Genomic DNA, 144179 nt, shown 5'->3' on the forward strand with positions numbered 1-144179 from the left:
AGTACTTTCACTAGAGTTTAGTCTCATACTCCCATACTGATGTTTCAATTTTTTAAAAATTATTTATGAATGATCCAACCTTAAGGATTTCAAGATATATATATATTTTAGTGATATGGTAAAAGCTTTATAAAAAAATAAATGTTTTTTGGTTTCCTATTTTAACAGTCAACTATTAGTTTGCCCGTACTCTTTACTAGTGTTTAGTCTCATACTGATGTTTCGATTTTTTAAAAATTATTTATGAATGATCCAACCTTAAGGATGTCAAGATATATATATATATATTAGTGATATGATAAAAATTTTAGAAAAAAATAAATTTTTTTGGTTTCCTATTTTAACATTTCAACTATTTTAGCAATCAATGAGTAGTTTGACGAGTATTTCTTACTACTCTTTAGTCCCAAATTTTTTATTAAAATAGGAGCTCTTAAATCAATTATAAAAATTTTAATTTTTATTAAAAGAATGATTAAATAATTATAATAATTTTTAAAAAATTATTTTGAACTTTTTTATAAAATAAAATAGATAGTATATCTCGGTTGATTTTATAAAATGACACTCCTAAATTCAAACCGATAACAGTTGAGTATAGTGACACGTCAGCGATCCACGTGATTTTATCCAACGCACGAGATTCAACCACTAAAAAATACTCTGACGGTTGATTTTACATTATATAAAAACAAAATTAATAAAATAAAATACTTTTATTTTTACTTTATAACCCCCCACCCCAGTTCCCACCCACCACTACACCATAAATGGCCTACAGCAACACCAAGAAAATGTTACAACAGGCCCAAAAAAGTGTTACCACAGCCAGAAAAAGGCCTAAGGTAACATAAAATTTAAGTTGCTCTTTTTCGAGTTACCTTTGGCCCCTAAGGTAACATTTCCTTTGCCCTGGTGCAACATGTACTTTTGTGTTATAATAGACATCAAAGGTAACGTCAATGTATGTCTATACTATCACACTATATATGTTACCTTTGCACTTTGAATTTGTAAAAAAAAAAATGGGGTCCACTTGTGGGGCCCATATTGGGGCCCACAGGTGAGCCCCATTTTTTATAATGATTTGTATTATATTAATTTTGACATGATTTGTTTGTGAAATTGAACACATATACCATTAATATGTTTTCATATGTAAAAAGCAATACTACATGAAATTATGCTATTGAAATCGAACAATCCCATCATTACATACCACAAAATGTATTACATCCAAACCAACTCAAACATTCAAACCATCACATGTCTAAAACTACGACAACGACAATTATTTTAACAAAACAAAATAGTTCAGTTCTTTACTAAACATTAGGAAAAAAAAGATAAACTTAATAAAATAGTAACACTGGAAATTCTTCACATTCTCCTCGACTTCAGACGCAAGTGTTTGGTCCACTTTTTGTTAAGTGTCCTCTTTTACCAGCATGTCCCTAACTGCATGATACCCCAAAGATAACAATGCACAAATTAGTTAAGCACTTCTGATAGATGCTTTAGGTAGACAAACATTAAACCGCATTCATGAGAGTGCAAAAGCATGGTAGAATTTAAAAAACAAATATAATGTACGTACAAAACAAAGTTAAAATACTTGAGGGGCAGGAATGATATAACCGAAATAGATTAAAAGCCTTATACGATGTAATTCTAAAGAAATTACATTACAGTAGCATGTAATTCCAGAAATACAGGTTCAACAGAAATGCATCTGGTGACATGCATTAAGCAGAACGCAGACAAAGCATTACAGTATCATGTAATTCCAGAAATACAGGTTCAACAGAAATGCAGGTGAGTATTTAAATTGTGGACAAAGAGGTATATGTCAAAAAGGCCGACAACCTCTAAAAATGAATTTCGCATCCATGACAGAACAATGATATTAACTGACTGTTCTGGTGCTAAGAAACCCCTCAGATAAGTAAATTCAACAAAATCACATATCTTGCTTTAACATCTGTTTTATACAGATTCAATTGCAAATTTAAATGAACAAACTGCAGATGTGAAGATATAAATTACCTGATCCCTGCAACAATCCCAAGCTGACATTATTTTTATGTTTCAGCATAATGTTGCCCCTTGATCCATGTAAGTGCCGTAGCACAAACTGCGTATGAATATCACTAGGCGTTAAATTCAGCGCTGCCAATTTCATAATCAATTCAAATTTACAAGATTATCACCAGTCAAAACTTTGCATTACTTCTGTAATAATATTCTACAATCTAAGCTAAGTAAAGAAAGGTGTACAAACTTAGGTTCTATATTCTTCACATGCTAAACAGATGTTTATTTTCCCTGGTCTTCCTAAACAGCATCTAAATATGTGCTAACTAATAGATCCACAAGAATCTATATCAAAAAGCAATGGTAGAGCTAGAAAACCTTAACTCAGGGGACAGGGGCACTAAAATAAATTAAAAACATACAAGTCAGACATCTCTTTATAAAAAAAAATTCTCTACTGGGGGCAAAAATTATTTCCAATCATATATCATAATATGATTAGTATTTTTTTTTATTTTTGGGTTTAGTGGGGACTATAATTCCCTCCAGCTTGTATGTACACTTAAACATCGATAACTAACATTCAAGGAGAATTTTATTCAATTATTGAGATTATTCAATTCCGAAGTTTAAATACATTGTCTCTTCTACACTGGTATGTTTAGACCGAAAGAAGTTTTTAGCAAACCTATTATTCTTATTCAGTACCAACATTTGGTATCCATTATTGATTTCATTCTTAATCCATTACAAAAATAAAATAGCATGTTCATAAATACATAGAAATAATAGAAAGTATCATTTTAAATGTGACAACATAAATATGTATAAAGAAGAAAACAATAAAAATGTAGATTACCAGTCTCAAGAATGAAAGCGAAAAAGGAATTAGCTAGCTTATGAAAAGCATTGAGACTCAAATATCCAGCTAAAATGAGCAATAGACCTATGCCAAGACCTCCGCCAAGAGACGCAGTGCTTCCGTTCTTGATAAATCCAGTGATCCCTCCGCAAGCAACCAGCATTCCATATGGGATCGTAAAGAAAAAATCAGTACTTACCTCTTCTTAGCTGCAACAACAGAAATTAACAAATTACTAGGTTATACCAACACTCTCAACAGAGAGAAACAAAAAGCTGGCGTGTTAGTTGCATGTACATTTATAACTCATCTGATTCATGAAATGTTCTAGTATAGTAATGCTTAATATTACAATAACTGCACATTTTTTACCTTCTCTCAGTTTGATTCTTATCTTGTTTGTCTTTGGATGGCTTCTGTACAGTAAACTTATGCAGCAGTGGTTTATCCATTGTGAGCTTTAGGAGATTCTCGGTTAGGAGATTCTCGGTGTATATAAATGAATTACACTCGACAGGAATCCCACGCATCCTAACCTTCTTGACTTTATTCTTGTCAAGGTCATACCACAAAAGCTTTTCTGTATCGACCTCTAGAAGTACATCACTACAACTATATTAATCAAAAAATAGATAAATGATTGATAGATAAATAGCTACACCTAATACTCATACCAATCAGTACTATTAGAAAAGGTACAAAAATCACTAAATTAAAAAACTAGAAGTAGTCTATATCTCAAAAATTATCACAAGATTCAATTAAAACTTCAAAAAAAAATCCCAAAAATCAACAAAAACATATAAATAAACAAATCGTTCCTTAACTGAAAGTGCAGACCTAGACGAGACAATCTCCGCAAGCATCTATATACAAATAAACAGAGAAAAACTCATATAAACATATAAAAGCCAATAACACAAAAAAACCCTAATTGTAAAAATCCAATTTGGAAAAATACCTTTAGATAAAACCCTAATTGAGAAACCCGATTGCAGAAGAATAACCGATTGTAGAACAAGAAGACTCGATATCAGTGAAGCCCCAAACCAATTGTGTTGAGAAACATGAATGTAAAACAAGACGACCCGGTTGAATCCTTTTGCAGTGAAGCCCTAAATTGATAGGGCGCGAATCAATTGAACAAAGACCTAGCTAATCTATAATTCAGTTCAATTGAAAATTGATAGTGACTGAGAGAGAGAATTTTAGAATGTGATAGAGCAACTGTGAGAGATGTTTAGATGTTTAGATATTTTTAGACTGAGAGAGATGCTTCTCCAAAATTTTGAGCCCGCTCTCTCAAAATTTTGAAGTCACCTGATCTGAGTCCAATGAGAGCCCAAGAAGAGTTCAAACAACTGTCCCTAATTTCACTTTTATTTTTTATTTTTTTAATAAACTTTTAAATTTAAAGAGTGTTCAATTTTTTTATTAATAAAAATTATCAGTTACTAATTAGTACAGTTAACAAAATTTAACAAAAAAAACTATTTTATCATTCTTAGCTAATATTAATATTATTGTTTAATTAAATTATCAAAATTGATTAATTTTCAAGTCAAATAATTATATATATTTATTTTTTTGTAAAAAGTTACTTTTTTATCTATTACCACCCTATTGTAACATAAATTTCCACATGTTACCGTATGTAACACTTTGAAGTTATAGTAACATGGTACAAAGGCTATGGTAACATAAAAAATACTACGTTGCGGTAGGCTAAGATGAGCATAGCTAAGGTAACATATTTTTTTAACACGCATGATTAAACGATTGCGATAGGGCATCTATGGCATAGTGCACCCCCGTTCCCTTTCCCCCTGTTCATTCTTGCCCTCCCCGGCTCCCCTCCCCCCTCCTTTTTCTTTTTCCGGCCAACTTTTTATTTTTTTCCGGCCAATCCCTCTTTATTCCTTTACCAATTCCCTTTTCTTCTATTTTTCTACAACTCAATTACCCGCATCTCAAAAACCATTTTTTATCTTTATTTTTCGAACAAAAACTTAGGTGGGTTTTTAAAATTTGGTGTTTTAATTTCGTTTTTTATTATGGGTTTGTGTTTAAGAAAGTTGGAGGAGTATATGTATGAAATTTTTGAAGTGAAAACTTGAAATTTGTATAAATTAAATTTGGTATGATTTTTGATTCATATATTAGTTCTTGATGAATTGTTTTATATTAATATAATTATTGATAATCGATTGTACGTTATTAGCTATGCTTGGGATACTAGTTTGTTGAATTTTGTTGAGATTTACATGATTTCGAGTTTGGCCGGAAAGTTATGATTTTAATCGGAAAATGCATTATATAATTGATATGTCTTTGTTGAGGTTATATTTGAATTGTGGAAACGATGTAAACTAATTTGTTGTGTGAAATTGGACCGAAAAAACCCTTTTTTTGCAACATCGGAGTTATTGGAATGATTATCGTATTTTTTGAAACTCGCCGGAATCTGAGAATTTTTCCGGCGAGATTTTTTTTTTAAAATCTGGTGCTCGTTAATTCGACCGCATTCGGTCGAATTTAGAACAATGTTTATAATCGTATACGGTCGAATTTATGTTTTAGGCGGAAGTTTCAAAAAAATTCAAAATTTCAAATTTTTGGGCGGGATTTTCAAATTTTAGGTGAAAAATAAATTCTACCAATTTTGGTCGAATTTAAACGGTTGTATTTAGCCGGTCGTATACTAAATACGACCGGTTTACTAAATATTACTCGAGCATTTTCGACCGGCCGAAAAAACCGGTTGTATTTAGCTAAATACAACCGAAAACGGTCGAATTTAACTAAATACAACCGGTTTTTTTTCCGGTTGTATTTACCCATTTTTTTTGTAGTGATTTTAATCTGACCTCCTCTAAAAACGTAGTAAATAATTCAAACTCCGAACAGTCTTCAAACATCGATAAATAAAATAAGTAAACAAAAATTAGTGACTTCTTGGATTCTTAACCCTAAAATTCATATCTACCCCCATTCGCTATACCAAAATAAACTATATGCTCAAAGTCTTACAAAGTTAATCTTGAAAAAAATACTAAATTAAATGAATTAAACCTCGGTTCAGGCTGGCCTTGGAAAATTTGTGACAAGTAAACTTTTTTAGCCCCAAATCTCTCACAATCCTATTGATTCTTCCCACATTTTAGCCCCCGAATTCATATCTACCCCAATTCCCCAAAATTCAAAGAGGGAAATTCTACTTTTTCCTCAAAATTTTGGCGGTAAATTTGACTTTTCTCAAATTTTTTGCGGAGAATAATTTATGATGAATTCTGTCATAAATTAGCACATAATTTTTGATATTTTCAATTTTTAAAAATCTAATTTCATGATCCAACCATAATAATATCAACCTTTATCTGTTTGGGTGACATTTCAGAAATTTCATAAAAAAATTAAATATTTTGATAAAATTATTTAATATGAAATATTGATTATATCACTAATATATATATATATATATATTCATACGGGTGGATAAGTGAAAAATATTTTTAAAATAATCGAAACACAATTTCAGAACTAAACACTGGTTAGCTGTACTAGTCAAACTGATACTCGATTGTTAAAATGGCTAATCAAATAACATTGTTTTAATATTAAATTTTGGTTATATCACTATTATATATATCTATTGAAATCCAAATGGTTGGATTATTGAAAAATATTTTTAAAATAATCGAAACACCAATTCAGGGTTAAACACTAGTTAGTTGGACAAGTCAAACTCATGTTGGACTGTTAAAATGACAAACCAAGTAAAATTATTTTGATATAAAATTTTGGTTATATCACTAATATATATATATATTTATTTATTTACATCCATACGGTTTGATCGTTGAAAAATATTTATAAAATAATCGAAACATCAATTCAGGATTAAACAATAGTTTATTGTACTAGTCACACTCATGCTTGACTGTTAAAATGACAAACCTAATAAAATTATTTTGATATTAAATTTTGGTTATATCACTAATATATGTATCTATTGACATCCATATGGTTTGATAGGTGAAAAATATTTTTAAAATAATCGAAACACATATTCAGAACTAAACACTGGTTAGCTATACTAGTCAAACTGATACTTGATTGTTAAAATGGCAAATCAAATGACATTGTTTTAATATTAAATTTTCGTTATATCACTATTATATATATATCTATTGAAATCCAAATGGTTGGATTATTAAAAAAAATATTTTTAAAATAATCGAAACACCAATTCATGATTAAAAACTACTTAGTTGTACAAGTCAAACTCATGTTTTACTGTGAAAATGAAAAACCAAATAAAATTATTTTGATATGAAATTTTGGTTATATCACTAATATATATCTATTTACATCCATATTGTTTGATCGTTGAAAAATATTTATAAAATAATCGAAACACCAATTCATGATTAAATACTAGTTAGATGTACTAGTCAAACTTGACTGTTAAAATAACAAACAAAATAAAATTATTTTGATATAAAATTTTGGTTATATCACTAATATATATACATCTATTGACATCCATATGGTTGGATAAGTGAAAAATATTTTTAAAATAATCAAAACATAAATTCAGAACTAAACACTAGTTAGCTGTACTAGTCAAATTAATACTTGACTGTTAAAATTGAAAATCAAATAACATTATTTTAATATTAAATTTTGGTTATATCACTATTATATATATCTATTTGTATCCAAACATTTGGATTATTGAGAAATATTTTTAAAATAATTGAAACACCAATTCAGGATTAAACACTAGTTAGTTGTAAAAGTCAAACTCATGTTTGACTGTTAAAATGACAAACCAAATAAAATTGTTTTGATATGAAATTTTGGTCATATCACTAGTATATATCTATTGACATCCATACAGTTGGATCGTCGAAAAATATTTTTAAAATAATCTAAACACAAATTCAGGACTAAACACTAGTTAGTTGTACAAGTTAAACTCATGCTTGACTGTTATAATGGCAAACCAAATAAAATTATTTTGAGATGAAATTTTGGTTACATCACTAATATATATATCTATTAACATCCATACGGTTGGATCGTTGAAAACTATTTTTATAAAATTGAAACACCAATTGAGGATTAAACATTAGTTTGTTGTAATAGTCAAACTGAAGGTTGACCGTTAAAATGGCAAACCAAATAAAATTATTTTGATATTAAATTTTGGTTACATCACTAATATATATCTATTAACATCCATATGGTTGGATCGTTGAAAAATATTTTTAAAATAATTGAAACACAAATTTAGAATTAAACACTTTAGTTGTACTAGTTAGACTGATACTTGACTGTTAAAATGGAAAATCAAATAAAAATTTTTTAATATTAAAATTTGGTTATATATCTATTGAAATCCATACGGTTGGATCGTCAAAAAATATTTTTAAAATAATCGAAACACAAATTCAGGACTAAACACTGGTTAGTTGTACAAGTCAAACTCATGCTTGACTGTTAAAATGGCAAACCAAATAAAATTATTTTGATATAAAATTTTGGTTACATCACTAATATATATCTATTAACATCCATATGGTTGGATCGTTGAAAACTAGTTTTAAAATAATCGAAACACCAATTGAGGATTAAACACTAGTTTGTTGTACTAGTCAAACTGAAGCTTGACCGTTAAAATGGCAAACCAAATAAAATTATTTTGATATGAAATTTTGGTTACATCACTAATATATAAATCTATTAACATCTAAATGGTTGGATCGTTGAAAAATATTTTTAAAATAATCGAAATACAAATTCAGGACTAAACACTGGTTAGCTGTACAAGTCAAACTCATGCTTGACTGTTAAAATGGCAAACCAAATAAAATTATTTTGATATGAAATTTTTGTAACATCACTAATATATATCTATTAACATCCATATGGTTGGATCGTCGAAAAATATTTTTTAAATAATCGAAACACAAATTCAGAACTAAACACTAGTTAGCTGTACTACTTAAACTGATACTTGACTGTTAAAATGGCAAATCAAATAAAATTGTTTTAATATTAAATTTTGGTTATATCACTATTATATATATCTATTGAAATGCATACGGTTGGATCGTCGAAAAATATTTTTAAAATAATCGAAACACAAATTCAGGACTAAACACTGGTTAGTTGTACAATCAAACTCATGCTTGACTGTTAAAATGGCAAACCAAATAAAATTATTTTGATATGAAATTTTGGTTACATCACTAATATATATATATATATATTAAAATCCATACGGTTGGATCGTTGAAAACTATTTTTAAAATAATCGAAACACCAATTGAGGATTAAACACTAGTTTGTTGTACTAGTCAAACTAAAGCTTGACCGTTAAAATGGTAAACGAAATAAAATTATTTTGATATAAAAATTTGGTTACATCACTAATATATATCTATTAACATCTATAAGGTTGGATCGTTGAAAAATATTTTTAAAATAATCGAACACTTGTTAGCTGTATAAGTCAAACTCATGCTTGACTGTTAAAATGACAAACCAAATAAAATTATTTTGATATGAAATTTCGGTTACATCACTAATATATATCTAGTAACATCCATATGGTTGGATCGTTGGAAACTATTTTTAAAATAATCGAAACACCAATTCAGGATTAAACACTAGTTAGTTGTACTAGTCAAACTGATGCTTCACTCTTAAAATGGCAAACCAAATAAAATTATTTTGATATAATATTTTGGTTACATCCCTAATATATATATATATTTATTGACATCCATACGGTTGGATCATTTAAAAGTATTTTTAAATAACTGAATTAACCGAAGTAATTATATCTATATTTTAAAATTATATATATATATATATTATATTTCAGTAAAACATTAAATAAACAAAACATGTGAAGCTGTGAAGTCGACTAGCACCAGATAGAAAGGAGTTAATAATGTGCTTATATGATATATCTAAAGAAAATTTTCCTTTCACTCATGTGAGATTTGGGTTGAGAGCTCAATAGTCAGACCGAGGGGAGGCTATTCTAATCTGACCTCCTCTAAAAATGTAGTAAATAATTCAAAATCCGAATAGTCTTCAAACATCGGTAAATAAAATAATTAAACAAAAATTAGTGACTTCTTGGATTCTTAACCCTAAAATTCATATCTACCCCCATTCCCTATACCATAATAAACTATATGCTCAAAGTCTTACAAAGTTAATCTTTAAAAAATTACTAAATTTAATGAATTAAACCCCGGTTCACACTGGCCTTGGAAAATTTATGACAAGTAAACTTTTTTAGCCCCAAATCTCTCAGAATCCTATTGATTCTTTCCAGATTTTAGCCCCCAAATTCATATCTACCCCAATTCCCAAAAAACACAAAAAAATATGTGCTCAAAGTCTAACAAACAAATTCACCTAATCAATTAGGCACAAAAATCCAGATAAAAATTCAGCATTCAGAACCTTTTAATCCCTTAAACCAACTGATCGAGTAATTAAAATCTAGTTAACATCACATAAACGCACAAATTAAGTACACATAGTTTGAGATCAAACAAGATAAACAAACAATTCAAGATATACAACATCTACCACCTACTATTAATAAACAGCCAAAATACAATTGTTTTATTTCCCTTTGTGAGAAGAACCTGATTGTAACTAATTCAAAAACAAAAAATTCAAAAGATTAGATCACTGCAATTAATAATTTCCAATATTCTTGATACAAATGGTGACCAGTGGCAAAGAATTTTCAAGAAAAAAAGTGTAAGAGAAATTTGAGCTCGCTTGAATTATTTGACAGCATGAAATCCTAGAACTTCTGTTATAATGTAAGTGTATGTGTGCGCGAAGGAGATGATTCTAGCTTGTCGTTATCTTTACCCGCCCTAAAGAATTTTGAAACGATGCATGTACTTTAACATAACGCTCTCATTAGACACTTCCGGTTTGGAAAATCTCAAAGTGACTTATAAATTAAATTGATAATGATAAGTTGATAAATGCTTATAAGTTATACTAGCTTAAATTCCGTTTCCGTTAATATTTTAATAAATTTTGAATTTTTTATCCAATCATATATTAATTTTAATATATTTATATGAATATATAATAAGTATAGATTTATAATAAAAATAATAAAAGAATGAGTTGTGATCGTAGTTTAGTAGGATAAGTTTTCGTCATAATTTAGCGGGATAAGTAGACTATATTTAGTAATTTAACAATTTAGTAGTTTAGCATGTATATAACACTATTTATTTTATTTCTAATAATCAAAATAAGATGATAATCGTTGAAACAAAATATAGCTCATTCCGATTATTATATTATAGTATAGATTTTTAAATTGCGTCAATAGAATTTATTATTTTATTTTATCCCGATTTAGCAAATCCAATTAAATATGTACTCGATTTTTCTATAGCCCGTATCAATAGTATAGTTTTATTTAAACCTAGATGGATAGTGTATATAATTTTAATATTTTTTTGTTCCGAGGCTATTATACCTACTAACGAATTGTCTTTTGATTTTATTTTTGTTTTTGACTTGTTCAATAATATAACTTTTTTATACAGGTGAACAATATATATTATTGTTATTCCCAAGGAACTAACAATGAGATTTACAGAAGGGGGGTTGATTGTAAATCTCAAAACTTTTTCAAGTTTTGAGCAGTTTCAAAGGCTAAGTGTTTTGATGAACAGTTGTGTATGAATTGCTTTGAGCAGGTGCAGATAGATATATATTCAAGACACAATTGTAAATAACTCAAAGGATTTAAAAACTTTTCTGGTGGATTTGTTGTTCCACCAGAGATGTGTATTTCAGAAAATCTGTGATTCAAAGAATTGATCACAGTTGTGTCCTAGTACAAACTAGATGATTTTCTCTCTATATTTTTCTAAACAGCTCTGGAAAATTCATCATCTAATTACTAGCTGCAACTTGGTTTATATATCACCAAGTTTACAAGTGAAGACAAAGATAAAATACAATTTTTAAAATAGTTCTTCACATGTTTCTTCTTCATTTCTCTATCCAATGCAATCTAGGATAATCTGTGAATCTTTGAATACTTCCTTGTTTGCACCAGAATGGAAATGCTGCATTTTTTTGATTCCTCCAAGAGGCTACCACATTCCAATTGTCTCTATCAACCCATGTGCCTCTGTCAGCTTATGAATTGTCACTGTCAACTGCTATTGAACTGAGCATCCGTTGAAGCTTTCATCCATTGATGCTTTATCAGTTGAAGCTTTATCCGTTGATGCATTAACAGTTGAAGCTTTATCCGATGATGTACTCATCCGTTGATGGATGTTATCCGTTGAAGCTTTAGAGACATCCGTTGAAGCTTTGTTTCTCATTCGTTGGCCTTTAATCTATCAGTTGATACTACTTCATTTATACAAAATTACAAGGCATGAAATATTTACAATTAGCCCTCCTATTTGCATATCCACTAGTAGTCAACATGACTTATAATTTCCCACAACTTCTAAGAATTATAACTTAAATACAGAAGTTGAAATATGCTACAATACTAAACTTATTTTTAAGTAAAGCTACTCCATTAATGGATAGCCAAAGTGGTCTTATCCATTGAGGCTACAACCACTAGATTTCTACTTAAGTGTTTTGCTTAACTTATCATCAAACTAATACACATATTCCTAACAATCTCCCCCTATTTATGTCTACTAGAATTGTAGGCATAAATTTAGGTTTAACTTGATGATAACAAAACACTTAACAAATATATGAGCTGAAATCAAGTAGAAATTCAAAAGTGATGCACAAGTGTATGTATTGAGATAGAATTGAAGAATTACATTATTTCCAAGGATGCTCCTTTAGACTGAGCAAATTATTTTCTTTTCCTTTGTTCCCTTATTTTCTTCCCTAGCCTCCTGTCATTTTCCTCTACTTGGAGTTGGAGTTGTCTGTAGAATTCAGATTCATCTTCTTCACTGATATCCAACTTAGATTGCATGTCCTTGAGAGTTCCATTACTGGCAATTTTAAGCTGGTCTTCAAATCTGAAAAATCTCATGACTCCTTTATTGTCTCTGAACTCCATCAACCGATGAGGTGATTTATGAATTGTAATTCCATGCTCAGGGATGCGTAATGTTCTAGGCAAGGAATTAGACTCCCGCCAAGTTTTCCTTATATTGGCAATCTTGTTGAGAATCTCAGTTTTGGCAGTCCTGGTAAAGCCAGAATCCCTTTTGATAGCTGAGTAGACTCTAACCAAGGTAGAATAGCACTCATTTAGAATTCTTTGAAGAGGCCAAGTCCTTTCCTCACTTCCTTTATACTTGAACACTAGCCTTTCTGGGAGCTGTTTGTAGGAACTTATTCCCCTTACTTCCTCCAGCTCATCCAGATAGAGTTCAATATCTGTATACTCTTTTATGTCACAAATGTGAACATAATCATCCTTTGAGGCTTGTGGCTTAGGCTTAAGTTTATGTTTCTGAGTGAATTTACTTGAGGTTAGGGGAGGTGTTGATTTGGATTTTCTTTTCAGTTTCTTTGGTGGTGGAGAGGTAGTTAGGAAGGTAGGCAAGTTGATGGTGTCCCAATCAATAGGTTCCTCTTTAGGGATGATTGGTTCACCATGGACATTTATACTGGGATCAGCAACAAAAGGTTCAGGAATGGAAGGTAGTGGTTTAGATTTTGATTAGGTTTCCACAGTGTCATCTCCACTCTTCCTTTTTGCATTGGCCTTCTTTCTGTTCCCTTTCTGCACACTCTCACCAACCACATTCCCCATATCCACATTTCTGCTTTCAATCTTGTCTTCTTCACTTTTGTCTTCAATCTTATTCTTTTCTTCAGTCTGACTTGGCTTTAGCATTTTTTCAAGCTTTGTTTGTGCTCTTTTGTCAGCCTTCAGCTTTTTAGCTTCTTCCTTTAACCTCATGGTTTCTTCCCTCTTGGCTATTGAGAATTTGGGATGTCCTTGCATCACACAGATACTCTTTCCCTCTCTATAGATGATAGCCATATTCATTCTTTCCACTACATCCTTGGTCTCTTTATGCTTTATGATGTTATTACCCAAAACTTTGTCTTCATCAGGCTTTGGAAGAGGAAAATCCACTTTTTTTAGTTGAACAAAGTTTAGAGGGTTCTTTGTAGAGTCCTTGTTGAATCTAGTGGATGTCTTGAGTACCATGGGCTTCAGGTCCCTGAAAGAAGTTTCTCCAACCTTATTCCTCCTTACTGGATTGAGCTCCATTGTGATTTGCTCAACTTTTGTGCTATGTTTCACAGATAAGGATTTTATAGTTGTAGAGCCAAACACCTGTTGCATCCTTTTATCAATTTTCTCCTTTGCTCTTTCACCTTCATCTCAGCTGCTGCTAGCTAGATTAGATTAATTCCATCAAGCTTTCCTTTAATTTGAAGTGTTGGATAAGTAGTGATGGCAGGAACTAGCACTTTGGATATTTGAATGTTTGTAGATGGCTCCCCTGTAGATGGTTCTCCTCCCCCTTCCACTTTATTCTCCCCCGTTTTGTTATCATCAATGAGAGGAGTCAAGCCTTGTGCTTTAGCCAGTTGCATTAGAAGACTAGTCTGAGACTGTTGATTTTGAAGAATGGTGACCACAAAGTTTTCAATAACTTGAACTATGTCCTCCAATTTGGCCAGCTTCTTTTCAGCATCTGATTCTCTTCTCAGTCTTAGTAACAGGTCCTGCATGGTACCAAAGGGCATGATTGAATCCAGCTTCTCAGAATTGTAGGACTTCAATTCAGTTATATCCTTCTTGAGTTCATCCACACTCAGATTTTGTCTTAATTGTTGTAGCTTCATGAGATCTAGAGAATATAAGTGGGCTTGAAGAATATTCTTGGTACCAGCATTTGAGGTGTTCTGAATGGCCTTTTGGATAGACATGACTTGTTTGACTAAGGATACATTGAATTGTCCTGGTGTAGACTCCTTTGTCAATGCCCATTCAGGTAAATTTGGAATAGAACTCGGGCCTTCATCTCCCCCTAAGTTCATGCTTCCATCAAATGAAACAGAGTCATCATCATTAGAATTTACTCCAAATTCTTCAGATGGCTCACCAGCTGTAGAAGGCATCAAATTGACAGTAGCTTTATCCCTTTGTAGAGATTCTGAAGTATGTACTAGATTTAAAATCTTCTCTGCCTCCTCATTGCCCTGAGTAGCCAACAGTTGATAGGCTGACACAGGATGAGTAAAAGTGTCAGCATCCAAGGAAATGTTATCAATTATAGCTTTATAATGTTGCTGAAATTGTCTTTCCTTTTCAGCATCATCCACAATCATTGACTCATGAGCAATGGTTGGATCCTCCCGTATACCTTCTGTACCTGCCTTTCTCTCAATTTCTCTCTTTTCTTGCATCAGGGGCTCCCCCTGGCTCACACTCCTCACACCCTCACCTTCACCTACTAAGGTGGCACTCCTCTCACTTTCTTTTGCCATGCTGGAAGAAATTGCATGCATATTTAGACTCTCAAGCTCTCTTTTTGCCTGGGAGCAACCCAGCCTCTCACTCAAATTTTCACTCCCTTCCCTCAATCCTAGAAGTGATTGTACAGTAACCATGTCTTCTACACTTGGAATTAATTTAGTTGTTTGTGTAGAGGCTATCAACGGATAAGGAGTATCCGTTGAAGTGGAAATTGATGGTATCAACGGATAACTGATTTTAAGCTTATGCGTTGAAGAACAACCACTTGTCAACGGATGAGAGATATCCGTTGAAGAAGTAAAAGAAGTAAAAATTGAAAGTGACATAATTGTTGAATCTGTGTGGATTGATTTTAATTTAGGTGACATAGATTCTTCAACTAAGTCTGAAAGAATTGGCTGATGATCCAACAAATCATCTAAAAGATGATGATCACCAGTATTTGAGTGGGGCTCATCCCTGAGTTGTAAAGAGGGCGAATCAGGAATTGATGTGAATATCATGTCCACATCCAGAGATGGTGATGGAGAATTTGGTGATTGATGTGTGTCAATTTTGAGAGAATGGGGTTGTGACTCCACATTTGTTGGAGTCACATTAAGCTGAATTTGAGAAGGCATAGATACAGGTGGGTGTATCTGTGCAGTGTGTGCACCCTGTGTGGAAACTAGGGTTTTGACCTTTTTTCTTCTTGTAAAGGCTTTTACAGGTGAGTGTGTGGCTTCAGTGTCCCTCCCTCTTTTGTTATGTGTCCCTGGTTGGGGACTATTTTCAATAGTTGCACCCTTTTGGGAGGATGCACCTAGGGATGAGTTTGAATCATTTTCAACCACCACAGTCTTTTGAAAAACTGTGGCTTGGCTAGCTGGGGTACCACTCACCTCTCCTACCTTATCCTGGGGGTTTTGTTGATGTTCACCCCTCCCCTCACCACTCACACCCTGTTCACTCCCCTCAAGGTTTATGGTAGTTGTTACAACTGTTGTCTTTTGAGAAACAACAGAGGTGGCTTTCTTTGACTTTGGTTTTGAAACTTTAGGTTTGGTGGCCTTGGTAGGAATCTGTTGGGACAAAGACACAAATTCAATATTTACACTTGAAGGCAAAGAAATGATGGGGTTGGAAGTAGTAGGAGTTAAAGAAGTATTTACCTCACTTACCTGAGGTGCATTCATGATTGGTAAGTATACCAATGGCACCTGATTATTGGGGTTAATTCTCAAAAGGTCTGCAAGGACCCTCTTCTCTTGTGCCCAGCATTTGAGTTTATTACTCTCATTGGTTATGACCAAACCTTCAGCAGCATGGTTAGCCAATAACATAAAGAATCTAGCATAGTAGATGTTATGAGGTCTATTAGCCTTGTTACCTAACCTAGTACCCAATTCTAGCATAACATAATTGCTAAAATTAAAGTACCTATTAGAAACTAGCATATAGAGCATATTAATAAGAGATGAAGTTATTGCATCAAAATTACTAATTTTCCCAGAGAAAACCTTGATAAAGGCATCACCAAGAAAACTCCATTCTTTCCTAAGGCTTTTTCTCCTAATACTTCCTAAACTAGCAGAATCAAAGGAATAGCCTATGGAATCTAACATGCTAGATACATCATTATTAGTGTGTTATGTCATGGGATTATTTTCAGGTAGTTTAAAACAGGACTGTATATCATCACAGTTAATACAGTAATCTTTACCTTTGAGAGATAAAGTCATGGTTATATCAGTAGGGTTGAACTCTGCAGTTGTCCAAATCTCCTCAATTACCTCACAGTAAATTGTTGGGGCTTCCAGCATTGCATAGCTTAGTTTGCAGTTTTTGATGAAGTCCATCATCTTGTGATAATCTGAGTGGGCTTCGTTCTTTTCCACCAAAGCTACGAAATTGTTTTTCTCATAGACAAATCCAGATTGGGACATTATCTTTACTACTGGTGCCATTGTAGTGGGTAGAGGTTGCAGAGAAAGGTTGAGAGTTTTGGGAGAGAAAGAGAGTAAAAGCTTTTGAAAAATTGCAAGAAAGCGTAAAGTGAAAATAAGAATTCAAAGGGGCTTTTATACTTTCTTAAATTAAAACATAAAGAGAATGATTAAACAATATTTTAAGTGAATTACAGCCGTTTGAGAACATGACGAAATATGGATCTTGGCTCACTAGAAAGATTTATGGGATATACTTTCCGAATTAATAGTTAGGGCTATTAATTTGATAAAAAAATAGTGGGAGATATATTATGAATATATCATAATCATATGAACATAAAATTTTAACTCAGACAATCTAATGTTTATTTTGCACATTTATTATTGTAGATACTGAGTAATGGCAAACAACACAAACACACTATCCGTACGTTCAGTCCTTGAGAAGGACAAGCTGACAGGAGGAAACAACTTCCTAGACTGGCAGAGGAATTTGAGGATTGTCCTCAGGCAGGAGCGCAAGCTTCATGTCATTGATATTCATCCTCCAGGCCCCCTTCTTGAGGGTGCTACTGCTGATGAATGAGCAGCACGCACAAGGGATGAGAATGATGCAAATGATGTTGCATGTCTTATGTTGGCAACTATGAGTGCTGAGCTTCAAAGACAGCATGTGCATATGGATGCATATACTATCAATGAGCACTTGCAAAGCATGTTTGCAAGCCAAACTCGTCAAGAAAGGTTCAACACGAGTAAGTCACTTTTTAATTGCAAACAAGGGGCGAGTGAACCAGTTGGCCCACATGTTCTGAAGATGATTGGTTACATTGAGTACCTTGAAACTTTGGGTTTCCCGATTGGTCCGGAAACTGGTATTGACCTAATCATGAATTCTTTGAACAACAAATTCACTCAGTTTGTTGTGAACTACAATATGAATGAATTTGACAAAACACCTACTGAATTGTTGCATATGTTGAGAACATATGAGACCAACATGAAGACAGCTGAACCTGCTCCCATACTGATGGTGGAAAATAAAGGTACGGCCAAAGGAAAGGGCAAATGGAAGGGTAAGAAGAAGATTGGATCTGATTCTACACCCAAACCAAAGTCAGGTCCTAAACAGGCTTTAAAGCCTAAAGGTGGTGTGGCCAAGGGTGAATGTCACTACTGTAAGAAAGATGGTCACTGGAAGAGAAACTGTCCAATTTACTTGGAGGATCTGAAGAAAAAGAAAGCAGTTCAGATTTCTGGATCAGGTATTTATGTTATAGAAGTCAATTTTTCTATTTCTACATCTTGGGTATTTGATACTGGATGTGCTTCTCATATTTGTATAAATGTGCAGGGCCTGCAGAGAAGTAGAACTTTGGCTAAGGGAGAAGTGGACCTAAGAGTAGGCAATGGAGCAAAAGTTGATGCTTTAGCTGTAGGGACTTATTATTTATCTATGCCCTCTGGGCTTGTTTTAGAACAAGAAGACTGTTTTTACGTGCCTGCGATTCGCAGAAACATTATTTCTGTTTCTTGTTTGGACAAGAAAGGTTTTTTGTTTACAATAAAGAACAACAGTTGCTCTTTTGCTTTGAATGATTTAACCTATGGTGTTGCGCCTTTATTTAATGGTTTATATGTTCTTGATTTAGATAACCCTGTCTGTAATATAGAAAACAAATGACTTAAAATGAATGACTCAAATCAAACATACATCTGGCATTGTCGTCTAGGCCACATAAATGAGGCACGCATATCCAAATTACATAAGGATGGATACTTGGATAAGTTTGATTTTGAATCATACCAAGAATGCGAATCTTGTTTGCTTGGTAAGATGACTAAAGCCCCTTTCACTGGTAAGGGTCAAAGGGCCACTAAACGTCTGGAGCTAATATATAGTGATGTATGTGGCCCACTGCGTGTAATGGCTAGAGGAGGCTACTACTACTTCATAACATTTACTGATGATTTCAGTAGATATGGATATGTATATCTTATGAAGAACAAATCCGATTCTTTTGAAAAATTTAAAGAATACAAGGTTGAAGTAGAGAAGCAAATTGGCGGAGATGCAAGTATTAAGATCTTACGATCCGATCGTGGGGGTGAATACTTAAGCACCGAATTTAGAGAGTATTTGAAAGAGAGTGGTATTGTATCACAACTCACTCCGCCAGGAACACCTCAATGGAATGGAGTTTCAAAGAGGAGAAATCGCACCTTGTTGGACATGGTGCGATCGATGATGAGTCATGCAGATCTTCCAATTAGTTTCTGGGGTTACGCTCTAGAAACAGCGGTTTTCACACTTAACCGTGTTCCTACTAAGAAGGTTCAAAAGACTCCATATGAGATATGGAAAGAGAAACGGTCAGGCATGAACTTTATGAAAGTTTGGGGATGTAAGGCGTTTGTAAAACTGGACCATTTTTAAGTACTAAATGAGATTTTACCAGGTCTAGCGAAAACAACATAGATTGTATTGAGAAATGATTAATCAGTACATACTAGATAAGTTTCCTAAAACGCAAGAAACTAAATCTTTATATTTCGCTATTTTTGGAGGCCTGTGATTTACAACTTAAAGTAGAAATTTCACAGTCAAATCAACAAGAAACAAATGAGCACTTGACCTAAGACGTTAATATGCTTGTCGATATCAGCAAATAAGCAATGCAAGCTTATAATTACAGGAATAACATCTCAAAGTAGAAACTTCACTATGAATTAAATAAGAAACAAAAAGAAAATATTTGACCTATGAACTCAATATACTTGTTGATTTTAGCAATACTCTAAGAGGGCGTTTGGAAACTTACATTTCATTTTAAATTAGGGATTTCAAATGACAGTATTTGAGTTGTCATTTCAAATTCTCATGTTTATACTAATATTTGAATGTCCTGGATTTCAAATGAAATCCAAATTCTCAAACAGCTTATTTGATCAAATCCAAAATTTCAAATGAAATCTAGTTTCCCAAACGGGCCATAAGGTATATCTAATTTATTTATTAACCCTCTATGTGAATCAAACAGTCTTACAAAATAAAGGCATAGCAACCAGGTTGCAGCAAAGACAATAAATTAAAAAATTCTGCTTTATTTTCTCCTCTGAAGAGGAAAATGTTAATTACCTTGATGAGTTTTCCATCAACTGCAACAGTTCTCATGTTTCCCAAAGAAAATGTTTCCAAATTCAGCGGTGGCAATGGCTTTTGCAAATAAAATCTTATAGCGTCGTTACAATATTAACACTTCATTCTACATATATCGTTAGAATGATTTGACATGATTCTTTGCAATATTTATCAACACTTCATTAGATATTAACATGAAAAAGATTGATCTCGGAAATATATGAATATATCCGCTGAACTTAAGAGACCCTAGCTCATAAAGTTTCATTATTATCAATATTATTCTGAAACATCAGCAAGTTGTGAAGTATAACCTAAATACAGTTTGAAAACAACCTGTATTTTGGTAGAAATAGATTGCTGCTTGACATTCCTTAGATCTTCTAGTTTGCAGTCATCAAACCTGCATTTCTAATATTGATATTCAGTATACATAGAGAGTAAAAAATTACGCTAAAATTAGATGTGTTGGCTTGCAATTAAGGTGCTATTAATAATTATTTGTTCCACATCTTCTCCAAAAAGAGATATACATATATATGTGGATTTTGGCTGGATCATACATAGTTATCAGCTATCACCACTAATTCAGCAGTGGTGCAACCAGATATTGGCACTTGAACAATCGGTAATTAAATAAATATGTTTCCTAACTTAACACACATACTAGATTTTACTAATTATTATCAAGTTCTAATTTAGTTGCACCCGAAAAAGATACAAGTCCTGTTGGAAACGTAAATGGGCTTTATACCAAAATATTACAATAATATTAATATAACAACACAGTAATAGGAGATTACTCTTATTTCTTAATAATAGTAATACAACTTATAAATATAAGTGTTTACACACACTGCTATTTTTTCTCTCACAAGGGCTTCAGCTCTTTTATTTCTCTCTATGAATTTCACTATTGGTGTAGTATACAAGAATGCAGGAATGCCTTATTTATAGGCTCTGAGATGATGACCTAATTGCTTAAGTAATATTGTTGCTGACCTAATTGCTTACATAGACATACATTTAATTCAAGCATATCAAATTTCAATATCTAGGTTCCGTGTTTTGTGCAATCTTCAACTCAGCCTACCTTATTTGCAGGGCTTCATTTAAGAACTTACAGATGACAAGCAGCTTCCATCCTTCTAGACAATATGAATAGTTTGACATCTTGCTGGACTCTTCCTCATTCAACTCTTATCCTGAAAATATATAGTTGTGCTGCTGCAATTACATTTCACGTACTCTTCCTTATTATCTGGTACACACAGCTGGATACTTATTTAATACCTGACTTTTTATTTTGCAAATTCTAGATGCCAGCTTTTACTTATACATATGAGGGTTTGAATTCTAACACTCCCCCTCAAACCCGATTCTGCATTCTGAGTTTCTTTTTCATTTTCAAAAATATCTCTGGCTTCAATGGCTTTGTGAAAATATCGGCTAAATTTTCTTCTGTTCTGCAGTGCACCAATTCCACAATTTTATCATTTATCTTTTCTCGAAGAAAATGATATTTAATATTAATGTGCTTGCTTCGACTGTGGGATACTGGATTTTTCGCGAGTGAAATAGCAGATTTATTATCCACATAAATAGTAATCGGATCAACCTTTGCAAGATTTAACTCGCCCAATATGTAGCCTAGCCACATAGCTTGACATGCGCATGCTGCTGCTGCCATATACTCCGCCTCACATGTTGAGAGAGCAACTGTTTGTTGCTTCTTTGATGACCACGAAAATATTGCTGAACCAATATGAAAAGCATAACCTGAAGTGCTTTTCCCGTCATCCAAATCTCCACCATAATCACTGTCTGAGTAGCCAACTAATTTTGAATCTTGAGAATGAGTGTAAAATAAACCATGATCAAGTGTACCTTTAATGTATCTCAAAATTCTTTTAGCTGCCATGAAGTGATCTTGCTTCGGCTTCTCCATGTACCTACTAACCAGTCCAACCGCATACATGATATCCGGACGAGTAAAAGTTAGGTACCTCAGACTTCCAACCAAACTTTTGAACAATGTCGGATTTACCGACTCCCTCGTTGAATCAATTCTGAGCTTTATGCTTGCTTCTGCTGGTGTGCTCACCGGCTTGCATTCCTCCATTTTGAACTTCTTTAAAATTTGCTCCGCATATTTTTTATGAGACATAAAAATCCCATCTTTCTTTTGCTTCACCTCGACTCCAAGAAAGTATGACATTTGACCAATATCTGTCATCTCAAATTCGTTAGTCATAACTTTCTTAAAATCATCAAACATACCAGGGTTGTTTCCTGTAAAGATCATGTCATCCACGTACAAGCACACGATCATAATATCTCCCCCTGAATTTGTCTTTGTATAGAGGGCATGCTCGTATGGACTCTTCACGAAACCATTTTTCTGAAAATATTCATCAACCCTTGTATTCCATGCTCGCGGAGCTTGCTTCAAACCATATAATGCTTTTCTTAGCCGATAAACTTTATCTTCCTTGCCTTTATGAACATATTCGGGAGGCTGCTCAATATAGACTTCTTCTTCAAGATAACCATTCAGAAATGCCGACTTCACGTCCATCTGAAAAATCTTCCATTGATTTTGAGCTGCAATTGCTGTAAGCAGTCTTATGGTATCAACTCTTGCAACTGGAGCAAATACCTCATCATAGTCAATGCCATATCGCTGCTTGTAGCCTTTAGCCACTAGCCTCGCCTTGTGCTTTTCCACTTCACCATCCTGATTTGTCTTTGTCTTGTAGACCCACTTGACACCAATTGCTTTGTGTCCTTCTGGAAGATCTGTGAGCTCCCATGTATCATTTTTCTTGATTGCGCCAATTTTTTCATCCATGGCTTTATTCCATTTGCTTTCTTCAGAAGCTTCCTCAAATGTAACTGGATCACACTCAGCCATTAAGCAAAACAATGAATAATCAAAGGTAGTTTGTACCGGACTTGTTGCTTCATATATATTATCCAAACTCCGCATTTTCCTTGGCGCTCCCCCTGAACTGCTGCTTCCTCCCGTGGATGGTGTTGATCCAAAAGTTTGTTGATTTGGACTTGGTGGAGGAGTTTGATCATCGTCTCCGTCATCTTCAATGTTCCGGTTATCACCGTCATCGTCTTTGACAATAATTTTAAACCAGAAAAACCAAGATGACCATATCTTAAATTCCATAACCACGAGTCATTTTTAATGACCATCTTCAAACACCTCTGCATCTTCGTCTGTATATCAAGTGTAAACAAACGATTCTTTGACATCTCCACATCTGCAATTAATTCTTGATCCCGATTCCTGATGACGAGAGAATTATCCTGCATCTGTATATAATGTCCTTTCTCCCCAAGTTGGCCAAGACTGATGATGTTACTTTTCAAAGCAGGTATATGGTAAACATCATTAATAAACTTTTTCTCACCATTCTTCAATACAATCGTAATTGTACCTTTACCTTTGACTGGAATCTTCGATAAATCACCAAACGTAACTTCTCCGCTGATGGTCTCGTCTATCTCCGTAAATAAATCCTTGTGGCCCGTCATGTGGTTGCTCGCACCAGAGTCAAGATACCAAACATTTTTCTTGCTCTCCTCGTCGCCTTTATAAGTGAGGAACATAGCAGTGCCAATATCTTTGTCTTCTTTTGCTGCTGCAAAATGACTTCTTTCTTCCACTTTCGGTGATCTACATTCATAACTGAAATGGCCAAATTTATTGCAATTATAGCACTGAAATTGAGACTTGTCACCTCGTTGAAATCCTCCTCGTCCTCGTCCTCTAAAATTCTGACCATGGCCAGATGGACGATAACCTTCAGTGTTCTGGCTTCTGTTGAAGGACTGTCTTCCACGTCCTCTTCCACCACGGTAGCCACCTCTAAAGCCACCTCTTCCACGACCAGAACTGCTACTGCTTGAACTTTCACCAATGGACACCTTACTTTGCAACGCCTTTTCTAAATGGCTTGTATCATCATACTGGTTCATCCGCTGCTCATGCGCTTGAAGTGAACCAACTAGCTCATCAATGGAAATTTTGGACAAATCTTTTGACTCCTCGATAGAAGTAACCACGTAATCAAATTTTCTCATCAACGAACGGAGTAATTTTTCCATGACCCGAACATCATCGAGACTTTCTCCATTTCTCTTCATCTCATTTGTCACTGTTTTTAAACGAGTAACATATTCACCAATATTTTCTGAGGCCTTCATTTTAATATTTTCGAACTTGCCACGAAGAACTTGGATCCGCACCTTTTTTACTTTCTCCACGCCTTGGAATGATTTCTGCAAAATCTCCCACGCATCTTTTGCTGTTTTTGCTTCTGAAATTTTTTCAAAGGTAGATTCATCAACACCTTGAAAAATTGTGTACAACGCCTTTTTGTCCTTTTTACGGGACTCCTTTAACGCCGTCTTCTCGGCATTTGGAAGTGCTGCTTCAGCGGTTGCATCTGCGGGCTCATTAAACCCACTTTCGACAATATCCCAATTATCGTAGGAACCGAGTAACACCTTCATTTGGATACTCCAATTCCCGTAATTTGTCGCCGTCAACTTCGGAATGTTGGGCTACACCATATTCGCCATTTTCTTGAACGGAACGCTGGCTCGGATACCACTTGTTGGAAACGTAGATGGGCTTTATACCAAAATATTACAATAATATTAATATAACAACACAGTAATAGGAGATTACTCTTATTTCTTAATAATAGTAATACAACTTATAAATATAAGTGTTTACACACACTGCTATTTTTTCTCTCACAAGGGCTTCAGCTCTTTTATTTCTCTCTATGAATTTCACTATTGGTGTAGTATACAAGAATGCAGGAATGCCTTATTTATAGGCTCTGAGATGATGACCTAATTGCTTAAGTAATATTGTTGCTGACCTAATTGCTTACATAGACATACATTTAATACAAGCATATCAAATTTCAATATCTAGGTTCCGTGTTTTGTGCAATCTTCAACTCAGCCTACCTTATTTGCAGGGCTTCATTTAAGAACTTACAGATGACAAGCAGCTTCCATCCTTCTAGACAATATGAATAGTTTGACATCTTGCTGGACTCTTCCTCATTTAACTCTTATCCTGAAAATATATAGTTGTGCTGCTGCAATTACATTTCACGTACTCTTCCTTATTATCTGGTACACACAGCTGGATACTTATTTAATACCTGACTTTTTATTTTGCAAATTCTAGATGCCAGCTTTTACTTATACATATGAGGGTTTGAATTCTAACAAGTCCACAGCCATATACAGACCTAGTTCATGTTAACTGTTAAAGTGTGAGAATTGAGGATATATATGATACGACAACCTTGTTAGTTTTTCAGTTTCCCACTTGTAATGCTTAAATAGATGAGGACAGTGGCTCAAATTCATCAGTTTTACCTTCATCACAGCTCTCACAGATAAGAGCCGCAGACTTATCACCCTGTCTGCTGGTCATCTTGATATTCTTTTGAACAGTCTTGCAGCTGTCTCGAGACTTGCCATTCATTGCTAATAGCATATTTCTCCATTTGTCCTGACAACTATATTCAAAAGTATTGTGGAGAAAAAGATACATAATAATGGAACCAAGGAAGGCTCGCATATATTCTTGCTGACAGTAATTATACTAGTATGTGCATAATTAGCTGATTCTTATTACTATTCAATCTGAGAGTAAGGTATTTATCAGCAATGAAAGAAGGTGTGTGCAAAGTTCATCATACCTTGAGGTCCACATTAGAACGTGCACGCAAGATACTTCCGAACTGGTGGTCTTTGAGAATATCGGCCTATTTTCCCAGCACCGTGCTTAGTATTCCGTCTTTTAAAGCATCCTCCTCTTTGGTAGTCCACTTGAGATTACAAAGACCTGTTTCCTAGTATTATCTGTATGAAAGAGAAACAGTTAAAATCATGCTCGTCAGCACATTTGCATATGGAAAGAAGATAGTTAAAATTTTACTGAAACAAATTTAGCACAAACTACACTATATTCCACTTTTAATGTTTAAAGCAATCCCTCTAACCCCAACTTCCAGAGAAAACACAAGATATTGCACAGTTGTGGAAATGATTAATTATCATGATTCCACACCCGAAAATTGAAAAATTAAGTTGATTTTATATTCTACATGTGAGGAAAGTTATTAAAGACTAAAAGTAATATATAACTAACAAACAGGAAACTTAAGCTAAATCAAAAATACCAAGGACAAATTTGTACCCAAAGATCATCAAAGGTTACATAAGTCAAAATAACACATTAGATGTAGAAATGTCTAATAACTTTATGTATAGAAGGTAGAGCGTTGTGTGTTAGCATTTATATGCATTAAAACCCTTGTTTCATTTTAGTTTATTTTCCTTTATATTAAAGGGTATTCTTCCTTCATTCCTCCATGCTGATATTGGGTTAAAATATACCCCCACAATTCTCCCCTCAAACCAAGAGCTACAATTCTGGGGGCTTTACCTCCTAAGATGAATTTGACTGATCATCTTGTACTGCCGCTATTCATCTATTGAAACTGTCAGATGACCTCTAGCATGAAGACTTTCGACATAATGCATCAACCTCAAATCTTCAATTGCGAGTAGACTTAAGGTTCTCCACCATATATAGGACTTGCAGCCCGTCAACCCTCAAGTTCTAGCTTCTAAATCTTTACCTTCTGATAACACATGTTGGGCCCCTAGCACCCATATATAACTTCATAGTAGTATGATAATGTTCATTTTGGGTCAAGCCCGCAAATAATTGTTTTTGGACTCTCATACTAATAGGAAAGGAGTTAATAATGTGCTTATATGATATATCTAAAGAAAATTTTCCTTTCACTCATGTGAGATTTGGGTTGAGATCTCAATAGTCAGACCGAGGGGAGGCTATTCACTACAAGAAAATAAGGCTAAATTCAACTACATAAATACAACCAGGGTCAAATACAACCATATCTGGTTAAATTTAGGAGGCGCCGCTAAATTCAACCGCCAACAGTCATATTTAAAAACGGTTGTATTTAGGCGGTCGAATTAAGAAGCAATTACAATACGACCGAACTCAATTACAGCTGGAAACGGTTGAATTTAGCCGCTCCACTAAATTCAACCGTATTCCGTCTACTTTAGCCTCGCATAAATTCAACCCAATAATTACAACTGAAGCCTTTTACAACTGAAAACGGTTGAATTTATTCTTGCCAGAAAAATTTGAGGGCATTTTCCCGCCAATGGAATTTTCCCGCCAAAAAATGAGAGGGAAAAATTGGAGCCAAATATCAGCTTAAAATTTTAAAAAGTAATTTTTTAAAAAAAATCAGAAAAATAAAATTAATATTTTTAAATATTGCTAAAATATGTAAATAGAAATTAATTATACATTCATTCTAGATCTTGTAATTAATTTTTAATATTTTTACATAAGTTTAACTATTTTCAATTATTTTTACAATAGTTGAATGTTCTGTAATTAATTTTGCTAAATTCAACTACAAGTGGTTAGTTTATAATAATAATATATTCATCTTAATTCTTGTAATTAACTTTTTATTATTTTTACATATATTTAACTATTTTCGTTTATTTTCGACAAGTACTTCTTACAAATGTTTAGTCCCATATTGATGTTTCCATTTTTTTTAAACTTTTAGGAATGATTCAACCTTACAGAGTATTATGGTAATAATTTTAGAAAAAAATAAATGTATCTGATTTGCTATTTTAATAGTCAACTACTATTTTGACTAGTAGTCCCATATTGATGTTACAATTTTTTTAAAATATTTATGAATGTTCCAACCTTAAAGATGTCAAGATCTATATATTTTAGCGATATGATAAAAGTTTTAGAAAAAATTAAATGTTTTTGGTTTCCTATTTTAACAGTCAACTATTAGTTTGACCAGTACTTCTTACTAGAGTTTACTGATGTTTCGATTTTTTATAAATTGTTTATGAATGATCCAACCTTAAGGATGTCAGGATATATATATTATAGTGATATGATAAAAGTTTTAGAAAAAAATAAATGTTTTTGGTTTTCTATTTTAACAGTCAACTATGAGTTTGAACAGTACTTCTTGCTAGAGTTTAGTCTCATACTACTGTTTCGATTTTTTAAAAATAATTTATGAATGATTCAACCTTAAGGATATCAAGATATATATATTTTAGTGATATGATAAAAGTTTTAGAAAAAAATAAATGTTTTTGGTTTCCTATTTTAATAGTCAACTATTTGTTTGAGTCGTACTCCTTACTAGTGTTTAGTCCCATACTGATGTTTCAATTTTTTAAAAATTATTTATGAATGATCCAATCTTAAGGATGTCAAGATATATATATTTTAGTGATATGATAAAAGTTTTAGAAAAAAATAAATGTTTTTGGTTTTAACAGTCAACTATTAGTTTGACTCATACTCCTTACTAGTGTTTAGTCACATACTAATATTTTTCGATTTTTTAAAAATTATTTATGAATGATCCAACCTTAAGAATGTCAAGATATATATATTTTAGTGATATGATAAAAAATTTAGAAAAAATAAATATTTTTGGTTTCCTATTTTAACAGTCAACTATTAGTTTGACATGTACTTCTCACTAGAGTTTAGTCTCATACTGATGTTTTGATTTTTTCAAAATTATTTATGAATGATCCAACCTTAAGAATGTCAAGATATATATTTATATATACATATATTTTTTAGTGATATGATAAAAATTTTAGAAATAAATAAATATTTTTGGTTTCCTATTTTAATAGTCAACTATTAGTTTGACAAGTACTTCTTACTAGAGTTTAGTCCCATACTGATGTTTTGATTTTTTAAAAATTATTTATGAATGATACAACCTTAAGGACATCAAGATATATATATTTTAGTGATATGATAAAAGTTTTTATAAAAAAATAAATGTTTTTGGTTTCCTATTTTAACAGTCAACTATTAGTTTGACCCGTACTCCTTACTAGTGTTTAGTCCCATACTGATGTTTCGATTTTTTATAAATTATTTATGAATGATCCAACCTTAAGGATGTCAAGATATATATATTTTAGTGATATGATAAAAGTTTTAGAAAAAAATAAATGTTTTTGGTTTCCTATTTTAACAGTCAACTATTAGTTTGACCTGTACTCCTTAGTAGTGTTTTTTTTAAAATTATTTATGAATGATCCAACCTTAAGGATGTCAAGATATATATATTTTAGTGATATGATAAATTTTTTAGAAATAAATAAATATTTTTGGTTTCCTATTTTAACAGTCAACTATTAGTTTGACAAGTACTTTTCACTAGAGTTTAGTCTCATACTCCCATACTGATGTTTCAATTTTTTAAAAATTATTTATGAATGATCCAACCTTAAGGATTTCAAGATATATATATATATTTTAGTGATATGGTAAAAGCTTTATAAAAAAATAAATGTTTTTGGTTTCCTATTTTAACAGTCAACTATTAGTTTGACCCGTACTCTTTACTAGTGTTTAGTCTCATACTGATGTTTCGATTTTTTAAAAATTATTTATGAATGATCCAACCTTAAGGATGTCAAGATATATATATATATATTAGTGATATGATAAAAATTTTAGAAAAAAATAAATTTTTTTGGTTTCCTATTTTAACATTCAACTATTTTAGCAATCAATGAGTAGTTTGACGAGTATTTCTTACTACTCTTTAGTCCCAAATTTTTTATTAAAATAAGGAGCTCTTAAATCAAATTATAAAAATTTTAATTTTTATTAAAAGAATGATTAAATAATTATAATAATTTTTAAAAAATTATTTGAACTTTTTTATAAAATAAAATAGATAGTATATCTCGGTTGATTTTATAAAATGACACTCCTAAATTCAACCGATAACAGTTGAGTATAGTGACACGTCAGCGATCCACGTGATTTTTATCCAACGCACGAGATTCAACCACTAAAAAAATAATCTGACGGTTGATTTTACATTATATAAAAACAAAATTAATAAAATAAAATACTTTTATTTTTACTTTATAACCCCCCACCCCAGTTCCCACCCACCACTACACCATAAATGGCCTACAGCAACACCAAGAAAATGTTACAACAGGCCCAAAAAAGTGTTACCACAGCCAGAAAAAGGCCTAAGGTAACATAAAATTTAAGTTGCTCTTTTTCGAGTTACCTTTGGCCCCTAAGGTAACATTTCCTTTGCCCTGGTGCAACATGTACTTTTGTGTTATAATAGACATCAAAGGTAACGTCAATGTATGTCTATACTATCACACTATATATGTTACCTTTGCACTTTGAATTTGTAAAAAAAAAATGGGGTCCACTTGTGGGGCCCATATTGGGGCCCACAGGTGAGCCCCATTTTTTATAATGATTTGTATTATATTAATTTGACATGATTTGTTTGTGAATTGAACACATATACCATTAATATGTTTTTCATATGTAAAAGCAATACTACATGAAATTATGCTATTTGAAATCGAACAATCCCATCATTACATACCACAAAATGTATTACATCCAAACCAACTCAAACATTCAAACCATCACATGTCTAAAACTACGACAACGACAATTATTTTAACAAAACAAAATAGTTCAGTTCTTTACTAAACATTAGGAAAAAAAAGATAAACTTAATAAAATAGTAACACTGGAAATTCTTCACATTCTCCTCGACTTCAGACGCAAGTGTTTGGTCCACTTTTTGTTAAGTGTCCTCTTTTACCAGCATGTCCCTAACTGCATGATACCCCAAAGATAACAATGCACAAATTAGTTAAGCACTTCTGATAGATGCTTTAGGTAGACAAACATTAAACCGCATTCATGAGAGTGCAAAAGCATGGTAGAATTTAAAAAACAAATATAATGTACGTACAAAACAAAGTTAAAATACTTGAGGGGCAGGAATGATATAACCGAAATAGATAAAGCCTTATACGATGTAATTCTAAAGAAATTACATTACAGTAGCATGTAATTCCAGAAATACAGGTTCAACAGAAATGCATCTGGTGACATGCATTAAGCAGAACGCAGACAAAGCATTACAGTATCATGTAATTCCAGAAATACAGGTTCAACAGAAATGCAGGTGAGTATTTAAATTGTGGACAAAGAGGTATATGTCAAAAAGGCCGACAACCTCTAAAAATGAATTTCGCATCCATGACAGAACAATGTATATTAACTGACTGTTCTGGTGCTAAGAAACCCCTCAGATAAGTAAATTCAACAAAATCACATATCTTGCTTTAACATCTGTTTTATACAGATTCAATTGCAAATTTAAATGAACAAACTGCAGATGTGAAGATATAAATTACCTGATCCCTGCAACAATCCCAGCTGACATTATTTTTTATGTTTCAGCATAATGTTGCCCCTTGATCCATGTAAGTGCCGTAGCACAAACTGCGTATGAATATCACTAGGCGTTAAATTCAGCGCTGCCAATTTCATAATCAATTCAAATTTACAAGATTATCACCAGTCAAAACTTTGCATTACTTCTGTAATAATATTCTACAATCTAAGCATAAGTAAAGAAAGGTGTACAAACTTAGGTTCTATATTCTTCACATGCTAAACAGATGTTTATTTTCCCTGGTCTTCCTAAACAGCATCTAAATATGTGCTAACTAATAGATCCACAAGAATCTATATCAAAAAGCAATGGTAGAGCTAGAAAACCTTAACTCAGGGGACAGGGCACTAAAATAAATTAAAAACATACAAGTCAGACATCTCTTTATAAAAAAAAATTCTCTACTGGGGGCAAAAATTATTTCCAATCATATATCATAATATGATTAGTATTTTTTTTTATTTTTGGGTTTAGTGGGGACTATAATTCCCTCCAGCTTGTATGTACACTTAAACATCGATAACTAACATTCAAGGAGAATTTTATTCAATTATTGAGATTATTCAATTCCGAAGTTTAAATACATTGTCTCTTCTACACTGGTATGTTTAGACCGAAAGAAGTTTTTAGCAAACCTATTATTCTTATTCAGTACCAACATTTGGTATCCATTATTGATTTCATTCTTAATCCATTACAAAAATAAAATAGCATGTTCATAAATACATAGAAATAATAGAAAGTATCATTTTAAATGTGACAACATAAATATGTATAAAGAAGAAAACAATAAAAATGTAGATTACCAGTCTCAAGAATGAAAGCGAAAAAGGAATTAGCTAGCTTATGAAAAGCATTGAGACTCAAATATCCAGCTAAAATGAGCAATAGACCTATGCCAAGACCTCCGCCAAGAGACGCAGTGCTTCCGTTCTTGATAAATCCAGTGATCCCTCCGCAAGCAACCAGCATTCCATATGGGATCGTAAAGAAAAAATCAGTACTTACCTCTTCTTAGCTGCAACAACAGAAATTAACAAATTACTAGGTTATACCAACACTCTCAACAGAGAGAAACAAAAAGCTGGCGTGTTAGTTGCATGTACATTTATAACTCATCTGATTCATGAAATGTTCTAGTATAGTAATGCTTAATATTACAATAACTGCACATTTTTTACCTTCTCTCAGTTTGATTCTTATCTTGTTTGTCTTTGGATGGCTTCTGTACAGTAAACTTATGCAGCAGTGGTTTATCCATTGTGAGCTTTAGGAGATTCTCGGTTAGGAGATTCTCGGTGTATATAAATGAATTACACTCGACAGGAATCCCACGCATCCTAACCTTCTTGACTTTATTCTTGTCAAGGTCATACCACAAAAGCTTTTCTGTATCGACCTCTAGAAGTACATCACTACAACTATATTAATCAAAAAATAGATAAATGATTGATAGATAAATAGCTACACCTAATACTCATACCAATCAGTACTATTAGAAAAGGTACAAAAATCACTAAATTAAAAAACTAGAAGTAGTCTATATCTCAAAAATTATCACAAGATTCAATTAAAACTTCAAAAAAAAATCCCAAAAATCAACAAAAACATATAAATAAACAAATCGTTCCTTAACTGAAAGTGCAGACCTAGACGAGACAATCTCCGCAAGCATCTATATACAAATAAACAGAGAAAAACTCATATAAACATATAAAAGCCAATAACACAAAAAAACCCTAATTGTAAAAATCCAATTTGGAAAAATACCTTTAGATAAAACCCTAATTGAGAAACCCGATTGCAGAAGAATAACCGATTGTAGAACAAGAAGACTCGATATCAGTGAAGCCCCAAACCAATTGTGTTGAGAAACATGAATGTAAAACAAGACGACCCGGTTGAATCCTTTTGCAGTGAAGCCCTAAATTGATAGGGCGCGAATCAATTGAACAAAGACCTAGCTAATCTATAATTCAGTTCAATTGAAAATTGATAGTGACTGAGAGAGAGAATTTTAGAATGTGATAGAGCAACTGTGAGAGATGTTTAGATGTTTAGATATTTTTAGACTGAGAGAGATGCTTCTCCAAAATTTTGAGCCCGCTCTCTCAAAATTTTGAAGTCACCTGATCTGAGTCCAATGAGAGCCCAAGAAGAGTTCAAACAACTGTCCCTAATTTCACTTTTATTTTTTATTTTTTTAATAAACTTTTAAATTTAAAGAGTGTTCAATTTTTTTATTAATAAAAATTATCAGTTACTAATTAGTACAGTTAACAAAATTTAACAAAAAAACTATTTTATCATTCTTAGCTAATATTAATATTATTGTTTAATTAAATTATCAAAATTGATTAATTTTCAAGTCAAATAATTATATATATTTATTTTTTTGTAAAAAGTTACTTTTTTATCTATTACCACCCTATTGTAACATAAATTTCCACATGTTACCGTATGTAACACTTTGAAGTTATAGTAACATGGTACAAAGGCTATGGTAACATAAAAAATACTACGTTGCGGTAGGCTAAGATGAGCATAGCTAAGGTAACATATTTTTTTAACACGCATGATTAAACGATTGCGATAGGGCATCTATGGCATAGTGCACCCCCGTTCCCTTTCCCCCTGTTCATTCTTGCCCTCCCCGGCTCCCCTCCCCCCTCCTTTTTCTTTTTCCGGCCAACTTTTTATTTTTTTCCGGCCAATCCCTCTTTATTCCTTTACCAATTCCCTTTTCTTCTATTTTTCTACAACTCAATTACCCGCATCTCAAAAACCATTTTTTATCTTTATTTTTCGAACAAAAACTTAGGTGGGTTTTTAAAATTTGGTGTTTTAATTTCGTTTTTTATTATGGGTTTGTGTTTAAGAAAGTTGGAGGAGTATATGTATGAAATTTTTGAAGTGAAAACTTGAAATTTGTATAAATTAAATTTGGTATGATTTTTGATTCATATATTAGTTCTTGATGAATTGTTTTATATTAATATAATTATTGATAATCGATTGTACGTTATTAGCTATGCTTGGGATACTAGTTTGTTGAATTTTGTTGAGATTTACATGATTTCGAGTTTGGCCGGAAAGTTATGATTTTAATCGGAAAATGCATTATATAATTGATATGTCTTTGTTGAGGTTATATTTGAATTGTGGAAACGATGTAAACTAATTTGTTGTGTGAAATTGGACCGAAAAAACCCTTTTTTTGCAACATCGGAGTTATTGGAATGATTATCGTATTTTTTGAAACTCGCCGGAATCTGAGAATTTTTCCGGCGAGATTTTTTTTTTAAAATCTGGTGCTCGTTAATTCGACCGCATTCGGTCGAATTTAGAACAATGTTTATAATCGTATACGGTCGAATTTATGTTTTAGGCGGAAGTTTCAAAAAAATTCAAAATTTCAAATTTTTGGGCGGGATTTTCAAATTTTAGGTGAAAAACAAATTCTACCAATTTTGGTCGAATTTAAACGGTTGTATTTAGCCGGTCGTATACTAAATACGACCGGTTTACTAAATATTACTCGAGCATTTTCGACCGGCCGAAAAACCGGTTGTATTTAGCTAAATACAACCGAAAACGGTCGAATTTAACTAAATACAACCGGTTTTTTTCCGGTTGTATTTACCCATTTTTTTTGTAGTGATTTTAATCTGACCTCCTCTAAAAACGTAGTAAATAATTCAAACTCCGAACAGTCTTCAAACATCGATAAATAAAATAAGTAAACAAAAATTAGTGACTTCTTGGATTCTTAACCCTAAAATTCATATCTACCCCCATTCGCTATACCAAAATAAACTATATGCTCAAAGTCTTACAAAGTTAATCTTGAAAAAAATACTAAATTAAATGAATTAAACCTCGGTTCAGGCTGGCCTTGGAAAATTTGTGACAAGTAAACTTTTTTAGCCCCAAATCTCTCACAATCCTATTGATTCTTCCCACATTTTAGCCCCCGAATTCATATCTACCCCAATTCCCCAAAATTCAAAGAGGGAAATTCTACTTTTTCCTCAAAATTTTGGCGGTAAATTTGACTTTTCTCAAATTTTTTGCGGAGAATAATTTATGATGAATTCTGTCATAAATTAGCATATAATTTTTGATATTTTCAATTTTTAAAAATCTAATTTCATGATCCAACCATAATAATATCAACCTTTATCTGTTTGGGTGACATTTCAGAAATTTCATAAAAAAATTAAATATTTTGATAAAATTATTTAATATGAAATATTGATTATATCACTAATATATATATATATATATATATTCATATGGGTGGATAAGTGAAAAATATTTTTAAAATAATCGAAACACAATTTCAGAACTAAACACTGGTTAGCTGTACTAGTCAAACTGATACTCGATTGTTAAAATGGCTAATCAAATAACATTGTTTTAATATTAAATTTTGGTTATATCACTATTATATATATCTATTGAAATCCAAATGGTTGGATTATTGAAAAATATTTTTAAAATAATCGAAACACCAATTCAGGGTTAAACACTAGTTAGTTGGACAAGTCAAACTCATGTTGGACTGTTAAAATGACAAACCAAATAAAATTATTTTGATATAAAATTTTGGTTATATCACTAATATATATATATATTTATTTATTTACATCCATACGGTTTGATCGTTGAAAAATATTTATAAAATAATCGAAACATCAATTCAGGATTAAACAATAGTTTATTGTACTAGTCACACTCATGCTTGACTGTTAAAATGACAAACCTAATAAAATTATTTTGATATTAAATTTTGGTTATATCACTAATATATGTATCTATTGACATCCATATGGTTTGATAGGTGAAAAATATTTTTAAAATAATCGAAACACATATTCAGAACTAAACACTGGTTAGCTATACTAGTCAAACTGATACTTGATTGTTAAAATGGCAAATCAAATGACATTGTTTTAATATTAAATTTTCATTATATCACTATTATATATATATCTATTGAAATCCAAATGGTTGGATTATTAAAAAAAATATTTTTAAAATAATCGAAACACCAATTCATGATTAAAAACTACTTAGTTGTACAAGTCAAACTCATGTTTTACTGTGAAAATGAAAAACCAAATAAAATTATTTTGATATGAAATTTTGGTTATATCACTAATATATATCTATTTACATCCATATTGTTTGATCGTTGAAAAATATTTATAAAATAATCGAAACACCAATTCATGATTAAATACTAGTTAGATGTACTAGTCAAACTTGACTGTTAAAATAACAAACAAAATAAAATTATTTTGATATAAAATTTTGGTTATATCACTAATATATATACATCTATTGACATCCATATGGTTGGATAAGTGAAAAATATTTTTAAAATAATCAAAACATAAATTCAGAACTAAACACTAGTTAGCTGTACTAGTCAAATTAATACTTGACTGTTAAAATGGAAAATCAAATAACATTATTTTAATATTAAATTTTGGTTATATCACTATTATATATCTATTTGTATCCAAACATTTGGATTATTGAGAAATATTTTTAAAATAATTGAAACACCAATTCAGGATTAAACACTAGTTAGTTGTAAAAGTCAAACTCATGTTTGACTGTTAAAATGACAAACCAAATAAAATTGTTTTGATATGAAATTTTGGTCATATCACTAGTATATATCTATTGACATCCATACAGTTGGATCGTCGAAAAATATTTTTAAAATAATCTAAACACAAATTCAGGACTAAACACTAGTTAGTTGTACAAGTTAAACTCATGCTTGACTGTTATAATGGCAAACCAAATAAAATTATTTTGAGATGAAATTTTGGTTACATCACTAATATATATCTATTAACATCCATACGGTTGGATCGTTGAAAACTATTTTTATAAAATTGAAACACCAATTGAGGATTAAACATTAGTTTGTTGTAATAGTCAAACTGAAGGTTGACCGTTAAAATGGCAAACCAAATAAAATTATTTTGATATTAAATTTTGGTTACATCACTAATATATATCTATTAACATCCATATGGTTGGATCGTTGAAAAATATTTTTAAAATAATTGAAACACAAATTTAGAATTAAACACTTTAGTTGTACTAGTTAGACTGATACTTGACTGTTAAAATGGAAAATCAAATAAAATTTTTTTAATATTAAAATTTGGTTATATATCTATTGAAATCCATACGGTTGGATCGTCAAAAAATATTTTTAAAATAATCGAAACACAAATTCAGGACTAAACACTGGTTAGTTGTACAAGTCAAACTCATGCTTGACTGTTAAAATGGCAAACCAAATAAAATTATTTTGATATAAAATTTTGGTTACATCACTAATATATATCTATTAACATCCATATGGTTGGATCGTTGAAAACTAGTTTTAAAATAATCGAAACACCAATTGAGGATTAAACACTAGTTTGTTGTACTAGTCAAACTGAAGCTTGACCGTTAAAATGGCAAACCAAATAAAATTATTTTGATATGAAATTTTGGTTACATCACTAATATATAAATCTATTAACATCTAAATGGTTGGATCGTTGAAAAATATTTTTAAAATAATCGAAATACAAATTCAGGACTAAACACTGGTTAGCTGTACAAGTCAAACTCATGCTTGACTGTTAAAATGGCAAACCAAATAAAATTATTTTGATATGAAATTTTTGTAACATCACTAATATATATCTATTAACATCCATATGGTTGGATCGTCGAAAAATATTTTTTAAATAATCGAAACACAAATTCAGAACTAAACACTAGTTAGATGTACTACTTAAACTGATACTTGACTGTTAAAATGGCAAATCAAATAAAATTGTTTTAATATTAAATTTTGGTTATATCACTATTATATATATCTATTGAAATGCATACGGTTGGATCGTCGAAAAATATTTTTAAAATAATCGAAACACAAATTCAGGACTAAACACTGGTTAGTTGTACAATCAAACTCATGCTTGACTGTTAAAATGGCAAACCAAATAAAATTATTTTGATATGAAATTTTGGTTACATCACTAATATATATATATATATATTAAAATCCATACGGTTGGATCGTTGAAAACTATTTTTAAAATAATCGAAACACCAATTGAGGATTAAACACTAGTTTGTTGTACTAGTCAAACTAAAGCTTGGCCGTTAAAATGGCAAACGAAATAAAATTATTTTGATATAAAAATTTGGTTACATCACTAATATATATCTATTAACATCTATAAGGTTGGATCGTTGAAAAATATTTTTAAAATAATCGAACACTTGTTAGCTGTATAAGTCAAACTCATGCTTGACTGTTAAAATGACAAACCAAATAAAATTATTTTGATATGAAATTTCGGTTACATCACTAATATATATCTAGTAACATCCATATGGTTGGATCGTTGGAAACTATTTTTAAAATAATCGAAACACCAATTCAGGATTAAACACTAGTTAGTTGTACTAGTCAAACTGATGCTTCACTCTTAAAATGGCAAACCAAATAAAATTATTTTGATATAATATTTTGGTTACATCCCTAATATATATATATATATTTATTGACATCCATACGGTTGGATCATTTAAAAGTATTTTTAAATAACTGAATTAACCGAAGTAATTATATCTATATTTTAAAATTATATATATATATATTACATTTCAGTAAAACATTAAATAAACAAAACATGTGAAGCTGTGAAGTCGACTAGCACCAGATAGAAAGGAGTTAATAATGTGCTTATATGATATATCTAAAGAAAATTTTCCTTTCACTCATGTGAGATTTGGGTTGAGAGCTCAATAGTCAGACCGAGGGGAGGCTATTCTAATCTGACCTCCTCTAAAAATGTAGTAAATAATTCAAAATCCGAATAGTCTTCAAACATCGGTAAATAAAATAATTAAACAAAAATTAGTGACTTCTTGGATTCTTAACCCTAAAATTCATATCTACCCCCATTCCCTATACCATAATAAACTATATGCTCAAAGTCTTACAAAGTTAATCTTTAAAAAATTACTAAATTCAATGAATTAAACCCCGGTTCACACTGGCCTTGGAAAATTTATGACAAGTAAACTTTTTTAGCCCCAAATCTCTCAGAATCCTATTGATTCTTTCCAGATTTTAGCCCCCAAATTCATATCTACCCCAATTCCCAAAAAATACAAAAAAATATGTGCTCAAAGTCTAACAAACAAATTCACCTAATCAATTAGGCACAAAAATCCAGATAAAAATTCAGCATTCAGAACCTTTTAATCCCTTAAACCAACTGATCGAGTAATTAAAATCTAGTTAACATCACATAAACGCACAAATTAAGTACACATAGTTTGAGATCAAACAAGATAAACAAACAATTCAAGATATACAACATCTACCACCTACTATTAATAAACAGCCAAAATACAATTGTTTTATTTCCCTTTGTGAGAAGAACCTGATTGTAACTAATTCAAAAACAAAAAATTCAAAAGATTAGATCACTGCAATTAATAATTTCCAATATTCTTGATACAAATGGTGACCAGTGGCAAAGAATTTTCAAGAAAAAAAGTGTAAGAGAAATTTGAGCTCGCTTGAATTATTTGACAGCATGAAATCCTAGAACTTCTGTTATAATGTAAGTGTATGTGTGCGCGAAGGAGATGATTCTAGCTTGTCGTTATCTTTACCCGCCCTAAAGAATTTTGAAACGATGCATGTACTTTAACATAACGCTCTCATTAGACACTTCCGGTTTGGAAAATCTCAAAGTGACTTATAAATTAAATTGATAATGATAAGTTGATAAATGCTTATAAGTTATACTAGCTTAAATTCCGTTTCCGTTAATATTTTAATAAATTTTGAATTTTTTATCCAATCATATATTAATTTTAATATATTTATATGAATATATAATAAGTATAGATTTATAATAAAAATAATAAAAGAATGAGTTGTGATCGTAGTTTAGTAGGATAAGTTTTCGTCATAATTTAGCGGGATAAGTAGACTATATTTAGTAATTTAACAATTTAGTAGTTTAGCATGTATATAACACTATTTATTTTATTTCTAATAATCAAAATAAGATGATAATCGTTGAAACAAAATATAGCTCATTCCGATTATTATATTATAGTATAGATTTTTAAATTGCGTCAATAGAATTTATTATTTTATTTTATCCCGATTTAGCAAATCCAATTAAATATGTACTCGATTTTTCTATAGCCCGTATCAATAGTATAGTTTTATTTAAACCTAGATGGATAGTGTATATAATTTTAATATTTTTTTGTTCCGAGGCTATTATACCTACTAACGAATTGTCTTTTGATTTTATTTTTGTTTTTGACTTGTTCAATAATATAACTTTTTTATACAGGTGAACAATATATATTATTGTTATTCCCAAGGAACTAACAATGAGATTTACAGAAGGGGGGTTGATTGTAAATCTCAAAACTTTTTCAAGTTTTGAGCAGTTTCAAAGGCTAAGTGTTTTGATGAACAGTTGTGTATGAATTGCTTTGAGCAGGTGCAGATAGATATATATTCAAGACACAATTGTAAAGAACTCAAAGGATTTAAAAACTTTTCTGGTGGATTTGTTGTTCCACCAGAGATGTGTATTTCAGAAAATCTGTGATTCAAAGAATTGATCACAGTTGTGTCCTAGTACAAACTAGATGATTTTCTCTCTATATTTTTCTAAACAGCTCTGGAAAATTCATCATCTAATTACTAGCTGCAACTTGGTTTATATATCACCAAGTTTACAAGTGAAGACAAAGATAAAATACAATTTTTAAAATAGTTCTTCACATGTTTCTTCTTCATTTCTCTATCCAATGCAATCTAGGATAATCTGTGAATCTTTGAATACTTCCTTGTTTGCACCAGAATGGAAATGCTGCATTTTTTTGATTCCTCCAAGAGGCTACCACATTCCAATTGTCTCTATCAACCCATGTGCCTCTGTCAGCTTATGAATTGTCACTGTCAACTGCTATTGAACTGAGCATCCGTTGAAGCTTTCATCCGTTGATGCTTTATCAGTTGAAGCTTTATCCGTTGATGCATTAACAGTTGAAGCTTTATCCGATGATGTACTCATCCGTTGATGGATGTTATCCGTTGAAGCTTTAGAGACATCCGTTGAAGCTTTGTTTCTCATTCGTTGGCCTTTAATCTATCAGTTGATACTACTTCATTTATACAAAATTACAAGGCATGAAATATTTACAATTAGCCCTCCTATTTGCATATCCACTAGTAGTCAACATGACTTATAATTTCCCACAACTTCTAAGAATTATAACTTAAATACAGAAGTTGAAATATGCTACAATACTAAACTTATTTTTAAGTAAAGCTACTCCATTAATGGATAGCCAAAGTGGTCTTATCCATTGAGGCTACAACCACTAGATTTCTACTTAAGTGTTTTGCTTAACTTATCATCAAACTAATACACATATTCCTAACAATCTCCCCCTATTTATGTCTACTAGAATTGTAGGCATAAATTTAGGTTTAACTTGATGATAACAAAACACTTAACAAATATATGAGCTGAAATCAAGTAGAAATTCAAAAGTGATGCACAAGTGTATGTATTGAGATAGAATTGAAGAATTACATTATTTCCAAGGATGCTCCTTTAGACTGAGCAAATTATTTTCTTTTCCTTTGTTCCCTTATTTTCTTCCCTAGCCTCCTGTCATTTTCCTCTACTTGGAGTTGGAGTTGTCTGTAGAATTCAGATTCATCTTCTTCACTGATATCCAACTTAGATTGCATGTCCTTGAGAGTTCCATTACTGGCAATTTTAAGCTGGTCTTCAAATCTGAAAAATCTCATGACTCCTTTATTGTCTCTGAACTCCATCAACCGATGAGGTGATTTATGAATTGTAATTCCATGCTCAGGGATGCGTAATGTTCTAGGCAAGGAATTAGACTCCCGCCAAGTTTTCCTTATATTGGCAATCTTGTTGAGAATCTCAGTTTTGGCAGTCCTGGTAAAGCCAGAATCCCTTTTGATAGCTGAGTAGACTCTAACCAAGGTAGAATAGCACTCATTTAGAATTCTTTGAAGAGGCCAAGTCCTTTCCTCACTTCCTTTATACTTGAACACTAGCCTTTCTGGGAGCTGTTTGTAGGAACTTATTCCCCTTACTTCCTCCAGCTCATCCAGATAGAGTTCAATATCTGTATACTCTTTTATGTCACAAATGTGAACATAATCATCCTTTGAGGCTTGTGGCTTAGGCTTAAGTTTATGTTTCTGAGTGAATTTACTTGAGGTTAGGGGAGGTGTTGATTTGGATTTTCTTTTCAGTTTCTTTGGTGGTGGAGAGGTAGTTAGGAAGGTAGGCAAGTTGATGGTGTCCCAATCAATAGGTTCCTCTTTAGGGATGATTGGTTCACCATGGACATTTATACTGGGATCAGCAACAAAAGGTTCAGGAATGGAAGGTAGTGGTTTAGATTTTGATTAGGTTTCCACAGTGTCATCTCCACTCTTCCTTTTTGCATTGGCCTTCTTTCTGTTCCCTTTCTGCCATTCCTTTCTTTTCTCCCTTCTTTCCTCCACACTCTCACCAACCACATTCCCCATATCCACATTTCTGCTTTCAATCTTGTCTTCTTCACTTTTGTCTTCAATCTTATTCTTTTCTTCAGTCTGACTTGGCTTTAGCATTTTTTCAAGCTTTGTTTGTGCTCTTTTGTCAGCCTTCAGCTTTTTAGCTTCTTCCTTTAACCTCATGGTTTCTTCCCTCTTGGCTATTGAGAATTTGGGATGTCCTTGCATCACACAGATACTCTTTCCCTCTCTATAGATGATAGCCATATTCATTCTTTCCACTACATCCTTGGTCTCTTTATGCTTTATGATGTTATTACCCAAAACTTTGTCTTCATCAGGCTTTGGAAGAGGAAAATCCACTTTTTTTAGTTGAACAAAGTTTAGAGGGTTCTTTGTAGAGTCCTTGTTGAATCTAGTGGATGTCTTGAGTACCATGGGCTTCAGGTCCCTGAAAGAAGTTTCTCCAACCTTATTCCTCCTTACTGGATTGAGCTCCATTGTGATTTGCTCAACTTTTGTGCTATGTTTCACAGATAAGGATTTTATAGTTGTAGAGCCAAACACCTGTTGCATCCTTTCATCAATTTTCTCCTTTGCTCTTTCACCTTCATCTCAGCTGCTGCTAGCTAGATTAGATTAATTCCATCAAGCTTTCCTTTAATTTGAAGTGTTGGATAAGTAGTGATGGCAGGAACTAGCACTTTGGATATTTGAATGTTTGTAGATGGCTCCCCTGTAGATGGTTCTCCTCCCCCTTCCACTTTATTCTCCCCCGTTTTGTTATCATCAATGAGAGGAGTCAAGCCTTGTGCTTTAGCCAGTTGCATTAGAAGACTAGTCTGAGACTGTTGATTTTGAAGAATGGTGACCACAGAGTTTTCAATAACTTGAACTATGTCCTCCAATTTGGCCAGCTTCTTTTCAGCATCTGATTCTCTTCTCAGTCTTAGTAACAGGTCCTGCATGGTACCAAAGGGCATGATTGAATCCAGCTTCTCAGAATTGTAGGACTTCAATTCAGTTATATCCTTCTTGAGTTCATCCACACTCAGATTTTGTCTTAATTGTTGTAGCTTCATGAGATCTAGAGAATATAAGTGGGCTTGAAGAATATTCTTGGTACCAGCATTTGAGGTGTTCTGAATGGCCTTTTGGATAGACATGACTTGTTTGACTAAGGATACATTGAATTGTCCTGGTGTAGACTCCTTTGTCAATGCCCATTCAGGTAAATTTGGAATAGAACTCGGGCCTTCATCTCCCCCTAAGTTCATGCTTCCATCAAATGAAACAGAGTCATCATCATTAGAATTTACTCCAAATTCTTCAGATGGCTCACCAGCTGTAGAAGGCATCAAATTGACAGTAGCTTTATCCCTTTGTAGAGATTCTGAAGTATGTACTAGATTTAAAATCTTCTCTGCCTCCTTATTGCCCTGAGTAGCCAACAGTTGATAGGCTGACACAGGATGAGTAAAAGTGTCAGCATCCAAGGAAATGTTATCAATTATAGCTTTATAATGTTGCTGAAATTGTCTTTCCTTTTCAGCATCATCCACAATCATTGACTCATGAGCAATGGTTGGATCCTCCCGTATACCTTCTGTACCTGCCTTTCTCTCAATTTCTCTCTTTTCTTGCATCAGGGGCTCCCCCTGGCTCACACTCCTCACACCCTCACCTTCACCTACTAAGGTGGCACTCCTCTCACTTTCTTTTGCCATGCTGGAAGAAATTGCATGCATATTTAGACTCTCAAGCTCTCTTTTTGCCTGGGAGCAACCCAGCCTCTCACTCAAATTTTCACTCCCTTTCCTCAATCCTAGAAGTGATTGTACAGTAACCATGTCTTCTACACTTGGAATTAATTTAGTTGTTTGTGTAGAGGCTATCAACGGATAAGGAGTATCCGTTGAAGTGGAAATTGATGGTATCAACGGATAACTGATTTTAAGCTTATGCGTTGAAGAACAACCACTTGTCAACGGATGAGAGATATCCGTTGAAGAAGTAAAAGAAGTAAAAATTGAAAGTGACATAATTGTTGAATCTGTGTGGATTGATTTTAATTTAGGTGACATAGATTCTTCAACTAAGTCTGAAAGAATTGGCTGATGATCCAACAAATCATCTAAAAGATGATGATCACCAGTATTTGAGTGGGGCTCATCCCTGAGTTGTAAAGAGGGCGAATCAGGAATTGATGTGAATATCATGTCCACATCCAGAGATGGTGATGGAGAATTTGGTGATTGATGTGTGTCAATTTTGAGAGAATGGGGTTGTGACTCCACATTTGTTGGAGTCACATTAAGCTGAATTTGAGAAGGCATAGATACAGGTGGGTGTATCTGTGCAGTGTGTGTACCCTGTGTGGAAACTAGGGTTTTGACCTTTTTTCTTCTTGTAAAGGCTTTTACAGGTGAGTGTGTGGCTTCAGTGTCCCTCCCTCTTTTGTTATGTGTCCCTGGTTGGGGACTATTTTCAATAGTTGCACCCTTTTGGGAGGATGCACCTAGGGATGAGTTTGAATCATTTTCAACCACCACAGTCTTTTGAAAAACTGTGGCTTGGCTAGCTGGGGTACCACTCACCTCTCCTACCTTATCCTGGGGGTTTTGTTGATGTTCACCCCTCCCCTCACCACTCACACCCTGTTCACTCCCCTCAAGGTTTATGGTAGTTGTTACAACTGTTGTCTTTTGAGAAACAACAGAGGTGGCTTTCTTTGACTTTGGTTTTGAAACTTTAGGTTTGGTGGCCTTGGTAGGAATCTGTTGGGACAAAGACACAAATTCAATATTTACACTTGAAGGCAAAGAAATGATGGGGTTGGAAGTAGTAGGAGTTAAAGAAGTATTTACCTCACTTACCTGAGGTGCATTCATGATTGGTAAGTATACCAATGGCACCTGATTATTGGGGTTAATTCTCAAAAGGTCTGCAAGGACCCTCTTCTCTTGTGCCCAGCATTTGAGTTTATTACTCTCATTGGTTATGACCAAACCTTCAGCAGCATGGTTAGCCAATAACATAAAGAATCTAGCATAGTAGATGTTATGAGGTCTATTAGCCTTGTTACCTAACCTAGTACCCAATTCTAGCATAACATAATTGCTAAAATTAAAGTACCTATTAGAAACTAGCATATAGAGCATATTAATAAGAGATGAAGTTATTGCATCAAAATTACTAATTTTCCCAGAGAAAACCTTGATAAAGGCATCACCAAGAAAACTCCATTCTTTCCTAAGGCTTTTTCTCCTAATACTTCCTAAACTAGCAGAATCAAAGGAATAGCCTATGGAATCTAACATGCTAGATACATCATTATTAGTGTGTTATGTCATGGGATTATTTTCAGGTAGTTTAAAACAGGACTGTATATCATCACAGTTAATACAGTAATCTTTACCTTTGAGAGATAAAGTCATGGTCATATCAGTAGGGTTGAACTCTGCAGTTGTCCAAATCTCCTCAATTACCTCACAGTAAATTGTTGGGGCTTCCAGCATTGCATAGCTTAGTTTGCAGTTTTTGATGAAGTCCATCATCTTGTGATAATCTGAGTGGGCTTCGTTCTTTTCCACCAAAGCTACGAAATTGTTTTTCTCATAGACAAATCCAGATTCGGACATTATCTTTACTACTGGTGCCATTGTAGTGGGTAGAGGTTGCAGAGAAAGGTTGAGAGTTTTGGGAGAGAAAGAGAGTAAAAGCTTTTGAAAAATTGCAAGAAAGCGTAAAGTGAAAATAAGAATTCAAAGGGGCTTTTATACTTTCTCAAATTAAAACATAAAGAGAATGATTAAACAATATTTTAAGTGAATTACAGCCGTTTGAGAATAAAGGAAAACTGTATGTATTCTAAAATTTGCCTTTAATACAAATACATACAACTGTGTATATATATATATGTATCAACGGTTAAGTAAAAAGAATCAACGACTGTGACTTACTTAAAATGACTGATGTGACACTTCAACGGATGAGGTAAACAGTTATCCGTTGAAGATTAACACAGTTTTATCCGTTGAAGGATAAAATTACCAGAAATGTATTTATCTTTCAACGGATAATGAATATCCGTTGATAGAACAGTTTTGGCTTACGGTACTGTTGACAAAACTCTTTTCTTTAGAAATGTTAATGGCTCTACAATACTTGTTCAAATTTATGTAGATGATATTATATTTGGTTCTACAGATGATAAACTTTGTAAAAAGTTTGCTAAGTTAATGCAAAGTAAATATGAAATGAGCATGATGGGAGAGCTAACTTATTTTCTTAGTTTACAAGTTAAACAAGTTAGTGGTAGAATTTTCATTAGTCAAACTAAATATATTTATGATCTTTTAAAGAAGTTTGACTTAATGGAATGTTCATCTGCAAAAACTCCCATGGCCACTGCCACCAAGCTTGAATTAAACAAGGCTGAAAAGTCTGTGGACATTATAAGTTATAGAGGCATGGTTGGTTCACTTCTATATTTAACTGCTAGTAGACCTGATATAATTTTTTCTACATATCTCTGTGCTAGATTTCAAGATGACCCTAAAGAATCTCACTTAGTTGCTATTAAAAGAATTTTCAGATATCTCAAAGGGACTCCAAATCTAGGAATTTGGTACCCTAGAGAGTCTGGTTTTGATCTAATTGGCTACTCAGATGCAGATTATGCAGGTTGCAAAATAGACAGGAAAAGTACAACTGGCACCTGTCAATTTCTAGGGAATAAGCTTGTGGCATGGTTCAGTAAGAAGCAAAATTATATTTCTACATCAACAGCTGAAGCTGAGTACATTGTTGCTAGTAGTTGCTGTGCACAGATACTATGGATGAGGAATCAACTATTTAACTATGGGCTAAATGTTGACAAAATTCCAATATTCTATGACAACACAAGTCCCATTGCCATTACTGAAAATCCAGTGCAGCACTCAAGAACCAAGCACATTGACATCAAGTACCACTTCATAAGGGAACGTGTGATGAATGGTACAGTGGAACTTCATTTTGTTCCAAGTGAAAAATAGATTGCAAACATATTTACCAAGCCACTTGATGAATCAACATTCAAAAGATTAGTAAGTGAGCTAGGTATGCTTAATTATTCATAAATTTATGTCCTTATTGTAATTTGTTTTGTAGCCTGAAATGAATTTGTTGCAAGAACAAAGTTGGCTTTAAGTAAGTAAGTATCTAGGAGAAATTTTGACAAAGTCTCATACCAGGCTCTAGGTGCTTGCTTTAGTCCATAGAGTGCTTTCAACATATAATACACATGGTTTGGAAAATTAGAATCTTCAAATCCTGGAGGTTGGCTCACATAAACTTCTTCCTCCAATTCTCCATTCAGAAATGCACTCTTGACATCCATTTGATAGACTCTGAAATTGGCATGGGCTACATAGGCTAGAAAAATTCTGATGGCTTCAAGTCTTGCAACTGGAGCAAATGTCTCATCAAAATATATTCCCTCTTGTTGAGAATAGTCCTTAGCAACCAATCTAGCTTTATTCCTTATGACAATGCCATTTTCATCCATCTTGTTTCTGAATACCCATTTTATGTCAATAGAGCTCTTGTTCTTTGGCTTGGGTACCAGCTTCCATACCTTGTTCCTCTCAAATTGGTTTAGCTCATCTTGCATATTGGCATGGGCTACATAGGCTAGAAAAATTCTGATGGCTTCAAGTCTTGCAACTGGAGCAAATGTCTCATCAAAATATATTCCCTCTTGTTGAGAATAGTCCTTAGCAACCAATCTAGCTTTATTCCTTATGACAATGCCATTTTCATCCATCTTGTTTCTGAATACCCATTTTATGTCAATAGAGCTCTTGTTCTTTGGCGTGGGTACCAGCTTCCATACCTTGTTCCTCTCAAATTGGTTTAGCTCATCTTGCATTGCTAAAATCCAATCTGGATCCAGTAGAGCTTCTTCCACTCTCTTAGGTTCCTCCTGTGATAAAAAACTACTGTATAGACATTCATCTTGAGTAGCCCTTCTTGTTTGTATTAGTGTAGGTGCCCCAGAGGCAATACATTATTCTTTTATCTTTATGTCAGTTGATCATTCAATAAATGTATTTATTATGACCTTAATTACTGCGATATTTTGTTAGCATAATAAATGTCCTTAGAATCATGATACAAATTGTATAGTTTAAGTACATGACTTGAACTTGAGATTATATAATATATCATATTCTTAAAGGTCCCTAGTCGAGTATTATTATATAGGACAATAATAATACATAGATAGACTAGTATGTTGTTTGACAAGATAACCACATCTCATTGGTTATAAGTATGGGGATACTAAAGTCAATATATAGGTACATGTGAGAGTACATGGTACTGGACAGACCCACAGTGAGATTCTTCATGTTTAATAAAGTCATAAGAAAGACTCACAGTGATAATGGTGTAACGATCCTTTGACTTGAAATCATTATATTTCTATACGAGGATTAATATACTTTGACTACATTAAAAGTTACTTTTGATCGGGTGATGATAAAAGTGGACATCGGGTATATCATGAGTCGTATGAGAAATATGAATGATAGATAAAGGATTTAACCCTCCTATAATTAGGAGAGATATTATTGGCCTCTTGATTGAGTGAGATTATAAAAGCATGGTCATGCTCAAATAATGATTTGTCTCGATAATCTACTCATGTATCAAGTAAACCCGGATTAAATATTGAAGAGGATGACTAAATACATGCCTCGAGTTTAATCTATAATATGTATGGTTAAAGGGATTATATAACACGAAAAACATTAATCATGAAAGGTTTTATCTAATCATGATTTAATTATTGTTTAATTGGGTAACAATGATGTATTACTAGATACCGCTCATTGTTTATAATTTTATTAGAGAATAAAATTATACCCAATTAAATAATAGCCTATAGGTTCGCACAAATAGAGCACTTAATGAAATAGTTAATTTAAATTATGGATTTAAATTAATTGATGATTATTTGAATTTTATTATAATTAAGTAAGACTTAATTGAGATAATATAAATTCGAATTAAAAGGAATGTTTTTGCCCATAATAATTAAGTATGACTTAGTTATTAATTAAATAATAGAAATTCGTTTTATTATTTAATCCAATACCTACTAGGGTTGGGCTTTGGTATTATGGGCCTTTTTAATCAGTCATTATAAATAGATAATGAGAGGTTAAAGAGGCTTGTACGTTTTTAAGAAAACCCTAGCAGCAAAGAGAGGCAGAGGCAATTCAGATCATCAAGAAGGAGGCTAGTACATCCATTCCGTAGTCAAGTTCGTGAGACATTCTTGAAGGTGCTCGTGTGGATACCATAGAGGTGTTTCTCCGAGAGGTAGACACAAAGCGTGATAGCTAGGATCTCCGTTGAGTTCGTGAAAGTTAATCTCTTGAAAGGTATGATTCGTTATCTCCATAATCTGCCCATAATTATACATGGATCCTGTTTTTGAGTTTCGAAATTTTTGTTTTATTTACATTTATCCGCTGCGTTTTGTGCCTTCGGAACCCAACAATGGCATAAGAGCTACGTGTATATAGGGCTGATTTGGTTACGTGTTTACTGTATTTTTACAAGTATGCATGTGTGATGAGTCTGCCATGATAACAGTTATGTTATATGAGTCTGCCATGATAACAGTTATGTTATATGAATGATATAATGAATCTGTTAATGATCTATATGATGATACTAGTATGTTTAAGATCTGTCATAACTCATATGTATGCGATCTCTTAAAATATGTATACTGATACACATTTTTGGTAACTGGGATATGGATCGTGTGTATACTGATACATGCTTCTGGAATAGTATTCTGATACATGTTTTTCTAGTATTCTGATACTTGATTTTGCAAAAATTTCCGCCATCGGGGTGCTCGCTGCCCCCCGATCCGCGTGCTTAGGGTTTCGTTTTTAATTTGTGCTTATGACATATGCTTTACTTATTTATTATTCTTGATTGGATCATGATAAGTGATAAATAGTATGTCATCTTTATATGATCTATCATGTTCTTTAATGGTTACTTGAGCATGGTGCATAGTTATGGCCTTAAGACCTTAGTTGTAATGGTTTATTCTTTTGGTTTGTAATAAATACGACTTGCATGTCATTTTCTATTTGTAGTTGTTTTATCTCGAATGTAACTTGAGTTCTTTTGTAAGTTCATTAGTATAATTCTTAATGTAACATCCAAGAAGGACAAGGGAAAGAGGAGGCATCCTATGGAGGCCAAGGAGACAATGGAAGCAATAGAGAAGACATAAGTAATAGTTATTTTTACACCATAGATTGACCTTGATCTTTTCATTAGCCTGAAAAGATCACATAGGATTGGGTCATAACTATTGCACGTTTACTTTACGTACTTTTCATATGATGTATAAATAGTATGTGTAGAGTAGAAAATGCATGTTTTAATTAGATTAATGATGCATGTATGTATTAGATACATCACCCATGCCATGCCTTTAAACAAGATAAAATCTGTAACGACTCAAGATTTAAAATTAACAAACGATCATGAGATTCTCGTGTTTATGAAACACGGAATAAAATACGAATTTTCTTTATTTCTGACATGGGGCGATTTTGTCAACAACGGGTTCATAGAACTTGTAAGGCTGTGGGTTTTAAGCGAGACCGATGTGACTCCTCCACTACTTGGAAATCAAACCATTGACGAGTATTGATTTGAAGTATTTTATTCAAGGAAAAATTGGGAATCTCTTTATGATGGGATCATGATCGTTCTAAATTAAAAATCCCTAAGTAAAAATATTAAGTTTTAATCAGATGCTTTCCAATGAATGAACACTCATTAAATCCTAGATCGATAAGGGGAAGGGCTGTCAGTGGCAGGGGACTCCTATCTATCATGCTGAAATGCGACGAATATAAACGGTTATATTCGGACGTTGTATCATTGGGTCTAACTTAACTGAGTCATCATAATAAGGTGAATATAAACGGTTATATTCAACTATTATGAACTTAGAAGCATAGAGTTTGGTTAAAAATCTATTAGATAGATAAGATCAATTGTTGTTCACCAAATTATCCAAGAATTATATATGATATAATTGACAACTGTTGTCTACCTAAATAATCATGTTTAAGGATACCAGTGGTCGACTTAGAACATGACGAAATATGGATCTTGGCTCACTAGAAAGATTTATGGGATATACTTTCCGAATTAATAGTTAGGGCTATTAATTTGATAAAAAAATAGTGGGAGATATATTATGAATATATCATAATCATATGAACATAAAATTTTAACTCAGACAATCTAATGTTTATTTTGCACATTTATTATTGTAGATACTGAGTAATGGCAAACAACACAAACACACTATCCGTACGTTCAGTCCTTGAGAAGGACAAGCTGACAGGAGGAAACAACTTCCTAGACTGGCAGAGGAATTTGAGGATTGTCCTCAGGCAGGAGCGCAAGCTTCATGTCATTGATATTCATCCTCCAGGCCCCCTTCTTGAGGGTGCTACTACTGATGAATGAGCAGCACGCACAAGGGATGAGAATGATGCAAATGATGTTGCATGTCTTATGTTGACAACTATGAGTGCTGAGCTTCAAAGACAGCATGTGCATATGGATGCATATACTATCAATGAGCACTTGCAAAGCATGTTTGCAAGCCAAACTCGTCAAGAAAGGTTCAACACGAGTAAGTCACTTTTTAATTGCAAACAAGGGGCGAGTGAACCAGTTGGCCCACATGTTCTGAAGATGATTGGTTACATTGAGTACCTTGAAACTTTGGGTTTCCCGATTGGTCCGGAAACTGGTATTGACCTAATCATGAATTCTTTGAACAACAAATTCACTCAGTTTGTTGTGAACTACAATATGAATGAATTTGACAAAACACCTACTGAATTGTTGCATATGTTGAGAACATATGAGACCAACATGAAGACAGCTGAACCTGCTCCCATACTGATGGTGGAAAATAAAGGTACGGCCAAAGGAAAGGGCAAATGGAAGGGTAAGAAGAAGATTGGATCTGATTCTACACCCAAACCAAAGTCAGGTCCTAAACAGGCTTTAAAGCCTAAAGGTGGTGTGGCCAAGGGTGAATGTCACTACTGTAAGAAAGATGGTCACTGGAAGAGAAACTGTCCAATTTACTTGGAGGATCTGAAGAAAAAGAAAGCAGTTCAGATTTCTGGATCAGGTATTTATGTTATAGAAGTCAATTTTTCTATTTCTACATCTTGGGTATTTGATACTGGATGTGCTTCTCATATTTGTATAAATGTGCAGGGCCTGCAGAGAAGTAGAACTTTGGCTAAGGGAGAAGTGGACCTAAGAGTAGGCAATGGAGCAAAAGTTGATGCTTTAGCTGTAGGGACTTATTATTTATCTATGCCCTCTGGGCTTGTTTTAGAACAAGAAGACTGTTTTTACGTGCCTGCGATTCGCAGAAACATTATTTCTGTTTCTTGTTTGGACAAGAAAGGTTTTTTGTTTACAATAAAGAACAACAGTTGCTCTTTTGCTTTGAATGATTTAACCTATGGTGTTGCGCCTTTATTTAATGGTTTATATGTTCTTGATTTAGATAACCCTGTCTGTAATATAGAAAACAAATGACTTAAAATGAATGACTCAAATCAAACATACATCTGGCATTGTCGTCTAGGCCACATAAATGAGGCACGCATATCCAAATTACATAAGGATGGATACTTGGATAAGTTTGATTTTGAATCATACCAAGAATGCGAATCTTGTTTGCTTGGTAAGATGACTAAAGCCCCTTTCACTGGTAAGGGTCAAAGGGCCACTAAACGTCTGGAGCTAATATATAGTGATGTATGTGGCCCTACTGCGTGTAATGGCTAGAGGAGGCTACTACTACTTCATAACATTTACTGATGATTTCAGTAGATATGGATATGTATATCTTATGAAGAACAAATCCGATTCTTTTGAAAAATTTAAAGAATACAAGGTTGAAGTAGAGAAGCAAATTGGCGGAGATGCAAGTATTAAGATCTTACGATCCGATCGTGGGGGTGAATACTTAAGCACCGAATTTAGAGAGTATTTGAAAGAGAGTGGTATTGTATCACAACTCACTCCGCCAGGAACACCTCAATGGAATGGAGTTTCAAAGAGGAGAAATCGCACCTTGTTGGACATGGTGCGATCGATGATGAGTCATGCAGATCTTCCAATTAGTTTCTGGGGTTACGCTCTAGAAACAGCGGTTTTCACACTTAACCGTGTTCCTACTAAGAAGGTTCAAAAGACTCCATATGAGATATGGAAAGAGAAACGGTCAGGCATGAACTTTATGAAAGTTTGGGGATGTAAGGCGTTTGTAAAACTGGACCATTTTTAAGTACTAAATGAGATTTTACCAGGTCTAGCGAAAACAACATAGATTGTATTGAGAAATGATTAATCAGTACATACTAGATAAGTTTCCTAAAACGCAAGAAACTAAATCTTTATATTTCGCTATTTTTGGAGGCCTGTGATTTACAACTTAAAGTAGAAATTTCACAGTCAAATCAACAAGAAACAAATGAGCACTTGACCTAAGACGTTAATATGCTTGTCGATATCAGCAAATAAGCAATGCAAGCTTATAATTACAGGAATAACATCTCAAAGTAGAAACTTCACTATGAATTAAATAAGAAACAAAAAGAAAATATTTGACCTATGAACTCAATATACTTGTTGATTTTAGCAATACTCTAAGAGGGCGTTTGGAAACTTACATTTCATTTCAAATTAGGGATTTCAAATGACAGTATTTGAGTTGTCATTTCAAATTCTCATGTTTATACTAATATTTGAATGTCCTGGATTTCAAATGAAATCCAAATTCTCAAACAGCTTATTTGATCAAATCCAAAATTTCAAATGAAATCTAGTTTCCCAAACGGGCCATAAGGTATATCTAATTTATTTATTAACCCTCTATGTGAATCAAACAGTCTTACAAAATAAAGGCATAGCAACCAGGTTGCAGCAAAGACAATAAATTAAAAAATTCTGCTTTATTTTCTCCTCTGAAGAGGAAAATGTTAATTACCTTGATGAGTTTTCCATCAACTGCAACAGTTCTCATGTTTCCCAAAGAAAATGTTTCCAAATTCAGCGGTGGCAATGGCTTTTGCAAATAAAATCTTATAGCGTCGTTACAATATTAACACTTCATTCTACATATATCGTTAGAATGATTTGACATGATTCTTTGCAATATTTATCAACACTTCATTAGATATTAACATGAAAAAGATTGATCTCGGAAATATATGAATATATCCGCTGAACTTAAGAGACCCTAGCTCATAAAGTTTCATTATTATCAATATTATTCTGAAACATCAGCAAGTTGTGAAGTATAACCTAAATACAGTTTGAAAACAACCTGTATTTTGGTAGAAATAGATTGCTGCTTGACATTCCTTAGATCTTCTAGTTTGCAGTCATCAAACCTGCATTTCTAATATTGATATTCAGTATACATAGAGAGTAAAAAATTACGCTAAAATTAGATGTGTTGGCTTGCAATTAAGGTGCTATTAATAATTATTTGTTCCACTTCTTCTCCAAAAAGAGATATACATATATATGTGGATTTTGGCTGGATCATACATAGTTATCAGCTAGCACCACTAATTCAGCAGTGGTGCAACCAGATATTGGCACTTGAACAATCGGTAATTAAATAAATATGTTTCCTAACTTAACACACATACTAGATTTTACTAATTATTATCAAGTTCTAATTTAGTTGCACCCGAAAAAGATACAAGTCCTGTTGGAAACGTAGATGGGCTTTATACCAAAATATTACAATAATATTAATATAACAACACAGTAATAGGAGATTACTCTTATTTCTTAATAATAGTAATACAACTTATAAATATAAGTGTTTACACACACTACTATTTTTTCTCTCACAAGGGCTTCAGCTCTTTTATTTCTCTCTATGAATTTCACTATTGGTGTAGTATACAAGAATGCAGGAATGCCTTATTTATAGGCTCTGAGATGATGACCTAATTGCTTAAGTAATATTGTTGCTGACCTAATTGCTTACATAGACATACATTTAATTCAAGCATATCAAATTTCAATATCTAGGTTCCGTGTTTTGTGCAATCTTCAACTCAGCCTACCTTATTTGCAGGGCTTCATTTAAGAACTTACAGATGACAAGCAGCTTCCATCCTTCTAGACAATATGAATAGTTTGACATCTTGCTGGACTCTTCCTCATTCAACTCTTATCCTGAAAATATATAGTTGTGCTGCTGCAATTACATTTCACGTACTCTTCCTTATTATCTGGTACACACAGCTGGATACTTATTTAATACCTGACTTTTTATTTTGCAAATTCTAGATGCCAGCTTTTACTTATACATATGAGGGTTTGAATTCTAACACTCCCCCTCAAACCCGATTCTGCATTCTGAGTTTCTTTTTCATTTTCAAAAATATCTCTGGCTTCAATGGCTTTGTGAAAATATCGGCTAAATTTTCTTCTGTTCTGCAGTGCACCAATTCCACAATTTTATCATTTATCTTTTCTCGAAGAAAATGATATTTAATATTAATGTGCTTGCTTCGACTGTGGGATACTGGATTTTTCGCGAGTGAAATAGCAGATTTATTATCCACATAAATAGTAATCGGATCAACCTTTGCAAGATTTAACTCGCCCAATATGTAGCCTAGCCACATAGCTTGACATGCGCATGCTGCTGCTGCCATATACTCCGCCTCACATGTTGAGAGAGCAACTGTTTGTTGCTTCTTTGATGACCACGAAAATATTGCTGAACCAATATGAAAAGCATAACCTGAAGTGCTTTTCCCGTCATCCAAATCTCCACCATAATCACTGTCTGAGTAGCCAACTAATTTTGAATCTTGAGAATGAGTGTAAAATAAACCATGATCAAGTGTACCTTTAATGTATCTCAAAATTCTTTTAGCTGCCATGAAGTGATCTTGCTTCGGCTTCTCCATGTACCTACTAACCAGTCCAACCGCATACATGATATCCGGACGAGTAAAAGTTAGGTACCTCAGACTTCCAACCAAACTTTTGAACAATGTCGGATTTACCGACTCCCTCGTTGAATCAATTCTGAGCTTTATGCTTGCTTCTGCTGGTGTGCTCACCGGCTTGCATTCCTCCATTTTGAACTTCTTTAAAATTTGCTCCGCATATTTTTTATGAGACATAAAAATCCCATCTTTCTTTTGCTTCACCTCGACTCCAAGAAAGTATGACATTTGACCAATATCTGTCATCTCAAATTCGTTAGTCATAACTTTCTTAAAATCATCAAACATACCAGGGTTGTTTCCTGTAAAGATCATGTCATCCACGTACAAGCACACGATCATAATATCTCCCCCTGAATTTGTCTTTGTATAGAGGGCATGCTCGTATGGACTCTTCACGAAACCATTTTTCTGAAAATATTCATCAACCCTTGTATTCCATGCTCGCGGAGCTTGCTTCAAACCATATAATGCTTTTCTTAGCCGATAGACTTTATCTTCCTTGCCTTTATGAACATATTCGGGAGGCTACTCAATATAGACTTCTTCTTCAAGATAACCATTCAGAAATGCCGACTTCACGTCCATCTGAAAAATCTTCCATTGATTTTGAGCTGCAATTGCTGTAAGCAGTCTTATGGTATCAACTCTTGCAACTGGAGCAAATACCTCATCATAGTCAATGCCATATCGCTGCTTGTAGCCTTTAGCCACTAGCCTCGCCTTGTGCTTTTCCACTTCACCATCCTGATTTGTCTTTGTCTTGTAGACCCACTTGACACCAATTGCTTTGTGTCCTTCTGGAAGATCTGTGAGCTCCCATGTATCATTTTTCTTGATTGCGCCAATTTTTTCATCCATGGCTTTATTCCATTTGCTTTCTTCAGAAGCTTCCTCAAATGTAACTGGATCACACTCAGCCATTAAGCAAAACAATGAATAATCAAAGGTAGTTTGTACCGGACTTGTTGCTTCATATATATTATCCAAACTCCGCATTTTCCTTGGCGCTCCCCCTGAACTGCTGCTTCCTCCCGTGGATGGTGTTGATCCAAAAGTTTGTTGATTTGGACTTGGTGGAGGAGTTTGATCATCGTCTCCGTCATCTTCAATGTTCCGGTTATCACCGTCATCGTCTTTGACAATAATTTTAAACCAGAAAAACCAAGATGACCATATCTTAAATGCCATAACCACGAGTCATTTTTAATGACCATCTTCAAACACCTCTGCATCTTCGTCTGTATATCAAGTGTAAACAAACGATTCTTTGACATCTCCACATCTGCAATTAATTCTTGATCCCGATTCCTGATGACGAGAGAATTATCCTGCATCTGTATATAATGTCCTTTCTCCCCAAGTTGGCCAAGACTGATGATGTTACTTTTCAAAGCAGGTATATGGTAAACATCATTAATAAACTTTTTCTCACCATTCTTCAATACAATCGTAATTGTACCTTTACCTTTGACTGGAATCTTCGATAAATCACCAAACGTAACTTCTCCGCTGATGGTCTCGTCTATCTCCGTAAATAAATCCTTGTGGCCCGTCATGTGGTTGCTCGCACCAGAGTCAAGATACCAAACATTTTTCTTGCTCTCCTCGTCGCCTTTATAAGTGAGGAACATAGCAGTGCCAATATCTTTGTCTTCTTTTGCTGCTGCAAAATGACTTCTTTCTTCCACTTTCGGTGATCTACATTCATAACTGAAATGGCCAAATTTATTGCAATTATAGCACTGAAATTGAGACTTGTCACCTCGTTGAAATCCTCCTCGTCCTCGTCCTCTAAAATTCTGACCATGGCCAGATGGACGATAACCTTCAGTGTTCTGGCTTCTGTTGAAGGACTGTCTTCCACGTCCTCTTCCACCACGGTAGCCACCTCTAAAGCCACCTCTTCCACGACCAGAACTGCTACTGCTTGAACTTTCACCAATGGACACCTTACTTTGCAACGCCTTTTCTAAATGGCTTGTATCATCATACTGGTTCATCCGCTGCTCATGCGCTTGAAGTGAACCAACTAGCTCATCAATGGAAATTTTGGACAAATCTTTTGACTCCTCGATAGAAGTAACCACGTAATCAAATTTTCTCATCAACGAACGGAGTAATTTTTCCATGACCCGAACATCATCGAGACTTTCTCCATTTCTCTTCATCTCATTTGTCACTGTTTTTAAACGAGTAACATATTCACCAATATTTTCTGAGGCCTTCATTTTAATATTTTCGAACTTGCCACGAAGAACTTGGAGCCGCACCTTTTTTACTTTCTCCACGCCTTGGAATGATTTCTGCAAAATCTCCCACGCATCTTTTGCTGTTTTTGCTTCTGAAATTTTTTCAAAGGTAGATTCATCAACACCTTGAAAAATTGTGTACAACGCCTTTTTGTCCTTTTTACGGGACTCCTTTAACGCCGTCTTCTCGGCATTTGGAAGTGCTGCTTCAGCGGTTGCATCTGCGGGCTCATTAAACCCACTTTCGACAATATCCCAATTATCGTAGGAACCGAGTAACACCTTCATTTGGATACTCCAATTCCCGTAATTTGTCGCCGTCAACTTCGGAATGTTGGGCTACACCATATTCGCCATTTTCTTGAACGGAACGCTGGCTCGGATACCACTTGTTGGAAACGTAGATGGGCTTTATACCAAAATATTACAATAATATTAATATAACAACACAGTAATAGGAGATTACTCTTATTTCTTAATAATAGTAATACAACTTATAAATATAAGTGTTTACACACACTGCTATTTTTTCTCTCACAAGGGCTTCAGCTCTTTTATTTCTCTCTATGAATTTCACTATTGGTGTAGTATACAAGAATGCAGGAATGCCTTATTTATAGGCTCTGAGATGATGACCTAATTGCTTAAGTAATATTGTTGCTGACCTAATTGCTTACATAGACATACATTTAATACAAGCATATCAAATTTCAATATCTAGGTTCCGTGTTTTGTGCAATCTTCAACTCAGCCTACCTTATTTGCAGGGCTTCATTTAAGAACTTACAGATGACAAGCAGCTTCCATCCTTCTAGACAATATGAATAGTTTGACATCTTGCTGGACTCTTCCTCATTCAACTCTTATCCTGAAAATATATAGTTGTGCTGCTGTAATTACATTTCACGTACTCTTCCTTATTATCTAGTACACACAGCTGGATACTTATTTAATACCTGACTTTTTATTTTGCAAATTCTAGATGCCAGCTTTTACTTATACATATGAGGGTTTGAATTCTAACAAGTCCACAGCCATATACAGACCTAGTTCATGTTAACTGTTAAAGTGTGAGAATTGAGGATATATATGATACGACAACCTTGTTAGTTTTTCAGTTTCCCACTTGTAATGCTTAAATAGATGAGGACAGTGGCTCAAATTCATCAGTTTTACCTTCATCACAGCTCTCACAGATAAGAGCCGCAGACTTATCACCCTGTCTGCTGGCCATCTTGATATTCTTTTGAACAGTCTTGCAGCTGTCTCGAGACTTGCCATTCATTGCTAATAGCATATTTCTCCATTTGTCCTGACAACTATATTCAAAAGTATTGTGGAGAAAAAGATACATAATAATGGAACCAAGGAAGGCTCGCATATATTCTTGCTGACAGTAATTATACTAGTATGTGCATAATTAGCTGATTCTTATTACTATTCAATCTGAGAGTAAGGTATTTATCAGCAATGAAAGAAGGTGTGTGCAAAGTTCATCATACCTTGAGGTCCACATTAGAACGTGCACGCAAGATACTTCCGAACTGGTGGTCTTTGAGAATATCGGCCTATTTTCCCAGCACCGTGCTTAGTATTCCGTCTTTTAAAGCATCCTCCTCTTTGGTAGTCCACTTGAGATTACAAAGACCTGTTTCCTAGTATTATCTGTATGAAAGAGAAACAGTTAAAATCATGCTCGTCAGCACATTTGCATATAGAAAGAAGATAGTTAAAATTTTACTGAAACAAATTTAGCACAAACTACACTATATTCCACTTTTAATGTTTAAAGCAATCCCTCTAACCCTAACTTCCAGAGAAAACACAAGATATTGCACAGTTGTGGAAATGATTAATTATCATGATTCCACACCCGAAAATTGAAAAATTAAGTTGATTTTATATTCTACATGTGAGGAAAGTTATTAAAGACTAAAAGTAATATATAACTAACAAACAGGAAACTTAAGCTAAATCAAAAATACCAAGGACAAATTTGTACCCAAAGATCATCAAAGGTTACATAAGTCAAAATAACACATTAGATGTAGAAATGTCTAATAACTTTATGTATAGAAGGTAGAGCGTTGTGTGTTAGCATTTATATGCATTAAAACCCTTGTTTCATTTTAGTTTATTTTCCTTTATATTAAAGGGTATTCTTCCTTCATTCCTCCATGCTGATATTGGGTTAAAATATACCCCCACAATTCTCCCCTCAAACCAAGAGCTACAATTCTGGGGGCTTTACCTCCTAAGATGAATTTGACTGATCATCTTGTACTGCCGCTATTCATCTATTGAAACTGTCAGATGACCTCTAGCATGAAGACTTTCGACATAATGCATCAACCTCAAATCTTCAATTGCGAGTAGACTTAAGGTTCTCCACCATATATAGGACTTGCAGCCCGTCAACCCTCAAGTTCTAGCTTCTAAATCTTTACCTTCTGATAACACATGTTGGGCCCCTAGCACCCATATATAACTTCATAGTAGTATGATAATGTTCATTTTGGGTCAAGCCCGCAAATAATTGTTTTTGGACTCTCATACTAATAGGAAAGGAGTTAATAATGTGCTTATATGATATATCTAAAGAAAATTTTCCTTTCACTCATGTGAGATTTGGGTTGAGATCTCAATAGTCAGACCGAGGGGAGGCTATTCACTACAAGAAAATAAGGCTAAATTCAACTACATAAATACAACCAGGGTCAAATACAACCATATCTGGTTAAATTTAGGAGGCGCCGCTAAATTCAACCGCCAACAGTCATATTTAAAAACGGTTGTATTTAGGCGGTCGAATTAAGAAGCAATTACAATACGACCGAACTCAATTACAGCTGGAAACGGTTGAATTTAGCCGCTCCACTAAATTCAACCGTATTCCGTCTACTTTAGCCTCGCATAAATTCAACCCAATAATTACAACTGAAGCCTTTTACAACTGAAAACGGTTGAATTTATTCTTGCCAGAAAAATTTGAGGGCATTTTCCCGCCAATGGAATTTTCCCGCCAAAAAATGAGAGGGAAAAATTGGAGCCAAATATCAGCTTAAAATTTTAAAAAGTAATTTTTTAAAAAAAATCAGAAAAATAAAATTAATATTTTTAAATATTGCTAAAATATGTAAATAGAAATTAATTATACATTCATTCTAGATCTTGTAATTAATTTTTAATATTTTTACATAAGTTTAACTATTTTCAATTATTTTTACAATAGTTGAATGTTCTGTAATTAATTTTGCTAAATTCAACTACAAGTGGTTAGTTTATAATAATAATATATTCATCCTAATTCTTGTAATTAACTTTTTATTATTTTTACATATATTTAACTATTTTCGTTTATTTTCGACAAGTACTTCTTACAAATGTTTAGTCCCATATTGATGTTTCCATTTTTTTTAAACTTTTAGGAATGATTCAACCTTACAGAGTATTATGGTAATAATTTTAGAAAAAAATAAATGTATCTGATTTGCTATTTTAATAGTCAACTACTATTTTGACTAGTAGTCCCATATTGATGTTACAATTTTTTTAAAATATTTATGAATGTTCCAACGTTAAAGATGTCAAGATCTATATATTTTAGCGATATGATAAAAGTTTTAGAAAAAATTAAATGTTTTTGGTTTCCTATTTTAACAGTCAACTATTAGTTTGACCAGTACTTCTTACTAGAGTTTACTGATGTTTCGATTTTTTATAAATTGTTTATGAATGATCCAACCTTAAGGATGTCAGGATATATATATTATAGTGATATGATAAAAGTTTTAGAAAAAAATAAATGTTTTTGGTTTTCTATTTTAACAGTCAACTATGAGTTTGAACAGTACTTCTTGCTAGAGTTTAGTCTCATACTACTGTTTCGATTTTTTAAAAATAATTTATGAATGATTCAACCTTAAGGATATCAAGATATATATATTTTAGTGATATGATAAAAGTTTTAGAAAAAAATAAATGTTTTTGGTTTCCTATTTTAATAGTCAACTATTTGTTTGAGTCGTACTCCTTACTAGTGTTTAGTCCCATACTGATGTTTCGATTTTTTAAAAATTATTTATGAATGATCCAATCTTAAGGATGTCAAGATATATATATTTTAGTGATATGATAAAAGTTTTAGAAAAAAATAAATGTTTTTGGTTTTAACAGTCAACTATTAGTTTGACTCATACTCCTTACTAGTGTTTAGTCACATACTGATATTTTTCGATTTTTTAAAAATTATTTATGAATGATCCAACCTTAAGAATGTCAAGATATATATATTTTAGTGATATGATAAAAAATTTAGAAAAAATAAATATTTTTGGTTTCCTATTTTAACAGTCAACTATTAGTTTGACATGTACTTCTCACTAGAGTTTAGTCTCATACTGATGTTTTGATTTTTTCAAAATTATTTATGAATGATCCAACCTTAAGAATGTCAAGATATATATTTATATATACATATATTTTTTAGTGATATGATAAAAATTTTAGAAATAAATAACTATTTTTGGTTTCCTATTTTAATAGTCAACTATTAGTTTGACAAGTACTTCTTACTAGAGTTTAGTCCCATACTGATGTTTTGATTTTTTAAAAATTATTTATGAATGATACAACCTTAAGGACATCAAGATATATATATTTTAGTGATATAATAAAAGTTTTTATAAAAAAATAAATGTTTTTGGTTTCCTATTTTAACAGTCAACTATTAGTTTGACCCGTACTCCTTACTAGTGTTTAGTCCCATACTGATGTTTCGATTTTTTATAAATTATTTATGAATGATCCAACCTTAAGGATGTCAAGATATATATATTTTAGTGATATGATAAAAGTTTTAGAAAAAAATAAATGTTTTTGGTTTCCTATTTTAACAGTCAACTATTAGTTTGACCTGTACTCCTTAGTAGTGTTTTTTTTAAAATTATTTATGAATGATCCAACCTTAAGGATGTCAAGATATATATATTTTAGTGATATGATAAATTTTTTAGAAATAAATAAATATTTTTGGTTTCCTATTTTAACAGTCAACTATTAGTTTGACAAGTACTTTTCACTAGAGTTTAGTCTCATACTCCCATACTGATGTTTCAATTTTTTAAAAATTATTTATGAATGATCCAACCTTAAGGATTTCAAGATATATATATATATTTAGTGATATGGTAAAAGCTTTATAAAAAAATAAATGTTTTTGGTTTCCTATTTTAACAGTCAACTATTAGTTTGACCCGTACTCTTTACTAGTGTTTAGTCTCATACTGATGTTTCGATTTTTTAAAAATTATTTATGAATGATCCAACCTTAAGGATGTCAAGATATATATATATATTAGTGATATGATAAAAATTTTAGAAAAAAATAATTTTTTTGGTTTCCTATTTTAACATTCAACTATTTTAGCAATCAATGAGTAGTTTGACGAGTATTTCTTACTACTCTTTAGTCCCAAATTTTTTATTAAAATAAGGAGCTCTTAAATCAAATTATAAAAATTTTAATTTTTATTAAAAGAATGATTAAATAATTATAATAATTTTTAAAAAATTATTTGAACTTTTTTATAAAATAAAATAGATAGTATATCTCGGTTGATTTTATAAAATGACACTCCTAAATTCAACCGATAACAGTTGAGTATAGTGACACGTCAGCGATCCACGTGATTTTTATCCAACGCACGAGATTCAACCACTAAAAAAATAATCTAACGGTTGATTTTACATTATATAAAAACAAAATTAATAAAATAAAATACTTTTATTTTTACTTTATAACCCCCCACCCCAGTTCCCACCCACCACTACACCATAAATGGCCTACAGCAACACCAAGAAAATGTTACAACAGGCCCAAAAAAGTGTTACCACAGCCAGAAAAAGGCCTAAGGTAACATAAAATTTAAGTTGCTCTTTTTCGAGTTACCTTTGGCCCCTAAGGTAACATTTCCTTTGCCCTGGTGCAACATGTACTTTTGTGTTATAATAGACATCAAAGGTAACGTCAATGTATGTCTATACTATCACACTATATATGTTACCTTTGCACTTTGAATTTGTAAAAAAAAAATGGGGTCCACTTGTGGGGCCCATATTGGGGCCCACAGGTGAGCCCCATTTTTTATAATGATTTGTATTATATTAATTTGACATGATTTGTTTGTGAATTGAACACATATACCATTAACATGTTTTTCATATGTAAAAAGCAATACTACATGAAATTATGCTATTTGAAATCGAACAATCCCATCATTACATACCACAAAATGTATTACATCCAAACCAACTCAAACATTCAAACCATCACATGTCTAAAACTACGACAACGACAATTATTTTAACAAAACAAAATAGTTCAGTTCTTTACTAAACATTAGGAAAAAAAAGATAAACTTAATAAAATAGTAACACTGGAAATTCTTCACATTCTCCTCGACTTCAGACGCAAGTGTTTGGTCCACTTTTTGTTAAGTGTCCTCTTTTACCAGCATGTCCCTAACTGCATGATACCCCAAAGATAACAATGCACAAATTAGTTAAGCACTTCTGATAGATGCTTTAGGTAGACAAACATTAAACCGCATTCATGAGAGTGCAAAAGCATGGTAGAATTTAAAAAACAAATATAATGTACGTACAAAACAAAGTTAAAATACTTGAGGGGCAGGAATGATATAACCGAAATAGATAAAGCCTTATACGATGTAATTCTAAAGAAATTACATTACAGTAGCATGTAATTCCAGAAATACAGGTTCAACAGAAATGCATCTGGTGACATGCATTAAGCAGAACGCAGACAAAGCATTACAGTATCATGTAATTCCAGAAATACAGGTTCAACAGAAATGCAGGTGAGTATTTAAATTGTGGACAAAGAGGTATATGTCAAAAAGGCCGACAACCTCTAAAAATGAATTTCGCATCCATGACAGAACAATGTATATTAACTGACTGTTCTGGTGCTAAGAAACCCCTCAGATAAGTAAATTCAACAAAATCACATATCTTGCTTTAACATCTGTTTTATACAGATTCAATTGCAAATTTAAATGAACAAACTGCAGATGTGAAGATATAAATTACCTGATCCCTGCAACAATCCCAGCTGACATTATTTTTTATGTTTCAGCATAATGTTGCCCCTTGATCCATGTAAGTGCCGTAGCACAAACTGCGTATAAATATCACTAGGCGTTAAATTCAGCGCTGCCAATTTCATAATCAATTCAAATTTACAAGATTATCACCAGTCAAAACTTTGCATTACTTCTGTAATAATATTCTACAATCTAAGCATAAGTAAAGAAAGGTGTACAAACTTAGGTTCTATATTCTTCACATGCTAAACAGATGTTTATTTTCCCTGGTCTTCCTAAATAGCATCTAAATATGTGCTAACTAATAGATCCACAAGAATCTATATCAAAAAGCAATGGTAGAGCTAGAAAACCTTAACTCAGGGGACAGGGCACTAAAATAAATTAAAAACATACAAGTCAGACATCTCTTTATAAAAAAAAATTCTCTACTGGGGGCAAAAATTATTTCCAATCATATATCATAATATGATTAGTATTTTTTTTTATTTTTGGGTTTAGTGGGGACTATAATTCCCTCCAGCTTGTATGTACACTTAAACATCGATAACTAACATTCAAGGAGAATTTTATTCAATTATTGAGATTATTCAATTCCGAAGTTTAAATACATTGTCTCTTCTACACTGGTATGTTTAGACCGAAAGAAGTTTTTAGCAAACCTATTATTCTTATTCAGTACCAACATTTGGTATCCATTATTGATTTCATTCTTAATCCATTACAAAAATAAAATAGCATGTTCATAAATACATAGAAATAATAGAAAGTATCATTTTAAATGTGACAACATAAATATGTATAAAGAAGAAAACAATAAAAATGTAGATTACCAGTCTCAAGAATGAAAGCGAAAAAGGAATTAGCTAGCTTATGAAAAGCATTGAGACTCAAATATCCAGCTAAAATGAGCAATAGACCTATGCCAAGACCTCCGCCAAGAGACACAGTGCTTCCGTTCTTGATAAATCCAGTGATCCCTCCGCAAGCAACCAGCATTCCATATGGGATCGTAAAGAAAAAATCAGTACTTACCTCTTCTTAGCTGCAACAACAGAAATTAACAAATTACTAGGTTATACCAACACTCTCAACAGAGAGAAACAAAAAGCTGGCGTGTTAGTTGCATGTACATTTATAACTCATCTGATTCATGAAATGTTCTAGTATAGTAATGCTTAATATTACAATAACTGCACATTTTTTACCTTCTCTCAGTTTGATTCTTATCTTGTTTGTCTTTGGATGGCTTCTGTACAGTAAACTTATGCAGCAGTGGTTTATCCATTGTGAGCTTTAGGAGATTCTCGGTTAGGAGATTCTCGGTGTATATAAATGAATTACACTCGACAGGAATCCCACGCATCCTAACCTTCTTGACTTTATTCTTGTCAAGGTCATACCACAAAAGCTTTTCTGTATCGACCTCTAGAAGTACATCACTACAACTATATTAATCAAAAAATAGATAAATGATTGATAGATAAATAGCTACACCTAATACTCATACCAATCAGTACTATTAGAAAAGGTACAAAAATCACTAAATTAAAAAACTAGAAGTAGTCTATATCTCAAAAATTATCACAAGATTCAATTAAAACTTCAAAAAAAAATCCCAAAAATCAACAAAAACATATAAATAAACAAATCGTTCCTTAACTGAAAGTGCAGACCTAGACGAGACAATCTCCGCAAGCATCTATATACAAATAAACAGAGAAAAACTCATATAAACATATAAAAGCCAATAACACAAAAAAACCCTAATTGTAAAAATCCAATTTGGAAAAATACCTTTAGATAAAACCCTAATTGAGAAACCCGATTGCAGAAGAATAACCGATTGTAGAACAAGAAGACTCGATATCAGTGAAGCCCCAAACCAATTGTGTTGAGAAACATGAATGTAAAACAAGACGACCCGGTTGAATCCTTTTGCAGTGAAGCCCTAAATTGATAGGGCGTGAATCAATTGAACAAAGACCTAGCTAATCTATAATTCAGTTCAATTGAAAATTGATAGTGACTGAGAGAGAGAATTTTAGAATGTGATAGAGCAACTGTGAGAGATGTTTAGATGTTTAGATATTTTTAGACTGAGAGAGATGCTTCTCCAAAATTTTGAGCCCGCTCTCTCAAAATTTTGAAGTCACCTGATCTGAGTCCAATGAGAGCCCAAGAAGAGTTCAAACAACTGTCCCTAATTTCACTTTTATTTTTTATTTTTTTAATAAACTTTTAAATTTAAAGAGTGTTCAATTTTTTTATTAATAAAAATTATCAGTTACTAATTAGTACAGTTAACAAAATTTAACAAAAAAACTATTTTATCATTCTTAGCTAATATTAATATTATTGTTTAATTAAATTATCAAAATTGATTAATTTTCAAGTCAAATAATTATATATATTTATTTTTTTGTAAAAAGTTACTTTTTTATCTATTACCACCCTATTGTAACATAAATTTCCACATGTTACCGTATGTAACACTTTGAAGTTATAGTAACATGGTACAAAGGCTATGGTAACATAAAAAATACTACGTTGCGGTAGGCTAAGATGAGCATAGCTAAGGTAACATATTTTTTTAACACGCATGATTAAACGATTGCGATAGGGCATCTATGGCATAGTGCACCCCCGTTCCCTTTCCCCCTGTTCATTCTTGCCCTCCCCGGCTCCCCTCCCCCCTCCTTTTTCTTTTTCCGGCCAACTTTTTATTTTTTTCCGGCCAATCCCTCTTTATTCCTTTACCAATTCCCTTTTCTTCTATTTTTCTACAACTCAATTACCCGCATCTCAAAAACCATTTTTTATCTTTATTTTTCGAACAAAAACTTAGGTGGGTTTTTAAAATTTGGTGTTTTAATTTCGTTTTTTATTATGGGTTTGTGTTTAAGAAAGTTGGAGGAGTATATGTATGAAATTTTTGAAGTGAAAACTTGAAATTTGTATAAATTAAATTTGGTATGATTTTTGATTCATATATTAGTTCTTGATGAATTGTTTTATATTAATATAATTATTGATAATCGATTGTACGTTATTAGCTATGCTTGGGATACTAGTTTGTTGAATTTTGTTGAGATTTACATGATTTCGAGTTTGGCCGGAAAGTTATGATTTTAATCGGAAAATGCATTATATAATTGATATGTCTTTGTTGAGGTTATATTTGAATTGTGGAAACGATGTAAACTAATTTGTTGTGTGAAATTGGACCGAAAAAACCCTTTTTTTGCAACATCGGAGTTATTGGAATGATTATCGTATTTTTTGAAACTCGCCGGAATCTGAGAATTTTTCCGGCGAGATTTTTTTTTAAAATCTGGTGCTCGTTAATTCGACCGCATTCGGTCGAATTTAGAACAATGTTTATAATCGTATACGGTCGAATTTATGTTTTAGGCGGAAGTTTCAAAAAAATTCAAAATTTCAAATTTTTGGGCGGGATTTTCAAATTTTAGGTGAAAAACAAATTCTACCAATTTTGGTCGAATTTAAACGGTTGTATTTAGCCGGTCGTATACTAAATACGACCGGTTTACTAAATATTACTCGAGCATTTTCGACCGGCCGAAAAACCGGTTGTATTTAGCTAAATACAACCGAAAACGGTCGAATTTAACTAAATACAACCGGTTTTTTTCCGGTTGTATTTACCCATTTTTTTTGTAGTGATTTTAATCTGACCTCCTCTAAAAACGTAGTAAATAATTCAAACTCCGAACAGTCTTCAAACATCGATAAATAAAATAAGTAAACAAAAATTAGTGACTTCTTGGATTCTTAACCCTAAAATTCATATCTACCCCCATTCGCTATACCAAAATAAACTATATGCTCAAAGTCTTACAAAGTTAATCTTGAAAAAAATACTAAATTAAATGAATTAAACCTCGGTTCAGGCTGGCCTTGGAAAATTTGTGACAAGTAAACTTTTTTAGCCCCAAATCTCTCACAATCCTATTGATTCTTCCCACATTTTAGCCCCCGAATTCATATCTACCCCAATTCCCCAAAATTCAAAGAGGGAAATTCTACTTTTTCCTCAAAATTTTGGCGGTAAATTTGACTTTTCTCAAATTTTTTGCGGAGAATAATTTATGATGAATTCCGTCATAAATTAGCACATAATTTTTGATATTTTCAATTTTTAAAAATCTAATTTCATGATCCAACCATAATAATATCAACCTTTATCTGTTTGGGTGACATTTCAGAAATTTCATAAAAAAATTAAATATTTTGATAAAATTATTTAATATGAAATATTGATTATATCACTAATATATATATATATATATATATTCATACGGGTGGATAAGTGAAAAATATTTTTAAAATAATCGAAACACAATTTCAGAACTAAACACTGGTTAGCTGTACTAGTCAAACTGATACTCGATTGTTAAAATGGCTAATCAAATAACATTGTTTTAATATTAAATTTTGGTTATATCACTATTATATATATCTATTGAAATCCAAATGGTTGGATTATTGAAAAATATTTTTAAAATAATCGAAACACCAATTCAGGGTTAAACACTAGTTAGTTGGACAAGTCAAACTCATGTTGGACTGTTAAAATGACAAACCAAATAAAATTATTTTGATATAAAATTTTGGTTATATCACTAATATATATATATATTTATTTATTTACATCCATACGGTTTGATCGTTGAAAAATATTTATAAAATAATCGAAACATCAATTCAGGATTAAACAATAGTTTATTGTACTAGTCACACTCATGCTTGACTGTTAAAATGACAAACCTAATAAAATTATTTTGATATTAAATTTTGGTTATATCACTAATATATGTATCTATTGACATCCATATGGTTTGATAGGTGAAAAATATTTTTAAAATAATCGAAACACATATTCAGAACTAAACACTGGTTAGCTATACTAGTCAAACTGATACTTGATTGTTAAAATGGCAAATCAAATGACATTGTTTTAATATTAAATTTTCGTTATATCACTATTATATATATATCTATTGAAATCCAAATGGTTGGATTATTAAAAAAAATATTTTTAAAATAATCGAAACACCAATTCATGATTAAAAACTACTTAGTTGTACAAGTCAAACTCATGTTTTACTGTGAAAATGAAAAACCAAATAAAATTATTTTGATATGAAATTTTGGTTATATCACTAATATATATCTATTTACATCCATATTGTTTGATCGTTGAAAAATATTTATAAAATAATCGAAACACCAATTCATGATTAAATACTAGTTAGATGTACTAGTCAAACTTGACTGTTAAAATAACAAACAAAATAAAATTATTTTGATATAAAATTTTGGTTATATCACTAATATATATACATCTATTGACATCCATATGGTTGGATAAGTGAAAAATATTTTTAAAATAATCAAAACATAAATTCAGAACTAAACACTAGTTAGCTGTACTAGTCAAATTAATACTTGACTGTTAAAATGGAAAATCAAATAACATTATTTTAATATTAAATTTTGGTTATATCACTATTATATATATCTATTTGTATCCAAACATTTGGATTATTGAGAAATATTTTTAAAATAATTGAAACACCAATTCAGGATTAAACACTAGTTAGTTGTAAAAGTCAAACTCATGTTTGACTGTTAAAATGACAAACCAAATAAAATTGTTTTGATATGAAATTTTGGTCATATCACTAGTATATATCTATTGACATCCATACAGTTGGATCGTCGAAAAATATTTTTAAAATAATCTAAACACAAATTCAGGACTAAACACTAGTTAGTTGTACAAGTTAAACTCATGCTTGACTGTTATAATGGCAAACCAAATAAAATTATTTTGAGATGAAATTTTGGTTACATCACTAATATATATCTATTAACATCCATACGGTTGGATCGTTGAAAACTATTTTTATAAAATTGAAACACCAATTGAGGATTAAACATTAGTTTGTTGTAATAGTCAAACTGAAGGTTGACCGTTAAAATGGCAAACCAAATAAAATTATTTTGATATTAAATTTTGGTTACATCACTAATATATATCTATTAACATCCATATGGTTGGATCGTTGAAAAATATTTTTAAAATAATTGAAACACAAATTTAGAATTAAACACTTTAGTTGTACTAGTTAGACTGATACTTGACTGTTAAAATGGAAAATCAAATAAAATTTTTTTAATATTAAAATTTGGTTATATATCTATTGAAATCCATACGGTTGGATCATCAAAAAATATTTTTAAAATAATCGAAACACAAATTCAGGACTAAACACTGGTTAGTTGTACAAGTCAAACTCATGCTTGACTGTTAAAATGGCAAACCAAATAAAATTATTTTGATATAAAATTTTGGTTACATCACTAATATATATCTATTAACATCCATATGGTTGGATCGTTGAAAACTAGTTTTAAAATAATCGAAACACCAATTGAGGATTAAACACTAGTTTGTTGTACTAGTCAAACTGAAGCTTGACCGTTAAAATGGCAAACCAAATAAAATTATTTTGATATGAAATTTTGGTTACATCACTAATATATAAATCTATTAACATCTAAATGGTTGGATCGTTGAAAAATATTTTTAAAATAATCGAAATACAAATTCAGGACTAAACACTGGTTAGCTGTACAAGTCAAACTCATGCTTGACTGTTAAAATGGCAAACCAAATAAAATTATTTTGATATGAAATTTTTGTAACATCACTAATATATATCTATTAACATCCATATGGTTGGATCGTCGAAAAATATTTTTTAAATAATCGAAACACAAATTCAGAACTAAACACTAGTTAGCTGTACTACTTAAACTGATACTTGACTGTTAAAATGGCAAATCAAATAAAATTGTTTTAATATTAAATTTTGGTTATATCACTATTATATATATCTATTGAAATGCATACGGTTGGATCGTCGAAAAATATTTTTAAAATAATCGAAACACAAATTCAGGACTAAACACTGGTTAGTTGTACAATCAAACTCATGCTTGACTGTTAAAATGGCAAACCAAATAAAATTATTTTGATATGAAATTTTGGTTACATCACTAATATATATATATATATATTAAAATCCATACGGTTGGATCGTTGAAAACTATTTTTAAAATAATCGAAACACCAATTGAGGATTAAACACTAGTTTGTTGTACTAGTCAAACTAAAGCTTGACCGTTAAAATGGCAAACGAAATAAAATTATTTTGATATAAAAATTTGGTTACATCACTAATATATATCTATTAACATCTATAAGGTTGGATCGTTGAAAAATATTTTTAAAATAATCGAACACTTGTTAGCTGTATAAGTCAAACTCATGCTTGACTGTTAAAATGACAAACCAAATAAAATTATTTTGATATGAAATTTCGGTTACATCACTAATATATATCTAGTAACATCCATATGGTTGGATCGTTGGAAACTATTTTTAAAATAATCGAAACACCAATTCAGGATTAAACACTAGTTAGTTGTACTAGTCAAACTGATGCTTCACTCTTAAAATGGCAAACCAAATAAAATTATTTTGATATAATATTTTGGTTACATCCCTAATATATATATATATTTATTGACATCCATACGGTTGGATCATTTAAAAGTATTTTTAAATAACTGAATTAACCGAAGTAATTATATCTATATTTTAAAATATATATATATATATATTATATTTCAGTAAAACATTAAATAAACAAAACATGTGAAGCTGTGAAGTCGACTAGCACCAGATAGAAAGGAGTTAATAATGTGCTTATATGATATATCTAAAGAAAATTTTCCTTTCACTCATGTGAGATTTGGGTTGAGAGCTCAATAGTCAGACCGAGGGGAGGCTATTCTAATCTGACCTCCTCTAAAAACGTAGTAAATAATTCAAAATCCGAATAGTCTTCAAACATCGGTAAATAAAATAATTAAACAAAAATTAGTGACTTCTTGGATTCTTAACCCTAAAATTCATATCTACCCCCATTCCCTATACCATAATAAACTATATGCTCAAAGTCTTACAAAGTTAATCTTTAAAAAATTACTAAATTCAATGAATTAAACCCCGGTTCACACTGGCCTTGGAAAATTTATGACAAGTAAACTTTTTTAGCCCCAAATCTCTCAGAATCCTATTGATTCTTTCCAGATTTTAGCCCCCAAATTCATATCTACCCCAATTCCCAAAAAACACAAAAAAATATGTGCTCAAAGTCTAACAAACAAATTCACCTAATCAATTAGGCACAAAAATCCAGATAAAAATTCAGCATTCAGAACCTTTTAATCCCTTAAACCAACTGATCGAGTAATTAAAATCTAGTTAACATCACATAAACGCACAAATTAAGTACACATAGTTTGAGATCAAACAAGATAAACAAACAATTCAAGATATACAACATCTACCACCTACTATTAATAAACAGCCAAAATACAATTGTTTTATTTCCCTTTGTGAGAAGAACCTGATTGTAACTAATTCAAAAACAAAAAATTCAAAAGATTAGATCACTGCAATTAATAATTTCCAATATTCTTGATACAAATGGTGACCAGTGGCAAAGAATTTTCAAGAAAAAAAGTGTAAGAGAAATTTGAGCTCGCTTGAATTATTTGACAGCATGAAATCCTAGAACTTCTGTTATAATGTAAGTGTATGTGTGCGCGAAGGAGATGATTCTAGCTTGTCGTTATCTTTACCCGCCCTAAAGAATTTTGAAACGATGCATGTACTTTAACATAACGCTCTCATTAGACACTTCCGGTTTGGAAAATCTCAAAGTGACTTATAAATTAAATTGATAATGATAAGTTGATAAATGCTTATAAGTTATACTAGCTTAAATTCCGTTTCCGTTAATATTTTAATAAATTTTGAATTTTTATCCAATCATATATTAATTTTAATATATTTATATGAATATATAATAAGTATAGATTTATAATAAAAATAATAAAAGAATGAGTTGTGATCGTAGTTTAGTAGGATAAGTTTTTGTCATAATTTAGCGGGATAAGTAGACTATATTTAGTAATTTAACAATTTAGTAGTTTAGCATGTATATAACACTATTTATTTTATTTCTAATAATCAAAATAAGACGATAATCGTTGAAACAAAATATAGCTCATTCCGATTATTATATTATAGTATAGATTTTTAAATTGCGTCAATAGAATTTATTATTTTATTTTATCCCGATTTAGCAAATCCAATTAAATATGTACTCGATTTTTCTATAGCCCGTATCAATAGTATAGTTTTATTTAAACCTAGATGGATAGTGTATATAATTTTAATATTTTTTTGTTCCGAGGCTATTATACCTACTAACGAATTGTCTTTTGATTTTATTTTTGTTTTTGACTTGTTCAATAATATAACTTTTTTATACAGGTGAACAATATATATTATTGTTATTCCCAAGGAACTAACAATGAGATTTACAGAAGGGGGGTTGATTGTAAATCTCAAAACTTTTTCAAGTTTTGAGCAGTTTCAAAGGCTAAGTGTTTTGATGAACAGTTGTGTATGAATTGCTTTGAGCAGGTGCAGATAGATATATATTCAAGACACAATTGTAAAGAACTCAAAGGATTTAAAAACTTTTCTGGTGGATTTGTTGTTCCACCAGAGATGTGTATTTTAGAAAATCTGTGATTCAAAGAATTGATCACAGTTGTGTCCTAGTACAAACTAGATGATTTTCTCTCTATATTTTTCTAAACAGCTCTGGAAAATTCATCATCTAATTACTAGCTGCAACTTGGTTTATATATCACCAAGTTTACAAGTGAAGACAAAGATAAAATACAATTTTTAAAATAGTTCTTCACATGTTTCTTCTTCATTTCTCTATCCAATGCAATCTAGGATAATCTGTGAATCTTTGAATACTTCCTTGTTTGCACCAGAATGGAAATGCTGCATTTTTTTGATTCCTCCAAGAGGCTACCACATTCCAATTGTCTCTATCAACCCATGTGCCTCTGTCAGCTTATGAATTGTCACTGTCAACTGCTATTGAACTGAGCATCCGTTGAAGCTTTCATCCGTTGATGCTTTATCAGTTGAAGCTTTATCCGTTGATGCATTAACAGTTGAAGCTTTATCCGATGATGTACTCATCCGTTGATGGATGTTATCCGTTGAAGCTTTAGAGACATCCGTTGAAGCTTTGTTTCTCATTCGTTGGCCTTTAATCTATCAGTTGATACTACTTCATTTATACAAAATTACAAGGCATGAAATATTTACAATTAGCCCTCCTATTTGCATATCCACTAGTAGTCAACATGACTTATAATTTCCCACAACTTCTAAGAATTATAACTTAAATACAGAAGTTGAAATATGCTACAATACTAAACTTATTTTTAAGTAAAGCTACTCCATTAATGGATAGCCAAAGTGGTCTTATCCATTGAGGCTACAACCACTAGATTTCTACTTAAGTGTTTTGCTTAACTTATCATCAAACTAATACACATATTCCTAACAATCTCCCCCTATTTATGTCTACTAGAATTGTAGGCATAAATTTAGGTTTAACTTGATGATAACAAAACACTTAACAAATATATGAGCTGAAATCAAGTAGAAATTCAAAAGTGATGCACAAGTGTATGTATTGAGATAGAATTGAAGAATTACATTATTTCCAAGGATGCTCCTTTAGACTGAGCAAAATTATTTTCTTTTCCTTTGTTCCCTTATTTTCTTCCCTAGCCTCCTGTCATTTTCCTCTACTTGGAGTTGGAGTTGTCTGTAGAATTCAGATTCATCTTCTTCACTGATATCCAACTTAGATTGCATGTCCTTGAGAGTTCCATTACTGGCAATTTTAAGCTGGTCTTCAAATCTGAAAAATCTCATGACTCCTTTATTGTCTCTGAACTCCATCAACCGATGAGGTGATTTATGAATTGTAATTCCATGCTCAGGGATGCGTAATGTTCTAGGCAAGGAATTAGACTCCCGCCAAGTTTTCCTTATATTGGCAATCTTGTTGAGAATCTCAGTTTTGGCAGTCCTGGTAAAGCCAGAATCCCTTTTGATAGCTGAGTAGACTCTAACCAAGGTAGAATAGCACTCATTTAGAATTCTTTGAAGAGGCCAAGTCCTTTCCTCACTTCCTTTATACTTGAACACTAGCCTTTCTGGGAGCTGTTTGTAGGAACTTATTCCCCTTACTTCCTCCAGCTCATCCAGATAGAGTTCAATATCTGTATACTCTTTTATGTCACAAATGTGAACATAATCATCCTTTGAGGCTTGTGGCTTAGGCTTAAGTTTATGTTTCTGAGTGAATTTACTTGAGGTTAGGGGAGGTGTTGATTTGGATTTTCTTTTCAGTTTCTTTGGTGGTGGAGAGGTAGTTAGGAAGGTAGGCAAGTTGATGGTGTCCCAATCAATAGGTTCCTCTTTAGGGATGATTGGTTCACCATGGACATTTATACTGGGATCAGCAACAAAAGGTTCAGGAATGGAAGGTAGTGGTTTAGATTTTGATTAGGTTTCCACAGTGTCATCTCCACTCTTCCTTTTTGCATTGGCCTTCTTTCTGTTCCCTTTCTGCCATTCCTTTCTTTTCTCCCTTCTTTCCTCCACACTCTCACCAACCACATTCCCCATATCCACATTTCTGCTTTCAATCTTGTCTTCTTCACTTTTGTCTTCAATCTTATTCTTTTCTTCAGTCTGACTTGGCTTTAGCTGTTTTTCAAGCTTTGTTTGTGCTCTTTTGTCAGCCTTCAGCTTTTTAGCTTCTTCCTTTAACCTCATGGTTTCTTCCCTCTTGGCTATTGAGAATTTGGGATGTCCTTGCATCACACAGATACTCTTTCCCTCTCTATAGATGATAGCCATATTCATTCTTTCCACTACATCCTTGGTCTCTTTATGCTTTATGATGTTATTACCCAAAACTTTGTCTTCATCAGGCTTTGGAAGAGGAAAATCCACTTTTTTTAGTTGAACAAAGTTTAGAGGGTTCTTTGTAGAGTCCTTGTTGAATCTAGTGGATGTCTTGAGTACCATGGGCTTCAGGTCCCTGAAAGAAGTTTCTCCAACCTTATTCCTCCTTACTGGATTGAGCTCCATTATGATTTGCTCAACTTTTGTGCTATGTTTCACAGATAAGGATTTTATAGTTGTAGAGCCAAACACCTGTTGCATCCTTTCATCAATTTTCTCCTTTGCTCTTTCACCTTCATCTCAGCTGCTGCTAGCTAGATTAGATTAATTCCATCAAGCTTTCCTTTAATTTGAAGTGTTGGATAAGTAGTGATGGCAGGAACTAGCACTTTGGATATTTGAATGTTTGTAGATGGCTCCCCTGTAGATGGTTCTCCTCCCCCTTCCACTTTATTCTCCCCCGTTTTGTTATCATCAATGAGAGGAGTCAAGCCTTGTGCTTTAGCCAGTTGCATTAGAAGACTAGTCTGAGACTGTTGATTTTGAAGAATGGTGACCACAGAGTTTTCAATAACTTGAACTATGTCCTCCAATTTGGCCAGCTTCTTTTCAGCATCTGATTCTCTTCTCAGTCTTAGTAACAGGTCCTGCATGGTACCAAAGGGCATGATTGAATCCAGCTTCTCAGAATTGTAGGACTTCAATTCAGTTATATCCTTCTTGAGTTCATCCACACTCAGATTTTGTCTTAATTGTTGTAGCTTCATGAGATCTAGAGAATATAAGTGGGCTTGAAGAATATTCTTGGTACCAGCATTTGAGGTGTTCTGAATGGCCTTTTGGATAGACATGACTTGTTTGACTAAGGATACATTGAATTGTCCTGGTGTAGACTCCTTTGTCAATGCCCATTCAGGTAAATTTGGAATAGAACTCGGGCCTTCATCTCCCCCTAAGTTCATGCTTCCATCAAATGAAACAGAGTCATCATCATTAGAATTTACTCCAAATTCTTTAGATGGCTCACCAGCTGTAGAAGGCATCAAATTGACAGTAGCTTTATCCCTTTGTAGAGATTCTGAAGTATGTACTAGATTTAAAATCTTCTCTGCCTCCTCATTGCCCTGAGTAGCCAACAGTTGATAGGCTGACACAGGATGAGTAAAAGTGTCAGCATCCAAGGAAATGTTATCAATTATAGCTTTATAATGTTGCTGAAATTGTCTTTCCTTTTCAGCATCATCCACAATCATTGACTCATGAGCAATGGTTGGATCCTCCCGTATACCTTCTGTACCTGCCTTTCTCTCAATTTCTCTCTTTTCTTGCATCAGGGGCTCCCCCTGGCTCACACTCCTCACACCCTCACCTTCACCTACTAAGGTGGCACTCCTCTCACTTTCTTTTGCCATGCTGGAAGAAATTGCATGCATATTTAGACTCTCAAGCTCTCTTTTTGCCTGGGAGCAACCCAGCCTCTCACTCAAATTTTCACTCCCTTCCCTCAATCCTAGAAGTGATTGTACAGTAACCATGTCTTCTACACTTGGAATTAATTTAGTTGTTTGTGTAGAGGCTATCAACGGATAAGGAGTATCCGTTGAAGTGGAAATTGATGGTATCAACGGATAACTGATTTTAAGCTTATGCGTTGAAGAACAACCACTTGTCAACGGATGAGAGATATCCGTTGAAGAAGTAAAAGAAGTAAAAATTGAAAGTGACATAATTGTTGAATCTGTGTGGATTGATTTTAATTTAGGTGACATAGATTCTTCAACTAAGTCTGAAAGAATTGGCTGATGATCCAACAAATCATCTAAAAGATGATGATCACCAGTATTTGAGTGGGGCTCATCCCTGAGTTGTAAAGAGGGCGAATCAGGAATTGATGTGAATATCATGTCCACATCCAGAGATGGTGATGGAGAATTTGGTGATTGATGTGTGTCAATTTTGAGAGAATGGGGTTGTGACTCCACATTTGTTGGAGTCACATTAAGCTGAATTTGAGAAGGCATAGATACAGGTGGGTGTATCTGTGCAGTGTGTGCACCCTGTGTGGAAACTAGGGTTTTGACCTTTTTTCTTCTTGTAAAGGCTTTTACAGATGAGTGTGTGGCTTCAGTGTCCCTCCCTCTTTTGTTATATGTCCCTGGTTGGGGACTATTTTCAATAGTTGCACCCTTTTGGGAGGATGCACCTAGGGATGAGTTTGAATCATTTTCAACCACCACAGTCTTTTGAAAAACTGTGGCTTGGCTAGCTGGGGTACCACTCACCTCTCCTACCTTATCCTGGGGGTTTTGTTGATGTTCACCCCTCCCCTCACCACTCACACCCTGTTCACTCCCCTCAAGGTTTATGGTAGTTGTTACAACTGTTGTCTTTTGAGAAACAACAGAGGTGGCTTTCTTTGACTTTGGTTTTGAAACTTTAGGTTTGGTGGCCTTGGTAGGAATCTGTTGGGACAAAGACACAAATTCAATATTTACACTTGAAGGCAAAGAAATGATGGGGTTGGAAGTAGTAGGAGTTAAAGAAGTATTTACCTCACTTACCTGAGGTGCATTCATGATTGGTAAGTATACCAATGGCACCTGATTATTGGGGTTAATTCTCAAAAGGTCTGCAAGGACCCTCTTCTCTTGTGCCCAGCATTTGAGTTTATTACTCTCATTGGTTATGACCAAACCTTCAGCAGCATGGTTAGCCAATAACATAAAGAATCTAGCATAGTAGATGTTATGAGGTCTATTAGCCTTGTTACCTAACCTAGTACCCAATTCTAGCATAACATAATTGCTAAAATTAAAGTACCTATTAGAAACTAGCATATAGAGCATATTAATAAGAGATGAAGTTATTGCATCAAAATTACTAATTTTCCCAGAGAAAACCTTGATAAAGGCATCACCAAGAAAACTCCATTCTTTCCTAAGGCTTTTTCTCCTAATACTTCCTAAACTAGCAGAATCAAAGGAATAGCCTATGGAATCTAACATGCTAGATACATCATTATTAGTGTGTTATGTCATGGGATTATTTTCAGGTAGTTTGAAACAGGACTGTATATCATCACAGTTAATACAGTAATCTTTACCTTTGAGAGATAAAGTCATGGTCATATCAGTAGGGTTGAACTCTGCAGTTGTCCAAATCTCCTCAATTACCTCACAGTAAATTGTTGGGGCTTCCAGCATTGCATAGCTTAGTTTGCAGTTTTTGATGAAGTCCATCATCTTGTGATAATCTGAGTGGGCTTCGTTCTTTTCCACCAAAGCTACGAAATTGTTTTTCTCATAGACAAATCCAGATTGGGACATTATCTTTACTACTGGTGCCATTGTAGTGGGTAGAGGTTGCAGAGAAAGGTTGAGAGTTTTGGGAGAGAAAGAGAGTAAAAGCTTTTGAAAAATTGCAAGAAAGCGTAAAGTGAAAATAAAAATTCAAAGGGGCTTTTATACTTTCTCAAATTAAAACATAAAGAGAATGATTAAACAATATTTTAAGTGAATTACAGCCGTTTGAGAATAAAGGAAAACTGTATGTATTCTAAAATTTGCCTTTAATACAAATACATACAACTGTGTATATATATATATGTATCAACGGTTAAGTAAAAAGAATCAACGACTGTGACTTACTTAAAATGACTGATGTGACACTTCAACGGATGAGGTAAACAGTTATCCGTTGAAGATTAACACAGTTTTATCCGTTGAAGGATAAAATTACCAGAAATGTATTTATCTTTCAACGGATAATGAATATCCGTTGATAGAACAGTTTTGGCTTACGGTACTGTTGACAAAACTCTTTTCTTTAGAAATGTTAATGGCTCTACAATACTTGTTCAAATTTATGTAGATGATATTATATTTGGTTCTACAGATGATAAGCTTTGTAAAAAGTTTGCTAAGTTAATGCAAAGTAAATATGAAATGAGCATGATGGGAGAGCTAACTTATTTTCTTAGTTTACAAGTTAAACAAGTTAGTGGTAGAATTTTCATTAGTCAAACTAAATATATTTATGATCTTTTAAAGAAGTTTGACTTAATGGAATGTTCATCTGCAAAAACTCCCATGGCCACTGCCACCAAGCTTGAATTAAACAAGGCTGAAAAGTCTGTGGACATTATAAGTTATAGAGGCATGGTTGGTTCACTTCTATATTTAACTGCTAGTAGACATGATATAATTTTTTCTACATATCTCTGTGCTAGATTTCAAGATGACCCTAAAGAATCTCACTTAGTTGCTATTAAAAGAATTTTCAGATATCTCAAAGGGACTCCAAATCTAGGAATTTGGTACCCTAGAGAGTCTGGTTTTGATCTAATTGGCTACTCAGATGCAGATTATGCAGGTTGCAAAATAGACAGGAAAAGTATAACTGGCACCTGTCAATTTCTAGGGAATAAGCTTGTGTCATGGTTCAGTAAGAAGCAAAATTATATTTCTACATCAACAGCTGAAGCTGAGTACATTGTTGCTAGTAGTTGCTGTGCACAGATACTATGGATGAGGAATCAACTATTTAACTATGGGCTAAATGTTGACAAAATTCCAATATTCTATGACAACACAAGTCCCATTGCCATTACTGAAAATCCAGTGCAGCACTCAAGAACCAAGCACATTGACATCAAGTACCACTTCATAAGGGAACGTGTGATGAATGGTACAGTGGAACTTCATTTTGTTCCAAGTGAAAAATAGATTGCAAACATATTTACCAAGCCACTTGATGAATCAACATTCACAAGATTAGTAAGTGAGCTAGGTATGCTTAATTATTCATAAATTCATGTCCTTATTGTAATTTGTTTTGTAGCCTGAAATGAATTTGTTGCAAGAACAAAGTTGGCTTTAAGTAAGTAAGTATCTAGGAGAAATTTTGACAAAGTCTCATACCAGGCTCTAGGTGCTTGCTTTAGTCCATAGAGTGCTTTCAACATATAATACACATGGTTTGGAAAATTAGAATCTTCAAATCCTGGAGGTTGGCTCACATAAACTTCTTCCTCCAATTCTCCATTCAGAAATGCACTCTTGACATCCATTTGATAGACTCTGAAATTGGCATGGGCTACATAGGCTAGAAAAATTCTGATGGCTTCAAGTCTTGCAACTGGAGCAAATGTCTCATCAAAATATATTCCCTCTTGTTGAGAATAGTCCTTAGTAACCAATCTAGCTTTATTCCTTATGACAATGCCATTTTCATCCATCTTGTTTCTGAATACCCATTTTATGTCAATAGAGCTCTTGTTCTTTGGCTTGGGTACCAGCTTCCATACCTTGTTCCTCTCAAATTGGTTTAGCTCATCTTGCATATTGGCATGGGCTACATAGGCTAGAAAAATTCTGATGGCTTCAAGTCTTGCAACTGGAGCAAATGTCTCATCAAAATATATTCCCTCTTGTTGAGAATAGTCCTTAGCAACCAATCTAGCTTTATTCCTTATGACAATGCCATTTTCATCCATCTTGTTTCTGAATACCCATTTTATGTCAATAGAGCTCTTGTTCTTTGGCGTGGGTACCAGCTTCCATACCTTGTTCCTCTCAAATTGGTTTAGCTCATCTTGCATTGCTAAAATCCAATCTGGATCCAGTAGAGCTTCTTCCACTCTCTTAGGTTCCTCCTGTGATAAAAAATTACTGTATAGACATTCATCTTGAGTAGCCCTTCTTGTTTGTATTAGTGTAGGTGCCCCAGAGGCAATACATTATTCTTTTATCTTTATGTCAGTTGATCATTCAATAAATGTATTTATTATGACCTTAATTACTGCGATATTTTGTTAGCATAATAAATGTCCTTAGAATCATGATACAAATTGTATAGTTTAAGTACATGACTTGAACTTGAGATTATATAATATATCATATTCTTAAAGGTCCCTAGTCGAGTATTATTATATAGGACAATAATAATACATAGATAGACTAGTATGTTGTTTGACAAGATAACCACATCTCATTGGTTATAAGTATGGGGATACTAAAGTCAATATATAGGTACATGTGAGAGTACATGGTACTGGACAGACCCACAGTGAGATTCTTCATGTTTAATAAAGTCATAAGAAAGACTCACAGTGATAATGGTGTAACGATCCTTTGACTTGAAATCATTATATTTCTATACGAGGATTAATATACTTTGACTACATTAAAAGTTACTTTTGATCGGGTGATGATAAAAGTGGACATCGGGTATATCATGAGTCGTATGAGAAATATGAATGATAGATAAAGGATTTAACCCTCCTATAATTAGGAGAGATATTATTGGCCTCTTGATTGAGTGAGATTATAAAAGCATGGCCATGCTCAAATAATGATTTGTCTCGATAATCTACTCATGTATCAAGTAAACCCGGATTAAATATTGAAGAGGATGACTAAATACATGCCTCGAGTTTAATCTATAATATGTATGGTTAAAGGGATTATATTACACGAAAAACATTAATCATGAAAGGTTTTATCTAATCATGATTTAATTATTGTTTAATTGGGTAACAATGATGTATTACTAGATACCGCTCATTGTTTATAATTTTATTAGAGAATAAAATTATACCCAATTAAATAATAGCCTATAGGTTCGCACAAATAGAGCACTTAATGAAATAGTTAATTTAAATTATGGATTTAAATTAATTGATGATTATTTGAATTTTATTATAATTAAGTAAGACTTAATTGAGATAATATAAATTCGAATTAAAAGGAATGTTTTTGCCCATAATAATTAAGTATGACTTAGTTATTAATTAAATAATAGAAATTCGTTTTTATTATTTAATCCAATACCTACTAGGGTTGGGCTTTGGTATTATGGGCCTTTTTAATCAGTCATTATAAATAGATAATGAGAGGTTAAAGAGGCTTGTACGTTTTTAAGAAAACCCTAGCAGCAAAGAGAGGCAGAGGCAATTCAGATCGTCAAGAAGGAGGCTAGTACATCCATTCCGTAGTCAAGTTCGTGAGACATTCTTGAAGGTGCTCGTGTGGATACCATAGAGGTGTTTCTCCGAGAGGTAGACACAAAGCGTGATAGCTAGGATCTCCGTTGAGTTCGTGAAAGTTAATCTCTTGAAAGGTATGATTCGTTATCTCCATAATCTGCCCATAATTATACATGGATCCTGTTTTTGAGTTTCGAAATTTTTGTTTTATTTACATTTATCCGCTGCGTTTTGTGCCTTCGGAACCCAACAATGGCATAAGAGCTATGTGTATATGGGGCTGATTTGGTTACGTGTTTACTGTATTTTTACAAGTATGCATGTGTGATGAGTCTGCCATGATAACAGTTATGTTATATGAGTCTGCCATGATAACAGTTATGTTATATGAATGATATGATGAATCTGTTAATGATCTATATGATGATACTAGTATGTTTAAGATCTGTCATAACTCATATGTATGCGATCTCTTAAAATATGTATACTGATACACATTTTTGGTAACTGGGATATGGATCGTGTGTATACTGATACATGCTTCTGGAATAGTATTCTGATACATGTTTTTCTAGTATTCTGATACTTGATTTTGCAAAAATTTCCGCCATCGGGGTGCTCGCTGCCCCCCGATCCGCGTGCTTAGGGTTTCGTTTTTAATTTGTGCTTATGACATATGCTTTACTTATTTATTATTCTTGATTGGATCATGATAAGTGATAAATAGTATGTCATCTTTATATGATCTATCATGTTCTTTAATGGTTACTTGAGCATGGTGCATAGTTATGGCCTTAAGACCTTAGTTGTAATGGTTTATTCTTTTGGTTTGTAATAAATACGACTTGCATGTCATTTTCTATTTGTAGTTGTTTTATCTCGAATGTAACTCGAGTTCTTTTGTAAGTTCATTAGTATAATTCTTAATGTAACATCCAAGAAGGACAAGGGAAAGAGGAGGCATCCTATGGAGGCCAAGGAGACAATGGAAGCAATAGAGAAGACATATGTAATAGTTATTTTTACACCATAGATTGACCTTGATCTTTTCATTAGCCTGAAAAGATCACATAGGATTGGGTCATAACTATTGCATATTTACTTTACGTACTTTTCATATGATGTATAAATAGTATGTGTAGAGTAGAAAATGCATGTTTTAATTAGATTAATGATGCATGTATGTATTAGATACATCACCCATGCCATGCCTTTAAACAAGATAAAATCTATAACGACTCAAGATTTAAAATTAACAAACGATCATGAGATTCTCGTGTTTATGAAACACGGAATAAAATACGAATTTTCTTTATTTCTGACATGGGGCGATTTTGTCAACAACGGGTTCATAGAACTTGTAAGGCTGTGGGTTTTAAGCGAGACCGATGTGACTCCTCCACTACCTGGAAATCAAACCATTGACGAGTATTGATTTAAAGTATTTTATTCAAGGAAAAATTGGGAATCTCTTTATGATGGGATCATGATCGTTCTAAATTAAAAATCCTTAAGTAAAAATATTAAGTTTTAATCAGATGCTTTCCAATGAATGAACACTTATTAAATCCTAGATCGATAAGGGAAAGGGCTGTCAGTGGCAGGGGACTCCTATCTATCATGCTGAAATGCGATGAATATAAACGGTTATATTCGGACGTTGTATCATTGGGTCTAACTTAACTGAGTCATCATAATAAGGTGAATATAAACGGTTATATTCAACTATTATGAACTTAGAAGCATAGAGTTTGGTTAAAAATCTATTAGATAGATAAGATCAATTGTTGTTCACCAAATTATCCAAGAATTATATATGATATAATTGACAACTGTTGTCTACCTAAATAATCATGTTTTAAGGATACCAGTGGTTGACTTAGAACATGACGAAATATGGATCTTGGCTCACTAGAAAGATTTATGGGATATACTTTCCGAATTAATAGTTAGGGCTATTAATTTGATAAAAAAATAGTGGGAGATATATTATGAATATATCATAATCATATGAACATAAAATTTTAACTCAGACAATCTAATGTTTATTTTGCGCATTTATTATTGTAGATACTGAGTAATGGCAAACAACACAAACACATTATCCGTACGTTCAGTCCTTGAGAAGGACAAGCTGACAGGAGGAAACAACTTTGGGTACATTGGTTACATTGAGTACCTTGAAACTTTAGGTTTCCCGATTGGTCCGGAAACTGGTATTGACCTAATCATGAATTCTTTGAACAACAAATTCACTCAGTTTGTTGTGAACTACAATATGAATGAATTTGACAAAACACCTACTGAATTGTTGCATATGTTGAGAACATATGAGACCAACATGAAGACAGCTGAACCTGCTCCCATACTGATGGTGGAAAATAAAGGTACGGCCAAAGGGAAGGGCAAATGGAAGGGTAAGAAGAAGATTGGATCTGATTCTACACCCAAACCAAAGTCAGGTCCTAAACAGGCTTTAAAGCCTAAAGGTGGTGTGGCCAAGGGTGAATGTCACTACTGTAAGAAAGATGGTCACTGGAAGAGAAACTGTCCAATTTACTTGGAGGATCTGAAGAAAAAGAAAGCAGTTCAGATTTCTGGATCAGGTATTTATGTTATAGAAGTCAATTTTTCTATTTCTACATCTTGGGTATTTGATACTGGATGTGCTTCTCACATTTGTATAAATGTGCAGGGCCTGCAGAGAAGTAGAACTTTGGCTAAGGGAGAAGTGGACCTAAGAGTAGGCAATGGAGCAAAAGTTGATGTTTTAGCTGTAGGGACTTATTATTTATCTATGCCCTCTGGGCTTGTTTTAGAACTAGAAGACTGTTTTTACGTGCCTGCGATTCGCAGAAACATTATTTCTGTTTCTTGTTTGGACAAGAAAGGTTTTTTGTTTACAATAAAGAACAACAGTTGCTCTTTTGCTTTGAATGATTTAACCTATGGTGTTGCGCGTTTATTTAATGGTTTATATGTTCTTGATTTAGATAACCCTGTCTATAATATAGAAAACAAACGACTTAAAATGAATGACTCAAATCAAACATACCTCTGGCATTATCGTCTAGGCCACATAAATGAGGCACGCATATCCAAATTACATAAGGATGGATACTTGGATAAGTTTGATTTTGAATCATACCAAGAATGCGAATCTTGTTTGCTTGGTAAGATGACTAAAGCCCCTTTCACTGGTAAGGGTCAAAGGGCCACTAAACGTCTGGAGCTAATACATAGTGATGTATGTGGCCCAATGCGTGTAATGGCTAGAGGAGGCTACTACTACTTCATAACATTTACTGATGATTTCAGTAGATATGGATATGTATATCTTATGAAGAACAAATCCGATTCTTTTGAAAAATTTAAAGAATACAAGGTTGAAGTAGAGAAGCAAATTGGCGGAGATGCAAGTATTAAGATCTTACGATCCGATCGTGGGGGTGAATACTTAAGCACCGAATTTAGAGAGTATTTGAAAGAGTGTGGTATTGTATCACAACTCACTCCGCCAGGAACACCTCAATGGAATAGAGTTTCAAAGAGGAGAAATCGCACCTTGTTGGACATGGTGCGATCGATGATGAGTCATGCAGATCTTCCAATTAGTTTCTGGGGTTACGCTCTAGAAACAGCAGTTTTCACACTTAACCGTGTTCCTACTAAGAAGGTTCAAAAGACTCCATATGAGATATGGAAAGAGAAACGGTCAGGCATGAACTTTATGAAAGTTTGGGGATGTAAGGCGTTTGTGAAACGTCAAGAATCTGACAAACTTGGACCTAAATCCGAAGAGTGCATTTTTATAGGATACCCTAATGAAACAAAGGCGTATTATTTTTATAGTCCTTCTGTGCAGAAAGTGTTTATTGCTCGAGATGCTGTCTTCATGGAAAGAGATTTTGTTTCCAAAAGAAACAGTGGGAGAACTATAGATCTCGATGAAGATTGAGAACCGCAAAATAGCATTGAACCTGAAGTGGAACACACTACAAGAAAAAAGTCCATAGACATCGCTTTTTGACCGATGTCTATGTTGTTTCACAACCGATGTTGATGTCGGTGATGTCTATTCTAGACATCGGTGGATACCCGATGTCTATACTCGATTAGACATCGATTTTAGTTAAAAAACAGATGTTTATGTGTTGATTATTTACATAAAATGCTATAAATAAATTATTTAATACCTAAATTACACCTAATTAAACATGTTAAACACATCATGAGCTATGTTTTTTGTCACACAAATATCGATAATTTTGACAGAGGTGATGTAAAATGGCATATTAAATATCTGTTTCTTTAATGAAAGGTGATGTCTAATTTAGCGTATAGACATCACTTTTTTCTAGAATGAAGTGATGTCTATGTATCATTTAGACTTGAACATGTTAGTCTTTCACATCAGTTATTTGTCTGAAACTGATGTACATTGCGTTTTTTGACATCAGTTTTGTTTGGTTAAAAAGTGATGTTTATAATGTCACTTGACATCAGTTTTATCTTAAACAAAGTGATTTCTGTTGGATTTTTAATGCAGCGGGGGCATGGCAAAACTCTTTTACACATACAAAATCCAAATAAAAGCATATAAATCGTGAATAAAAATTCGAGGGATCGAATCTAACCTTTAAAAATAATTTGGAGACAACGATCAGAGATCCTTAGCAGTTGCTTCTCAAGTGTGAAGCACTCCACCGGTATCCACCAAGAAAACGATGTTAAGGAGGAGGAAGGAGGTGGAGAGAATTGGGTTTTCCAAACTTTTTGGGTTTTCGGGTTCGATGTTGGTTAGAATAAAATTAGGGTCTATAATAGTGTATTTATAGGCAATATTTTCAGCTGAAATTTTCCCATAAATATTATTATTATTATCCCATTTATTATTCTCATTAATAATTGAAACACCTTTTAATCATTAATCCTTTTTCTAAACACTTTAGAAATAATTCTCTCTCTTGATTTAATTTCTAAAAATTAAATCCTTTAATTAATAATATTAAGAACTTTTCTTAATTAATTTATAATCAATTAAATCTCATTTAATCAATTATTAAATATGCCAATTAATTATTTATTTCATAAATAAATAATTATTAGCCATTATTAATTAATTCCTCCACCATTAAATCATTCTCTTTTTATGGTGTGACCCTGTAGGTTCAATATTAAGCCGGTAGTAGAAATAAATAATAATAAAACTATTTTATCATTATTTATATAAATTCTCTAATTTATTAAATATGATTAATTATTTAATCACATTTATTCTACATCGTGAGTGATGCTTCTCAACATATCACGACTATCCGGATAATATGAATTCACTGCTTAGAATACAAAGAACCTGTCAGTGAATAGTTACCGTACAATAAACTCCTTCTACCCTATAATGTCCCGATTAAATATAAGGCATGGATCTCGTGTCAAGCCTATCTAATTCAATCACTTGCTTACCATTTACTATGCGTAGTTCTATGCAAATTAGAAACTCCTTTCTAATTTCATTCACTCTGGCCAGAGATTCTCAAACTAGCATAAGTGGATCAGCCTTGAACATTTGCTTCCTTCACTGGAAGGGGTAGATCTTTTATTGATCATACACTATCTTCGTGTACAAATTCCTATGCCCAGAAGAGCCCTAATAATTGTCCCTGGAGACTAAGAACTAAACCAAAGCATAGTTCAGTGTACACAAGATGACTATGATGACCTCAAGTCTAAGGATACTTGTACAACTATCACTATGTGAACAACTGCTGACACATGAGTGAACTCCATCAGTTGTTCAGCTGTGCGAGTCATGTTCAGTGAACTTATTCCATAATAAGCACCTACATACTAGCTATAGTGTCACCACACAAATGTCTATGAGAACAGACATCCTTCATAATGAAGCAAGCATAGTATGTACCGATCTTTGCGGATTATTAATTACCAGTTAGTAATCCTGTGACCCGGAACTATTTAAGTTTAGAGTTATCATCTTTTTAGGTCTCACTATTATGATCTCATCATAATCCATAAAAAGCTTTACTCTAAACTATGGTATATCTTATTTAAACACTTAAATAGATAAAGCCCGTAATAAAAACAAAACAAGTCTTTATTAATATCAATGAAATCAAAACAGATTACATAAAAGTTATTCCTAAATCCTAATTCCTGATTGGACTTAGGACATATTCCTTTCAATCTCCCACTTGTACTAAAGCCAATCACTCTGGTATCTAATACCCATCTCATCTTTATGATGATCAAAGTGACTTTCAAAAAGTAGCTTTGTGAGTGGGTCTGCTATGTTGTTATGTGTGTCAACTCTATTTTAATACAATATAAGAAATGTTACCGCGCTCCCACTAACCCTTTTGTAGACTCATGGTTCATCTACGTTTTTGATAAAATCAAACTCTTTGATTGTCTCATCAAAACGAATGTTCCATCTACGAGAAGCTTGCTTTAAACCACATATGGTTCGCAGTAGCTTACACACTAGGTTTTCATTTCCCTTGGAAAGAAAACCATCTGGCTATATGCCAGAACACATAGTCGTAGTAAGCAACAATCGCAAGCAAAATCCGAACTGATTTTAACAGGGCTATAGGTAAAAGACTTCATCAAAGTCAATCCATTGCCTTTGTTTGAATTCTTTTGCCACAAGACTGGCCTTATAGGTCTCCACTTGGCCATCTGCTATAATCTATCTTTTGTATACCATATACATAGATTCCATTCTGGATTTCATGGTACTATGCCATTTCTCTGAGTCAACACTACTCATAGCCTCATTATAGGTCACAGGGTCGTCATCATCAAATGATTGACAACTCATTGTCATTCTCAATGACAAGGCCATATTACCTCTCAGGTTGGCGAGACACTCTCCCTGACCTACGAATGGGCTGTTCCACAAAAGGTTGTTCAGTCAGAATAGGTGTTTCCACTTGATCCGTAGTAGTTTGTGCTTCTTGAACTTCATCAAGTTCAATTTTGCTCCCACTGTTTCCTTCAAGGATAAACTCCTTTTCCAAGAAGGTAGCATGTCTGGAGACAAACACCCGATGATCGGTGCAAAAGTAATACCCTCAAGTCTCTTTAGGATATCCCACAAAACTACATTTTACGGATCGATATTCCAGCTTATCTGGGTCAACTTACTTGACATAAGCTGGACATCCCCAAATCTTAACGTGTTTAAGACTCGGTTTCCTTTCTTTCCATATCTCATACGAAGTTTGAGGAACAGATTTTGGAAGGCACCTTATTCAGTAAATATGCTGAGGTTTCCAATGCATAACCCCATAGGAATACTGGAAGATTTGCATAGCTCATCATGGACCAAACTATGTCTAACAAAGTTCGATTTCTCCTTTCAGATACTAATCTGGAGGAGTCCACTGGGAGACTATACCATTTACTTTGAGATAAGCTAGAAACACTCCATTAAAGTATTCACCACCTCGATCTGATCGAAGAGTTATAATACTATGTTTGGTTATTTCTCCACTTCATACTTATATTCTTTGAACTTTTCAAAGGCCTCAGACTTGTGTTTCATCAAACACATATCCGAATCCAGATCTATCATCTATGAAAGTAATGAAGTATGAAAATTGGGGTTATGTGTACATTTGTTTATACATTTACCTCCCATCAGTGATACTGAATTTAATTCACTTGTTTGTTTGGCACTCGACTAATGGTCAGAATTTTCTCTAGTATTCCTATCACATCTATTTAACAGCTGAACTTAGTATATGTAAAAGAAAAAATGTGTCATAGGTAGGAAAGAATAGTGAACAAACCTGTAAGATAAAGAACTTGTTTGGTCATTGGTTTCAGGTCTGCATAATCAAACAGATCGAAGTTGTTTTATGGTATGAAAATGCTTTTCTCATCCACTTCTTTCACTTTGGTATCAGCGGTGAAAATTATTTGCTGCTCCATCTGGACTGATTGATACTTGTCCTTCTCTGTATATTCTTTCACTTGGAAATTTTTAATCATGTACACATTTCCCTCCACAATAAGTCTGAAGATTTTTTCTACAAAAGCAACTGGTATAAATGTGTGCATCATGCAATTCTGAGACATGTATTTGTACTGATGTGGTTAGATATAAAGAATTTAACATTGTATGTTGGAAAACAAATCGGTTGTAAAATGAAATTACCTTGTTATCCACGAAGAAGAGAAAGTTGATTGTTTTGAAGACAATCCCAGTGGTTGTAACCCCACGCCATTCTCTTATTACACGTACTCTAATCTTCCAATCGGTTCTTCCCTTCTGAACATTTCTCAAAGAATCAAAATCCATGGCTGAGATGGTTTCTGTGTGTTTAAGAATTTATGTGGTCCTGCCAATTGTTAAGGGAATAGTCTTTATGCTATGTGATGGTGGTAGGTAAATGAAATTTAATTCTGCTCTTGTTAGTTGGTTTATCTAATTAATTTTGCATCAGCTGTATTTTAATTTGTGTTGGTGCAGGTTGTACATTACTTGTCAACTCTATATCATATAATTAAATAGATGGTGCAGGTTTTATATATTACTAATCATTTCCAATAGATGATTTTCTTTGCAGTTTTTAATGTAGATATTAAATATCATTTCTACTGTGATGTTGCAGACATGCATTTGGTAAATATAAGGGATTATAAATTTGCATGTAACATGAAATTGTATATGTTACAGTTTAAGGAATAAAAATTTGAACCAAAGGAACCGTTCTTATAGATACAAAATATGGAATGTTTATATTTCTGTGTAATATCTGTTTCCTTTCTTCTTTGGTTCATCTTCATTGCACCCTAGCCTCATGGTTGCAGCATATATTAATCATGTAAATAAGTATAAGGCATTGGCATAATTTGTTTGTGGTTTTATTGAAAAGATATAGTTCTGTTACCTTTTCAATTTTGATGTTCTTAAAATTTGGTTGTTTATCCTGGTGGTCTTGATTGTATTGTAGTGGTTCGACATTCAACCTTGGTCGAGTACGATTCATTGAGACCATTGTTGGTGGGCTGAAGTTGTTGCTTGGACCTTGTTTATCAGTCACCTATGAATAGAAATGTGGTTAGAGAACATGGTCATGTGAAACAACATTTAAGGATTATGTACTTACATTTGTAAGTACTGTTTGTTGCAGTTCAACAGGTTGTTTTTGTGATGGAGAGTAGTTGTCAGTGATCTCTACTGGTTCTGAGATGTAAGTTGCACAGAAGACCTTGGATCCTTCTTTGAGATTTTTGTCAGTTAAATCAATAGTGATATTGTATTTCTTCTTCTCCAGGGTCCTTAAAATGTCAGGAATCACTTTTAAACCTTTTACCTGAGTTTATAACATTTGTTAGATGAAATATCAAATATGGAAAACACCATTGATGTTAGTGCAGTTTAGTGTATTACCTTCGTGTGATCTGCATCAACTTCGTATACAGTTCTCCCCAAAATTCGAGTTACCTCATCATCTGGCCACACTATTGGGACACATCCAGTAGCATCACTGCATAAAGCATATAACGAAACCTGTCTCGGACACAATATGATTATGTGCAAATCAAAGTTATCATACATAAATTACAATTGGTAGGGACAAATGTCACAACATTTAGGCAAACCTTATGTCCGGATAAGGAACAGATCGGCCACAACAACTATAAACTTCATCAACCAACTTCAGGTCTTTCTCACATTTGAGGCAGAAAAGTGTATACCAATTCATTTTCTCGTCAAATTTTTTGACAGTAACTTGGAAAATTACTTTCTTCTATAAGACATTGTAACATATAGTATGTTACGAATCGTTGCAGGTTTAAATATAGGGTCTAACAATGTAACCTGACCTAATAAAATTATGGTGATAATAGTTATTTTTGTCTACATAGCTTACCAAAACAAAAGACTCGTTCAACTTTATCAACTCGTTCACTTTTATAGTCGGTACCTCTATACAATCATCTTCCTCGACCATGTTCATTATATAAAATTCAGGCTTAACATATCTGTAATTTATTTCAAGGAATGAGTAATGTAAGTTCAAATTTGTTATTGGTTAAAGCTGACAGCTACTACTTAATTTGGATAATACCTTAGCCTCATTCCACTGACAACAGTATGGTCGATATTTAAGTATATTCTTGTTGCAGGGAAGTTTGTGATGTAGATTACATCTATGTTGAAAATGATATGTAAGTGAAATGTTTGAACATAAGGCCAATGAATGAGTAAAGTGATATTAATCTTACTTTTCCACTCACTGACTTTTCCACATGCTATTAAAATGATCACTGGTCTTTCTTTCATGTTTTCATACTGTTGTAGAAATGAATCACCAAACTGATTGAAGAGTGTAACATTGATTGTGGTCCTACAAATGTATTGATGGGATTTAATTCTTTTGTTTATGCATGAATTATCCTAAAAAAACCCTTTCATAGGAAACAATGTAATAAGCATACCTTCCATTGGTTATGGTCAGTGCGACATGTGATTTGTCCTCACCATCTTTATTGTAATTGGCTCTAGGATGTACATCCTCTATCACACCAATCATATCTACAAAATTGCATCATATATATGTCTATTAATGAATCTCTAGGTTCATGAAGAAACTATGAGGCCGTTATTAACCAAAAAAATAACCTGTCAGAAAACGGTTGTCGTCTTTTAAACGGTCACACTCCTCCAAATCATAGAAATTAAAACTAAACGTGGGAATTTATAATCCAGGAATCACATCTTTTTGTATTTCTGTTTTATTTGAAAATTAGATATGCTTCTCATTACGAATAGGTCGATTAGTTTCATCGTAGACGCATCAAAAAGAAATAGAAACTTCAGGTTCAAGTCGATAAAAATAAAAGAATCATATTTGACCTAGAAAACTAATATTCTATCGATAATTGCAACAGTCGCATATGTATATAGCAAAAAAACAAGTCTTTCTATGAACGCAGAACAATCAGGTTGCAGGAAAAAGTTAAATACAAGATCTGGCTCTAATTTACCATAATAGCCTAAAAAGATTAATTAAAATGAGCTTCCAATATTAGCTAGTGACGGTTTTATGTTTCCACACAAAAACAGCTTCAGGTTTGGAGGTGTCAATTCACTACCTAATTAACACAACTTCACAACACAGGTCTTAAAAATAAGCAAAGTACCCATTGATTAATTCTTGATAATATCCAAATAAAACAATACCACTACTACCTTGATTCCAAGAGGTCCAGTTATCTCCCAATACTGCAATATCGATAAAAGTAAACACTACAAGATACATTTCACTAGTTTCGCCGCCCTCCCCTGACCCCCTGAGACTATAAAACCTCTTTACTTTACAGCGACTTTATTACCCGCTTTTCTGACGTCTTGTATAAACCTTTATTGTTTGTGGTGATTGCTGATCCATTTTATGACGTCTCATATAAACCTCACAGTTGGCTTGTCAGAAACACCATCTTCCAATGACTTCTGAACTAGAGCCGGTGCCGCAGTTTGGGCAATAGTAAGAGCAGCAGATTCATATTGGTGTCTGCTGGTCTTCTTGGAATTTTCTAATACAGGTTTGTAGCTGTTCGACCCTCACCCTTTTTTAAATTAATGTTTCTCCATTTGTCCTGAAAGTATCAATGATTTTTAATCAGCAATAGATTTCTCAAGGTTATTGCACCTGTATTGGCGTGCTTATATTATTGCTGATGATATTAACTATAGTGTGTGGATAAAATTCATATGATTGCTTTTCATTTTAAAATTGTACGTAAGTGTTTTATCAGAAATCAAAGAGGGTGTACAGGGTGCAACATACCTTGAGAGCCACATTTGTACGGGCTTTCAGCACATTGCTAAATTGAGGGTCACCAAGAATTACACACCATTTTCCAACACCATATTTGGTTATAGCATCAGTTAGGGCAGCTTCCTCCTCTGCTGACCAGTGAATCGTGCCCCGAGCCATATCCTTCTAATATCTGTACAAAAAATTAATTCAGGACACATGAAACTGGAATAGGCATGTAATTACCAATTAGTCATACATTATAATCACAGAAGATCTCTAATGTGGTTTTACAAATAAGTAAACTTTAATGTGCTATTCACTGAAGAAACTTGAAAAGGCTAATGAGCATATAATAATAATCAGCTAAGAGGTGAAATTATTTTAAATCAACATAGCCAAGAATGAGTAAGTACAGGATGAGCACCATATATAAACACTCAAAAAGCAATCAGACAAGACAAACAGTGGCACACAATTCTGTGGTGCACATCCACTAGCCCCTATGCAGCTCCGCCACTTATGACAAATTGCAGTAGTGAATGAGAAATCTGTTAGAATTTCAAACTCTTTTAGATTCATTATTAATATAATTAACTTCTTGGAGTAATATGAATGAAAGAAAATAAGAATCACATTAATAGTAATACAGCTATGGAGTTGAAGGTGCATGCATGAACCAGTTGGAGAAATCAATGAGAAAGAATCACTGTAGCTGTAAAATTTAAAAAGAACAATAAAAGTCAAAGAAGGTGGCTATCTAGAAGAATTATTAGTAGAAATGCAAAGCTGGAACCTGGTTGTTAATTAATTATCCCCTGAAAAATGGTGGTCTGTAGTTTGACAATCTTTAGGAGCCTGCATGGTAATCTGGTCATACTAGAAGATACAATTGTTGCTGATCGGATAGTCTAGTTTGTAGGCTGTAGTATTAATTAAGGCATGATGTAAGGCATGATGTAAACTCTAAGTCTTAAGCCTATAAGTAAGGCACCCTCTCTGTAATATTATGTACTAAGTGAATTGTAAGAGTAAAAAAAAAGAGCTGTAGCTCCAGAGAGATAAAAAGGCTGAAGCCTGTGAAAGAAAATCTGTTGTATGCTCTATTTAATATATATACAAAGTGCGTTGAGTGTGAGTTTTATTATCAAAATAATATAAACATACAGCCTGTGTTCTTGAGTCAAAGAAGTTGTGTAAAGCCCATTCACGTTTCCAACAAGTGGCATCAGAGCTAAGGTTCCGTTCGTGAAAAATGGCGACGATGGTGCAACCACAAATCCCGAAATTGACGGCAACAAATTACGGGAACTGGAGTATCCAAATGAAGGTGTTACTTGGTTCATACGATAATTGGGATATTGTTGAAAGTGGTTATGACGAGCCCGTAGATGCTACCACTGAAGCGGCCCTTTCAAATATGGAGAAGATGATTTTGAAAGAGACCCGGAAAAAAGATAAAAAGGCGTTATATACAATTATTCAAGGAGTTGACGAATCAACCTTTGAAAAAATTTCAAATGCAAAAACGGCGAAAGAAGCATGGGAGATTCTGCAAAAATCATTCCAAGGAGTCGAAAAAGTCAAAAAGGTGCGGCTCCAGGTGTTACGCGGGGAATTTGAAAATTTAAAGATGAAGAATTCAGAAAAATATTGGTGAATTTGTTACGCGCTTGAAAGCTGTGACAAACGAGATGAAAAGAAATGGTGAAAGTCTCGATGATGTTCGGGTGATGGAAAAATTACTCCGTTTGTTGATGAGGAAATTTGATTACGTTGTTACTTCTATCGAGGAATTAAAGGACTTGTCCACAATTTCTATTGATGAGCTCGTAGGTTCACTTCAAGCTCATGAGCAGCGGATGAACCAGTATGATGATGCAAGCCATTTGGAAAAGGCGTTGCAAAGTAAGGTGTCTATTGGTGACAGTTCTGGCAGTAGCAGTTCTGCACATAGAAGAGGTGGCTTTAGAGGTGGCTACCGTGGTGGACGAGGACGAGGAAGGCAATCCTTCAATAGAGACCATAATTCTGAAGGGTATCGGCCATCTAGTCGTGGTCAAAATTTCAGAGGCCGTGGAAGAGGCGGATTTCAACAACGAGGTGACAAGTCTCAATTTCAATATTATAATTGTAATAAATTTGGTCACTTCAGTTATGAGTGTAGAGCACCAAAAGTGGAAGAAATGAGTCACTTTGCTGCAGCAAAAGAAGATAAAGATGTTGGCACTGCTATGTTCCTCACTTATAAAGGAGATGAGGAAAACAAGAAGAATGTTTGGTATCTTGACTCAGGGGCCAGTAATCACATGACTGGTCACAAGGAATTATTCACGGAGATAGACGACACCATCAGCGGAGAGGTTACTTTTGGTGGCTCGTCAAAGATTCCGGTGAAAGGAAAAGGTACCGTCACGATCATGTCAAAGAAAGGTGAAAAGAAATATATAAATGATGTTTATTATATTCCTGCATTGAAAAAATAATATTATCAGTCTTGGCCAGCTTGTGGAGAAAGGATATAATATACAGATGCAGGACAATTCCCTCATTATCAGAAATCAAGCTCGGGAATTGATTGCAAATGTGGAGATGTCAAAGAATCGTTTGTTTACGCTTGATATGCAAACAAATATGAAGAAGTGCTTAAAGTCGGTCATTAAAAATGACTCGTGGTTGTGGCATTTGAGATATGGTCATCTTGGATTTTCTGGTCTGAAATTATTGTCAAAGACAAAAATGGTGGACGGTTTGCCAGAAATCAACGAACCAGAAAATTTGTGTAAAGCATGTGTAAAGGGGAAGCAACATCGACAAAGTTTTCCCGTTGGAAAATCTTGGAGAGCCAGGAGGCCATTGGAGATTGTTCACACAGATATTGCTGGTTCATTTGATATCTCATCACTTGGAGGTAATATGTATTACCTAACTTTTATTGATGATTTTAGCAGGAAAAGTTGGGTGTATATCATCAAAGAAAAGTCGGAGGCTCTTGATAAATTCAAGGAGTTCAAAGCACTGGCAGAAAAGCAAAGTGGTCATTATTTGAAGGTACTCAGATCGGACAGAGGAGGCGAGTATACTTCTAATCTGTTTAAAAGCTTTTGTAGAGCACATGGAATCAATCATCAGTTAACAAGGGCCTATACTCCTCAACAAAATGGCATTGCAGAAAGGAAGAATCGCACTATTCTTGATATGGCAAGGAGTATGGTGAAAGTAAAACACTTGCCAAGAACTTTATGGACGGAAGCCATTCAATGTGCAGTTTATTTGTTAAATCGCTGTCCAACAAAAAGTGTCAGAAACAAAACTCCGAATGAAGCATGGAGTGGTAGCAAACCAACAGTTGGGCATCTCAGAATTTTTGGGTGTATTGCTTATGCCCATATTCCCGATCAAAAAAGAAAGAAGCTGGATGACAAAGGCGAAAAGTGTATTTTTACCGGATATGACAAAAGAAGCAAGGCATACAGACTCTACAATCCCCTAACGAAGAAATTAATCATTTCTCGAGATGTTGAGTTTGAAGAATCTGATTACTGGAGATGGAGCGAGGGTGAAAGAAAAGTTGCTGGTTTATTTTTCAATGGTGATGACGATGACGGTGATAACCAAAACATTGAAGATGACGATGATCAAACTCCTCCACCAAGTCCAAATCAACAAACTCCTAAATCGACACCAACCACGGGAAAAAGCAGTAGTTCAGGGGGAGCACCACGAAAGATGCGGAGTCTGGATAATATCTATGAAGCAACAAGTCCGGTACAAATAACCTTTGATTATTCTCTATTTTGTTTAATGGCTGAATGTGATCCAGTTACATTTGAAGAGGCTTATGAAGAAAGAAAATGGAATAAAGCCATGGATGAGGAAATTGGTGTAATAAAGAAAAATGATACTTGGGAGCTCACAGATCTTCCAGAAGGACACAAAGCAATTGGTGTCAAGTGGGTCTACAAGACCAAGATGAATCCGGATGGAGAAGTGGAGAAATACAAGGCGAGGCTAGTGGCTAAAGGCTGCAAGCAGCGATATGGCATTGACTATGATGAGGTGTTTGCTCCAGTTGCACGAGTTGACACCATCAGACTTCTTACAGCAATTGCCGCTCAGAATCAGTGGAAGATTTATCAGATGGATGTGAAGTCGGCATTTCTATTTGGTTATCTCGAAGAAGAAGTTTACATCGAGCAACCACTACTAGAAATTTGTCGATAGACATCGCTTATTAGCCGATGTCTATTTAAAATCCAAGCGATGTTTTTGCATGCCGATGTCTATACACAGTTTAGACATCATTTTTCTTAACAATGTGATGTATTTTTCTTCAATGTATACCTTCACTATGGTTTCAGTTATTCATTCATATGTCATGTATATCATTTTAAACTTATCACATATAAAGCAATATGATACATTAACATCGAAAAACTTGTTAAACTGATGTGTAACTTAACATATTACATCAGTCTTTTATTAGAAGCGATGTCGTACCTTTCTTTTTTTAATGGAACCGATGTCTTTGTGTGTATTTAACATCAGTTCTTTCAAAATGTGATATCTATTATATTGTTTTACATCAGTCATTTCTTGTTAGCTGATATATGTGCCTGCTTATGACATCAGTTTATTGAATGAAATGTCTTATTTGACTATTTTACATCAGTTATTTTGTTCATGAAGTGATGTTTGTTTATTTTTTTTATTCATGAATCCCCTATTTTAATCAAATACCCAACACCCAAACAAGAGTCATCCCAAAACATACCAACTGCCATTTTACCATTCCAAAACTAACCAAACCAAAACAAACGCAAAAACAAACATACATTCATTGATTTACCATAGATTATACCAATTACGTACATATATCCACCACCAATCAAACTTCATAATCCAAACAAACTACATAACTGCAATAGCAAGTACTAGACATCCACCATCGATCATTTACATAGTTCATCCCAAACAGAAATTTACCAACTAAAGTTCCCCTATTATATTTATCAACAAAAACCACTAGTAGCTCTTACAAATTCTTACAAATTCAGTCTACATAAAGGAGCTGCAGATTAGGCCTTTTTATAAGAAGGACTCGATATGGCTAAGAGTCTCACATCGAACCTCGTCCAGCTCAGCCTTGGCAACAGTCACCTTTCGATTCTTTTTCGACCACTGAAAAGTGTAACACACAGGAATTAGTAACAATGAATTCTACCACAAATTATATGTACACCAGTTATATCAAGAATGAATTAAGCAAAAAAATATATCTTTTTGACAAATGTCATTTCATTATCCATGGCAATTTGTTTCATATACCACATAACAACATAGCAGTTCCACCGGGCTGTTTGGGGCACACCTATTTAATCCAAAAAATTCAGACCAATTAATAAGTAAATTAATGCCCCTATCTAACCGAAAAAACTCTGGCTAATAAGTAAATTAATGCCCCTGGTTCTTACGGTAACATATCTGATAGTCGGTGCTTTATTTCCCCTTCCTGCCTGAATATTGAACGCAATCACAGCCCTGTCATCTTAGCAGTATCAATAACACAAATTGATTGATATCTCAATAATGAAAATAATCACTCGAAATTAAATGCAAATACCTTGATATTGCTTTTTCCAACTCGGGATAGGTAGTTGAACGAGGCAGAGGATTGAGTATGAAAACCTCGCCCGCCCAAATCACAACCAATATCCAATGGCAGCTATTTTTTATAAATATTTATAATAAACAGAATTAATATCAGAATCATATCATTTTGAATTTCATGCTTATAAATAAATAAAGCGATTTATAATAAATCTGGAGACATTTTTTATGTACTTACTTGCTATTATGTGGCATAAAAAAGAGACGATCAGGATTACCCTCTTTAAATCGACTAACCAAATTATCTTCAAAATTGTTGTTCAAGGTAAACGAGACTCCGGGATCACAGAAAGCAAATTGCTCCAAATTTTCATTTTCACAAACCATGCAATGCAAGTATCTGCATTGCAAATAAAATGAAATTATAAAAAAACAAGAATATAAATGCAGAAATTATCAACAAGAAGACAAGACAATAATTAAAAAATTTATACTACTCACGCCATGTATGCAGAAATTGCTGCTTGGCCAATCATTTTAAACTCAAGCAAAGCAATTATGTTTTCATGCAAAATGAAAATTCTTTTCTCAACACCAAACACCTCCGCATCGCACGGGATTTGAATGGAGTTTCCAGTGGACTTCATGAATGTCGTTGCATATTTATACAACAACCGAAAGCGCTTCGGAACATTTTTATTGATTTCCATATTCTCAAATAAGGACTGAACCTTATGCAAATCAGTTAAAGGATCCTTCCCTTTCCTTTTACTTTTCTGAAAATATTATCAAATTTATTAAAACAAATATAGAGTTAATATAATAGTGCGAGATCCAATAAAACATAGATGTAAAAATATATACCGCGGTACCAGGGGCATCTGGGAATATGATTAAGTCGCGGGGCCATGAGACGTAGGAGCCAACAGCCTGCTCTACTGTTTCAATCTCACCGACTACCGGAACAGGAATCTTGGCTTGTCCTTGGATTGGCCCATCCACTGAGACACGAGCACAACCAGGCTGCATTGGCAATCCGTGAATAGATTTGTTCATGTCATCATCGTCAAACAACAAGCCAAATGCCACCTTATTTTCTATTGTGCCCACAGCCAACTCACATTTTTGTGGACCAGCCTACACTCATATATATATTTAACGAGTAACTATGATGAATGCTTGAATAATGTCGAGCTAAATTAAATAAATGTGCTTGTTATTTTACCTTATTCTCTCGTGGAAAAGGATCCATTTGATCATCAACTATTTCAGCATCACAACTTGCTTTTTCCGAAACCAGAGGAGATGAAATATTTGCTTTACTGAGTAAGCCCTTCAGTTCAGCCAACTCCTGCCTTGTCTTCTCCATTTCCTTCGCCATCTCTTGCTTGGCCTTCTCCAACTCTGCATCCCTCTTACAATCCCGGGCCAACGGCTCAGCTTTGGTTATTCTACTTCTTTTTCCATTTGGTAAATTAAAGAAAATTGATGGGCTAACAAAGCCTCCAACTCCTCGAACCCTCCCCGAATGTTCGGGAGTTTGCAAGGCCGTAGTTAACACATCTTGACTCCCAGAAGGAATGAATTCCCCCTTACTTTGCAGCTCCAGTAAATTCTCCTGTCATGAGAATGTTAACATATAAATCAGAACTGAATGAACCTCCTCATAAAAATATTAAAATTAGAACTGAATTGAATTGCATTAAAAAAATTAATGTTGCTTGTTAAATACTCATAATTCTTTTCCCTATTTCAGCTAGCTCTGGATCAACCTCCTCATCATCAAGTTTTCCCTTACGAGCCTTGTGCCACATAAGAGCCCAATCAGGTTCTTCATCGAGAGCCAAGGTTCCTTTCTTTTGCTGATTAAAATCAAAAAATATTAAAACAACAATATATGTAGAATGCAACTATTTAAGTTCAATGCTTAAACAGAGGTTACCTCTTCTTCCAACAATCCAACATAACCCTTTCTAGATGTGCGGTGAGGATATTTTCGATTGCTCACCCGCTCCATTTGTTTTTCACTAAGTGACTACAACAAACATTTTAAATAATATTAACATGCTATTTTTCCTAAAATATTTGTAATACATAAAAATATCAGTTCACAACATAAATAAAACACAGATATAAATACACGATCGATCTCTTTCGCGTATACCTTCCATGTCGAGGTAGTCCTTTCAGCAACAAAATTTTTCCAAGCCTCCTTACCAACAAAAGCATACTTCACTGGAGGCTTTCGTAGTTTCTTCTTCTGTCCAAGATACGGCTTAACATAATCCCTTGTTAAATTTGCTTTAAAATTTCTCCACTTTGCTCCTGCAGACCTGATCAGCCCCTTCTGAAGTTGCTTGGGGACTTTAAATGTCTCCTGAAACCAATGTTATGCTCTACATGAGTACAAGAAAATGCAAAATTTACAATGTACATAAGAAATTGCTTATTTATATACCTTCACATCGATCCATATTTTCTCCTTTAGTTCATCGGGTACCTTTGACCAGTTAGGATAATCAATCGGAATCATCGTCCTAGCCAACATTCCGATGTAGGACTGTAGACTGTGCCTTGCATTCCCGACTGGAACTCCATGTGCATTGCACGATACCTTTGCTTTCTTGCCCTGCGCCTTCCTCACCACCACTTTGTGCATAGCGGAAACCCCTCGGGCAGATCCATACCTTTTTTTTGTAGTTTCGGAAGTAGTGACTGTTGCCTTCGTGTCTTCCATAGAATCCACATTTTCATCTTGAGGTTCTGTTTCCGGCTCTAAGCTTTTATCCACCTCCTCATCTGACTTGTCTTGTACTTTAGATATTTGTTTTTTATTTGCCATTTATCTTTTTCAATCTGAAAATGAAACATATATTTCATTAGTCACAAGCATATATAAATAGTTATAAACAGTCATAACTAAACTAGTGAAGTATGCATACATAAACAGTTATAAACAGTTATAAACAGTCAGACACGATGACTATATGCATTCATAAACAGTCATAAACATACGAAAATTCAAATAATATCATTAGGCATAAACAATGCTAAACAGTTACAAAAAAGGAGATACATGACTGCAAATAATATTGTCCCTTCTTAACCCAAGTGCCCTTAATATTTTCTCTAATATTTTTTTCAACATCTTCACCGACATCACATATAGGAATTTGGCAGCAGAATGGGGGATTTTCCATGGTTGTGTCTCCTAAATCATCGTCGTTATACACATCTTGGTAGTCTCGAGTTGTAGAGGTTAATACAACGGACCACTTGGCATCCACCGGATCTTCAATATAATAAACTTGCTTTACTTGATCCATAGATACATATTTATCTCTCTTGTGGCCTTGTCGACTTAGATCGACAAGTGTGAACCCAAGATCATCCACCTTAATTCCCTTGTCATTATCTGCCCAATTACATAAAAATAACGGGGCTTTGAATGCATGATAATCTAGCTCCCATATTTCTAAGATAACACCGTAAAATGTTAAGTCACTTTCTACAGGGTTCAAATCTTTAGCGCTAGACACTTGGACAGTTTTAGCAACTAAAGACACTCCGCTGTTTTAAACAACCCTCACACCATCTCGCTCTTTTGTAAAGTATCGGACCCCGTCTACTAGATAAGTTTCGTAAGTCAAAACTGAAAATGATGGTTTTCCGGCTATCCATCTTATTGTCTCTGAAACTCCTCCAGGATTCTCCTCCATTTCACTACTAACCTACACATTTTCAGAAACAAAATACTTCTAAATTCCATATTACTACAGAGCAAATAAATTAGGCACAAATGAAACTATAAAAAATACTAACTTTTTCTAGAAACCAATCGGCAAAAAGGCGATTATGCTCTCTCAAGAGCCAATGAACACTTTTCTTTTTTCCTTGATGGATTCCCTCTAGATACTCCTTATGCATTCTAACAGAAATTATATAATCATTAACTAGCCAGTAAATATATAATTTATATATTAATTGAACAACCAGAAAATTAATAAATTCTTACAAAATATATGGCTGTACTTTAATATTGTTTAGAAGAACATGTAAATGAGCTTCATCCCGCTCTTTTTCATCGATTGATTTCATTGTCACAACAGATAATGGACCACTTAACTTGCCTTCATCTTTACGAAGACCAGCAGTGGTGCAAGCTTGCTTGACAAACTCTTGGCAGAATTCTACTGATTCTTCTCCCAGATAGCATTCAGCTATACAGCCTTCGGGGTAATAACGATTGCGTACGTAACTCTTCAACACCTTATTAAACCTCTCAAATGCATATATCCATCTATAAAATACCGGCCCACATAACCGTAATTCCCGAACCAAGTGCACTATGAGATGTATCATTATATCAAAAAATGATGCAGGAAAGATTTTTTCCAACTCACACAAAGTTACTATTACATCTGATTGAAATTTATCTAGTTTCGATACGTCTACAACTTTACTGCACAAAGCATTAAAAAAGAAACACAACCTAATTATGGTGACCCTGACTTTTTTTGGAAGTACCGCACGAATTGCAATAGGAAGCAGTTGTTGGAGTAAGATGTGGCAGTTGTGGGACTTCATCCCAAACATCTTTAATTCTTCCATGGAAACACAGTTTTTAATGTTCGACGCGTGTCCATAAGGAAGTTTCATGTGCATTAACGATGACAACATTTTCTTTTTTTCTGCCTTGGACAAATTAAAAATCGAAGGGGGTAAGTAGGTTTTTTTTTCTCCTTTTTGTGGAGCTAGATCAGCCCTAACCCCCATGTCAATCATGTCAAGACGAGAAGCTTCACTATCTTTAGACTTAGATTTCATATTTAGTAGTGTGTCGATCAAGCTATCACACACTTTCTTCTCGACGTGCATGACATCTAAACAATGACGGACATGGTGAAACTTCCAATATTCTAATTCGAAAAAAACCGACTTTTTCTTCCATGGACAATCAACCTTCTTTGACTTACTTACTTCCTTCCCAAACTAAAATTTAATTTTATCTTCCTGCAATAAAACCTCTTCTCCAGACAGAGGTTGACGTGCCTGCCCTAATTCTTGTTGTCCATTAAAAGCGGCCTTTTGCTTCCTATATGGATGATTCCTAGCCAAGTAACGCTGATGGCCTTGGTAACACATCTTCCTGCTATGGCTTAAATACTTGGCAACTGTATCATCAGCGCATACTTGACAACACATATAACCTTTATTAACGCATCCGGACAGATTTCCATATGCAGGAAAGTCATTTATTGTCCACAATAAAATTGCTTTTAAAGTGAAATATGACTTGGTGTATGCATCATAAATATTTGGTTCACCTTCTTCCCACAACTTCTTTAAATCATCGATTAAAGGCTGTAAATATACGTCAACGTCATTGCCAGGCTCATGTGGACCGGAAACTAAAATTGTTAGCATCTTAAATTTCCACTTCATACATAACCACGGAGGAAGATTATAAGTCACTAATACTATTGGCCAACAAGAGTATCTATTGGTTAGACCGTTAGTATGTGGGTTTATACCATCTGCAGACAACGCCAAACGAATATTTCGTGCATCACTACCGAAGGCAAGCCACCTATAGTCGATATTTCTCCAAGAAGGAGAGTCGGCTGGATGCCGCATCTTTCCGTCTTCTATTCGCTGCTTTGAGTGCCAGGTCATTAGTTCAGATGTAGAAGGAGATTTAAACATCCGTTTGAATCTCGATATAATTGGAAAATACCACATTACTTTAGCAGAAACATTAATCCTTATTTTACCATCCTTTCCTAACTTCCAGCCAGATAAACGACACTTAGGACACTCGGAAGCATCAACATTTACCCCCCGATATAGTATGCAATTGTTTGGACATGAGTGATATTTTATGTATTCTAGGCCCAAGTCGGATAAGGTTTTCTTGGCTTCATATGCATTAGGTGGCATCACATTGTCCTTAGGAAGGAGAGAGCCAACGGTAGACCGCAAATCGTTAAAGGCACTATCACTAATTCCGAACCTAGCTTTCCAATTGTGCAATTTTAGCATCGACTCCAACTTGGTACATTTACTACCCTCATACAAAGGTTGTTCAGCATCAGCCACAAATCTCCTAAACTGATACGACTCATTATTGTACTCACTCGAATTATATGTAGCATCACAAACATTGACTGTTTCTGATGCAAGGCCAGGGGAAGGTATCGGTGCGCGGGCAGACGTAGGTGCAGGGGCAGGCGTAGATGCAGGGGTCGGAGCATTTCTATTAACTGATGACCTACTTGCAGACCCTTGTGTATGCCAAATCCAATCAAGGTACCCCAGACTAAAACCATTTTCATATAAATGTCCCCTGATAATCTTAACTACAAATTTTTTGAAGTTAGCACATCTTTTACAGGGGCAGGGGATTCTTTTAGGATCACTAGCATTTTCCTTGGCAAATATCAAAAACTCTTCTACCCCGATTTCATAGTCAAGTGTGTCCCTATCTTTGAAAATCCAAGATTTGTCCATGCTATTCTCAAACTACCTGATTGTCAAATAACATATTAATTTACTATATACTATAGTACATTTACTACCTAGTATAATCAATATAAAATTCCTATATTCACTCATAAACCATGCTATTTACAACAACAAGCCTCAAACACAAATATATTTACAAACAACACAAACACAAATATATACAAGCACTTGTTATTACATGTAAATCTGTATTTTAACTACACATACAACTACACATGCAACAACTACATATTTCAATTTCACATGCATACATACAACTACACAAATATATACATGCAGCCCAAACATATATAAATAGATATGTAAAGAAGAATATACCTAACAAAGCAAGCTCCAAAATCCCAAAAAATACAGCAACAAACTCCAAGACCAAAATCCAACTTAATTAGCTCCGAGATTTAAGCTTTAATAAACCCTTAGCTACAAGATTTAGCTCCAAGAAACTCTACTCCTCACCTTAAACTTCAATGAACACACTTAACTCCTTAATCTTCGAATCTGTCACAAAAATTGAAACAAATGAGTTCTAGGTTTAGAAAGTTGAAGAAATTGAGAGGTTTAATTGGAGATTCAAGGTCTAATCGGAAAGGGGGAAAGACAGTAAGCATACATTTGAGAGTTCTAGGTTTAGCAGTCGAGAGAGAAAGGGGGATGAGTGAATGAGTTTTTGTTTTTGTGGATATTATAATTTTTTGTTTTTGTTTTGATTTTGATTTATTTTTAATTTTATGTTATAATGTTATTAAAGTGAATGAGTGAATAGGCGGGATAGGGAAATATACTAAGGGGGGATTTGGCTAAGGGCGGGGAGCAAAAGGGAGAAGCAGCGGGCTCTAATTTTTTAAAATTGAGCTTAGACATCGGTTATTATGTCAACTGATGTTAAAAAGAAATTGGATATCGGTTTATATGTTAACTGATGTGACGTAGTTTTTAAAAGAACAACTTAGACATCATTTTACTCAAAAGCTGATGTAAACATACCAAAAAGACATCACTTTTTTTATGTGATGTAAAAAAAGCTTTTAACATCAGTGACTTTTCTGACTGATGTCTAATGTGCGATGTCTAATGCTGATTTTCTAGTAGTGAACCTCCCGGATATGTTCAAAAAGGCCAGGAAAATAAAGTCTACAAACTGAAGAAAGCACTATACGGGTTAAAGCAAGCCCCGAGAGCATGGAACATAAGGGTTGATGAATACTTCCAGAAAAATGGTTTTGTAAAGAGTCCATATGAGCATGCCCTCTAAACGAAGATAAATTCAGGGGGAGATATTATGATCGTGTGCTTGTACGTGGATGACATGATCTTTACAGGAAACAACCCTGGTATGTTTGATGATTTTAAGAAAGTTATGACTAACGAATTTGAGATGACAGATATTGGTCAAATGTCATACTTTCTTGGAGTCGAGGTGAAGCAAAACAAAGACGGGATTTTTATGTCTCAGAAAAAATATGCGGAGCAGATTTTAAAGAAGTTCAGGATGGAGGAATGCAAACCAGTGAGCACGCCAGCAGAACCGAGCATAAAGCTCAGAGTTGATTCAACGAGGGAGTCGGTAAATCCGATACTATTCAAAAGTTTGGTTGGAAGTCTGAGGTACCTAACTTTTACTCGTCCAGATATTATGTATGCAGTTGGATTGGTTAGTAGGTACATGGAGAAGCCAAAGCAAGATCATTTCATGGCGGCTAAAAGAATTTTGAGATACATAAAAGGTACGCTAGATCATGGCTTATTTTACACGCATTCTCAAGATTCGAAATTAGTTGGCTACTCAGACAGTGATTATGGCGGTGATTTGGATGACGGAAAAAGCACATCGGGATATGCTTTTCATATCGGTTCAGCAATATTTTCATGGTCATCAAAGAAGCAACAGACAGTTGCCCTCTCAACATGTGAGGCGGAGTACATGGCAGCAGCAGCATGCGCATGTCAGGCTATGTGGCTAGGCTACATATTGGGTGAGTTAAATCTTGCGAAGGAAGGTCCGGTTAAAATTTATGTGGATAATAAATCTGCAATTTCTCTAGCGAAAAATCCAGTATCACACAGTCGGAGCAAGCACATCAATATCAAATATCACTTCATTTGAGAACAGGTGAACGAGAAAATTGTGGAGTTAGTGCACTGTAAGACAGAAGAAAATTTAGCGGATATATTTACAAAGCCGTTGAAGCCGGATGTGTTCTATAAAATGAAAGAGAAGCTTGGAATGCAAAGTCGAGTTTGAGGGGGAGTGTTAGAATTTCAAACTCTTTTAGATTCATTATTAATATAATTAAATTCTTGGAGTAATATGAATGAAAGAAAATAAGAATCACATTAATAGTAATACAGCTATGGAGTTGAAGGTGCATGCATGAACCAGTTGGAGAAATCAATGAGAAAGAATCACTGTAGCTGTAAAATTTAAAAAGAACAATAAAAGTCAAAGAAGGTGGCTATCTAGAAGAATTATTAGTAGAAATGCAAAGCTGGAACCTGGTTGTTAATTAATTATCCCATGAAAAATGGTGGTCTGTAGTTTGACAATCTTTAGGAGCCTGCATGGTAATCTGGTCATACTAGAAGATACAATTGTTGCTGATCGGATAGTCTAGTTTGTAGGCTGTAGTATTAATTAAGGCATGATGTAAGGCATGATGTAAACTCTAAGTTTTAAGCCTATAAATAAGGCACCCTCTCTGTAATATTATGTACTAAGTGAATTGTAAGAGTAAAAGAAAAGAGATGTAGCTCCAGAGAGATAAAAAGGCTGAAGCCTGTGAAAGAAAATCTGTTGTATGCTCTATTTAATATATATACAAAGTGCGTTGAGTGTGAGTTTTATTATCAAAATAATATAAACATACAGCCTGTGTTCTTGAGTCAAAGAAGTTGTGTAAAGCCCATTCACGTTTCCAACAAAATCAAATACATTCTTCTTCGGGATATATAAATTAGAGGCTTCTTTCTTCGCATACATACACATAACAATCTTGCACACAAGTTCACCTTGGCAATAAATTTAGGTGGAAGCTAGGCACTCATAAATGACTCCAACTTACTCCCTTCTATCAAATGATCAGTAATTAAAAATATAATTTTATTTTTTGCTAAATTATATAAAAAGCTAATTAAAGTCAAATATATATACACAAGTGTACATCACTCTAGATCATAAAACAAGACGCATATACATAGCCTAAAAAGAATTACATATACAATTCAAAATATGCGGCAATTATTGTTAATTTTCTTGTGAAAGAAACTTGATTTTTACAAACAACACAAAACTCATAAGTTTAGATCATGGTCGATAAATATTTTATAAAATTGATGTAAGCTTACCATCTTTCGCACAAATTCATCTTGACATAAAATTCAAATAAAAAATCATCATAGAGAAATGACTCAAACTTAGTCCCTGTTACCAAATGATTAAATTAAAAGGCTAATTAAAAACTATATAATTTGTACAACATAATCATAAACACACATACCACAAGATGTACATCATCAACAATTCATAGAATAAAGCAAACTCTTTATAATTTTCTTGTGGAAGAAACATAATTTTTAACAAGAAAACGAAATTCAAAAGCTTTAATCATGGCCGATATATATTTTTCCAATTTAATATATGTACCTACGGTCTTACAAGCAAATTCATCTAGGCATTAAAAGTTCAGATCGAAAATCAGCATTCACAAATAACTCAAAAATAAAACTCTTCTACCACATAACATATATATGTATAGTCCAAGATCATATAACAATATATTTCTTTGAAGATATACATTATCTAAAACTTACAGAATAACAATCAAATAAGATCTTTTTAGTCTCCTCGTAAAAGAAACCTGATTTCAACAACAAAAAATGCAATTTTAAGAAGTTTTAAATCAAAGTTGACATTTATTTTTTAAAATTTCTGGCGCAGAAAGTAAACAATGGTCTCGAATTTTCAAGAAATGAAGGGTAAGGAAATGGGAGCTCACCTATATCCTCTTTCAGCTCAAAAAAATGCTAAAATCTTCGTAACTGATGTGTCTTTTTATAGATTTTTGTTTGTATATGTGAAGGGAGTTGAGGCTCTTTGGAGTTTTCTGTTAAAGAAAATTTTTATTAGCTATTTCCCCCTGCCTTTTTAAAATTTTAAATCGAGTAAAATTTAATATCAATGTTTCCTCTAAATGTTTGGTAAATCGAAATGGCAATTGTGGATCAATTCATAAAACATGTTGGATTTTCATCTGTCTTCACCTCCACTCCTATTTAATATTCTTCAATGTCTGATGACTGAAGCGGCATAGACCTTGAGAATACGAAAAAGAAATGTACAATAAATAGAAGTCGTCAAATTGCAATGTTGGAATCGATTACCCGGTTGGTTAGCAACAGTTAACACACTTTTATAAAGAACTTCTTGTCAAGTTCATTTCACATACATTTCACGGTTGCAAATGACAAGATTAATGATAGATTTGGAATAAATTTAAATCATGTCATTATAAATAGTTTTTTTAATACAAAACTGGCCTACGAACTGCAAGTATCATTAATTTTCTACTAAAACGGCCTAGGAACCATATGTGTAGACTAGAAAGCATGTTCAAACTCTGAGTCTTGTTACTGGTGAAATAAATTAATATTAGGCTTTCCTGATCATTTATTGCACGGATAACTGGTTTCCGTAAAATCAAGACCAACATGAACACAATATAATTTAGACAATTCATTTCCTCTGGCATATCTCTGTATGCAAACTCTATATATGTAAGTAGAATCAAAAATAGTGCTCAATAGTAGAGATATTAGTCAACATTAGAAGTGACATCTCCACCCATGTTCAATGTTGATAATTTGCAAAAGACAGCAGCACTTTTTCTAGAACTTTTGCTCTGACTGTGACTGCGCATAACTTGCATTTGTTTAGCAAACAATAAGTTGAAATGTAGAATAAATAAACCCAAGCTTGTTATAAATTGAAAATTTTTCCAACCACTTTTTCAGTGACTATTTACAATCTTAGTATTATAAAACAGAATGAACAATTTTGACAGAGAAACAAGCTATTAATTTTATCTTTAATCGGTACTTCGCCTGTAATCAAAAATATTTTTCTTTCAGTAAATTCACCTGTTTGGCTAATTTACTTCTTCTTTTTCTTTCTACATGATCTCTGTAGATTTATGTAAGAAAAATATAATTCAGTATTCACACTCGATTAGAAGTGGATTTGAAAAAGTTAATATAATCATATTTTGACAGGTGATAATAACCGTTAGTGACTTAAATTTTTAGAAGGGGTATTTTTCAAAAAAAAAAAGGTAAAACTGGACCATTTTTAAGTACTAAAATAAATGAGATTTTACCAGGTCTAGCCTTCTTTTCCCATGATTCCTTTGTTACTTGTTCATAAAATTCTTTTGCTTCTTCTGCGGCATTTTCAGCCTCTTCAGCTTCATTTTCTGCTTCTTCAGCCTCTGCAATAGCAGCTTCGGCCTTCTTAACTGCTGCTACTGCAGCAGCAGCATCCTCAGGACTCATCTGCGCTAGCATCAACTTCGGGCCATGGGCTATTTGAGTACTCCATTCCGTGCTGCACCAGAATATATAGTAGCAAAATATTTTATTGCATGGTTTACCCCTGACTGAAAACTTATAAGAAGTACTTTCAAATCAAGGGCGGATTCATGTAGGGGCCAGTGGGGACAGTGGGGATATGTACCCCGCCCACAGAACCCAAAATTAGCAGTTTTTAATAAAAAATTTAGATGTAATTATGTATATTTTGTAAAGTTTCCCACTGAAAAAGTTTAAGTGCCCTATATAGCTAATAAATCTTTCATAATTTGAGTTATATTTAATTTTATTTATAGTTATATGATCATAAATTAGAGATTAAATTGTTGAAATACTAATTTTTAGCACTTCAATATCAAAAAAATTGAAAAATTTAGTGAAAATGACCAAAAACTTTTGAATTTGGACCAGTTACGCATAATATAGCCGGTTAAACACATGGTGCCCCTTCAGAAATTGGACTCTGGATCTGCCACTGTTTCAAATATAAAGAATATGACACAGCTTCCTGCCAAGATGGTGTGAGCAAACGAGAATACTTATAACATAAAGAATGTATGCAAGTCAAATCGAAAACCGCATTTCAACGCAAGGAAAACAACATAGATTGTATTGAGAAATGATTAATCAGTAAGTAATAGATAAGTTTCCTAAAACACAAGAAACTAAATCCTTATATTTTGCTATTTTCGGAGGCCTGTGATTTACAACTTAAAGTAGAAATTTCACAGTCAAATCAACAAGAAACAAATGAGCACTTGACCTAAGACGTTAATATGCTTGTCGATATCAGCAAATAAGAAATGCAAGCTTATAATTACAGGAATAACATCTCAAAGTAGAAACTTCACTATGAATTAAATAAGAAACAAAAAGAAAATATTTGACCTATGAACTCAATATACTTGTTGATATTAGCAATACTCTAAGGTATATCTAATTTATTTATAAACCCTCTATGTGAATCAAACAGTCTTACAAAATAAAGGAATAGCAAGTAGGTTGCAGCAAAGACAATAAATTAAAAAATTCTGCTTTATTTTCTCCTCTGAAGAGGAAAATGTTAATTACCTTGATGAGTTTTCCATCAACTGCAACAGTTCTCATTTTCCCAAAGAAAACATTTCCAAATTCAGAGGTGGCAATGGCTTTTGCAAATAAAATCTTATAGCGTCGCTACAATATTAACACTTCATTCTACATATATCGTTAGAATGATTTGACTTGATTCTTTGCAATATTTATCAACACTTCATTAGATATTAACATGAAAAAGATTGATCTCGGAAATATATGAATATATCCGCTGAACTTAAGAGACCCTAGCTCATAAAGTTTCATTATTATCAATATTATTCTGAAACATCAGCAAGTTGTGAAGTATAACCTAAATACTGTTTGAAAACAATCTGTATTTTGGTAGAAATAGATTGCTGCTTGACATTCCTTAGATCTTGTAGTTGCAGTCATCAAACCTGCATTTCCAATATTGATATTCAGTATACATAGAGAGTAAAAAATTACTGCTAAAATTAGATGTGTTGGCTTGCAATTAAGGTGCTTTAATAGTTATTTGTTCCATCTTCTCCAGAAAGAGATATACATATATATGTGGAATATTGGCTGGATTTTGTTACAATTGACACCGTTCTAGTGTAGAATATAAGTGGTGAAAATTTTAGCATCAATGAGTATCATACATAGTTATCAGCACCACTAATTCAGCAGTGGTGTAACCAGATATTGGCACTTGAACAATCGGTAATTAAATAAATATGTTTCCTAACTTAACACACATACTAGATTTTACTAATTATTATCAAGTTCTAATTTAGTTGCAGCCGAAAAAGATACAAGTCCACAGCCGTGTACAGACCTAGTTCATGTTAACTGTTAAAGTGTGAGAATTGAGGATATATATAATACGACAACCTTGTTAGTTTTTCAGAACCATTTCCCACTTATAATGCTTCATTAGATGAGGACAGTAGCTCAAATTCATCAGTTTTATCTTCATCACAGCTCTCACAGATAAGAGCCGCAGACTTATCACCCTATCTGCTGGTCATCTTGATATTCTTTTGAACAGTCTTGCAGCTGTCTCGAGACTTGCCATTCATTGCTAATAGCATATTTCTCCATTTGTCCTGACAACTATATTCAAAAGTATTGTGGAGAAAAAAAAACATAATAATGGAACTAGGAAGGCTCGCATATATTCTTGCTGACAGTATTTATACTAGTATGTGCATAATTAGCTGATTCTTATTACTGTTTAATCTGAGAGTAAGGTATTTATCAGCAATGAAAGAAGGTGTGTGCAAAGTTCATCATACCTTGAGGTCCACATTAGAACGTGCACGCAAGATTGTTAGAATTAATGTGTTTTTAAAGATGTAGTTATCCTATATAAATCTGCTTTTAATATCCAGGAAAATGAAACACTTCTTTCCCTGGTGGTTATGTAACTCAACAGCCACAACCTTGTAGTATATAAGGTTGTTATCTAATGAAATAACACATACTCTTCCAGTACCTTTTTTTCTCTTATATAATTCATAATATGTTTAACAAATTGGTATCAGAGCATGTGATTGCTACACCCGCTGTCCAATAACCAAGTAGTGCTACTTTTCTCATTTGTGACCTGACAATTTGCATAAAAGACTGCATATCCATCTTCTTTTTCTTCAGATACATTCACTTGCTGCTGATTTTTGAACCTGCAATCTTTTTGCAAATGTCCAAATTTCTTACAATGATGACATTGAGGCTTCCCTTTGAACCAGCAATCACATGACCGGAGACAGCACAATATTTACAAAGATTGATAAAAGTATTACCGCTGAAGTGAAAATGGGAAATGGCATATTGGTTCTGGCAAGAGGCAAAGGTACGATATGTATTCAAACAAAAGATGGCATACGATACATTAATGATGTTTTATTAGTCCCTGATTTAGATCAGAATCTACTTAGTGTCGGTCAGCTCATAGAAAATGGATATGCTGCTTATTTTGAGGATGGTACTTGCACAATTTTTGATAAAAATAAAGGCAGAAAATTGGTTGCAAAAATACAGATGAAAAGGGGTAGAAGTTTTCAGCTAATGTTCAATTATGATGTTGATTTGGCCTTAAAAGCACACCTGAAAGATGAATCCTTGCTTTGGCATAAAAGGCTTGGACACATACATTCTCAAGGGCTGAAGGAACTGAAAAATATGGTGTATGGGCTGCCTCAAGTTGAAGATAATAATGAAGTGTGTGAAGGTTGTGCCATGGGAAAGCACCATAGAAATTTTTTCCAAAAGGAGGATCGTGGAGAGCTGGGGGACTGCTGGAGCTTGTTCACACTGACGTGTGTGGACCAATAAGGACTCCTTCACTTGCTGAAAATAGGTACTTTGTTTTATTTATTGATGATTACTCAAGAATGACGTGGGTTTATTTTATGAAATATAAGTCTGAGGTCTTTAGCATTTTCAAAAAATTCAAGAAATTTGTAGAAAAACAAAGTGGTTGTTACATAAAAGTTTTGAGAAGTGATAGGGGTAAAGAATATACCTCTAGAGAGTTTGATAAATTTTGTGAAGATGAAGGAATTGATAGACAACTCACGGTTGGTTACTCACCTCAACAAAATGGAGTTTCTGAAAGAAAGAACCAAACTGTAGTGAATATGGCCAAATCAATGTTAAAGGAGAAAGGGTTGCCAAATTCATTCTGGGCTGAAGCAATTCATACTGCTGTGTACTTAATTAACAGATGTCCAACTAAGGCAGTTAAAGAAATGACTCCATTAGAAGCATGGTGCAGAAAGAAGCCTTTGGTAAGCCATTTAAAGATATTTGGTTGCATTTGCTATGCACATATTCCGAAAGAAAAAAGACATAAACTGGAAGACACGAGTGAAAAATGCATTCTTCTTGGTTACAGCTCAAAATCAAAAGGATATAGGTTGTATAGTTTAAAGAAGAAATCAATAATCATAAGTAGAGATGTGTTGTTTGATGAAGGAGCTAGCTGGAATTGGGAGAAAGAAGCATGTCAAAATCAAACTATTATATTTGAAGCAGAAGCTCAAAATGAAGACAAAAATAATGATCAGTCATCACCAGCATCATCACCATCTGATCCATCTTCACCTACTGATCCATCATCACCTTCAAGTGATAGTGCAAGATCATCAAGTTCAGGAAGTACTCCGCTGAAAATGAGGTCTCTTGCTGATATTTATGAGTCGTGTAATTTTTGCAGGTACTGGAAGAGGAGTTTCACATGATTGAAAAAAATAAGACATGGCAACTCGTTGAAAGACCAAAAAATAAAGAGGTTGTGGGTGTGAAGTGGATTTATAGAATAAAGCACAAGTCAGATGGTTCTTGGTTAAAAAATAAAGCGCGTCTAGTGGCCAAAGGATATTCACAACATAAAGGAGTTGATTACCTCGAAACATTTGCACCAGTAGCTCGAAAAGACACAATCAGAACCCTCATTGCTCTTGCAGCTCAAAAAGGATGGAAATTATATCAACTTGACATGAAATCAGCCTTCTTGAACGAAGATTTAGAAGAGGAAATCTATGTAGATCAACCAGATGGTTTTGTCATTAAAGGACAAGAAGGAAAAGTTTACAAGTTGAAAAAGGCGTTGTACGGGTTAAAGCAGGCACCTCGTCAATGGTATACCCATATCGACAACTACTTCCTGGAAAATGGATTTGTCAAAAGTAAGAGTGAGCCAACTCTCTATGTGAAGAAGCAAGGTATGTCAATTCTTATCGTTGCAATTTATGTTGATGATCTGATTTTTACTAGCAATGATGAGCATATGATAAATCAGTTCAAAAGTGATATGATGAAGAAGTATGAAATGAGTGATATGGGACTGCTACACCATTTTCTTGGGATTGAGATCCACCAACAAGGTGATGGAGTGTTTATTTGTCAGCACAAATATGCTGAAATGATGTTAAAAAGGTTTAATATGTATGGTTGCAAAGCAATGGCAACACCTCTTGCAGCAAATGAAAAATTGATGAAAGATGACGGTGGAAGAAAAGTAGACAGGACTTTGTATAGAAGCATTGTTGGAAGTTTAATGTATCTTACGGCAACTAGGCCGGACATTATGTTTGCTTCTAGTTTATTGTCCAGATATATGCAAGATCCTAGCGAGGTTCACCTTGGAGCAGCCAAACGAGTTCTTCGTTACATAAAAGGAACTGTGGCATATGGAATCAAATATTTTAAAGGTGAAGAGCTAAAATTAATTGGTTTTTGTGACAGTGATTGGGCAGGTTCCAGAGATGACATGAAGAGCACAACAGGCTTTGTGTTTTCATTTGATTCAGGAGCATTTTCATGGCAATCAAAGAAGCAAGATTCAGTTGCACAGTCATCCGCAGAAGCTGAGTACGTAGCTGCTGCCCTGGCAACATCACAAGCTATTTGGTTGAGAAGAATTCTGGAGGATATTGATGAAAGGCAAAGAAACGCAACAGAGATGCTATGTGACAATAAGTCAGCCATATCTATGGCAAAGAATCCTATCTACAATAGTCGTACAAGGCACATTGCTGTGAAACATCACTTCATTCGTGAGAAGATCGAGGAAAATGAGATAAAATTAGTCTACTGCAAGTCCGAGGAGCAAGTTGCTGATATATTCACAAAGGCACTTCCAAAAGAGAAGTTTCAGATGCTGCGTAATCTGCTGGGAGTTCAGGAACAACACATTAGGAGGGAGTGTTAGAATTAATGTGTTTTTAAAGATGTAGTTATCCTATATAAATCTGCTTTTAATATCCAGGAAAATGAAACACTTCTTTCCCTGGTGGTTATGTAACTCATCAGCCACAACCTTGTAGTATATAAGGTTGTTATCTAATGAAATAACACATACTCTTCCAGTACCTTTTTTTCTCTTATATAATTCATAATATGTTTAACAAAGATACTTCCGAACTGGTGGTCTTTGAGAATATCGGCCTATTTTCCCAGCACCGTGCTTAGTATTCCGTCTTTTAAAGCATCCTCCTCTTTGGCAGTCCACTTGAGATTACAAAGACCTGTTTCCTAGTATTATCTGTATGAAAGAGAAACAGTTAAAATCATGCTCGTCAGCACATTTGCATATGGAAAGAAGATAGTTCAAATTTTACTGAAACAAATTTAGCACAAACTACACTATATTCCACTTCTAATGTTTAAAGCAATCCCTCTAACCCCAACTTCCCGAGAAAACACAAGATATTACAAAGTTGTGGAAATGATTAATTATCATGATTCCACACCCGAAAATTGAAAAATTAAGTCGATTTTATTTTCTACATGTGAGGAAAGTTATTAAAGACTAAAAGCAACATATAACTAACAAACAGGAAACTTAAGCTAAATCAACAATATCAAGGACAAATTTGTACCCAAAGATCATCAAAGGTTACATAAGTCAAAATAACAATACGGTAGTCAGACGTGACAAACTACAGTAGATGTAGAAATGTCTAATAACTTTATGTATAGAAGGTAGAGCGTTGTGTGTCAGCATTTATATGCATTAAAACCCTTGTTTCATTTTAGTTTATTTTCCTTTGTAACATTCTGGGTGCTAGTCATTGGTTGGGACTGCTACGTCCTCATACTAACAAATAAAGTGAACGCTTTATATTAAAGGGTATTCTTCCTTCATTCCTCTATGCTGATATTGGGTTAAAATATACCCCCACAATTCTCCCCTCAAACCAAGAGCTACAATTCTGGGGGCTTTACCTCCTACGATGAATTTGACTGATCATCTTGTACTGCCGCTATTCATCTATTGAAACTGTCAGATGACCTCTAGCATGAAGACTTTCGAAAGAATGCATCATCCTCGAATCTTCAATTGCGAGTAGACGTAAGGTTCTCCACCATATATAGGACTTGCAGCCCGTCAACCCTCAAGTTATAGCTTCTAAATCTTTACCTTCTGATAACACATGTTGGGCCCCTAGCACTCATATCTAACTTTACAGTAGTATGATAATGTTCATTTTGGGTCAAGCCTCCAAATAATTGTTTTTTACTCTCATACTAATAGGAAAGGAGTTAATAATGTGCTTATATGGTATATCTAAAGAAAATTTTCCTTTCACTCATGTGAGATTTGGGTTGAGATCTCAATAGTCAGACCGAGGGGAGGCTACTCTAATCTGACCTCCTCTAAAAATGTAGTAAATAATTCAAACTCCGAACAGTCTTCAAACATCGGTAAATAAAATAATTAAACAAAAATTAGTGACTTCTTGGATTCTTAACCCTAAAATTCATATCTACCCCCATTCCCTATACCAAAATAAACTATATGCTCAAAGTCTTACAAAGTTAATCTTTGAAAAATTACTAAATTAAATGAATTAAACCCCGGTTCAGGCTGGCCTTGGAAAATTTGTGATAAGTAAACTTTTTTAGCCCCAAATCTCTCAGAATCCTATTGATTCTTCCCATATTTTAGCCCCAAAATTCATATCTACCCCGATTCCCCAAAAACACAAAAAAGTATGTGCTCAAAGTCTAACAAACAAATTCACCTAATCAATTAGGCATAAAAATCCAGATAAAAATTCAGCATTCAGAAATGGCTCAACTTTTTAATCCGTTAAACCAACTGATCGAGTAATTAAAATCTAGTTAACATCACATAAACGCACAAATTAAGTACACATATTTTGAGATCAAACAAGATAAATAAACAATTCAAGATATACAACATCTACCACCTATTATTAATAAACAGCCAAAATACAATTGTTTTATTTCCCTTTGTGAGAAGAACCTGATTGTAACTAATTCAAAAACAAAAAATTCAAAAGATCATACTACTGCAATTAATAATTTCCAATATTCTTGATACAAAAGGTGACCACTGGCAAAGAATTTTCAAGAAAAAAAAAGTGTAGGAGAAATTTGAGCTCGCCTGAAGGAAATCCTAGAACTTCTGTTATAATGTAAGTGTATGTGTGAGCGAAGGAGATGATTCAAGCTTGTCGTTATCTTTACCCGCCCTATAGAATTTTGAAACGATGTATGTACTTCAACATAACGCTCTCATTAGACACTTCCGGTTTTGCAAAAATATTTTTAGACTTGGTTATTTTTCAAAAAAGCCCTAACTTAAACCCAATAAATGAATTTCAAAACATGTAAAATCCTTATCAAATCTAATGAAATATATCATTTTATTAAAATAAATCCATGACTTTTTGAATACTATGAGATTTTACTGGATTATTTTCAATCTTGATTAAATACCATCATATTTAAAGTATTTTTGAAATCCTAATTGAATACCCTTCGATTTTAAAATCCAAAAGAATCCTTTATAATTTCAACTGAATGTGCCCCTATTAGTTTGAAGTTTAATTAATAAATTACTAAAATATGATAATATTTAATTAGGACTTTACACAAAAATTCACATTGTGGATACTTAATCAAAAAAATTAGTTATCCTTACAAATTTGCTAGTATTTGTTGAATTACATTTAATCCTAAAAATAATTGATCATATTTAAAAACGCTTGATTTATTTTGGATTTCACAAAATTATGAATTTTCTTCGATTTTTTATATCAGATATTAGAAGCGTCAACATTAAAAAAAACTCCACGTGATCATATAATAATAATGGATACTCTACTTATATATTAGGGTAACCATTTTAACATCGTATATGTTATAGGAAATAAGGAAGCTTCTGGACCACCCTTCCAAGCCATATAGTGGGCGATCTGTTAAAATATGCCTTGAATCGGTTTATGCCCCAAACGCTGCAAATTCGGGAGTCTCGCTCCAGATAGAGAGCATTATAATTTAGAGTATTATATAAACTATCTAGGGCATAACCTAAACTTTTCTCTTCAGCCTATTTGTGTTCTTTTCTTTACGTTTATTATAATCTTTCTTGCTTCCATTATAACAAACTGGTATCAGAGCCTGTTTCTAATTCTAGGGTTTGAATTTCGGTTCGGGGAGAAAAATGTTCGGTGGTATTAATGTGAAAGTCGATAAATTTACTAGGAAAAATAGTTTCAGTCTATGGCAGATCAAGATGTGTTCCTTGTTAAAACAACAAGGGCTCTAGGCGTCATTGAACACGAAATCGGCTGCTTGTGGAAGCGTTGAGATGGCCAGTCTCGAAGAAAAGGCACATTCAACAATCATGTTGTTCCTTGCAGATGATATTATTACTTAAATCACGGAGGAGGATACCATTGGTTTATGGTTTAAGCTTAAAAGTCTCTGCATGACAAAGTGTTTAACAAATAAGTTGCTTCTGAAGCAACGTCTGTTTAGTCTGCGAATGCAGGAAGGTACGCCTCTTGAGATCACTTAGATTAGTTAAAAAATCATTTATTTTTTGTAAAGATACTATTTTTCTGAGGAGGTTAGATCTTCTCTTCATTCTAGAGAGATGCGCCATAAGACGGCTGGTACAGGTGCAAATAATCAGGTTGTTGGGTTGGTAGCCAGCGGGAATACATGACATGGAAAATCGGGGAAAAATAAATCCAAAAAACCAGCTCTTAAGGGTTTGAAATCTAATGATGTCTGCAATTATTGTAAAGAGAGGGGGAACTAGAAATCTGGCTGTCCTAAGAAAAAGAAGCAACGGGATAAACTGGCGGGTACTCCTGCAGGTACTGTTGTTGTAGCTGGAGATAATTCTGAATAAGATATCGATCTAGTTGCTACAAATCACATACACCACTCTAATATGTGGATTCTTGACTCTAGGGCTCATTACCATAAATGTCCACGCAGGGAGTGGTTCACAACCTACGAGTAAGTAGACGGTGGAAATATTTCTATGGATAACAGTGTTATTTGTGAGACGGTTGGAATAGGCTCGGTTAAACTTCGGACACATGATGGTAATTTCTGTACATTGAATGATGTTAGGCATGTCCCTCTGATGACGAAGAATCTAATATATCTGAGTATATTAGACAACAAGGATTTCAGTTTTAAAGGTGAATGTGTAGTTCTACATGTCTGCAAGGGTTCTGATGTGATTCTGAAAGGTGTTAAAAATGGTACCTTGTATCTTCTTCAAGGTTCCACGATAAAATGTTCTATTGATGTTGCGTCCTCTGATATTGAAAAGGAAAATATGACCAGATAATGGCACATGAGGCTCGGTCACATAGGTGAAAGGGGGATGCAAATTCTGTCAAAAATTGATCTTCTTTGTGGTCATAAGTCTTGAGTTTTATGAACATTGTGTTTTTGGAAAGCTACATCGCAGCATTTTTTCTAAAGCAGAACACAGAACAAAAGGCACACTTGATCACATCCATTATGATTGTTGGGGTCCTTCCCGGGAGGAGTTTTTAGGGGGTCACAGATATTTTGTGTCAATGATTGATGATTTCTCAAGAATGACTTGAGTGTTCATCATAAATCATTTAAGCAAAGCCTTTAAGATTTTCAAGCAGTGGAAGACGGTAGTGGAGAATCAAATAAGGAAGTCGATTAAGAGGCGGCAAACTGATAATGGCCTGGAATTTTGCTCATTTGAGTATTATGAATTCTGAAAGAATGAGGAGATTTCTAGGCATCATATAGTCAGGGATACACCACAACAAAATGATGTAGCAGAAATTATGAATTGGACACTTCTGGAGAGGAGCTAGGTACAGCTTTCCAATATTAGGACTAACTAGAAGATTCTTGGCAGAAGCGGTTAGTACAGCATGTTATCTAATTGATCGTGGACCTCACACAGGTATTCATCTCAAAACTCCTATTGAGAAATGGTCTGGTTAGCCTGCTGATTACTTCAATTTAAGAGTTTTTGGTTGTAGTGTTTATTATCATGTAAATGAGGGTAAATTGGAACCACGAGCTAAAAAGGGAGTATTTGTAGGCTATGGGGATGGGGTTAAAGATTCGTGGTAGAAGCGGTTAGTACAGCATGTTATCTAATTAATCTTGGACCTCACACAGGTATTCATCTCAAAACTCCTATTGAGAAATGGTCTGGTTAGCCTGTTGATTACTTCGATTTAAGAGTTTTTTGTTGTAGTGTTTATTATCATATAAATGATGGTAAATTGGAACCACAAGCTAAAAAGGGAGTATTTGTAGGCTATAGGGATGGGGTTAAATTTTATAAAATTTGGTCTTCATCTGAAAATAGGATTATACTTAGTAGAAATGTAGTTTTTGATGAAATTTCTATGTTTACTCTACTGTGAAGTCTACTGTTATTTCGGATAGTGGTGGTGTTGAGAAACAGGTAGAGCAGGGAGTCACTCAAGATGAGTGTGAACCACAATAGGAAGTTCAACAACCACAATCAGAATCAGAATCATCAGTTTCATTATTACCAGTAGTGAATCAGCACAGTTTGGCTCTTGATCGATCGAGAAGATCTAATTATGGGGTGCCTTCAAAGAAATATGGTTTTGAAGATATGGTGGCATATGCACTACAGGTTGTTGAAGAGGTGGATCCTGACTCTGATGAGCCATCTACTTACAAAGAAGCAGTTACATGTACTGAGTCTATAAAATGGTTTGCTGCAATGGGAGATGAAATTGAGTCACTTCAGAAGAATAAGACTTGGAATTGGTCAATCGGCCTCGAGACAGAAAGATTGTCACTTATAAATGGGTCTACAAGAAGAAGGAAGGAGAAACATATGTTGAGGGTATCAAGTATAAAGCTCGGTTAGTAGCTCGAGGGAAGATTTTTGGAATTAGACTCAAAAAACTTTCAAGGAATGTGCAGGAATTATTTGAGAATCAAAGTAGATATTGATTGATATCGTCCATTAAAAAGCAAGATGAAAATAAAGAAAGCAGAAGGAGACTGGATGTGGATTCAGTTCAAGTATGAAAGACTTCCATCGTTTTGCTTTTAATGTGGTATAATAGGCCATACGGAGAAGTTCTGTGAGCGTTTGTTTGATAATTCCCGGGGTCAAGGGACAAGGAAATATGACAGCTCGTTGAGGGCACAGCTAAGGAGCTAAGGAAAAATTAAAGAAAACTAGTGAATTCGTGGATCAAACGATGTAATTCTTACTCCGGCAAAGACAAACGGCAGCAAGGCGGAAACCGAGATTGGTGCTAATGATGAGGATATTATAACAAACATGGAGGGGATAAATCACGAGAAGTCAGGGATGTGTTGGGGAGAAAGGTGGTGGAAAAAATGATAATTGAAGGAGGAAATAAAGGAGAATTTTCAAAACAGAACGTCAACATTAAAAGTTGTTACCACAAAGTCAGGCAACTAAATTTTATACCGAAGGAAACGAGAGATTTGTGGAACCAAATGAGATAATTATTATTGATCCAAAAAGGCGTAGAATGGATAATTTATATGGGCCAGAAGTAATGGAAAGCCCAATTCAGGATATGGAGTCAAGCCCAAATAAAAGTGAAACGGAGAACCAAAAAAACTTGATTTTGGCGGGTATTGCATTGCAGGCCCGCCACTCATCATGAGTACTATAAGCTGGAACTGCCAGGGTATGGGGTCACCTTGGAAATTACAGTTCCTTCAGGATGTTGTATGTCAAGAAAGACCTTTGTTTGTATTTCTATGTGAAACGTTGAGTAATAAGGATAAGATGGAGTGGGTTAGAACTCGGTTAAATTTTCAAGGAATGATAGTGGTGGAATCTCAGGAGAGAAGCGGTGGTTTAGCTTTAATATGGAGAGAAGCTGAGCAGGTCAATCTTCATAGCTTGTCACAGAACCACATTGATGTAGACGTGAAATTTGAAGGTAGTCAACCATGGAGATTAACTGGATTCTATGGAGAACCAAACAGGAATTTGAGAAGAAGAATGTGGGACCTTCTAAGAAATCTGGCCAGAGACTCAAATTTGCCTTGGTGTGTGAGTAGGTGACATCAATAACATATCAACTCAGGAGGAGAAAAGAGGTGGTGCAGCGTACCCACAAGGGCTGATTGAGGGTTTCAATAAGACTCTCGAAGATACAGAATTGAAGGATTTGGAGCTATCTGGGCACCCCTATACATGGGAACGTGGACGTGGTACAAATGCCTGGATGGAAATTAGACTTGATAGAGCGATGGTAAGCAGTACATGGTGCAGACTATTCCTGTTAGCTAAACTGTATAACTTAGAAGGATCGCCTTCAGATCATAGTCCAGTTTTTCTTGATTTAAAGGTTAGTCGACTTGTCATGCAAAGAAAACGTTTTTTATTCGAGAATGCCTGGCTTCTGGAACCGCTATGCTCTCAGATTGTAAAGGATAAGTGGGAGGATGATTGTGAGCAAACTATCACGAGGAAAATTCTACAATGCAGTGAGAGTCTAGAGGCATGGGGAAAGAAGATTACTGGGTGCTTCAGAAAAAGAATCAGAGCATATAAACGGAACTTAAATCATCTTCGAAATGCAAGGGATGAGCAGTCAACGAAGAAGTACAAAGAAGCTAAGCAACAATTGTTTTTTATTCTCGAACAAAAGGAAATTTTCTGGCGACAAAGATCAAAACAACTTTGGCTTCTGTCCGGAGATAAAAATACAAAGTTTTTCCATGTTGCTTATAGTGCTCGACGTCGTACAAATCATATTCAGAAGCTAAAAGATGATGACGGATTCTGGTTGGATTGGCAGAATGGCCTGAAGCAATACATCACAGATTATTATCAATCTTTATTTACTGCTACTAACACAAGGAGTGAAGAGGTTATTGATTGCATCCCTCGAACAGTAAGTCAAGAACATAATATTGAACTTCTACGAGATGTAACAGATGAGGAGGTTAAAGTTGTTGTCTTTCAAATAAACCCGGATAAAGCTCCTGGCCCGGATGGTATGACACCAGCGTTTTTCCAAAGGCGCTGGGGAATAGTAGAGGGAGATGTCATTAAGTTGACAAAAAAAAATTTTGCTACAGGTGAGATATTACAGGGTCTCAACAACACGAACCTAGTTCTAATTCCAAAAATGAAGAGCCCAACTGTGGTAAGTGAGCTAAGACCTATAGCTCTGTGTAACATTTTGATGAAGATAATCACAAAAGTTATGGCGAATAGGCTGAAAGAAGTGTCAGATGTGGTTGTTTCGGATACACAAAGTGCATTCATATCGGGTCGATTAATTTCGGATAATATAATGATATCATATGAAGTAATGCACTATCTTAAAAGGAAGAAAGTGGGGAATAATGGCTTTATGGCGTTAAAATTTGACATAAGCAAGGCGTATGATCGGATTGAATGGGATTTTTTGAAAGCAATTCTTCGCAAGATGGGGTTTTCGGAGTGGTGGGTACATTTGGTGCTTCAGTATGTATCAACGGTAACATACTCTATTGTACATGGGGAGTATGAGATGGGGCCAATATTTCCTACTAGGGGTATTCGAAAAGGAGATCCCTTATCCCCGTATTTATTTATCATATGTGCAGGAGGTTTATCCTCCTTGATCCATAGGTATGAGAGCAAACAATGGATCATGGGATAAAGATTTATTGTAGAGCACCTGTGATTTCACATATGTTCTTTGTGGACGACAGTTACTTCTACTGCAAAGCTGATAATTCAGAAGCTTTGAAGGTGATGGAATTGCTGGATATCTATGAAAAAACTGTAGGGCAGAAAATCAATAAAGGCAAGTCATCCGTGTTTTTCAGCTCAAATATTATACAATATAATCGATAAAATATTTGGCAGCTTTTGCAGATGGGAGAAGCTGATGAGAATTGTGAGTAATTTGGTATGCCCAATATTTTAGGGAGGAATAAATCAGCAATCCTGGGTTTTCTTAAAGAGAAGGTGAATTCAGGAATTAGAAGCTGGGATGGAAAGCATGTAGCCAGGTCGGGGAAAGAAGTTCTGGTTAGGTCAGTGGTGTAAGCCTTACCAGTCTATGCTATGAACATTTTTTTACTGCCTTTGGACATTAATAGAGATATAGAAAAGGCATTATCTAAATTCTGGTGGCAATCTAAACAAACGGGTGGATCTCAGATTCACTGGATGTCAATGGAACGGATGGCAAAACATAAAAGTGCAGGAGGGTTGGGTTTTCGAAATTTCAGGGATTTTAACCTAGCTATGCTAGGAAAACAAGGCTGGAGATTTATAACCAATCCAGAGAGCTTAACCTCGAGGCTTTACAAGGCTAAATATTTTGCTGATGGTGATTTTTAAAGCTCATCCATGGGGCACAGTCCAAGTTTCATATGGCGGAGCATTTTTTAGGCAAAACAGGTACTTTTGGACGGGAGTAGATGGAGAATAGGCAATGGAGTCAATATAAAAATCCTGGGACAGCCTTGGTTACTAGAAGACAATAATCCCTACATTACTACAGTGTCCACGGCAATTGAAAATCAATCAATATCATCTCTTTTCTGCACAGATAGAAAGGAGTGGGATGTGGACATCATCAAGGACGTTTTTAATGATAGGGACCAGAAGAGTATCTTGAGTGTTACACTTGATGAGTTAAGTACGGAGCATGTGTTGTACTGGAGGCTGGAAAACATAGGTATGTACTCCGTAAAGAGTGCATATAAGCTCCTACAGATGCAAAGAGGTGACTGGCATACAGAGGATAATTCTAGTGTATGGAGGGAGTTATGGCGTATAAAAGCACCACCTGAAGGCTCAGAATTTAGTCTGGAGGGCAATGTCAAACTATTTAACTCCACTAACTTAGTTACAATATAAACATGTGCCAGTTCATTCGTGGTTTCCAGTTTGTAATGAAGAAGCTGAAACTATAATGCACAGTTTAGTGTCTTGTCATTTTGCAAAAGAGTGTTGGGTGGCTCTAAAGCTGAATGTCACCTGGGATCAGAATATGGAGTTCAAGGCGTGGATGGGGGGAAGTGCTCAAATCGGGAACATATAAACAAAGAGATGAGTCTGTAACTCTTTGTTGGGCAATTTGGAGAGCACGTAATGACTTGGTTTGGAACCAAAAATCTTCAATAATTAACAGAGTAGTAGCGTCAGCAAAGCAGAGCCATACACAATGGATATTAGCCCAGAATAAGTCCTATAATACTCTTCTCCAACCATAGGTCAAGGGAGATGGAGTTTCGTACTGGGTGAAGCCCCAACCAAACACAGTTAAGGTTTCAGTTGATGTTGCGATTTTTGAAGACAGGGAAGAAGTTGGTTTTGGTCTAGTTGTAAGGGACTCAAATGGTAGGCTCATCGAAGCAAAGGAAGCGATTCATAGTGAGCTAGTCGAGGTTGTGTTAGCAGAAGCCATGGATTTAAAAGAAGCTTTGAGTTGGATTGAGCAAATGCAGTCGCCGCAGGTTACATTGGAGTCAGATTGTCTTGTGCTGGTTCAAGCGGTCAGAAGTTCAGCTCCAATGAGATCTCGTTTTGGTGCATTTATTTCGGAGTGTCGAAATATTATGTATCGTCTAAACAATGTTGAATTGTTATTTGTTAAACGATCTGCAAATATGGTTGCCCATCATCTTGCTAGGGAATCATATGCTCTCTCAGGTCGTAGGTTGGATAGGTGCTCTATTCCGGTTAGTGTTAAAGATTGTATTGAGATGGATTTATCAAGCTAATAAAATTTCCGAGCTTTTCGTCAAAAAAAAAACTTTAGATCGAGGATGATGAGTTTCTTGTATATAATGTTGTTATGTTCCATCCGAAAAATATGTTAGATATATTTGAGATATCATGTCTAATATGATTTGTGTTTAGTTTTCAGAACTTAACAACTAAACATATCAGGACTTACTGAAATCAGGACTTACTGGAAGTCAGAACTTAATATCAGAACTTAAGGTCATATCAGAACTTAAGTGCGGGAAGACTTTCAGATAAGGAAAGAAGTTGATTTACAGAAGAGAAGATCTAGACTAAAACAATAGAAGATATGCATGGAAAGAGTTAGAGGACTAGAAGACTTGTAGAAGATATATGATTGATATATTTTAGGAGACAGAATTGTATTCCATATCAATTAGAATATATCTTGTAACTGTGTAGTATATAAACACAGCTTAGGGTTTACAGTATATGTGTTATCATTATCGAGAAGATTATAAATTGTAACCTAGCAGCTCTTAGTGATATTGTTCATCACTGAGAGAGAACAACAGTTCTTATTGTAATAGAGTTTATTCAATATACTTGATCTTTGTTACATACTTGTGTTAAATCGATTTGATTGTATAAACACTATATTCAACCCCCTTTTACAGTGTTGTGTGACCTAACAAGTGGTATCAGAGCTTATCTGTTAACACACATACAGAAAAGATCCAAACAATCATGTCTGAAGAAACACAAACTCCAACCAAGCCCACTAAAACTCAAGAAACTCAAACACCCAAACTCATAGTCGATATGAGACTATTAGGGTTCCCATACTGAGACCTTCTGAGTATCCCATATGGAAAGTGAAGATGGTTATTGTAATATCCGGGATATATCGTGTAATTATTTTTGCTATTAAATAATTATTATATGTGTTCAGTATCTATCATGTGAGATAATTGTTAAGTGTTATCTGTACTTGGATATTCAAAAATAATATTAATTGAGTATTTTAATTTTTATATGTCCAAAATAAAATATAGATAATTGTCATATCTTCCTAATTATTTTGATGTTGATTTATGGATTTATAAGAATCATATGAAATTTCTAAAATCTTTTTCCGGGTAATTAAAATCTATTTTATAAAAACGGGAACCAACCGACGTCACCCGTTGTTACGTTTTTGGAACCCGAAACTCTTCCGAGAACTCATTCCTAACCTAATTGTAATATTCCGAGCATATTCCATGTTTCGACTTTTTCGATCCGGCGTACGGTTTGTTCTGCGCGGATCCCGACGTAACATTTTCGATACAATATTTGTCTCGATAAATCAATAAAACCCGTATTTTTGATAAACGGGAGCTTTTTATTAAACTATCCCAATTATCACTTCGTAATACGTGTAACCAGGCGCTGAGACCAAGACCGCAGTACAAATTGTACTGGTTTGGATAATTATCCCGAAAATTGATACCGTTTGGATCAGTTTTTATAAATAAACGTACCGTTTTGATCCAACGGGATAGTAATTTTCCATAAATATAAATAGCCTTCTACCGTATTTTATTTCGTATCAAAATCATTTACAGACAGATAAATATATAATTTTACAGAGAAAAAAATCATATATTCATAAACTGTTCCAAGAATCAAATAAACTTTTGAAGGTGTTATTGATCTTTGTTTGAAAAGCTCCAGTACTGGATTTGAAGGTCTTGAAAAGCTCTATCAGAATCTGTGATCCATATACCTACAGAATCAAAGGTTTATTTTCTGGAAATTTATTTATTTTTGAATTTATTTTATTAAAAATGTGAATTTTTGTTCGGATGATTGTTTGTATGATTTGATGATTGCATGTTGTAGAGCTTGTTTTCCTGATGATTTTCATATGTCATACGTCTGATTTGGAGTTCAATAACATGCTCAAAAGTGGGTTTAATTTTTGAATTTCAAAATTAGGGTTTATAACCCGTATGAATGTTTTCAATTGAAATTTGGGGGTTTTTGATTCAGGGGTTATTAACTGTTGATTTATAGTGGGTTGTGTTCCTTATGAAATTTGCAATCGATTGATATATAGCTCGTTAACAGAGGATGCTTGAATCATAGGGAGTTATGTTTTTAAATCCTGATGTTCGCCGGAAACCGGCGATGTTCTTGGCCAATTTCCGGCAAGAACAAGGATGATTAGAATGATTTATTTGCATGGATATGTTCCTGGTAATCTGTAGTTTAATTCTGGAGGTGATGGTGGTGGGAGGATGCCGGAGGTGAGTTCTCCGGCCACCCCCGACTTTTCCGGCGACTGGAACTGCAAAATTACAGTTTCGTCCCTGTACTTTTGAAAACGATGAAGTTTGGTCCCCCAGGTTTCCAGACTTTGCAAAAATTGGATTCCTGTTTTAAAAATGTTTAAAAATCATTTTTCCTATTTATTTTTATTATAAAAATTCATTTTTAATTTCTGAAAATTCTAAAAATTAGTATTTTAATTTCGAAATTATTTTTTAATTCAAAAATAAATCTGAATTAATTAGTTAATTAATTTCAGTTAATTTTTAATTGATTAATTGGTCAATTAATTCGAAAATTAATTGATTAATTGATTTAATTAATTATTAATTGATTTCAATTAATTATTTAATTAGATTTAATTATTTAAAAATGATTTAAAAATTCCGAAAAATAGTTTCGAGATTTAAAATATTATTCTAAATTATTTCCAAGGCTCGATAATTATTATAAAATTGTTTCGGAGCCAGAACTGGCCAATCGAACACTGTTTATTATTCAGAAATTGATCCAACGACCCGTTTTAATTACGAAAAATGTTTTAAAAATCATTTTAAATACCCGAAAGCCTATTTATGACCCGAGACTTCTTTATAAATGACATATCATTGATTACGTGATGTATTATGTGCTGTACGTGACTTATTGATTGACTATCGGTCTATATATTCGGTGTTTACTTGATTATTGCATAACTTTCAATCCGTTAATCGGATTTGGGTAAAATGAAGGGTAGATAGAAGTATGTGTTGGATAGAACTCTATGAGTCGATTATTGATAGATGCTTATGATATGTGAGCAGAAGAGGCAAGGCGTAGGAAAGGGAAACAGGTAGTTGAGGAGTAAAACGGTTGTGATTGGAAGCGAGTGCAGTGTAGTAAGCTAATACCAGGCAAGTGTTCTGAATTTTCTTGAGATATTATAGTACTTGATAGTCTTATTGATATTGCAAGTGCTTCGAAGCACTGAAACCCAAACTCTGATTCCAGTTATTGTTCTTGAGCTATGAACCTTATTCTTTCTATACCATTGATTGTTGTATACCCAAACATGAACCTCAAATATACAATACTACTCCACAAATATATACATATTAAATATTAAACACGTAACCAGATTGCTTATACCTTCAAACCATTGTATTTTATGCTTTGAAAGCCCAAATCTTTGAAACCCGGAAACATTGATTCCTTTGTTATCGAATTCTTTCATTACCCAGCATCCAAGCTTTGAAATTATCTTATTGATCCTTACAAGGATTGAAACCCTTTCATTGTTAAACACTTATTGTTGTTAATGATTCTGGTTATTGTTTATTATTTCTTATTCTATTATTATGTTAGAATTGGATTGTTTTTATAAAATTATGGACCAGATTCGTGGTCAGACCATATAATGGTCAAGTTAGGCCAATGTGTGCCTTGGATCCAGTAGTTAGAGCAATGTTGTGTGCCTTGCTCGGGGTTAGTGCGTGACTGATCAGCAGCCTAACCTTGGTTTTTAAATTAAAAGTATAGTATCCAATTCTAAATCATAATCCATTGTTCACTTGATATCATAATCATGTTCACCTGATGATCATTATTCTCAGTTTTGTCATTATGACTTGCTGAGCTAGTTAGCTCATTTGTGTGATATTGTTTCTGTTCTTTTCCAGTTAAGAAGGAACCAGTTGGTACCGCGGATCCCCAGTCCAGCGCGAGAGCTAGGGGTTCAGGTTGTTCGATCTAAGCTAGTAGGCTTCTTTTGGGATAATTTAAGTTTGTAAAAGTTGTAATAAAGTTTAATACTCAGTTTGAGTTTGAATGATTGGGATTTGAACGGTTTGTAATATTGGGATTTGAACGGTTTGTAATATATTAGTGTGTTTGGCTTGTATGCATACTTTAACCTGTTGCAGTCCGTGGTAGTTGGTAAGTAGGGTCACTGCATATATTATTATTATCTTTATTATTGTTATAAGCAGGGTATAAATAAGGTGTGTGTGTGTGGACCCCAAACTTCTGACCCAGGTTTGGAGGGCGCCACAGTTATGTTTCTGGAAGCTACAGATCCAGAATACCTTGACAGGATTAATGAAGGATCACATATGCCTATCAAGCTCTCTGTTGTAGTTGCTGATCAACCAGCAAAGACCATACCCAAGGAGAAAAGTGAGTACACAGCTGAAGATATCTCATCTATTTCTAAGGATGCAAGGGTAAGGCATTTGCTGCATAGTGCCATTAATAATGTTATGTCAAACAGGGTAATTAATTGCAAGACTGCAAAGGAGATATGGGATGCTTTGGAAACAAGGTGCCAGGGAACTGATACAATCAAAAAGAATAGGAGGACTATACTCACTCAAGAGTATGAGCACTTTGACTCAAAAGATGATAATCATTAACTGAATTATATGACAGGTTTGTCAAACTCTTGAATGATCTGTCATTGGTGGACAAGGAATATGATCTTAAAGATTCAAATCTAAAATTCCTTTTAGCTCTTCCTGAAAATTGGGATTTAAAGTCTACTACCATAAGAGACAACTATGACCTTGTTGAAACTACTCTTGATGAAATTTATGGTATGCTCAAGACTCATGAACTTGAGATGGATCAAAGGAGCAAGAGGTATGGAAGAAAGTCAAGAATAGTTGCTCTTAATGTTGAGGAGGAATCTTCTAAAGTTGCTGTCTCAAAGAAGGGAAAAGGAAAGGCTCTCATCATAAAGTCTGATTCAGAGTCATCAAATTCTGATGATGATGATTCAGAAACTGAAAGTTTATCTGAAGCTGATGCTGATGCAGAGATGATGCAACTGTGTGCTCTAATGGTGAAGGGTATCACAAAGATAGCCTACATGAAATTCAGAAAGGGCAAGAAGTTTTTTAGAAAAGGTGTAAGTTCTGATAAGAAGGGTTTCAGAAAGTCTGAAGGCAAAGAAGGAAAGTCTGACAGAGGATATAACTCAAATGTCAAATGCTATAATTATGGTGAAAGAGGCCACATATCTCCTGAATGCAAGAAAGGAAAAGGTGACAAAGGTAAGGCATTTGTCACAAAGAAGAAAAGCTGGAAAGACACTTCAGATTCTGAAGATGAGGTGAACTATGCCTTAATGACAAATGCTGATAGCAGTACTGACACTGCTGAACTGAAGGTACCTCAAACAACTTATGCCTTTCATACTGATGATATTACTGAGTTGAGATTATATCTTAAAACCATGTTTATTAGTTATAGAGATCAGACTTTAACATGTGAAAGATTAACTTCTGAAAATCTTGCTTTTAAGAAAAGGAATGACTATTTAGAAGAAGAGTTAGTTATGTCAGAAAGAAAGAGATGATGCTTTTTATGTTAGAGATGAAGTGCTAAAATTGAATGAATTTTTAAAAAAATGAGTTAGAAAAGGAAAGAGAGATTATTAGAACTTGGACTAACTCTGGCAGAACAACTCAGAATTTCTTAAGTAGTTGAAACTGGAAAGAGGGCTTAGGTTATGGAGATGATAAAAGTGAAAAAGAAACTGTGCAAATTGAGCCAATTATTGTTAAACAAAATGTTAAGCCAAAGGTAAATCCTGTTAAGTTTGTAGCTAAAATTGTAAAGTCTGATTCTGAAAAGATGAAAGAGTCTAGGACAGAAGTCAAAGAAAAGTTTACTTCTGACAAATTGAAATATGATAAACCAGCTGAAGTTAACATAGGCTTAATGACAAAGAAGCAGCTTAAGCATAAGCTGAAAGAGATTAAGAATGTAAACAAGGTCAAGGAAGCTAGGAAAAATAAGAATGGAAAGGAAGGTGTGAATAACAGCAATAATTATATGCATGTTCCCAATGCTCCTAGAAAGAAATGTTATAATTATTGAAACTCTAACCATCTTGCTTCTTTTTGCCGGAACAATAAGGATATAAACTATTTACCTCCTAGATCAGGAGTTAAGAGTCAGTCTGTTAGGTTTAAACCACAAAATCCTTGTTTTCATTGTGGTAGTTTATGGCATTCCATTTATACTTGTAAGGAATATCATAGTTTGTACTATGATTATTATCAAATAAACCTTCTTTAAAGAAACTTAGTGTTAGTTCTGATGCAAAGTCTGATACTGTAAAGTCTGATAAACAGCATGTTAGCATAAACTCTAAAATTAAATCCGCTGCAAATGCTAACAAACTTAATAAGGCTAAAGGATCCAAGCAAGTCTGGGTCTTTAAAACTGACCATTAGTGGTCTTTGTGATTGCAGGGCAACAGGAAAAACATCCTAGTTCTCGATAGTGGATGTTCAGGACATATGACTGGAAATAAAGCCCTGCTATCAGACTTTGTGGAGAAAGCTGGCCCAGGAGTTTCTTATGGAGATGGCAACATGGGAAAAACTCTGGGATATGGCAATATCAATCTTGAGAATGTCATCATTGAAACAGTAGCTCTTGTCTCAGGACTTAAACACAATCTGCTAAGTGTGAGTCAAATCTGTGATAGAGGTTATCATGTAAATTTCTTTGAAGAACACTGTGAAGTTGTAAGGAATTCTACAGGAAAAGTAGTTCTGAAAGGTTACAGGCATGGTAACATTTATGAAGCCAGACTTTCAATAACTTCTGATGGTTCAGCAATCTGTCTTTTGAGTAGAGCATCAATTGAAGAAAGCTGGAATTGGCACAAGAAACTCTCTCATTTAAATTTCAACAATATAAATGAGCTTGTAAAGAAAGATCTTGTGAGAGGACTGCCAAAATCAGTATTTGCTCCTGATGGCCTTTGTGATTCATGTCAAAAGGAAAAACAAAGAAAATCTTCATTCAAGAGCAAAACTGAATCATTAATTCTTGAGCCTTATCACTTATTGCATGTTGATCTATTTGGTCCAGTAAATGTCAAGTCCATTGTAAAGAAGAAATATGTTATGGTTATAGTGGATGAATTCACAAGATACACTTGGGTGTATTTCTTGCACCAGAAGTCTGAAACTACATCTACTCTAACTGATTATGTCAAACAGCTGGATAAATTGGTCAAAGATGCTGTTAAAATCATAAGGAGTGATAATGGCACCGAGTTCAAGAATTCAATCATAGAAGAGTTCTGCAAAGAGCATGGAATCAAACAGAAATTTTCTGCACCTGGAACTCCACAGTAAAATGGAGTTGTATAAAGAAAGAACAGGACTCTCATTGAAGCTACAAGAACTATGCTTGATGAAGCAAAGCTGCCAACCTACTTTTGGGTTGAAGCTGTGCAGACTGCTTATTTTACACAGAATGCAACACTCATAAATAAGCATGGAAAAACACCATATAAGATGGTGAAGAAAAAGAAGCCAAATCTGAAATATTTTCATGTATTTGGATGCAAGTGTTTTGTTCTTAAGACTCATCCTGAACAGCTGTCAAAATTTGATCTAGAAGCTGATGAAGGAATTTTGTTGGATATCCACTTTCCACAAAAGCCTTCAGAGTCTACAATTTAAGAACAAGGGTTGTCATGGAATCTATCAATGTATCTTTTGATGATAAGAAGATTACTGCACTTGAAGATTTCGATGATCATGATTAGCTGAGATTTGAAAATGAAGATTTAAATTCTGATTCTGCAAATTCTGATGACTTAAATCTTGATCCTGTAAGTTCTGACGGGTTAAATTTTGATGTCATTAAAACTGTGGTAACAACTCCAAAGGAAAATGCACCTATCCAGGGGGAGCAAGCTGAAGATCCTACCACAACTCAAGACTCTCAAGAAGCATCAGACCCTGTTACTGGTTCTTCAAGTTATGATTCATCAAGTTCTGATGAGCCAAATTCTGATAATTCTAGAAACTCTGATTTTTCAAATCCTGAAGGATCCAACTCAAATTATGAAGTCTCGGAAAGCATAACTACAGGGGGAACATCAGAAAATGCTGATGGAGATAGCATGGATCATGAGGGAGGATCCAGTTCTAGAGAACAACTTCCATCTGCAAGGAAGTGGACTAAGACACATACACCTGACTTAAAATTAGAGATCCTGAAGCAGGTGTCAAAACTAGAATTGCAACTTCAAATGAATGTCTCTATCATTCCTTTCTATCTCAGTCTGAACCAAAGAAAGTGGATGAAGCTCTTCAAGATGTTGATTGGGTGCAAGTAATGCAGGAAGAGTTAAATGATTTTGAAAGAAATAAAGTCTGGACCCTAGTGCCAAGACCAAACAACGGTTCAGTTTTTGGTACAAAATGGGTGTTCAGAAACAAAACTGACAGTGATGGCATAATTACAAGGAATAAAGTAAGGCTGGTTGCAAAAGGCTCATCTTAACAGGAGGGTATTGATTATGATGAAACATTTGCACCAGTTGCTAGATTGGAAGCCATAAGAATATTTTTGGCTTATGCTGCTCACAAAAAGTTCAAAATCTTTCAAATGGATATGAAAAGTGCTTTTCTCAACGGAGAATTGGAGGAAGAGGTATATGTTGAACAACCTCCAGGCTTTGTAGATCCTAAATTTCCCAATCATGTCTACAGGCTTGACAAAGCACTTTATGGCCTTAAGCAAGCTCCAAGAGCATGGTATGAGACCTTAGCTCAATTTCTTCTGGAAAGTTGATTTAACAGAGGCACAATTGACAAGACTTTATTCTACTTCAACCATAGAGAGGACTTACTTTTGGTACAGATATATGTTGATGATATCATTTTTGGCTCTACAAATACAAAGCTTTGTGAAAGATTTTCCAAGCTAATGCAGTCAAGATATCAAATGAGTATGATGGGAGAGTTGAGTTATTTTTTGGGACTTCAAGTCAAACAAACTAAAGATGGTACTTTCATCAGTCAATCCAAGTACACCAGAAATTTACTCAAGAAATTTGGAATGCAAGACAGTTCTACTACTTCAACTCCCATGGCCACTGCAACCAAGTTAGATAAAGATACTGGTTCATCAGTAGATATTACTAACTACAGAGGTATGATTGGCTCTTTACTCTATTTAACTGCAAGTAGACCTGATATCATGCATGCTACCTGTCTTTGTGCAAGATTTCAGGCTGATCCAAGAGAACCTCATCTAATAGAGGTGAAAAGAATTTTCAAGTACCTCAAGGATACAGCTAATCTAGGATTGTGGTATCCTAGAGAATCAAATTTTAAGCTAATTGGTTACTTAGATGCAGATTTTGCAGGATGCAAAATAGACAGGAAAAGTACTAGTAGAAGCTGCCAATTTCTTGGAGGCAGATTAGTTTCTTGGTTTAGCAAGAAACAGAAATCAATTTCCACATCAACTGCAGAAGCAGAATATATTGCTGCAGGAAGCTGTTATGCACAGATTCTTTGGATGAAGAATCAGTTACTGGACTATGGGTTAGAATTTTCTAAAATACCCATTTACTGTGATAATCAAAGTGCTATTGCTATGACAGGTAATCCAGTTCAACACTCAATGACAAAGCACATCAGCATTAGGTGCCATTTCATAAGGGAACATGTAATAGGAGGTACAGTGGAAATGCATTTTGTCCCAACAGATCAACAACTAGCAGATATCTTTATAAAACTACTTTGTGAAGCTACTTTTACAAGACTGGTAAATGAACTTGGAAGTTTCATGTTCTTTCTCTAAATTTGCTTAGTTTTTGTTCTCATGCATCAGACTTTATGATCAGTGTTTACAGATTGTCTTATCTCTATGTAATATGTGCTTAAATTGTAATACATTAAATGCTGATTGTTATCTGATGTGGATCTATATACTCTGATAGTGTTTTGGATGTTCTGTGACTATTCAATCCAATGAGGATAAATGTGCTAGATGTTGACCTAGTAATCTTTAACATACTAGAAATCCCATATTTGAATTAGTAGTTTATGTGGAAATTCATTAACACAAGCAAATTCTGATTTTGAGCTTAGTCAAATTTACTTTGTGTATCTTATTACTAAGTCACAAACTAGATTCTTGTTTCTCATCTGTCAAATTCTAAAGTCAGTAAATCTTAAGGATGAACCACCTGCTTGATAAGCCTCACTTATCTAAAGAAAAGAAAAGCAAAGAAAATTAAAATCAGGTACTCCTTTGAGATCTAGAGTAATATATGTGAAAGGGAAGACCCAAGTGCATTGCTGGTATTAAGTAATATGCATTAGAAAAGCAAATAAATTTTTCTTGGTGACTTTTCACATTCTCTGATTACTGGAGAAATACTCTGATGATAGCATAAATTCTGATAAGCAGTTGTGACTCACTTACACTGAGAAGCACTGGAAAAAGGAATTTCAAAATATTCATAAAATCAGCATATTCAGTGAGGTGGATTCTTGCATAAATTTATTCTATAGTAGACTTCATTATTAATGACAGATTTTAAGCACTTTTCTTAGTTATGTCTTATTTCTAAGATGTAATGAAGTTTATCAGACTTTAATCTTTTATCTGATATTTTGCTAAATACACACACTCTCACTCCATATGAATGATGAAAATTAATGTGGTGATTAAGTTGTTTTTGACAAACAGTTAAGTGTCAATTGCACAAATTCTGAGGACAAGTTCTGATGGAAGTCCTGATGATTAAACTCTGAAGAAACAAGTCAGTACTTGTATGAAGAATCACAGATACAAACATTCACTTTTTTAGTGCAGAAGCCATTTTCTGATGACCGTTAAAACCTGATAATAGTCAAGTTCTGATATTAAATCCTGATGCAAACTCTGATGCTTACGTGGCATTATATTTACTTGACTTATTTGTGGTAAATACTGTAACGGTCATAATTAATCAGAATATAATTAGGTGAGATAAAAATAGTCATAATCATTTGGGTTAGTGATAAACGTGTTTGTCTTGAAAAACTGCATGTGCACAGTAATTGTTACTTATTTCTCGTGCCCACTAACCATTGCTTTAACTATTTACTGCTTGCCAGGTGTCTAAAGTCTGTTCTGCTTCAATCATAACTGTATTTCTTGATGAATGTTTTGATTAAAATTGTGGTTACTAATAATTTGTGATGACTTGAGAAAATTGAAGCACGGGTTCATGCATCAGAACATATGACTGGTGAAGCTGAGAATGTCATTTTTCAGAAAGAAACAGAAGCTGCAGGGTCAACCCCACAGGTAAATGCTGAAGCTCAAAGTTCTGATAACTGCTAGTTCTGATGCAAATGCAACTCCTTCACTAGCAAGGAGATTGAAGAAAATGAGAGCAAAAAGACACATGGCTAAGCCTCTATCTGAGTATACTACTGAAGCTGAGGAAGAGGATCAGGAATCTCTAATCTCATTAGAACATGTTATAATTGAAGCTCTGCCATCCCCTACTCAAGTTCAAGATACTGTGCTAACACCTCTTGTCTCTCCTATTAAAGCTACAGATAATGCTGAAGAATAAGACACAAATTCTGAAATAGATATTCACAATCTGAATATACCAACTATTCTTTATCTGGAAGCTCTTACAGCAGCCCAGCCATCTAAAGTCAACTCTCCAATCTTAAATGCTGAGATACCATCTACACCAATTTTGGAGAAAAATTCTGCTGATCAGAATTTAGATGAAGTTATTCATGAATCTCTAGTTACCTCACATACGCTTGTTTTATCAGAAAATGATGAGTCTTCTTCAAGTTCTGAAGACAGTGTTTCTGTTGATACTCCAGCTCCCATTCTAGGAAAGGAGGCACTAATTGAGAAGTTTGTTGAGCAAGCAGCTCCTATTCCTTGGGAAGATACTCACAGAGGTGTAGAGTGGACCAAGAAGTGGAATAATTCTGATTTTATTCCAAGCTCTAAAGTTTTGACAGACCATTTTGGTAAAGCTGATGAGTTGCTCACAAATTCTGATTTCAAGACTCAACTCAAGGTTACAGCTCTGTCTACCAAAAATCTTCAAGGTCTACACTCTCAAACTCATGCCAAGGTTGAT

The 144179-nt window shown here is 33.8% G+C and overlaps 1 protein-coding gene and 1 long non-coding RNA gene across 2 annotated transcripts; both read right to left on the bottom strand.

Annotated features, from left to right (window-relative positions):
- Positions 1-23378: 23378 nt before the first annotated feature.
- Positions 23379-24995, bottom strand: LOC141659753 (uncharacterized). The gene has a single exon (XM_074466680.1). The coding sequence runs from the start codon at positions 24993-24995 to the stop codon at positions 23379-23381; it is 1617 nt and encodes a 538-aa protein (XP_074322781.1).
- A 30789-nt stretch (positions 24996-55784) lies between these two features.
- Positions 55785-117788, bottom strand: LOC141723966 (uncharacterized). Its single transcript, XR_012576423.1, has 2 exons — positions 117358-117788; positions 55785-56005 (listed from the first exon to the last, which is right to left on the bottom strand). It is a non-coding gene; the product is annotated as an uncharacterized LOC141723966 (long non-coding RNA).
- Between the last annotated feature and the right edge of the window lie 26391 nt (positions 117789-144179).

Source organism: Apium graveolens, chromosome 5 (assembly GCF_009905375.1).
Source record: "Apium graveolens cultivar Ventura chromosome 5, ASM990537v1, whole genome shotgun sequence".
NCBI classification, from domain to species: domain Eukaryota; kingdom Viridiplantae; phylum Streptophyta; class Magnoliopsida; order Apiales; family Apiaceae; genus Apium; species Apium graveolens.

Coding starts and splice junctions, on each gene's coding strand:
- LOC141659753 (XM_074466680.1), bottom strand. CDS start 24,995: ATGAAGGTGTTACTCGGTTCCTACGATAATTGGGATATTGTCGAAAGT.